At 37.7% G+C, this 127,734-nt stretch overlaps 5 protein-coding genes across 19 annotated transcripts in view; 1 reads left to right on the top strand and 4 right to left on the bottom strand.

Annotated features, from left to right (window-relative positions):
* The window catches only part of fktn (fukutin), a 23,100-nt gene extending 22,737 nt beyond the window's left edge, over positions 1-363 (bottom strand). The window contains exons 1-2 of one of the 2 annotated variants that reach the window (XM_079813694.1): positions 229-363; positions 1-89 (exon numbers count right to left, since the gene is read on the bottom strand). The exon at positions 1-89 is cut by the window's left edge and continues 87 nt beyond it. In XM_079813694.1, coding sequence (XP_079669820.1) covers positions 1-9 — 9 coding nt within the window. In that variant the 5' untranslated portion in view covers positions 10-89; positions 229-363. The remainder of the gene's footprint in view (positions 90-228) is intronic. The other variant, XM_079813695.1, reaches the window with a different exon arrangement.
* A 5,919-nt stretch (positions 364-6,282) lies between these two features.
* fsd1l (fibronectin type III and SPRY domain containing 1-like) lies at positions 6,283-91,712 on the bottom strand. 10 transcript variants are annotated; one of them, XM_079815926.1, is made up of 15 exons: positions 91,592-91,704; positions 66,720-66,815; positions 64,206-64,337; positions 55,360-55,461; positions 48,040-48,062; positions 39,641-39,762; positions 28,925-29,134; positions 25,763-25,861; positions 25,161-25,290; positions 22,061-22,096; positions 17,619-17,716; positions 13,948-14,199; positions 13,522-13,610; positions 7,272-7,308; positions 6,283-7,054 (listed from the first exon to the last, which is right to left on the bottom strand). In XM_079815926.1, exons 1-15 carry the CDS (start codon positions 91,604-91,606, stop codon positions 6,903-6,905), a joined length of 1,593 nt encoding a protein of 530 aa, XP_079672052.1. In that variant the 5' UTR covers positions 91,607-91,704; the 3' UTR covers positions 6,283-6,902. The 10 variants fall into 10 exon arrangements, with proteins under 10 accessions (XP_079672052.1, XP_079672054.1, XP_079672056.1 ...); XM_079815929.1 differs by having other exon boundaries at positions 6,285-7,054; positions 22,061-22,093; XM_079815928.1 differs by lacking the exon at positions 7,272-7,308 and having other exon boundaries at positions 91,592-91,707.
* A 5,807-nt stretch (positions 91,713-97,519) lies between these two features.
* rilpl2 (Rab interacting lysosomal protein-like 2) lies at positions 97,520-107,531 on the top strand. Of its 4 annotated transcripts, none has more exons than XR_013816289.1 (5): positions 97,540-97,941; positions 101,338-101,489; positions 101,652-101,774; positions 105,798-106,526; positions 107,056-107,530. XR_013816289.1 is itself a non-coding variant. In XM_079814127.1 (4 exons), the coding sequence occupies exons 1-4, from the start codon at positions 97,645-97,647 to the stop codon at positions 105,817-105,819; spliced, it is 594 nt and encodes a 197-aa protein (XP_079670253.1). In that variant the 5' UTR covers positions 97,520-97,644; the 3' UTR covers positions 105,820-107,531. The 4 variants fall into 4 exon arrangements, 1 of the variants encoding a protein (XP_079670253.1); XR_013816290.1 differs by having other exon boundaries at positions 105,798-106,715; positions 106,994-107,529; XR_013816291.1 differs by having other exon boundaries at positions 97,558-97,941; positions 105,798-106,703; positions 107,046-107,528.
* Positions 107,532-108,390: 859 nt separating this feature from the next.
* Positions 108,391-120,224, bottom strand: kmt5ab (lysine methyltransferase 5Ab). 2 transcript variants are annotated; one of them, XM_079814739.1, is made up of 8 exons: positions 120,112-120,224; positions 119,820-119,896; positions 119,275-119,395; positions 119,029-119,191; positions 118,844-118,934; positions 116,549-116,608; positions 116,287-116,477; positions 108,391-109,171 (listed from the first exon to the last, which is right to left on the bottom strand). In XM_079814739.1, the coding sequence occupies exons 1-8, from the start codon at positions 120,119-120,121 to the stop codon at positions 108,961-108,963; spliced, it is 924 nt and encodes a 307-aa protein (XP_079670865.1). In that variant the 5' UTR covers positions 120,122-120,224; the 3' UTR covers positions 108,391-108,960. The 2 variants fall into 2 exon arrangements, with proteins under 2 accessions (XP_079670865.1, XP_079670864.1); XM_079814738.1 differs by lacking the exon at positions 120,112-120,224 and having other exon boundaries at positions 119,820-120,040.
* A 3,459-nt stretch (positions 120,225-123,683) lies between these two features.
* Positions 123,684-127,734, bottom strand: part of mtrfr (mitochondrial translation release factor in rescue) — a gene marked incomplete at both ends in the record, with an annotated part of 4,756 nt that continues 705 nt past the window's right edge. Inside the window, one exon of the mRNA XM_079815303.1 lies at positions 123,684-123,911. Coding sequence (XP_079671429.1) covers positions 123,684-123,911 — 228 coding nt within the window. The remainder of the gene's footprint in view (positions 123,912-127,734) is intronic.

The following is a 127,734-nucleotide window of genomic DNA, read 5'->3' as shown; positions in this document are numbered from 1 at the left end:
TCTAGCCATTAGAGCTGCTGCTGTCCTCCGACACACACCTGACAATCATACCTGTGCTCACACACACACACACACACACACACACACACCTGGAGTCAGAGGAAACACAAACACACACCGGATGACATCTGTGCTGATAGCAGAGTACATCATATTACTATCAATTCTGCACTCGCATAATTCAGAGTATAACGAGCAGCATTAATTCATCGCTTCTATACAACTTACCAGAATCAAGAAAACACTGAATAACTGCTTTATCACAATCATTTATGAATGTATTATTCGTTCTGCCAGTGTTTTCACATCAGATTCACGGCACACTGCCTGCGACCGTGCGCCAGTAGGGACACGCGGTCTGTGAAAACGCGTTGCAAAAATACTCTGGAGACAGGGAAGCTGTGCCAGAGCCTCTATAACGCGAACCTCCACAGCTTGAAGGGGCAAATCTTTCTCTTGTATGCTAAATTCTTCATTCACAAGCAATGGCTGATGCCTCCTTTATGTTTTTGTCTTTTTCTTGCTGAATTTAACTCTTTTATTTTATCCCTTAGACTATGTTTCCCGTTTTTTGCATTATGAATAGCCTTTTTATTGTAAGAGATACAATTCCTGATCTTGTATGTATCTAAAAAGTATGGAAGCTTGTTTCCGCTACATAATAAAATATTTTAAAATATAATTGCGACTTTTTATCTCAGAATGGCGAGTTTATATCTCACTATTATGACTTTATATCTCGTAATTACCTTTTTTATTTTTATTTTGTCGCGGAAACAAGCTTCCATAGTTCTGCAAAACAAAAAAATATTGGGAGATACCAGTGTCTGTGGAGAAAGTGTAACGGCTAACTTGGATCACGTGATCCTTGATAACCAAACACAATACAGCCTTGACGTCATTAAATTTCATTGAGGTGTGCAACAGTTCACGGATACCAAAGAAATGAACGAGAAACTCTATTAAACTTTTCTTATAAAAAAGGATTTTTTCCCCCAGTGTAAACTCTAAAATAACAAAGGTTTAAAGCTACACTGTGTAACTTTTTTAGTTTATTCTTAGCTAAAAACACTTAGTTCTTTCAAAAATATATGTGCTCATTAATGTATATGAACTTATTTCAAGTAATAAAGTATTCTCGTAAGTTTATAATATGCCATTGAAAATACATACGGGTGAGGGTTCGAATGCCGGTCGCCATGTTGCCCCTCCATCTTGAAAGTACATCAGCCAAAGAGGGACATACCCGTGAATTCAAGCTTTGCCTTTCGCGTTTTAACACTCGATGGCACCGTGTCGAATGTGGACGAGGTCGAACTGGAAGCCATATTAATCTTGGACTAAATCGGCCACCGTAGGAGTTAAAACGAAATCGAAATTGAGAAGAACAGAAACTAATATTCACTGGATGGTCATATACCTTTCCACCGCTAGATGGGGGAAAATATCACACAGTGTAGCTTTAAGATCAAACATGTTGAAGATTAGTTGATGGGCTGTCGATTCATTAAATGATAAGCCGTTTTCCCACAAGAGCAGTTTATTCAGCGTAGTAAAGCCTCTCCGCATCCATTTGAAAACGGCATCTGGTCTCCTTCCTTGTGTACCACAGCGTTTTTTATATTTATTTTATTATTTTTATTTATTTATTTTTGCTAACCTTGCAGGCCTGCCTTCAAAAGGCTTTGGTAGAGCTGTGAAGGTTAGTATCTCCCATAGACTGTAGGAAGAAATGTCTGTAAAGAAATATGGATGTAGTGTCCGTGACGTCACTCTCACTTTTTGAAGCCTCATAGGCCCGTCCCAAATGGCACCCTAAACCCCCACGGCCTTCCTCCGAGTCTGCACTTTCAGACGTAACGCCGCTTTGACTGCCGGGAAGAAGTCCGCTGCATATCGAGCGCAAAGGGGGCGCTCGCTAGCACCCTTCTGAGACCTAAAATGACAAATGAGACACCCTGCGGTCTCAAGGACTTAATGGACACGCACACGCAGCGGCCACTGTAAGTCCACAAGACCGAAAGTGCACATGAAGTGTGCCATTTGGGACAGGGCCTAAGTCGGCCGTTGGCATCTTGGCAGTACGTCATCGCGCGTCACTTCCAGATAACAGAAAATGGGCAAAGAGGCGGGACGTGGGCGGAGCTGAAGTGACGTGATAACTAACAGACAGCAGATAAATGACTATCCACCTGTCACTCAAAGTGGCCACGCCCTTAATTATGCAGAACTTTAAGGTTTTATATAATGTAAACAAATGACTTATAAAAAAATTCACCCCCCTCACAGTCGTCATGAAGGGCAAAATTAGCCGTATAGACCAAAACCACAATTTGTACCAGCCTGTAAACATGTGTTCTTCTGCTGTAAAGTTGGGCATTTTAACATGAGCTCAATGTGATTCTGCTCCTTCTGGAGTCTGTCTCTAGTGGCCAGTCGATGAATTGCAGTTTATGTCACTTCCATATTGGCTTCAACAGAAACTGGGTCGCCGCCATAGATATTCATAATAAAGGCTAGTTGTCTGGTCCGCACTGCTGGCCAATGGAGGTCGACGTCCGCACCTGGCGGCCATCTTGTCACAGTCAGCTCGCTCACTCGTAACATTGTGTTTTAATGGTGCATGTACTTTTTAAATAACCACAACTTGCAAAATTTTCTACCGACTTTCAAACTGTTTGGTTTGTTATAAACGTCAGAGATGTAGTTATGACACTGCATACTTATGAAAAATTATTCATACTTTGTTCAAGCATCCAGAATTATAGCCACGTTAATAACGTTTGTAAGAAACCAAACCATTTGTAAATCCGTCAAGATTTCAGCGAGATGAGAGTATTTGTGTTTGTCAGATCACTCACCTTACATCAGAGCCCGCCAGAAAGCTGGCCTGTGACAAGATGGCCGCCGGTGATGACGTAAGAGACTCCGCCGGAAGACATCTAGCCTTTATTATGGATATCTATGGTCGCCGCTTGGTATCTCCTTATATAATACGATCTCTAGCTGTTCTTCTTTTTTGTTTTAGCGATTCCCACTCGTATATTCACCTACTGGGCTGTTCATGTTTTACCAGTATTATGTTTTATTCGTTTTTCCTTTCCATTGTATCTCCCTACTTTTAAACCAGTCCCTATCAAGGAAAGTCTGTTCACTTCTGCTATTTCGGGCATACAAGACCAAGTCCTATCTACTTGAATGGGGGTATCTCAAAAACTGCTTGCCGAACTCTCAAATAAATAACAAATTTCAAATCAGCAACAAAATCCGACATGAACTGTCTGTTTCTTATGCTCAAATAGCGTTAAGAAGCTTATTTTTTCAGGCTAAACGAGCCAATGCGCATGTGCAGTCCTAAACGCGAGTCTCAGGTTTCTATGGCAACCAGAGCTTCTTACGGCAGCTGCAGTAACGCAATGATTTTACCAATCAGCGATTGGCTCTTTTACTAATGCAAATGTCTGTTCTTGATATCAACAATTGAATGCTATAGTAAAATGTTCATTTTTGATATCAATAATTGGATTGTCATTAGTGACACTAGCCGCGTTTCCATTACAGATTTGCGCAAAACTTTTGCGATATTTTCTAAAAGTCGACAAAAAAATATTGCGAAATGACAGCGTTTCCATTAACTGATGTTATGCGACTAAAACTTTTTTTTTCCTCTCGTGATAAATCATTCCAAAAATCATGCTACGTATGTTGTTAGGTTTATGTATATCCAGCCACCGCACGCCATTATTATTAATGGAAAGAGACGTGCGTGTTATAGCACTGATGGCAAGGAAAGCACCTTATACTTGAGCGGCACATATGAGGTGTTATGATAAATTGTGGCATTTTATATTCTATTGAGTTTAATAAAGAACTCGTCTTCTGTCCAAACATACCATCATCTGTAAAGATTGATCGACTTTTACATACGCCAGGTTATTGTGACGCATTGCCAGAGACGAGCGAAAAGTTTGAATTTGCATGGTGGTAACTCAACGTTTTTTTTACCACTTCGTTATTTTGGCTCGGAATTTCGTTTTGTGGAAATATAAACTGAATTTAGAAATGCTTTTGAAATGAAAAACTTTGCGTTTAATAAACAAAATATATTTTTGAAATGAAGACAACGTTTGGAGTGGAGTGCAAAATAATCTGTTCCCTGAGTCCACGGCCTTTGCTGTTATTGTGAGTGTACACTAATAAAAGTAGACGGTTTATAGTTTATAATTATGTATTGCACTGATCTCTGTATGGCTAAAAATGACGGAGAATTTTAAGTTTCCGCTGGAATAAGGAAAAAATTCATCAAAAGGCGACAACGACTTCGTCGGAAAGAGGGTTAAAGAAAGGTTAAAAAAACGTAGCCTATTTAGTTTCATATAGTTAGGCTATGTCTAAATATTATAATCTTTTAATTTCATATGTTGATTATGAAAAGTGAGCAGCATGAGTAAGGCTACATAATCAGATGCGCATATGTCTGGAGACATGGATTTTGAGCACAATTGAATTGTGTTTTCTAGAAAGTCTTTCTTTAAAATTAATTTCGTTTTGTATACACTGTATTTTAATTTTGATCAATGTTTAATCAACTATTTGGCTGTAGGCTATATTTAATAAATAAGAAGCAAACCAAGATCATCAGGAATGGATTGACCTAGTCTTTGAGCAAGGCTGAAACTATAGCGTCTTTCTGTTTTAATACATTTCTTGAATATATGTCATAATTACAGTAGGCCTATAGATAGTTATGATATTTGTGGTTGCACCGGGGTCCGTCATTATAAAGTTACGCCACTTTCCTTATTAGGAGAAAATATATGTCGTTTTAACGACATAAGATCTCGTACATACTTGAGTGGAAAAAAAATGATATGTAGGCCCTATGTGAGAGCAATGCGTGACCGTACCAGGTGACCTGTAAATGCGAAAAAACTGTTTCCATTGCAGTTTTGCGAAAATTTCCTTTTTCGAATTGCCTGAAAAACCACCTCATGCGAGCGTAAAAACTGTTTTGCGATATATGGGAGTTTTTGCGAAATTGACGCGTTTCCATTGGGCGTATTTTCAATTCGCAATTTCAATTTGCGCAATTTAAAGGGTATTTTCTGATATCATGAATGTGATTATTAATAGTAAGGCAGCCATTTTAGATATCTGAAATTACTCTCCTGATTATTGATATCAGAAATAACAAAATGTAAGAAGAATGAACATTTCCACACCATGGCAAGCCGTTTTGACTTTTATTCATTCACACACTCATATTATTTTATGATGCTGTTCACTTTATTTAAGCAATTAATCTTGATTTAACACAATTATATCAGGTTTCTGGTTCAAATGTCATAGATTCATGTCTTAAAATGTTACTCTTTGACATAACTTGATGTTTTAATTTTGAAATATCATGTTTCAATCAAATAACCCAATCAAACCAGACTTTCACTTCCCATCATGCTTTGCAAAGGGGCTGAATTCGGAGTGTAAATGTTTAAATAAAGGGCTATTTGATGCATTTTTAACATGAGAAAATTGAGAGACTTTTTAATGCTTAATGTTTTGTTATGTTGGTATTTAATTTTTTTTGTTATGTTAGTGTTTTTGGAGGTTACCATTGTGGTGAAGTGAAGAGCATGTGCTAATAACAAAAAAAGTTGATTTAATAATAAAAAAAAACTACTTTGAACATGCCATGGATGTAACAAAACCATCTTCTGGCTAGCCAATAAGTTTTTTTAAATGTTCTGAAATAGTATTTCACTAAATAAAAATAATCAATTAAACTGGATTACTTGTTTTGGTTTGTTTTTTATATTCATTTTAGAATAATTAAATTGAATAGTTTTGGACAAAATTAAGAATGTTAACCTGATTCAACTAAATGGCATTAAATTAACCTTGCGTAAAAAACGTAAGTTTACTGAAATAAACAATGTTCATTAAATTCAACATAACCCAATTACATGGAACCTGTTACCATAAAAAAATTAAGTAAATCCAACATATTTTTTTGAGTGCAGGATATGAATTCTTGAAAATTGAATTGTTGATATCAAGAAATTCTAACTAGTAAAAATGTTAATGTTAGTATCACAAATGCATGTCCTGTGAATGATTAAACGTTAAAACGGCTTGCCATACATATTGATTATTGGACACATGATACAACAAACTACAGCTTACAATTTAGTGCAGTTAAAAGGGTCAAACAATTTGTCACCTCACTTCCTGTTTCGGCATTACAACACCAGATGGCGTGAGCAAAGTCAACACGGAGACGAACTGAAGTCTTTGGTGAGCTTTAATGTTTGGAATTAAGCTCATTAGGGAGTGTTACATAGAAACAGACAGAGGTTTGATTATTAGTTTCTGCACAAAATCTTCCTTCAGTCAAAAAAATGATATATTATAACGACAAACTCAGGATGACATTTATACAACAGAAACGTACAGTCCACATCCAAAAATATGATCCAGATATAATAACAGAATATGAGCATGATGAGGGGACATTAAAAGCAGCTTTTATCATTTTTTACACTTGTGCAAAGCTTTCCAGAGTCGAATTCACCAACTGAAGGATGATCTACAGGACATTTACAGAAAGGAGATACACACTCACACTACACAGAACAAAACTATAATAATATGAGAATGTCATCATTCAACCTAAATCAGTAAAAGAAAGTGCACTCAACTATTCCCTGATAAAGCGACTAGCTCTTCTGAAGCAAACATCTCCAAGTGTCTGTCAGAGAGACCGTGAAGGGAAAAGCCTCTCCCAATCCTCGTCCTGGGAGTCTTCACGCCTCGGCCATCGCAGGAGTGTCCGGTTATCGTGAGGTTTTCCTGATTTTGGGAGAGGTGTTCAGGGCAGGAGGGAGCCGTCCACTGAAGGCAGTTTATCGTAGAAGCAGATGTCGCAGGCCACTGAGGGATCCTGCTGGGATATACTGCTGTTCGACCCTCCCAGCCCATTCTCTGTTTTCTGGAAGCTTCTTACTGCGCTGGGAACCTGCAGGCCTGTAGTGAGAGTCAGACCGCCACACCACACCTGAAACACAAACACCAGCAGTCAGACTATAGGACAGAGACTTCTCCAATTTAGAAACCTCATAATTCTTGGGTTTGAACATGCCACCATTAGGAAATTAGCCAAACAGCCCTATCATACACACTGCGAAATGCGGTGCAAGGGCCAAAAGGGTTGTCCCTAGTCTCTTAAAGGGTTAGTTCACCCAAAAATGAAAATTATGTCATTAATTACTCACCCTCATGTTGTTCGACACCCATAAGACCTTTGTTCATCTTCGGAACACAAATGAAGATATTTTAGTGTAAAGCTGATGCTGAGAAAGGCTTCAGATAGGCCTCCATTGGCATTCAGTACATTTACACTCACAAGACCCATAAAAGGCACTTAAAACGTCATTACAAAGTCCATCTCACCACAGTGACTCTACAATAATTTTACGATGCGACGACAATAGTTTTTGTGCGCAAAAAGAAATCAAAATAACACCTTTATCCAACTTGTTCTTGTCTTCCGTGTGTGCCTCCACGACGCATGCGCGAGAATATGACGCAGATCCGGCGTTCGGACACATGACCCAGAAGCGATTTGTTTACAAGCAGAGGAAGACGCGCGTGTCTAAGCTGTTGAATTCTACATTGATCGTGCTTTAGGTCTCGGCGTAGTTCTCACATGGAGCTTAAGTGTGCATTTCATGGATTCCCGAACGCCGGATCTGCGTCATATTCTCGCGCATGCGTCGTGGAGACACACACGGAAGACAAGAAGAGGTTGAATAAAGTCGTTATTTTGATTTTTTTTCGCACAAAAACTATTGTCGTTGCATCGTAAAATTATTGTAGAGTCACTGTGGTGAGATGGACTTTGTAACGACGTTTTTAGTGCCTTTTATGGGTCTTGTGAGTGTAAATGTACTGAATGCCAATGGAGGCCTATCTGAAGCCTTTCTCATTTACATTTACATTTAGTCATTTAGCAGACGCTTTTATCCAAAGCGACTTACAAATGAGAGCAATAGAAGCAACTAGAACGGTCAAGGGCTACAGTATGCAAGTGCTGTAACAAGTCTCAGTTAATCTAACACAGAACACACAACTTTTTTTTTTTTTTTTTTTTTTTTTTTTTTTCTTTTTTTTTTTTTTTTTTTTTTTTTTAAATAAATTAGACAGACAGAAAATGAATCGAATGGAATGTTAAGTGCTATTCTTGATTGGTTAGGTGCTGCTGGAAAAGACGTGTCTTTAGCCGTTTTTTGAAAATGGCTACAGACTCGGCGGCTCGAATTGAGATAGGCAGGTTATTCCACCAGGTGGGGGCAGTCCAGGAAAAGGTCCGTGAGAGTGATTTCATGCCTCTTCTCAGCATCAGCTTTACACTAAAATATCTTCATTTGTGTTCTGAAGATGAACGGAGGTCTGACGGGTGTCGAACGACATGAGGGTGAGGAATTAATGACAGAATTTTCATTTTTGGGTGATCTAACCCTTTAATTAGTCATTTTGGGCGTAACGTGCAATAAACCAATCAGAGTCTCATCTCCCATTCCCTTTAAAAGATAGTTGTGCTCGCGCCATGGCGGATTCGCTGAAGCCCCGCCCCCTACATTAAAAACAGACGCTGAAGCCGAGATCGGTTAACACATGTACTATTTTCTCCATGGTGAACGGCACAGTGCACTATATAGGGGATAGGGATCAGACTGTGCACTATATATGGGATAAGGGACGATCAGACTGTGCACTATATAGGGGATAAGGGACGATCAGACTGTGCACTATATAGGGGATAGGGAATGATCAGACTGTGCTCTATATAGGGGATAAGGGACGATCAGACTGTGCACTATATAGGGGATAGGGAACGATCAGACAGTGCACTATATAGGGGATAGGGAATGATCAGACTGTGCACTATATATGGGATAAGGGACGATCAGACTGTGCACTATATAGGGGATCGGGAACGATCAGACTGTGCTCTATATAGGGGATAGGGAATGATCAGACTGTGCTCTATATAGGGGATAAGGGACGATCAGACTGTGCACTATATAGGGGATAGGGAATGATCAGACTGTGCTCTATATAGGGGATAAGGGACGATCAGACAGTGCACTATATAGGGGATCGGGAACGATCAGACAGTGCACTATATAGGGGATAGGGAATGATCAGACTGTGCACTATATATGGGATAAGGGACGATCAGACTGTGCACTATATAGGGGATCGGGAACGATCAGACTGTGCTCTATATAGGGGATAGGGAATGATCAGACTGTGCTCTATATAGGGGATAAGGGACGATCAGACTGTGCACTATATAGGGGATAGGGAATGATCAGACTGTGCTCTATATATGGGATAAGGGACGATCAGACTGTGCACTATATAGGGGATAAGGGACGATCAGACTATGCACTATATAGGGGATAAGGGACGATCAGACTGTGCACTATATAGGGGATAAGGGACGATCAGACTGTGCACTATATAGGGGATAGGGAATGATCAGACTGTGCTCTATATATGGGATAAGGGACGATCAGACTGTGCACTATATAGGGGATAAGGGACGATCAGACTGTGCTCTATATATGGGATAAGGGACGATCAGACTGTGCACTATATAGGGGATAAGGGACGATCAGACTGTGCACTATATAGGGGATAGGGAATGATCAGACTGTGCTCTATATATGGGATAAGGGACGATCAGACTGTGCACTATATAGGGGATAAGGGACGATCAGACTGTGCACTATATAGGGGATAAGGGACGATCAGACTGTGCACTATATAGGGGATAAGGGACGATCAGACTGTGCACTATATAGGGGATCGGGAACGACCAGACTGTGCTCTATATAGGGGATAAGGGACGATCAGACTGTGCTCTATATAGGGGATCGGGAACGATCAGACTGTGCTCTATATAGGGGATCGGGAACGATCAGACTGTGCTCTATATAGGGGATAGGGAACGATCAGACTGTGCTCTATATAGGGGATAGGGAATGATCAGACTGTGATCTATATAGGGGATCGGGAACGATCAGACTGTGATCTATATAGGGGATAGGGAACGATCAGACTGTGCTCTATATAGGGGATAGGGAATGATCAGACTGTGATCTATATAGGGGATCGGGAACGATCAGACTGTGATCTATATAGGGGATCGGGAACGATCAGACTGTGATCTATATAGGGGATCGGGAACGATCAGACGGTGCTCTATATAGGGAATGATCAGACTGTGCTCTATATAGGGGATAGGGAACGATCAGACTGTGCTCTATATAGGGAACAATCAGACTGTGCTCTATATAGGGAATGATCAGACTGTGCTCTATATAGGGGATAGGGAACGATCAGACTGTGCACTATATAGGGGATAGGGAATGATCAGACTGTGCTCTATATATGGGATAAGGGACGATCAGACTGTGCACTATATAGGGGATAAGGGACGATCAGACTGTGCACTATATAGGGGATAGGGAATGATCAGACTGTGCTCTATATATGGGATAAGGGACGATCAGACTGTGCACTATATAGGGGATAAGGGACGATCAGACTGTGCTCTATATATGGGATAAGGGACGATCAGACTGTGCACTATATAGGGGATAAGGGACGATCAGACTGTGCACTATATAGGGGATAGGGAATGATCAGACTGTGCTCTATATATGGGATAAGGGACGATCAGACTGTGCACTATATAGGGGATAAGGGACGATCAGACTGTGCACTATATAGGGGATAAGGGACGATCAGACTGTGCACTATATAGGGGATAGGGAATGATCAGACTGTGCTCTATATAGGGGATCGGGAACGATCAGACTGTGCTCTATATAGGGGATCGGGAACGATCAGACAGTGCTCTATATAGGGGATAGGGAACGATCAGACTGTGCTCTATATAGGGGATAGGGAACGATCAGACTGTGCTCTATATAGGGGATAGGGAATGATCAGACTGTGATCTATATAGGGGATCGGGAACGATCAGACTGTGATCTATATAGGGGATAGGGAACGATCAGACTGTGCTCTATATAGGGGATAGGGAATGATCAGACTGTGATCTATATAGGGGATCGGGAACGATCAGACTGTGATCTATATAGGGGATCGGGAACGATCAGACTGTGATCTATATAGGGGATCGGGAACGATCAGACGGTGCTCTATATAGGGAATGATCAGACTGTGCTCTATATAGGGGATAGGGAACGATCAGACTGTGATCTATATAGGGGATCGGGAACGATCAGACTGTGATCTATATAGGGGATCGGGAACGATCAGACTGTGCTCTATATAGGGGATCGGGAACGATCAGACTGTGATCTATATAGGGGATAGGGAATGATCAGACTCTGATCTATATAGGGGATCGGGAACGATCAGACTGTGATCTATATAGGGGATCGGGAACGATCAGACTGTGATCTATATAGGGGATCGGGAACGATCAGACTGTGCTCTATATAGGGAACAATCAGACTGTGCTCTATATAGGGAATGATCAGACTGTGCTCTATATAGGGGATAGGGAACGATCAGACTGTGCTCTATATAGGGAATGATCAGACTGTGCTCTATATAGGGGATAGGGAACGATCAGACTGTGCTCTATATAGGGGATAGGGAACGATCAGACGGTGCTCTATATAGGGGATAAGGGACGATCAGACTGTGCACTATATAGGGAATGATCAGACTGTGCTCTATATAGGGGATAGGGAACGATCAGACTGTGCTCTATATAGGGGATAAGGGACGATCAGACTGTGCACTATATATGGGATAAGGGACGATCAGACTGTGCACTATATAGGGGATAAGGGACGATCAGACTGTGCTCTATATAGGGGATCGGGAACGATCAGACTGTGCTCTATATAGGGGATCGGGAACGATCAGACTGTGCTCTATATAGGGGATAAGGGACGATCAGACTGTGCACTATATAGGGGATCGGGAACGATCAGACTGTGCTCTATATAGGGGATAGGGAATGATCAGACTGTGCTCTATATAGGGGATAGGGAATGATCAGACTGTGCTCTATATAGGGGATCGGGAACGATCAGACTGTGCACTATATAGGGGATAGGGAACAATCAGACTGTGCTCTATATAGGGGATCGGGAACGATCAGACTGTGCTCTATATAGGGGATAGGGAATGATCAGACTGTGCTCTATATAGGGGATCGGGAACGATCAGACTGTGATCTATATAGGGGATCGGGAACGATCAGACGGTGCTCTATATAGGGAATGATCAGACTGTGCTCTATATAGGGGATAGGGAACGATCAGACTGTGCTCTATATAGGGGATCGGGAACGACCAGACTGTGCTCTATATAGGGGATCGGAACGATCAGACTGTGCTCTATATAGGGGATAGGGAACGATCAGACTGCTCTATATAGGGGATCGGGAACGATCAGACTGTGCTCTATATAGGGGATAGGGAACGATCAGACAGTGCACTATATAGGGGATAGGGAACGATCAGACAGTGCACTATATAAGGGATGGGGAACAATCAGACAGTGCACTATATAGGGGATAGGGAAAGATCAGACAGTGCTCTATATAGGGGATAGGGAACGATCAGACAGTGCTCTATATAGGGGATAGGGAACGATCAGACAGTGCTCTATATAGGGGATAGGGAACGATCAGACAGTGCACTATATAGGGGGTAGGGAATGATCAGACAGCGCACTATATAGGGGATAGGAATGATCAGACAGTGCGCTATATAGGGGATGGGGAATGATCAGTGCACTATATAGGGGATAGGGAAAGATCAGACAGTGCACTATATAGGGGGTAGGGAACGATTAGACAGTGCTCTATATAGGGGATAAGGGACGATCAGACAGTGCACTATATAGGGGATAGGAAACGATCAGACAGTGCTCTATATAGGGGATAAGGGACGATCAGACAGTGCACTATATAGGGGATGGAGGACGATCAGACAGCTGGACATTTTCATACTTGATTTATAATTTGTCATTGTCACTGAAAACTAGGATAATTATTCTAGACACACTTTTGTTTCACAGAAAAAGTTACACAGTCCTTAAGGGGGGCGTTTCCCCCACTCTACCCTATATTTACACCAACAAATTAAATGTAACCACTGTTGCTTTTAAACAGCATGCATAAATACATTTTGCATAATTCTGAATGCTTCATGATTTTCTTTAATGTCATTACCTCAAAGATTAAGTGTTTATGTGATAACACTTTTAAAAGAATACTATCGCAAGCTTTTATCATTTGTAAACAATCAAGATAATGACTAAACACTTGCTGTGTCATTTTGTATTTATTGTCTTTTCTGTTGCCTGATTTGATTAAAAACATCATCTTTTTATTCATAATATTTCATGTGCATGGTTTGCATTAGAATAACCCGTATTTGCATGGTGTTTGTACTCCAAACTCACCATGAAAGCTGGAACAACAGGTTGGGTGAACTTCATCTTAAAAGTGTGGAGTAATTGTTTGTTTTCAGCATTATAGAAAGCAAGTTGGCCTGAAAAACAAAAAAACACACACAGCCTTTAATAAATATCAGAAGTCACATTAACATGCCGCAGTTATTCAGGTGATACAGGAACCAGCTCACAGAAAGCATGAATGGAAGTGGCTGAAACTCGATCTGGAGGTGTCTCATTGCACGAGTGAGAAACCTGAGGGTGGGCTATAATGTTCCCTGTAGACTGTGCATGACATGAACGTACACTCAAATAAACTACCCATAATAACACAGAAACCATGGATAACGGAAGCAAGCGTGAGCCATTGAAACAATTCAATCTTTCATAATAAACTTAGTACATACAGTAAAGTTATCAGATTTTGTACATTACCCCGGTCAAAGTCACAGTAGACTCCTATGCTGTCAGGTACCGGCACATCCAAATTCTTCGCCTTGTTGTTGTGCTTGGCCGCAAATGAGTTCTGCAGCCAGTTGTTGACGTGGATACACCAGGTGTTGTTGGTCTTCCCCAACTGATCGAATTTCCCGAGGTTTCTGTAGGCCAAACCAACGCTGTAGGACTTGCAGTCTTTCTGAGGCTTCACTTCCCAGTAATGCTGCCCAGACTCTATACTCGTGTCGCCTACAGACAAACATATGAGTCTAATTAAAACAGCATCTTCAGATTATTACAATGTCAATAAAGTGACGCTATTCCAGCCAACACGTTTGTGTAGATGTGTAGTAATTGTAGTTTTCAAGTCAAGTCAGATTCATTTGTATAGAGCTTAGTACAATACTGACTGTTTCAAAGCTTTGCATTAATAAACAGGAAAATAATAGTGTTAATGGAGCAAAATTAATCAATTTTACATTTAATTTCAGCTGTAAAGCAGCTATACAAGCGTCTGTCAGGGTTCTGTCACTTCGGTCTAGTTTATTCTTGGTTTTGTGACAGAGCCCTGACACTCCTGTACTTGACTTTCTGCTTCCCATAGGGACGCTAGCGCTGTGTTTGCATATTTTATTTATTAAGTGTAATAAATGCAATATTTGGCGATACACAGATGTTTCAGAGCAGGGGCGATTCTAGGATTTTCATTTTAGGGGGGCTCAGCCCACAGTAAGGGTATGAAAAAAAAAACCTTTAGTTTAGGGTCCAATTCTCACTACTAACTAGTAGCTTATTAGTATGCATATTAGGATATTGGCTTTTTATTATTACTTATACTTATAAAGCAAATATGAATGCCTTATTCTGCATGACCATATTCTACATCCCTTAATCAAACAATGTAGGCAGGTTTATAATCACTAAGATCCCAAATGTGATTTTAGGGGGGTTCAGGGGCATGGCCCCTCGAGAATGTAGATTTCTATGATCTACAATATGCACACATTCATTACTAATCTTATGCAGGCTGAAAAAAGTTGAGCTTTTTTATTTACTGAGAGCTACACATGGAATTATTCATTTACAATACGCACACATTTATTACTAATATTACTTTGTTAATATTTCTTGTTTGTTAATTATATTATAAATGACATTACATAGGCCTATTTCAAATCAAAATGGCAAAATTAGACAAAAGTTTATTAATTTGCTTGTCATTTGTTTAACATTTCGGACTTAAAGAAGCAGATGTCAAATATGAAACGTTTAGTTTAGCTTCATATCTCGCACTTGACGTTGAGTCGCGCTGCTAAAATTCGCGCTTGGCCTCAGCAGCTTCTGTGAACATAAAGCCCGCCTACTCTGATTTGATTGGTTTTCTCAAATATTTTGACATTGACGAGCGGTGACAGACCAATGAGAGCTCAGAACAACGCACACACCTCTGCTTCTCACGTGCGCTCTATTCGACGCCGCTACGGATTGAAGAACACGCGGATTAGCGCAGATTAAAAGACGGGACGAAACCGAAGCCTCCCACCATCACATATTTTTTTTGGGGGGCTGGACAGAAGTTTAGGGGGGGGCTGAAGCCCCCCTAAAAAGGGCCTAGTGACGCCCACGTTTCAGAGTCATTATTGTCATGTAATACTTTACTCAGCGTGTGTTTGTACAAGAATAAAGTTCAACATATAAGCCTACACTATCTATATTTTGATAAAACATGACAATATAAGATTGCGACTACATGAAAGGAGGTTTTACTGTTACAAAAAACAGATTTGTGAGCATTAGTGGAACTGAAGGTTCTAGAATAAACACGAAACACACGTGATCGCTGTCATGCGGTGAATCTGGCCAATCGTGGAACAGCTGTGTCAGCCGCCGATCGGTCTGCGCATCGCTGGGTGAAGTCGAACAAGCCTATTGTCTAACCCCGCCCATCTTGTTATCTGATTATTGGTTAAATTGCCCCACCTGTCTCCCCTCGTTACCCTCTTTTGTTTGCTTCCCTATTTATTCAACTTGTTTGCAGTCCCGTACTGGATCGTTGTCGTTTGTTCCTGTTGCATGTGCTTTGTGTGTTCCTGCTCCTTGTGTCGTGTCAAGTCTTTCCCCTTGGGGTTGTTTCTGTTTATTTTTTATCTTATTCTTAATAAAATGCTAATTTCTCCTGCAATTGAGTCATTGCTTCTTCCCTTCACCCAAACCCTGACAGTGTCATTATTCAGTTCAATAACTGTCAATGTTTGAAAGTCCATCCATTATGAAACCAATTGAAATGCAGCAATCAAGCTGAAGACTATAGTGTGGTTCTTCAGCTCAGTTCTTTTTAAGTTTGTTTGCATCCAATTGTGTCAGTTCAGATAAATCGATAAAATTACTGATTGTCTTTTAAACTCAAATGTATAAAGAGGAACAATTATGCTTTTACCATGCTCATCTTTCTTTAGTGTGTTAAGTTATTCTCTATATCAGTGTTTCTGAACTCCCTCCATTGTAGTCCTGAGTTTTCTTCCGGGAACGAACACGTCACAATATTCCTCATTTAAAGTGCCCCTATTATGGTTTTTGGAATATTCCCTTTCATGCAGTGTGTAATATCGCTGTTCGTGAATGTAAACGTTCTGCAAAGTTGTAAAGTCTAAAGTGCACGATAAATAAAGTTTTTATCCCAAAAGAAAGAATCGACTCTGAACCGTCTATACGAGTCGTTTGTGTTTCGAATCTCACTGCATGACAGTTCTACGTCAATAGAAAAGGCATTTGCATAATTCCCGCCTGTGTTGTACGTCGTTCGTCTGCGAACAACTTGACCTGCCCACAAACACATAATTTCACTGACGACTGCTTCTCAAATCTCAGAGTTCAACGCGGGATTCGCGAAACGCTTAGATTTGATTTGGACCAGCTCCTCAGAATCACAACCTGTAAGTATGAATAATTATTGATGTATATATTTTCTACCGGGTGTTCAATATACGTAGTTTTGTGTTTTATATTGTGTAGGTCTCCAGCTAACTCACATTATTACTGTCTTACTAAAATACTTCTGCTGATCAGCTGTGGGCCACTATTACCTAAAACTGAGTCTGTTCATGCAGATTTTCTGTCGTTCTTACTACTATGAGTAAAGATAAAGGATGGAGCAAGATTTAATGTTACATCAGTCATTCACGTTAGTGCTGGGCTAATGTATATGCGCTGTCATTGATACAGTTCCCGCATGTGGCCTGATTGAGTTAGTTAGTAGTGTGTTGAAACTGGTGGCTATGGTAAGGGGCGGGGCATTTCCCAAACACACTTGACCAATCACAACACACTGGTCCAGCTGGCCAATCAGAGCGCATTGTGCTTTTCAGAAGAAGGGGCTTCATAGAGACAAGAACTAAACAGAGCGTTACTGCCAGACCGGGAAGAGAGGAGCTGCAACAGTGGAGAATAATGTGTTTTTTTGAATGTTCAAGCATGAAAACCTGTCCTAGTAGAGCCGAAAACAAGACTTTGTGAAATGGCATAATAGGTCCTCTTTAAGACACGGAAAGGAACAGTTCACTTGAAATTGGTGAAGATAAGCAGCAAGAAACTTCATCCAAAACTATTCCAGACTTTTGGATGGCAGTGTAGACTGAAACACCTCAAGATTTCTAAGGCTATTCTGGTACCCAGTACTGTGTAGGACTCTCCGGTGAAGCGATCCCTGGCTCCTCTGGTGGCCGGTGAGCGGCTCACTGACGTTCGTTTAGGAGACGGAGTTCCACTTCTGAAATCATCACAGAGACACAGACGGTCAACTACACATACATACACACATACATACATACAACGCAAACACATCAGATGGTTGGAGCGCAACAATAAATCATCAAAACATATGCAAACACAAACTCCTGACCCCACAGCACACGGAGAAGAGAAGAGAAGAGAAGAGAAGAGAAGAGAAGAGAAGAGAAGAGAAGAGAAGAGAAGAGAAGAGAAGAGAAGAGAAGAGAAGAGAAGAGAAGAGAAGAGAAGAGAAGAGAAGAGAAGAGAAGAGAAGAGAAGAGAAGAGAAGAGAAGAGAAGAGAAGAGAAGAGAAGAGAAGAGGACTCAGTTAGTTATCAAACACAGCATGTCCCTGTTTGTTAGGGCTGGGCATTGACACAAATTTCACAATTCGATTCATTTTCACAAACTTGCGATTCAGTTCAGATCCCAATAAGATTTGATATTGATTCATTTGGCGGGTACAGTGTAAATTTTTCTCCAGGAGAAACTAAATCTAATGCTGAAAACTATACAGGGAACCCTGTTAGTCAGTACATTAATATTAGACTAAAATTAACAACTGAGTGTATACAAACAGTTAAATGTACATGATACACTTCAGAAAGTTGAACTATAACTTTCAACATACCTTCTGATGTTCATCTTTATTCTGTGCTATAACTAGTAGTAAAACAGACCTGCCGTTTGATCTGAGGCTGCAACAGCAATGTTACGCCACTTTATAGAGCAACAAAATTGTATTTATTGTTTGAATTTGGTAGTAAAATTGACATAATTGGAGACCTAAGACTTTGTTCCAACTCAAAAGCAACAAAGCGCCCAACTTATTGCAATTTATTGGATGGCAAGCACTACACATAATGTTTGATTAAGTTCGATTTTTTTTTTATGCAGCACAAAAGATTGATTCTTGGGATTTAGGAATCGGTATCGGTTAATCAAAATGAGAATCAATTAAAATCGAGAAATTTATATTTTCAACCCAACCCTACTGTTTATGATGGTGGTGGGAAAACACTATGGAAAATTGGACGCATTTTATATTAGGTGTCTTTAAATACTTATGTACTTACATCAAAAAACAAGTACAATGTACAGTTGTGGACAGAATTATTGGCATTCTTGAAAAATGTGATCAAAGATGGCTGTAAAAATAAATCTGTATTGTTTATCCTTTTGAACTTTCATTCAAACAATCCACAAAAATCTAACCTTACATTGAAGCAAAATAATTGGAAGTGGGGGGGGAAGTCATATTATGGACATAGTTATTGGCATCCTTTTATTAAATACTTTTTGCAACATCCTTTTGCCAAGATAAGTTCTGAGTCTTCTTCTATAATGCCTGATCAATTTGGCGATCAGAGACCATTCCTCCATTCATAATCTCTCCAGATCCTTCAGATTCACAGCTCTTCTCTTCAGTTCATCACTCATTCTCTAAAGGGTTCAGGTCAGGGACTGGGATGGTCATGGCAGAAGCTTCATTTTGTGCTCAGTCACACATTTGTGTGTTGATTTTGATGTTTGTTTTGGATCGTTGTCCTGATGAAAGATCCAACCACGACCCTTTATAAGATCTCTATCAGAGGGCGTCAGGTTTTGATTTTTATCTGTTTGTATTTGCTAGAATGCATGATTCCATGTGTCTGAAGATGATGTCCAGGACCTCCAACAAAAAAATAGGCCCACAACATTAAAGATCCAGTGGTATATTTAACCGTGGGCATGGGGTGCTTTTAATCCCATCTGGTGTGTTTGCGGCCAAAAAGCTCTTCTTTTAGTTTCATCTGACCACAGAACCAGGTCCCGTCTGACACTGAATCTGCTGGAGTTTGTTTCTGGATGAGCGAGGAGGATTTTTCTTGAAACCCTCCCAAACAACATGTGGTGATGTAGGAGTTGTTTGATCAATTGTTTTTATGCTTTCTGACCCCAAGACTCAACTAATCTCTGCGATTCTCCATCTGTGATCTTGGAGAGTCTTTGTCCAATAAACTCTCCTCCTCGCTATGCATTAGGACGATATGGACGTCCTCTTCCAGACAGATTCAGAACATCTTTAGTTGACTGGAACTTCTTAATTATTGTCCTGATGGTGGAAATGGGGATTTTCAATGCTTTAGCTGTTTTCCAACAGCCACTTTCTATTTTGTGAAGCTCAACAATCTTTTGCTGCACATCAGGGGCCGTATTCACAAAACATCTTAAGGCTAAAAGTAGCTCCTAACTTGCCGATTTAGGAGAAACTCTTAAAAATAATGGGTGTCAGTAATAATTTTAGGACTCCAAAATTTTTGCTCTAAGAGTATTTTACAAAGTATTTTAGCGCTAAAACTAGCTCCTAAATCTGTGAAACGTTAGGAGTAGTCAAGAGGTTATTCATAATAATCATCTATCATAATAAAAAATGCAAAAATGCCAAAAATTACATTTGTTTATTAAATAAGTAAACTGTTCGCAAATGATTGGATAGAGTAAAAGAGTAAAATAAGCCTATTTGGCGTGGTATCCGAGGGGATCGAAAAACAATTATTTTAAAACCTTTATTTGAATATGGTAACATGATACCTCATTCCACAACATTTAAATAATTGACAGAGACCCCTCCCCTATCAGCCAATCACTGTGGTCATAGTTAGGAAGCGTGATGACATCATCCATAGCAACGAGGTCAACCCCGCCCTTACTCTTAGCTTAAGACTTCTATCTATTCCTTAGTAAAAGTTGGTCTCAGCAGCTTTGGGAATAGGTTTTAAGAGAAAACTCTTAATTGCAATTTAGGAGAACTCTATAATACGAATACGGACCCAGAACTATATTCTTTACTGATCATTAAGGGAATTTGGTCTTTGTGTTTCTTCATATTTATACTCCTGTGGAACAGGAAGTCATGGCTGGATAATTTCATGTTCCTAGTCACCCTGGTGTGCTAAAATAATGGAAATATGAATGGAAATACTTCAGAGATATTTCACTCATAAATCAATTCTAGGGGTGCCAATAATTATGGCCAACGTGTTTTGGAGAAAAGCATTTATTTCATAATGTGATTCGCCCACCTCTTTCAATTCTTTAACTTCGAAGAAAGGTTAGATTTTTGCTAATTTTTTTAATTCAAAATCAAGAGGATCAACAATACAGATTTATTTTTAAAGCCGCCTATGATCATATTTACCAGGGATGGCAATAATTCTGGCCACAACTGTAGTAGTTAAAGACACCTAATATAAAGCAGGACCGGAAAATCTAATGGAAAATCTGGAAAAAATCATGGAAAAAGCAATGCGTAACATGTTAGCCACAGTAGCACAAGTGATGCAATGCTACTCAAAAAGTTAAATGCAACAAAAACACACCAAAACGGCTTGATAATTTGAACAATAATGCCTGTGCAGACTATGAATGGCAATTGATTGTGTATTTTGTTGTTTACTTGATATAGAATTCAACAAAGTGCACAAATAAGTGTATTTTTTATTTATTTAAGCATGATTAAGGAATGATTAAGCCCTTTGCACTGAGCTTGTCCCTTCCTCCATTAGCCATATGCAAGATCTCGCATATTAGCAAAAGAACAGCTGGCCGGTGAAGGACAACCCAGACAAAAGGCCAACTGGGGACGTCCTAAAAGACTGAGCATTATCTCAAGATACTTAGCATCGAACCAGATGGTTTAGTACCAATGCATGACAGGTGTAAATACATGCAAAATTGATGTAGTTCGGTGCACTTTGTTTGTCGTAATGGAATGACTGATGAGAAATGCATAAAAGCGGTGATTTCAGGCGAATGCTTACTCACCACAGTCATAAGGATGTGAGCATGGAAAAGCAACTTTATATTTAGTATTACGTTGAATTGAAAGTTGCACAACTAATTTAGGTCAGCATTTGGAACACAAAGTTTCAAAGAGGGAGGTAATAGCAAAGACGTTAAGTACAGGTTGAATTTTTGGTCAGAATCATTAGACAGAAATATATCATATAGATATTCTATTTATATTATTCTACGTTCAGTAACACAAGTGGCACATGCAAAATCTGTAATCAATACAAGAGCACTCAGTTTAGTAACAGAAAACCCCTCAGAAGAACAGACAGTCCATAAATAAGGATCACACGAGAATTTAAAATGCATTCTTTTAATTGAGCGCTAATTAATATTGCTATAATCTTAGGTAATGTATGGAGATACTCAAGGATGAAAAGTGTAATCCTTGTTCATGAAATGCTTAGCTCAGATCAGTCTTAGTGAACACAAAGCCCGTAGAGGAGCTCTAGGTAAGCAGCGTCGGTCAGAAAGAGCTAAAGACCAATGCTAACAGACACACGGTCACCTTGACATATTCTTCAGATTGGTGAAATGGGCACTGCTGATTGGTAGACAGGGAAAAACAAGAGCAGGGAGTTATTAGGGATGCACTGATATCTAGGACTGATAAGCCGAGTATGTTTATTATGATAATGCCAATAACTGATCAATGGTTTCGAAACACTATAAACTACATTTTAAATTCTAGAGATTTTAGGCATTTCAGCATCATCATTTATTGTAATAAAAATAGATATATTTATTTTGAGATTTGCTTATTTCAACAGTGTAATTAAAGTATTTTGTAGAGATGAATTGTAAGTGTGCATTGTGACAGCAAAGACGGACATCTGTAATTAAAATGAGAGAATTACAATGAAGGTAAGTAATTATTAATCATCGTATCAGTGTTATTTTAGTATTATTTATTTACTATTATAGTATTAATTTAGCTTTTATTTTTAGATTTAATTTTTGTGGAGGTTTTTATATTTCTATATAGCTTTAAATATTTTTTTTTGAGTTTTAGTAATTTTAGTACTTCAACATAAACTTATTTAGTTGCCATGTTTCTAATTCTCATTTAGATTAAGTTTTTTTTTTTTTTAATCTAATAAAATTTTATTTTATTTCAGGTTTATTTCAACTACCAAAATGATTTTAAAGTCCCCTTGTGGTGAAAGGTTTTTAAGTTTTTAATGTTGTTTATATGTCTATGTGGTGTTTTTAATGTTATCAGACAAACCATGAGCAAAATCATAAGTCAACACCATAGACTGTAAAAAAATATACACCGCGCGTCACTCCAGGAGAACTTTAAGGCTTTATATAATGTAAACGAATGAGTTATAAAAAAATTCACCCCCCTCACAGTCGTCATGAAGGGCAACATTAGCCGTATAGACCAAAACCACAGTTTGTACCAGACTGTAAACATGTGTTCTTCTGCTGTAAAGTTGGGCATTTTAACATGAGCTCAATGAGATTCTGCTCCTTCTGGAGTCTGTCTCTAGTGGCCAGTCGATGAATTACAGTTTAAGTCACTTCCGTATTGGCTTCAAGAGAAACTGCAGGAGGTTGCCACTTGGTCAACACCATTTCTGAGTATTTACTCCTTAAAACTGCAGTGAACCAAAGACAGTCTCAAAAACACGGTTTGAAATCGCCTGTGTTTCTGACATCACAAACATGTTGTAACCAATCACGTCATGAGGGGGCGGGGCTTTAGCATATCATTAACTATAACCGCTCTGAAGCAGTGGACTCAAGAGAAGCCAGGTTATCTCTGTATATTTTTCTGTTGATATGAAAAATCGTGTACATTTAGCAATATAGCGGGTGAATTATGTATATGATGTATATTATGATGCCTTTCTCCACTGACGTTCTAAGTTGTCGTTTCTAAGGATGCTGATGTTTAGAAGGCAGACTGAGATGGTGGACGGGAACATGGTTCGTGTAACATTAGCAACACATTATTAGCAGTTTGATAACGTAGTCAAGCCAAAGGCTAATAATATTAATTACCGTTATGCGTCTGGTGTTGTAAAGAAGAACGATACCTTTGTGCAGCGTTTACTACAGTAACTTGAGTAAAGTTGAGCGAGTGGATCTCTGAGCTGGTGTGAGAGAGTGGAGGCGGGGCTAATTAGCATATTAATGTATCCACGTATACTAAATGAGGCAAGGATGATCAAAGATGAGTTTTAAGGGATAAAATTATTGACTACAGGCGGACAGTTTTTGTTTTAGGTAACAATAAAAACACTGTAGGACATTCCACTCTGGATAGGGCTTTACACTAACTGATGTGTTGATTAATAAATCTACTAACACACACCCCATATAACATATCGTCGATGCCGGGCGGGAACCTCGTATCTCCAAAAACGCTACTTTTCAGGAAATGGGAAAAAACACATCAACATCTTGTTGTCAAATGTGGTTTCATGAGTGGTCAGACACTCATATTTGTCATTAACATTGAACCAAAATCAAGCTCAAATGGAGTTACAAGGTTTTTGACCACCGAATTTCAGACAATTTCTTACACGCGTTTTGTCCATCATTATAACGGTCGTACGTGAGGCAGTAAGTGCATCACATTTCGTTTTCATCAACTTTCAGGTTATGATGTTCACCGTAGCTATGTAGGCACTCTGGTTTTTCTCATTTGGCCAAAATATCATGCTATTAAAGAAGGACTTTGTACAGGCTATTTACGACTAATGTTAGACTAAGGCCCAATCCCAATGATATTTTATTCCCCTTCCCCTACCTGTTCCCCTTGCCCCTTGAAACAGAGTGGCAAGGCGTAGGGGTGAAAATATTCCCCAAAGAAATGGGACACCACTACTACACCATTACACATCATCATACCCCGTTCCTTTAATTAGTGTCTTGTGACATTTAACCGGTATGAACAGCAATGAAGTGCGTAGGCTATATCTAACAGAAATCAGACGCGAGCACATTTAACAAATTACTCACTCCCAACTGAGTTTTGCGCTGTATTTGGACTTAATAGAACGGAGCTCGTTCTCAGTTCAAAAACGTATTAGAGTTTCCTAAAACGATACAGAATGATACACAACATACAAGACTAGTGAAGCCGCTTCCCCTTAACTCTACCAATCCAGCCAAAAGAGAATCGAGACACCTCTAACCCCTTCACGTGAACACACAAAACGAAGGGGTAGGGGAAAGGGAAGGGCTTAGGGGTAGAAATGGGACTAAGACACTCTTCTCTGCTCCTCAAATACATAAAACATTAGCCTTTATTTATTTAGTGTTTCTTGAGTAAAAAGAACGCTGTAATTATTCAAAGAAGCAGTCCATTGCATTGCAAACAAGCAGAGACGTTATGAGGTTTGACTGACAGTTTAGGATCCAATGGAGTTATGAGGTTTTCATTGGTTAGATATTTGCATAACCCACAGACAGACGTAAAGGGAGACCGATAGTAATGATTTATGAAAAAAAAGACAGAACATGGAGATACAAGGTTTCCACCCGACAGCGACGATATACTGGTTTCTGTCTGCTAACGCAGAAATTGTCTCATCTGAGTGCAAAATCATGTTTGTTTAATCTCCTCCAAAGTACGATGCCATATAACTTCTTACCTGCCCTTGTTCTCCTTCCCTTTGACTTTGCTGTCTAGGCCTTTTCCTCCCTGCGGATCCCATTCAACGCCCCTGTCCTCCACCTTCAGATTCAGATGAGATGACGCGGAGTCAAAGCTGAAGTTAAATGCTAACACAGAGAGACACGACCATCAATATCACAGAAGGACTAATAGGACAATCCAGTAACATTCTGCTCAAACGTATGGGGTCTATAAGCTCGTGAAATATAACTATAATTTTAAATGAGTCTATTGTAAAATGTAATTTATTCCTGTGATCAAAGCTGAATTTTCAGCATCATTACTCCAGTCTTCAGTGTCACATGATCCTTCAGAAATCATTCTAATATGCTAATTTGCAGCTCAAGAAACATTTATGATTATTATCAATGTTGAAAACATTCATATTTTTGTGGAAACTAAGCAGGATACATGTACATATTCTATTCTTTGATGAACAGAAAGTTCAAAAGAACTCAAAGAACATTATAAATGTCACTACTGTCACTTTTGAAAAAGAATCTGACCCCACACATTTGAAACAAAAACACAGACACACACACACACAATGATTTTGCATACTTTAATACACAACCCTACCTCTAGTTTCCAAGGTGACCGGGTCCGAATAATCACCAGCGGCTGCTTTGTTACATGCTCGTACCCGGAAGTTCATGAATTTGGAGTCAAATCTCAACCCTGCCGAATGAATAGGATAGACCGTTTTCCTCATGCATAAAAGTGGGAAATGTAGAATATTTTAAGTTCATGAAAAGCAGCAAATAACTGCTTATATTATTATTGTTAAAGGCACAATATGTAATTTTCGTTGCTAGAGGTCGTTTATTCAAAACAGAGGCGTAGCTTGATGACGCCTTGATTTCGCGGGATCATTGGAGTTGTTGTCTTCTCCTCAGAAGAATCCAACAGGACTCGAGCAGAAATCATATTCATGGATGAGCTAATGTATTAAAGATTTATTAACGTTACTGTAGTTAGCTTCTTCCGCTCATGCTTATGTGGGAAACGAGTGCTGTTTTATTCGATTAGATACATTTGTGTGAATTGAAAGTTATGTCACAATGCTACTGTGGTATAGTTGTGCCTTTAACTAAAACCAAGATTTTCATTACTTGAAATAAAACAAACATTAAATAAAAGAAAAAACAATTTTTTTTTTAAAACCTATTTTATTTCAGCTAATTGCCAAGGCAAATTTTCTCATTTTTGTTTAATTTAATTTGAATTAGTTAAATAACTACAACTAAATAAACTAAAACTTAATAAAAACTATATATACATACTAAAAAAAACTAATACAAATTACACAAAATTATAAATATTCAAAATATTAGCAGTCTATTATACTACGGGGCTGTTGAATGCTTGAATCTGATTGGTTGATGAACGTTTTAAGGTGTGCAGTTATTTTCAGGGAAACGCACGGTTAAAGTAGTTCCAGCAGGTTTTCACCGCATTACGGCTTTATATCACTGCGCCAAATTATTTCAGTGATTTCAAAAGTCCTTACAGCCGACAACAGCAGAACCAAAACCCACAACCACACTGACAGAGCAAATAAATATAGTAAACAATAGGGATGCAACAATACAGTTAGTCCACGGTTCAATACATACCTCGGTTTTTAACCACGGTTTTCGGTTCGGTTCGGTTCTGATGGCTTGTCACATCAGTTTTTTGTTATTCTATTCTTAGGCGACAGGAACAGCAAGAGGTTAAAGAGAAAAAAGACTATATTTTTTATTGCAATACTCTTTCTTTATTTTACTTAAAAGAATTGAAAAACCTTACTTAAACTTAAAACTTTACTTTAAAAAAAACCCTTGTACACATTCTTAGTGTATTGTATAATATAAAATATATATAAAGATTTACACTGGCAGCTCAGAGCAGTACAGTAGATTTTAAGTATGAAATTGAATTAATAAATGTAAAAATAAAACACTACATAGACTTCACTATATAATATACACTGATTCTTATTAAAGCTACTGTATTAGTTTTTCAGTCAAGAGCAGTGAGTGATTTTCTCTTTGTCTTTTGTTGTTGTATTAACATTAAAGGGATAGTTCACTCAAAAATGATAATTCTGTCATCGAGAAATTAATACAGGTTTGGAACAATATTAGAGTGAGTAAATAATTACATAATTTTAGAGGTGAACTGTCCCTTTAAGGACAGCAGGTTCACTATAGGCTGCGCCGCTGTCAATTTAAGACCTGCGTGCGTCTACTATACAGACACACCGATTTTACTTTCACTTTAGACATAACCGACTGTGTTTATGTAAACCTTGTGTGTATTTGACAGTATTAGCGCAGAAAGACGATTAGTCCAGTAATCACGTGTTTGACAGACGTTTAGTGTGCGCGCTCGGAAAAGCGCATGTTAAAACCGTGCATAAGCATTAAGCACGTTAATGAAACCTTTAACCGGAAAGGCTTTAAAACGCATTCAAATAATGAACTTTTGTGATTGTGAATAACTATAGTGTTCCGTGAGTATAACTCTACCACTAACGTGTGATGTGAATGTATGTCGTGTTGTTCAGTATATTGGGATGAAGGCAAATGATAGAATTTGTAGAAAAATAATTAAATGCAAAACCGAAAAAAGCGTGTATTGAACCGTGAATGCCGTACCGAACGGTTCAATATTATATTGAGAATTGGGGCATCCCTAGTAAATAATAGGATAAAGACGACAAACTATTTCCTTTATTTTTTATTATGTACGGAAAGCACATACTCTCTTTCTCCTGCTCAAACACACACACATACAGTATGGACGGACACAAACTCACACAGTAACGTGTTGTCAGCGCGGCTCTGACGATTTTATCAGTAAAATAGTTTAGCGACTTAAAAGCTACATGACATTTCTCACTAGCGGGGGAATAACGGTGCTGTTCTTGAAGCAGATAAACTTACAGTTTCACTGTTAGTGGAGACACTGCTAATGAACACAGACTCAGATAATACACACGCTTAATCTATCTCTCTAATAACTGCATTAATAACTGCATAAGTCTGCTATCAGTGGCTGAAGCCTCAATTACTAGTTGTAAAATTAAGTTTTGGAATCAGTAACGAAGGCGTGGGATTTAGATGCGTAAGAAATTAGTCCTACACACAAGTGCATTTTAAGGACAAAAACCTGACAAATGTCTTGAAATGCATCATCTGAACAATGTCTTGAGGTGTGGTGACCGTAGTATAAGCGGAAAAATTGACTCCGGGCCGTTGAATTATTAGAAAGTAATAGGGCTGGGCGATATATCGCATGACATTGTTAGGCGCATCTCGTCAGTAAAGCCGGTTCCTTGATTAGTAGTAAATCGCCATCACCTGCTTTCAGATGGAGCGGCATTTACTACACAGAGCCGTAGTTCACTGACAAGCTGAGCCATATCGCATTAATAATCACGGACGTATTGCCTGCGATATTAATGCGATATGGCTCAGCTTGTCAGTGAACTACGGCTCTGTGTAGTAAATGCCGCTCCATCTGAAAGCAGGTGATGGCGATTTACTACTAATCAAGGAACCGGCTTTACTGACGAGATGCGCCTAACAATGTCATGCGATATATCGCCCAGCCCTAGAAAGTAATGCACACCCCAGATGTAACAGCATTACCACCTCAGGTGTGCATTATTTTCTAATAATTCAACAGCCCATCGTCAATTCCTCCTTACATCAGTGGTACTAAACCAACACTGCATCTAAATGCCGTCAGCACCTTGTAAGGTGTGTTCGGTGGTCTTGATGTCATCCAGCAACTCCCAGCACTGTTCATCCTTCACGCGCGGCAGACCCTCGTGGTTGGTTTTTCTATACTCTAAGATGTAATGGTCGATCTTGCTGTCCTCCATCGGCATTCTCCAGGTTACGGTCACCTCATTGTCCATCACCAGACAGTCCCCGAGCACGATCTCTGGGGCTCTTGGCACTATGTGGGGAAGAACACAACAGTACAATGAGGATTTCATGCGTACTTATCACCTTGAAGGAGTCTTATCACGCATGGTTTGATCCCTTGAGGACCACCGAGGTTTTTAGTAAAGTTTATTGCATCCAATTGTAGTGTTTTGTGATCATTTCCATTTTTTTCTGCAGTGCCTAAAATCATTGTGTTCTCACATCGGGCCCTATGATTTCTGCGATGCAGAAAACGCGGACGGAATCACGGAATCCAGTCATAAAAAACGGAAATTCACTGTATAACACGGAATTTGTCACATTTTTGTTGAATAAATAAAAATCAGGTCATTACGCTTAAATCAAATCACGATACAGACTAGTGCCTGGGAATATTAAAAAGCAAAAAGACCATTTAAATACGAATCCTGCGTGTTCTACATTTGAACGAATGGCGCGGTTTCATTTCCCATACACACACTGAAGCACGCGTGACGCTTGCAGTGTTTTCAGCCTCTTGCCGCCTCACTACATGGGGATATAAATGCATAACCTCCATAAAAATAAAAGACCCGTTTAACTTGAAGAAATATTGACAGAAATATATTACTGTTGTACAGTAGAATTTAGCTACGCTACGTCATAAAAATAACATGTGATAACATTATGTAATAATAACACTAATACTACTACTACTACTAATAATAATAATGCATTATTATTAAAACTTTATTTTTTAAGGAATAATAAAAAATTTCTTCCATGTTTGTTTCCCGTAATTCAAACAAAAAAAGTGTAATTTCATATGATTTAAAGATACATTAAATTAATGTTCTATGCCTTCATTTGATTGCCAGAACAATTCTAATAGACAACACAGAATTTAAAAAAAAATACTGATGAATGAAATATTTAAATGAAAATGAAATAAATAAATATTTTTTATAAATTGATTAAAAAATAAAATAAATAAATTGTTGTTTTTATGAATTCAATTAATAAGACAAGATTTTTGATTATTAAAATTGAATTAAATCATTAAAATGGAGTCCAAAAAAAATGAAAACAACACAGAATTTGATGAAATTAAAATGGAATTTGAGGGGGGAAAATAAAACGTATTTCATAGGGCCCTAAACATGTATTTTTTGTTTATTTTAAAATAAATCGATGTTAAATTGTACAAGTTTCATGATTTCAATTCATTAGACATGCTTTTTGATTACTAAAATTTGATTAAACCATTAAAATGGAGTCATTTTTTTTTTAAATGGAATCCAAAAAAATTAAAAACGGGAAAAAATGGAATTTGGAAAAAATAAAAAGGATTTCATAGGGCCCTACTCACATCAGCTGACTCTCAGCTGATCCATGTCTACCTATAAAATATGACGCCTACAGCAAAATGAGTGTCATTCACCGAGCCGGTCGCAATTAACAAAGCTTATTGACAATTTAAATCGTTATTATCCAACATGATGGCTTTCCAACTGATGTAAACCAATATTTATATAGTATAATAGTAGCAAATGTCTCACACGTGTCCTGCATTGTCCCGCAAAATCACATCTACGTCCTGCAACAGAACAATAACCAGGTGTTCACATTAATAGAGACTTATAACTATATTATAAAATCATTTGAATGTGTGTGAGATCATCTCCTCTCCTAAATAACCTGTTCAAGACCCCCGTCCAAAGATAACATCAGTCGTAAATAACACCCCTCTTCACTTTCTCTACTGTACGCTCACTCGGATCCTCTCTGCTTGTATTAAAAGCACCTTCTGTCATTGGCTATATTCACTGTATTTATAGCAGCTGATACTATTTCAACCGGGAAATTTTCCGAATGTGCCGGACGATGTTAAAAGGTCAGGAAATCAGGAAATGTGTGGTGTTAAATCTGCACACGTTTGACATAACGGAGTAAACTTTTGAGTTTCTGTATAGTTCAACTTACATTTATGTTAGAAATAACCAATCAATGCACTATTGAGAACTATAACAGTTAAAATGATGTTCCACATTTTTGTCTGATCTAACCGTATCTTGAGTTTTGACATCACAGAGATGAGAGCAATATTTTTAATGAATAATACATCTTGTATAATGTCTCAATAATGGAATATTGAACAATATCTGTGCAAATGTTAAAGGAACACTCCACTTTTTTTGAAAATAGGCTCATTTTACAAGTCCCCTAGAGTTAAATAGTTGAGTTTTACCGTTTTTGAATCCATTCAGCCGATCTTTGTATCTGGCGGTAGCACTTTTAGCATAGCTTAGCATACATCATTGATTCTGATCAGTCCATTAGCATCTCATTCAAAAAATGAGCAAAGACTCTTTCAATATTTTTCCTTGAGTGCTTGGCTCTTCTACAGTTTCATCGTGTGCTAAGACCAACTGAAAATTAAAAGTTGCGATTTTCTACACCTATATGGCTAGGAACTACTTTCTCATTCCTGCGTAATAGTTTTCATGGCCGTACCATGGCTGCAGCGGCGCAATGATATTACGCAGCGCCTGAAAGTAGCCCAGCTAGGGAACTTTCAATGTGACCGGCACTAAGTTTGTGTAGTTGCAGAGAGAGTTTCAGGCTTGCAGCCGACAAATTGTGTTGTGGATTTAGCTGTGTGATTAGCCATGGTTCTGTGTGTTGTAAAGGGCTGTGATAGTAAGTCGAAGGTGTAACTACCACCATGTTTCACAGAATACCAACCAATCATTGCGCCGCTGCAGCCGTGGTACGGCCGCGAAGATCCGCGACTATTACGCCGGAATGAGGAAGTAGTTCCTAGCCTTATAGGTGTAGAAAATCGCAACTTTTCATTTTCAGTTTGTCTTAGCACACAATGTAACTGTAGAAGAGTCAAGTTTTAAACAGGAAAAATATTGAAAGTGTCTTTGGTCATTTTTTGAATGAGATGCTAATGGACTGATCAGAATCAATGATGTATGCTAAGCTATGCTAAAAGTGCTACCGCTGAATGGATTCAAAAACGATAAAACTCAACTATTTAACTCTAGGGGACTTGTAAAATAAGCCTATTTTCAAAAAAAGTGGAGTGTTCCTTTAAAGGGTTAGTTCACCCAAAAATGAAAATTCTGTCATTAATTCCTCACCCTCATGTCGTTCGACACCCGTCAGACCTCCGTTCATCTTCAGAACACAATTGAAGATATTTTAGTTGAAATCTGATGCTCTGAAAGGCCTCCATTGGCTCAATGGCACTTTACACTCTCAAGACCCTTAAAAGGTACTAAAGACGTCGTTACAAAGTCCATCCAGAATAGTTTTTGTGCGCAAAAAAACCCTAAATAACGACTTATATAGTGATGACGATTTCAAAACACGGCCTCATGAAGCTTCGAAGCGTTATGAATCAGTGAGTCGATTCATGATTCGGATCGCGTGTCAAACTGCTGAAATTTGGCGATTCAAACCGCTGATTCGATTCACTGATTCATAACGCTTCAAAGCTTCATGAGGCCGTGTTTTGAAATCGTCATCACTATATAAGTCGTTATTTAGGGTTTTTTTGCGCACAAAAACTATTCTCGCCGCTTCATAAAGTTATTGTAGAACCACTGTAGTGAGATGGACTTTGTAACGACGTCTTTAGTGCCTTTTAAGGGTCTTGAGAGTGTAAAGTGCCATTGAGCCAATGGAGGCCTTTCAGAGCCATCAGATTTAAACTAAAATATCTTCATTTGTGTTCTGAAGATGAACGGAGGTCTGACGGGTGTCCAACGACATGAGGGTAAGTAATTAAAGACAGAATTTTCACTTTTGGGTGAACTAACCCTTTAATTCTGGGAAGATTACCTGAGAATGTCAGTTTAAGAAAATTAATATTCATGAAACTCTCACAGAAGCAGAGAGATACTTAAACGCAGTTTAAATACAGTTTATATGAGGGACGCAAGAGTGATCGTGCAGAAGTGCACTACCCCAATCCTCTTCCTGTACTGTGATATCAGAGCTGAAGGGTGTTATTTTTCAGTGATATTTTTAAAATGCTGAGGAACGTCTGGATTTGGTGCATTTAGACCCGGGAGCCAGAGAGTCATCATGACACATCCGAAACACACAAGAGCAGAAGCAGTCAGTGCAGTCGCCCTATGAACCGCAAATCAGCAGAGCTCATCATAACACATGCAAATACAATCTAAATTATGATTCTTTTGGTGGTGTATTTCGGGCCAGAACTACTGTCAGGATTTACTAAAATCACTAGAAATTAGACAGCACAGAGCGGATCATGTGATCGAGTCGGTCCAGGTACAGAGCGGATATAACATAGCAGCCTCTGTTGACATAGTATTGTATAAATCTAAAATTTGACAGACTAAATTTAACCCGGTTACAAACCTTTTTTGAGCCTTAAAAGATTACTCCAAGGTACTTGTATTCTGATACAACTTGTATCCTTTCCTCTGCTCCAACAACATCAGGCCCTACACTTGAGCTATTTGTTTTGGTAAAAAACATGCATACTGTTTTTAGAAGTATTTAACTTTAAACAGCTTTGTTCTAGCCAAGCGGTGACATTAACCAGAGATTTTGTAAGTTCATTTGCAACTTGTGACACACTGCTCCCATGTATATAAATAACGGTATCATCCTCATACATTTGGATGTTTGTGTCAGGACAAATGAATCAGATGGGTCTATGTATTGAAGCGTGTATTTGGCCGCTTGTTGAGAATGGAAAACAAAAGTTTTATTCAAATTCTGAGTATATTATAGGCCTATTAATATATTTTTTTATATCGCCTAGACCAGGGGTTTTCAAACTTTATGATGCCAAGGACCCCCAAATATGATCCTACCCTACCTAAAATCCATCTACACTGTAAAAAATGGTTGTGATTTTAACGGTATTTTACTGTAAAAATGCTACGGTGAAAAACAGTTAATTGGTTAACAGAAAGTATCCGTACTATATACGGTGAATAACTGTAATAGATCTAACCTTACATTTCATTTAATTTTACAGTAAAATACCGTTAAATTTACAGTTTTTGGAAGTGAAAAAGAACAATTCATTGTGTAATTTACAGTGAAAACCCGTACATTGACATTCCCAGAATTCCCAGCGTGACACTTCACATTTGATGTATTTTCATTGCAATAACTATGTTTCTTCTTTTTTTTTTATTAATCAGTTATGTACATTAGGGTTTTATGTTGCATCTTATGTTGTCAAATTGATGTTTATTGCATTTTTTAAATTTAAGTTTCAGTGTTTAGTGTTTGTGTGAATGACACTGAGCTCTTCTATATATTAGTATTGTCCTCTTAAAAGCTGCTTGTGATTAGCTTTGATTCATCACGTGATTCTCATCACCACTGTGATTGGTGGTTGTCCGTATATATCAAAGGTACATAACAGATATTAGTATTTCAATAGGTTGGTAATTTAACATTATTTCAGTTAATGGAATATGTGTTTTGTTAACGTAAATTGTTTACAGTGTAAAAATAATCATTACAATATGAACCTTTAAATTATACGGTTATGAACTGTAAAAGAAAACATTTTAAAACTGTAATTATTACATTATAAACCTTTAAATTATATGGTGCTGTCCCTAAAAACCTAAAACGTTACTGCCGTATTTTTTACGGTAAACTTCTGGCAACCACAGCTGCCGGTTTTTTACCGTAAATTTTACGGGGATTTTTTTTACAGTGTATATATTTTTATGTATGAAAAAAAAAAAACATTGTAAAGTGTTAGATAAATAGTAAGTATAACATTATAAATACACATTGTTTCCAAACTTAAATTGGCCATACTTAATGTTGGATGTATAAACCTGAAGAACAAATTTATAATCCCTTTATAATCACTAAAAGCTGTCACTTATTCAATGAACACGATCTCACAAAGTTAGATTAATCAGTGAAGCTGACGACACAATGAATCTCTAATTTACATAATTTCCACACTTAGAGAGGATAAGCATGCGTGCAGAACTCAGCACTGGACAAACACTCGAGCCGTGAGTGGATTCTCACTTCAACACCTGTGATTGGCCATAGGGATGCACGATATTATCGGCACGACATCGGAATCGACCGATAAACACTTAAAATATAAAAATCGGCCGAAATGAAAAAATTATGCCGATATGCCTTGCCGATATGATAACGTGTTGATATGCGCCTGCAATACCTCACGTGTGCAAGGACTTCTATAGCGATAAGATCATGTCAGCCGTGTGCTCATTCTTCAAGTGAAAACAAGCAAATGCATTGCATGTGTGGTGATTTATATTGTCAGTTTTGAATTTGTGAATCAACGCAGGATTGCCACAACAAAACTAGCCCAAAACAAGCACAATCGCGTCTCCCCGCTCTATAGCGCGCGCAGCAGCCTCTACAGCAGCTGAAGCTCCTCCAGGTCCTAGTGCCCGACCGGGAGAATGTTATATGTAGCCTATTTAGTGGGGGCGATGTTGTTACAGTAATAGTGAATGAAAAGTAGAATACACAAATAAATAGAAGTTACTTCTTTATCTGAATAAATAAATCAGTAATGAAGTCAAAGCACAAGCATGGCACTTGTAAATTAAATACTTTTACATACAGTTTATTAATCTATAATAAAATTTTATGAAATTGATGATGAAAAATAATCCAAGGAGCTCTAAGATAATTGTAAAAAAATTGTATCTGAAGCTAAATACAGCATCAACTGATCCCATACCAGCCCCACTTCATGTGCACAAACATTAAATCCAAAAATAAAATATTTAGATTACAACTGCATCTGTCTGGGTTGAAAAATTACTGACTTTATTATTGTTATTTTCAGCGCTTTTAATATACTCTTATTATAAAAAAGAACTTTATTAAAATGTATTTATCTTTAACAAGTGTCCTTTTAGTAAGGAGACCTCAGAAATCTGAAACCAGAATGAAAAAAAAATATTTATTATTATTATTTATTATATTTATTTATATTTATATATTTTATATTTATGTATGGTTTCCAAACAAAGAGAAAAAATAAACATATATCGGTATCGATATCGGCCAAAATTAGTTGAAAAATATCGGCATATCGGATATCGGCAAAAATCCAATATCGTGCATCCCTAGGCCATTGCGTTCAAGAAATCAACAAACATGTCAGTGATTGGCTACATCACTCACTGAAGGGAAAACACGTTGGAAAATGCATCATTTGACGAGAACAAATACAGATACACACTGGATCTTTTGCCAACTCTTTTTCACTAATAATATGCGATTGTTACGAAGAAAACAGATCCTAGAACAGCAGTTATGGGCAGCTTTTCCTTCTGAAATCAATCAGAAGCAGCAGCGGCAGTGGTTTAATTACACGCTATTATAAAGTCCGTCTCCCTTCAGCCCAGCCCCCCTAAAAAATGTGTTATTATAACATATGAAACTGGTGGGAGGCTTCGGCCTCGTCCCGTCTTTTAATCTGCGTTAATCCGTGTGTTCTTCAATCCGCTGTGGCGGTGAATATAGCGCACTTCAGAAGCAGAGGTGTGTGCGTTGATCTGAGCTCTCATTGGTCTGTCACCGCTCGTCAATGTCAAAATATTTGAGAAAACCAATCAAATCAGAGTAGGCGGGCTTTATGTTCAGAGATGCTGCTGAGGCTGAGCGCGAATATTAGCAGCGCGACTCAACGTCAAGTGCGAGATATGAAGCTAAACTAAACGTTTCATATTCGACAGCTGCTTCTTTAAGTCCGAAATGTTAAACAAATGACAAAAATATTCAGACTTTTGTCTAATTTCGCCATTTTGAATGGAAATAGGTATATATGTAATTTATAGTATAATTAGCAAACAAGGAATATTAACAAAGTCATTTTCTTCAGATTAGGCACAGTATGTGTAGTAATGAATAATAGTAATGAATGTGTGCATATTGTAAATTGAAAAATTCCATTTGTAGCTCTCATTAAATAAAAAAGTTTTTTTTCAGCCTGTATAGGGCATAAGATTAGTAATGTATGTGTGCATATTGTGAATTAATTTAATAAAATTAGTTACCTTTCCTGGTAGCCTTAATTAACATGTATTATGAAAATGATTAAAAAAACATAAATATCCATTAAACATATGTTTACTGTCTTAACTGATGAACTTTATCAGTCATATCTGCTCACTGACATGGTTTTCAATCTATTGTTATCTAATTTTTGCCGTTCAGAATATCTTAAAATGCACATATGTAGATCATGGAAATCAATATTTTCTCAGGGGAGCCCCCGAACCCCCCTAACTACCTCGCATTTGGGATCTCAGTGATTATAAACCTGCCTACATTGTATGATTAAGGGATGTACACTATGGTCATCATTAATATTTGCTTTATAAGTAGCCTAATAATAAACAGCCAATATCCTAATATGCATACACTCTAAAAAATGCTGTGTTAAAAACAACCCAAGTTGGGTTGAAACTGGACTAACCCAGCAATTGGGTTGTTTTAACCCAGTGAATGGGTTGTTTTAACCCAGCGGTTGGGTGAAACAACACAATTGCTGCTTAAAACAACACAATTGCTGGGTTAGTCCAGTTTCAACCCAACTTGGGTTGTTTTTAACACAGCATTTTTTAGAGTGTACTAATAAGCTACTAGTTAATAGTGAGAATTGGACCCTAAACTAAAGTGTTACCATTTTTTTTTTCATATCCTCACTGAGGGCTGAGCCCCCCTAAAATGAAAATCCTAGAATCGCCCCTGATGTAAACCAATGTTGCCTCTCAGTCTTTTTGCCACTCAGTGGGCGTAGTCAATCCAGCATACCCTCTATACCAGGGGTGTCCAAACTTTTTTTAAAGGGGGCCGGATTCGATATTGTGGACATACCCGGGGGCCGGTCCCTTTTCTAGTCTATTGTATATATATATGACATGTTTTGTTTCTTGGAAACATGACAGATTTGACAAAAGCTTGAGCTGACAGTAAAGTAGCTTGAGATAGGACACAGGAAATGTATAGATATTTAACAATATCTGTAAAACTTTCATCAACTAAAAAGTTTTAATGGGTGAAATTTTTATATTATTACAGAGTTAGAACTCTATTCTTATTTAAATTTAATAAGTGCTCTATTTAGATCACCACAGGTAAAACCACACTACAAAACATGCTTTTGTGACTTGGCATTTCTGTCTTTTTTCCCGTCTAAATATATAAAAATTCTTATATCAAGATGCTTTTACTAAGGAAAATTACATATTTTTTCCTGGGGGAAAAAATCTAAATGAATTGAGTTTTTGCTTGAAACGTTTTTTCTTACCCCATTGGCAGATATATTTGCTTGTTTTAAACAAAAACTCACTCAGAAAACAAGAAAAAATATCTAATGTCATTTAACTTATCTCGTAACATCTTGATTTAAGAATTTTTGATATATTTAGACTAGAAACAAGACAAAAAATACTAAATGACAGCATTTTTTGCAGTGCACACAAGGCAAAAAGTAATACATACATATATTATATCATATAATATATACATACATACATACATATATATATATACATCTAGAATGGTATTTAGTCAACATATAAATTCAAATGCACAAAACTGCAAGTTTATGACAAAAAATAGTCTGCAATTTGGCCTTTATTACTCATTTAATACATGTCTACATTACAAATTAAATAAAATTAGATATTAACCTACATTTCTGAAAAATTACCATGGTTACAGGTAGTGTTACCACAGTAAATCCATGATAAATTCGAAATGCGAATTGTTGTTTGAAAAGTATTTTGAATCGGCTCAGCTGATTTGCACGTTAGTGTTGTTGATTAAGTCAGTGCTGTTTAACTGGAAATTAAATAAAATCACCGAGAGATTCGCAGCTCGTACCGGAGACCTCAGTGCCGAACTCGGAACACTTCTCACGGGCTTCGGAAGGCTGTTTAGTGGGCGCGTGATCGAGACACTCAGCAGGTAAACACATTTGTTCAGAGTCAGAGCTCGCGAGTTGTGCAGAGCACAAGCAGCGCTGTTTCGTTCTGCTTTGGCCGCTGTTTCCCTGGCCTAAAGTCTAGTACTGCCACCTTGCGGTGACATCGTGGAACTGCATGATTTGTAAATGATCCGTGGCGGGCCACATATAATACATTTTAATAGACACGCTGCGGGCCGTTTGAAATTCATCCCCGGGCCGCATTTGGCCCGCGGGCCGGACTTTGGACACCCCTGCTCTATACAATAACACACAATAACCATTAGTAACCTTTGGGTGGGAAACATTTCTATGATGGTACGAATCATAATCATCATATTTGAACACCTACCTGTAGTTTTCAAATAAGCCTGAAGGACTTGATGAGCTGGATCAGGTGTGTTTAACTAGGGTTGAAGCTAAACTCTACAGGGCTTGTTTCGCACCCATGTGTTAGATTCTATCACAGGTTTAGTGACTAGGGTGCAGATGGTGTCTTTAGTGTCACACATCAAACTCAAGAGAGGTTGATCCGGTAATACAAGCAGCGAAATAACCAAGAAGTATTCAGCTTACCGGGGAGGAAGTTGAGGCCCTGCAGAATCTGTCTCTCATGACTGAAGTCCACCATCAGGTGGGTCATGTTATCTGTGGCTTTGGGCTTCATAGTCAAGCGGAAGGCAGGAGCCATTGTGACCCTAAAAGAGCAAAATAATAACAGTATGGTTATTTGATATAACTATAGATACAGCTCCATTACTCAGAACTCTAGTTTTCAGTTTTTTTTATTTCCAAATTAACAGTGTGGAAGAAATATTTCTGTTTATTCTGAGGTTTAAAAAGATATTTTTTAGTGCTGTCAGTTAAACGCGTTATTAACGACGTTAACGCAAACCTATTTTAACGGCGTCAATTTTTTTATCGCGAGATTAACGTTCTTTTTGGTCTAACAAACTTTGTAGTTTTTTCACATGCTGTTGCAGCAACTAGTAACGTTAGAAAAACTACAACACCACTCCGGATGTAGCTAGACCGGAAACAAAACATCAGGCACGCTGCGGCTGCCCACACTTGTTTGGGCCATTAAAAGAGTAGACGTGGATGGCAAGCGTGAGACGCCGAAATGAGAAACGTATTATGCCATGGTTTAACTCAGGGGTCTTCAACTAAAAGTGCTTGTCTTGAGCGCTGCTTTCTGCTCTGATGGTGCATTCACACCGGACGCGAATGAAGCGTTTTGCGCGAGTGATTTAAGTCAATGCAAAGACGCAAATAGACATTCTGCGGCGCGGATTAAGCGGCGTGCATGTCGCGTCATTCGCGTCCGGTGCACCTGCATGCTTGACCGCGTGTCTGGGTCTGAACGCAACAGTGAGCATTGCAACGTTAACTGTTTCATTAGCCTACGTCAAAAGGCTTCGCGGTCCGGATTCGGACCGGAGTCCGCTAGTTGGCGACCCCTGGTTTAACTGCACTATAGGCGGAGTCCTAGTTTACCTTGCATGTGCACTTTGTAATTTTATTTTGTATCACCCTGTTTTGATCCCTTAGAAAGGGCTGTTGAAGGGGCTGTTTGTGCAACAAAGTATTTTTTTTCACCCTTTTATTGATGGACAGTGTTACATTGTGTGAGCGATTATTTGCTCCAAGTGTGAATGACTGCTTCAAGTGAGAATGTTGGTGTGAAATGAACACTACAGTATGCCAATGTTGTTTTCAATAAAACAAACATTTGAACAAAGCAAGCCGATCCACTTTTCTATGTTGATAAGAGCATTAAAATAAGAAAAAATAATGGGACAAAAAGAAATCAAGGGACATTTAGAATAAATAAAAATGTGCGATTAATTGTGATTAATTGTGAGTTAACTATGGCATTAATGCGATTAATCGCGATTAAATATTTTAATCGTTTGACAGCACTAATATTTTTATTTAAAGTGCTCTCAGATTTATAGATATGTTTATATGAATATGAATATAATTTAAAGCCCTGAGTATCCATGGCTATGTAACTTTCCTTGCAATGCATTTTCAAAAAAATAAATTCCAATAATTTGTATTTTTTTATTTGCAATGCTCCTCATGATTTTCAGCACCGCATGAGTTAAAATCTTCAAGCATGTGTTCTAAGTCACCATATTCCATAAAACATATTTTATGTACGATTCTGTGAATTTTGACATATACTGTGTAAGCAGTGCATTTTCATTTCACCGCCCTAAACAAGATTTATCATTATTTACCAATGAGATGTAAACTTGGTCTTTATCCTCCACTTGCGATTTCATGAGGATCAAGTTTGGTTAACACTTTATTTTACAGTGTCCTTGTTACATATGTTAGGTATCGATCGACCGGAGATCGGTATCAGCCGATAATCATATTTTAAAGGGTTAGTTCACCCAAAAATGAAAATTCTGTCATTAGTTACTCACCCTCATGTCGTTCGACACCCGTCAGACCTCCGTTCATCTTCGGAACACAAATGAAGATATTTTAGTTGAAATCTGATGGCTCTGAAAGGCCTCCATTGGCTCAATGCACTTTACACTCTCAAGACCCTTAAAAGGTACTAAAGACGTCGTTACAAAGTCCATCTCACTACAGTGGTTCTACAATAACTTAATAAAGAGACGAGAATAGTTTTTGTGCGCAAAAAAACCCCTAAATAACGACTTATATAGTGATGACGATTTCAAAACAAGGCATCATGAAGCTTCGAAGCGTTATGAATCAGTGAGTCGATTCATGATTCGGATCGCGTGTCAAACTGCCAAACTGCTGAAATCAGCTGACTTTGGCGATTCAAACCGCTGAATCGACTCACTGATTCATAACGCTTCGAAGCTTCATGATGCCGTGTTTTGAAATCGTCATCACTATGTAAGTCGTTATTTAGGGTTTTTTTGCGCACAAAAACTATTGTCGTCGATTCATAAAGTTATTGTAGAACCACTGTAGTGAGATGGACTTTGTAACGACGTCTTTAGTACCTTTTAAGGGTCTTGAGAGTGAACCGTGCATTGTGCCAATGGAGGCCTTTCAGAGCCATCAGATTTACACTAAAATATCTTCATTTGTGTTCTGAAGATGAACGGAGGTCTTACGGTTGTCGAACGACATGAGGGTGAGGAATTAATGACAGAATTTTCATTTTTGGGTGAACTAACCCTTTAAGACTCGATCGGTACTCACTAAACTTGGCCGATCTCACGAACCGATCGCAATTTGAGGACGTCAGCGCATGAGGATGTACATGATGTAGGAAAATATTCAAAACGAGAGCTTTGAAGGCCGAAGTGGAGAAGGGTTCCATGTGAACAGCAGTTTAATATGGGTTAGTCGGTCCTAAGGGATTAAGGGATGGTCGAACGCCGTAGTGGAGGAGACACAAACGAACCTGGAGAAGCTGGCGAGAGTCCCGGGAAGAGTTCTCTTTTCTTTGTGAAGGGCAACGCCCTCCTTTGTGGAAAGTGCCCTCGTCGGCCCATGACGCGTGGGGCTTAAAGGGATAGTTCACCCAAAAATGAAAATTTATTCTCCCTCATGATGTTCCAAACCTGTTTGAGTTTCTTTCTTCTGCTGAACACAAAAGAAGATATTTCGAAGAATGTTTGTAACAAAGCAGATAGAGCAACCATTGACTACCATAGTATTTTTTCCCCTACTATGGTATTCAATGGTTGCTCTCTCTGCTTGGTTACAAACATTCTTCAATATCTTCTTTTGTGTTCAGCAGAACAAAGAAACTCAAACAGGTTTGGAACACCATGAGGGTGAGTAAATTTTCATTTTTGGGTGAACTATCCCTTTAAATGATTTGGCGCAGCAGTCATCGGTTTCCAGTGTTTCCGTTTTTTGTGTAAATGGTCTATTACTATATGAAGTTTCGAGAAACAATGAAAAATTAGCTATTTGCCGTGTATGTTCCAAAGAAGTCTTTCGTGGAGGAGCATTGTATTGGATAATGTTTAAGTTACATCAGACTTCTCCATTTTAGGAGATTAATTGTTTAAATGGCAGAGGTGTTAGGCCGTGTGTCCACCAAAGCGTTTTTTCACGCAGCTGGCTGGCGTATTCAATTATTTTCAATGGGAGCGCCGTGTTTTTAGAACGCCATGAGCGTAACGAGGCTCTGAGCGATTATTTCACGCTCAAGCGCTGAGCGTTTTTTACTGGTCATCTAGGCCGCGTGTCCACCAAAGCGTTTTTATCCGGCTGAAAACGCCTCCCTGTGGACTTTTGAAAGCGTTTTGGCAGTGCAGCGTTTTTTTCAGTTGAGACTCTTTGCTTGTTATGATATGGAATATCCGCAGAAGTGTTAAGTATCTCATTTCACAGATGTTTTTTTTCTGTATTGATTCTATATAAAAATGCGGATAAGTAAAGTATTTGCTCTGGCTCTTGTTTTAAATGATTTTGTTCCGTTATTATACTGCTTGTTATCATCTGTTGACGTTGTATAGTACAAGTAGAATGTTGTGGTTGGTCGGTGTTGTATTTGTCCCGCCCCTCCTCCACTCTGATTGGACGGCTGGGTGAAAAGTGACAGTGATGAGCGCTGCGTTTTACTCAAAGTTGAACATTCTTCTACTCTAGGCGACCAGTAAAAAACGCTGAACGCTCAGCGATTGAGCGTGAAATACTCGCTCAGCGCCTCGTTACGCTCATGGCGTTCTAAAAACGTGCGGCTCCCATTGAAAACAATTGAATACGCCAGCCAGCGGCGTGAAAAAACACTTTGGTGGACACACGAAGAATGTTCAACTTTGAGTAAAACGCAGCGCTCATCACTGTCACTTTTCACCCAGCCGTCCAATCAGAGTGGACCGACCAACCGCAACATTCTGCTTGTACTGTACAACATCAAACCAGCAGAATAATAACGGAACAAAATAATTTAAAACAAGAACCAGAGCAAATACTTTACATTGTATCAGGATTTTATACAGGGAGTGCAGAATTATTAGGCACGTTGATTTTCTGATCATATTTTTTTTCCAGGCACATTTGACCAATTCCAAACCACAGTAATCCTAATAACTACTATTGATTTAGTATTTAATAATGTATAAGTGATATATAATTGTTCATGAAGGCTGGAAATGAAAATCACCTTATTATATTCAGGTGTGCAGAATTATTAGGCATGTTTTCTTTTACAGATAAATTGAGCCAAAAAAGAGATTTAACTCAGACTGAAAAGTCAAAAAGTATTAAATGCCCATGAGAAGGATGCAATACTAATGCAATACTAGACATTGCAGTTAAGGCGTGACCATTGGACAGTGAAATGCTCGTTGGGTCAGCAGGATCTGACAAAAACAGGTGGTGAAGAAAAGACACCTGTTAACTGCAAAAGAATTAAGACTTAAGGTGAAGAATTAAGGGTGAAACCATCAGGAACCCTTTAGTCTCCAGCGCCACCATTTTCCAGAGCTGCAACCTACCTGGAGTCTCCAGAAGTGAAGGTGTCAGGATCTCAGAGACTTCAGTTAGGTAAAGAATCCTAAAAAATGACCCCCACTAGATAAGAATCACAAGCTGAAGTGTTGTAAAATACATGAAGAAGGTTTTTTTACTTATACATTATTAAATACTAAATCAATAGTAGTTATTAGGATTACTGTGGTTTGGAATTGGTCAAATGTGCCTGGAAAAAAAATATGATCAGAAAATCAACGTGCCTAATAATTCTGCACTCCCTGTATAGAATCAATACATAAACAAACTATCTGTGAAATGAGATGCTAGTAACACTTCCGCGGATATTCCAGATCATAACAAGCAAAGAGTCTCAACTGGAAAAACGCTGCGTAGCCAAAACGTTCTCAAGCGCCCACAGCGAGACGTTTTCAGCTGGATAAAAACGCTTTGGTGGACACGCGGCCTTAGTGAGGCCAGCAGGGGGCGCTGTGTGGGTCCTAACACCCCAGTATAGTGATGGGGACACTATACCGTCCTTCGGATGAGACTTTAAACTAAGGTCCTGACTCTCTTTGGTCATTAAAAATCCCAGGATGTCCTTCGATAAAGAGTAGGGGTGTAACCCCGGCATCCTGGCCAAATTTGCCCATTGGCCCCTGTCCATCATGGCCTCCTAATCATCCCCATATATATATACGATTGGCTTCCTCACTCTGTCTCCTCTCCACCATCAGCTGGTGTGTGTGGTGAGCGTTCTGGCGCAAAATGGCTGCCGTCGCATCATCCAGGTGGTGCTGCACATTGGTGGTGTTTGAGGAGATTCCCCCCTTCTATGTAAAGCGCTTTGAGTGCCTAGAAAAGCGCTATATAAATGTAACAAATTATTATTTATTTTATCCTCAACATTTTACTATTGGACATATATGGACCTTGTGGGCTCCATTTTGTTTTCTTATATTAAGTATCTTGATATGCATAGTGTTATGCAGAAACTCCATTTTAAAGGCATATTAAAAATGTTCACTGTATAATTAATAATTTTTGTGATTATTTAGTACCCTGTTGAAACTAGTTACATTACATAATTACCATAAAAATATAATAAAGGCAACATTTATAGTTTTTTTTAAATCTGAAAAAAGGTTAACGGTGATCAGAGAGCTTACAAATCAGTGAAGCCTTAGAATCGGTACGACTGCACAAATCCTGATCGGAGCATCTCTAGTACTTACCATAGTAATAAGAGTAAATTATGCATAATTACATGCAACTAACCCTAAAACAAACCCTAATCATACCCTAACCCTATATTGAGTAGGCTACATGTAGTACTTAAATATATAATTACACTGTAACAATGACACCCCTAACTTTATTTTACGGTGCCTTTGTTACACATCTTACATGTACTGTTATAGTAACAGCTGTGTCACATCTGTTTTGGGGTTTGTTTCATGGTTCATGTATTTTATTTTGTAGTCATGGTTCCTTTGTTTTCCTGGTTTTGTCATGTGGTTCTCTGTCTGTTTGGTCATTGGTTCATTGCTTTCAGGTGTGTCTTGTGTATATATAGCCCTCATGTTACCATTGTCTAGCTTTGTTCCCTGCTACTGCTCTTTGAGTTCGTTCATGTTTATTGTCAAGCCACATCTTTGTTTATTTTTGTAAATAAACTGCATATAGGTTCTCATCAAACTTGCCTTCAGTGGACATCATTAAAAACAGTACATTATGTTTAACTACAAGCAACTAACTCTAAACCAAATCCTAAGTACATGTAGTTAATTCATATTACTTTATTTCCAACTATTACCATATATATATTTGGCACAGTAACCCAAAAATAACATCCCACTCATGCCTGTTGGATTGCAGTAAAATATAGACTGTTAGCAGATTTTAATTCATTAATCATGCCTATTTTTAGCACACCATAGTTTTAAGGTTAGCATTTCTATTGTATATGCATGTATAAATAATTTATGCTTTACAACAGTGTAATCAGCCTTTCTTTAGAAGCTTTTCATTCCCAACGGATGCAAAGCCATCCCAGATAGGCTACATATATTATATATAAGGAGAGTCTCGGGTTACGAAGCGTCAAGGCTGATGAGACACTAGAGCTGCACGATTCTGGAGAAATTGAGAATCACGATTATTTGGTATTAAACACCAAATAAGTCACGATAGATCACGATTCTGAACAGACAACTAAATAAAATAACATGTAATTTACTAGAGATTCTGACAAAATGTTAATTGCAACAGTCTATTTAAAAATGTTTAATTAATATAAATGAATAATTTTTTTTTAATTTGGGTTGAGTGAATGATTCAATGACTCATAAGTCATAAAGACTTCAGTTGTTTCATTACTGTATGAATCAGTGTTTTTGAACAAATCTCTTTAATGAATGATTCAATGACTCTCTCATAAAGACTTCACTTGTTTCATTACTGGATGAATCAGCGTTTTTGAACGAATCTCTTGAATGAATGATTCAATGACTCACTCATAAATACTTCACTTGTTTCATTACTGAATAAATCAGCATTTTTGAACAAATGTCTTGAATGAATGATTCAATGACTCACTCATAAAGACTTCACTTGTTTCATTACTGAATAAATCAGCATTTTTGAATAAATCTCTTGAATGAATGATTCAATGACTCACTCATAAAGACGTCACTTGTTTCATTACTGGATGAATCAGTGTTTTTGAACAAATCTCTTGAATGAATGATTCAATGACTCGCTCATAAAGACTTCACTTGTTTCATTACTGAATAAATCAGCATTTTTGAATAAATGTCTTGAATGAATGATTCAATGACTCGCTCATAAAGACTTCACTTGTTTCATTACTGAATAAATCAGCATTTTTGAACAAATCTCTTGAATGAATGATTCAATGACTCGCTCATAAAGACGTCACTTGTTTCATTACTGAATAAATCAGCATTTTTGAATAAATGTCTTGAATGAATGATTCAATGACTCACTCATAAAGACGTCACTTGTTTCATTACTAGATGAATCAGTGTTTTTGAACACTTTGGTCCTTTGGTCATTTTGGTCAATTTTAGTGGTCCTTTGTCGCCACCTACTGGTGTAACATTGTAATACAATAGTTTTTTTGCTCGTACTTGTCAAGTGTTTAATAGACACAGGCGAATCATTGTCATCCAGGAATAAGATCGCATCAGTGTTTGAACAGAGTGCAGAATTAATCGTGCAGCTCTATTACACATATAAGTGTATGGCAGAGGTGTAGATCTTATTTGTTTGCAAAATGCTATCCCTTTACTAGCAGGTAAAATTGAGCTTACTGTATTATTGCTACTAAGTGTCTGAGAAGCGCAAACGCAAATTAAAAGCAAATATGGTTTCAGCACACATCCTAATGCAAATCCTTAATAACAAACATAACATCCAACACTTTTATCCTACTGTTTTTTTTTTTTTTCAAATACTAGTAACAGTGCAAAACAAAAACTGTGAATGCATGTGGACACAAGCAGAGAGTGGAACATATACTGTACCTATCTTTGATCTGTTTGGCAGCCTTGGAACAGAGATTGAGGGTGAAGACAAAGAGGAAGAGAGGAAAAAAGAGCAGGTCGTTAGTATCGCCATGCGGGTAAAGTGAAAGCATGCATTTCGGCTCAGTGCTGGACTGGATATACACACAAACAGAGGGTAAAGTAGGATCCTAAACATAAAAAGCACAGGTTAATGAGCAGTATCATATTTTGGTAAATCTTTATTTTAAGGTGACGTAGTTACTACATGTACCCCGACTGAGCCTGGTTTCTCCAAGGTTTATTTTTCTCCATTGTGCTCCTGATGGGGTTTTGGTTTCCTTGCCACTGTTGCCTTTGGCTTGGCTTGCTCAGTTGGGGACACTAAATTTTTCAACTAAATATCCAAATAAATCTAATTATTAAACTAAATCAACCATATAAACTAAATTACTGCTCTAATTACTGATCTAAAGCCCACATTGTCACTGTATGATAATTGAAATGAACTGAAGACATCAGCGTTTTATCCAGAATGGCTAGATGGTTGAATAAAATTATGCTATATTATTTTCCTGTTTAACACTGTAAAGCTGCTTTGAAACAATCTGCATTGTTAAAAGCGCTATATAAATAAAGTTGACTTGACTTGACTTACTATAGTAATAACAATAAATGATGTGTAATTACAAGTAACTAACCCTACAACAAACCCTAACTACTTATTTGAGTAAGTACAATGTAACTACATCACCTTAAAATAAACTTTACAATGATTCACTTTTAATGAACAGATCATAGAAACAGACTTTTGTTATCCATTAGCATTACTTAAGTGAAGAATCAACCTCCAGAAAATAAGCAGGATTAGTATGAATAGCCGCGTTTCCACCGCAGGAACTGTCCCCAGGAACCAGGGGCTTTGGGGTGGAAACCAGGGTCTAAATGAAGTTTCGGGTCAATATTTCCCCCTCAAAACGACCCAGGAACTTTCGGGGGTGGGACTCGGGCGCTGAATGTGCTGATTGGTCGACCCCACACAGCAATGAAGTTTAAAAAAATACGACCAATGGACCGATGGAGGTTCAGGCTTTATATATGTGGAGAATGTAATCCAGCAGGAACTGCAAACAGCGCAGGTCTGGGGGAAAAAATGTTCCTGGGACACATTTTTCCGGGTAATATCGGTGGAAACGGGGCTTATAATTCCTGTTTTGTTCTTGATTCTCTTTGCTTGCTGTTTTAAAGTGCCCCTATATGCTACTGTAGGTCTCCTACATCAGGTTTACATGCATCCAAGGTTAAAAAACTGTTTAATTTTCTCATAATATTCATTGCAGCATCAGCTCTTTTCTCTCAGTGTCTGAAACAGTTCGATAAATGATTTGTTCTTTCTAAACCCCGACTTTCTGACAGCCAGCTCTGCTCTGATTGGTCAGATGGCCCAGTCTGTTGTGATTGGTCTACTCTGCTCTGATTGGTCAGATGGCCCAGTCTGTTGTGATTGGTCTACTCTGCTGTGATTGGTCAGATGGCCCAGTCTGTTGTGATTGGTCTACTCTGCTGTGATTGGACAGATGGCCCAGTCTGTTGTGATTGGTCTACTCTGCTCTAATTGGTCAGATGGCCCAGTCTGTTGTGATTGGTCTACTCTGCTGTGATTGGTCAGATGGCCCAGTCTGTTGTGATTGGTCTACTCTGCTCTAATTGGTCAGATGGCCCAGTCTGTTGTGATTGGTCAACTCTGCTCTGATTGGTCAGATGGCCCAGTCTGTTGTGATTGGTCTACTCTGCTCTGATTGGTCAGATGGCCCAGTCTGTTGTGATTGGTCTACTCTGCTCTAATTGGTCAGATGGCCCAGTCTGTTGTGATTGGTCTACTCTGCTCTGATTGGTCAGATGGCCCAGTCTGTTGTGATTGGTCTACTCTGCTGTGATTGGACAGATGGCCCAGTCTGTTGTGATTGGTCTACTCTGCTCTGATTGGTCAGATGGCCCAGTCTGTTGTGATTGGTCTACTCTGCTCTGATTGGTCAGATGGCCCAGTCTGTTGTGATTGGTCTACTCTGCTGTGATTGGACAGATGGCCCAGTCTGTTGTGATTGGTCTACTCTGCTCTGATTGGACAGATGGCCCAGTCTGTTGTGATTGGTCTACTCTGCTCTGATTGGTCAGATGGCCCAGTCTGCTGTGATTGGTCTACTCTGCTCTAATTGGTCAGATGGCCCAGTCTGTTGTGATTGGTCTACTCTGCTCTGATTGGTCAGATGGCCCAGTCTGTTGTGATTGGTCTACTCTGCTGTGATTGGACAGATGGCCCAGTCTGTTGTGATTGGTCTACTCTGCTCTGATTGGTCAGATGGCCCAGTCTGTTGTGATTGGTCTACTCTGCTCTGATTGGTCAGATGGCCCAGTCTGTTGTGATTGGTCTACTCTGCTGTGATTGGACAGATGGCCCAGTCTGTTGTGATTGGTCTACTCTGCTCTGATTGGACAGATGGCCCAGTCTGTTGTGATTGGTCTACTCTGCTCTGATTGGTCAGATGGCCCAGTCTGTTGTGATTGGTCTACTCTACTCTGATTGGTCAGATGGCCCAGTCTGTTGTGATTGGTCTACTCTGCTCTGATTGGTCAGATGGCCCAGTCTGTTGTGATTGGTCTACTCTGCTGTGATTGGTCAGATGGCCCAGTCTGTTGTGATTGGTCTACTCTGCTCTAATTGGTCAGATGGCCCAGTCTGTTGTGATTGGTCTACTCTGCTCTGATTGGTCAGATGGCCCAGTCTGTTGTGATTGGTCTACTCTGCTCTGATTGGACAGATGGCCCAGTCTGTTGTGATTGGTCTACCCTGCTCTGATTGGTCAGATGGCCCAGTCTGTTGTGATTGGTCTACTCTGCTCTGATTGGTCAGATGGCCCAGTCTGCTGTGATTGGTCTACTCTGCTCTGATTGGTCAGATGGCCCAGTCTGTTGTAATTGGTCTACTCTGCTCTGATTGGTCAGATGGCCCAGTCTGTTGTGATTGGTCTACTCTGCTCTGATTGGACAGATGGCCCAGTCTGTTGTGATTGGTCTACTCTGCTCTGATTGGTCAGATGGCCCAGTCTGCTGTGATTGGTCTACTCTGCTCTGATTGGTCAGATGGCCAGTATGTTGTGATTGGTCTACTCTGCTCTGATTGGTCAGATGGCCCAGTCTGTTGTGATTGGTCTACTCTGCTCTGATTGGTCAGATGGCCCAGTCTGTTTTGATTGGTCTACTCTGCTCTGATTGGTCAGATGGCCCAGTCTGTTGTGATTGGTCTACTCTGCTCTGATTGGTCAGATGGCCAGTATGTTGTGATTGGTCTACTCTGCTCTGATTGGTCAGATGGCCCAGTCTGTTGTGATTGGTCTACTCTGCTCTGATTGGTCAGATGGCCCAGTCTGTTGTGATTGGTCTACTCTGCTCTGATTGGTCAGATGGCCAGTATGTTGTGATTGGTCTACTCTGCTCTGATTGGCCAGATGGCCCAGTCTGCTGTGATTGGTCTACTCTGCTCTGATTGGTCAGATGGCCCAGTATATTGTGATTGGTCTACTCTGCTCTGATTGGTCAGATGGCCCATTCTGTTGTGATTGGTCTACTCTGCTCTGATTGGTCAGATGGCCCAGTCTGTTGTGATTGGTCTACTCTACTCTGATTGGTCAGATGGCCCAGTCTGTTGGGATTGGTCTACTCTGCTCTGATTGGTCAGATGGCCCAGTCTGTTGTGATTGGTCTACTCTGCTCTGATTGGTCAGATGGCCCAGTCTGTTGTGATTGGTCTACTCTGCTCTGATTGGTCAGATGGCCCAGTCTGTTGTGATTGGTCTACTCTGCTCTGATTGGTCAGATGGCCCAGTCTGTTGTGATTGGTCTACTCTGCTCTGATTGGTCAGATGGCCCAGTCTGTTGTGATTGGTCTACTCTGCTCTGATTGGTCAGATGGCCCAGTCTGTTGTGATTGGTCTACTCTGCTCTGATTGGTCAGATGGCCCAGTCTGCTGTGATTGGTCTACTCTACTCTGATTGGTCAGATGGCCCAGTCTGTTGTGATTGGTCTACTCTGCTCTGATTGGTCAGATGGCCCAGTCTGTTGTGATTGGTCTACTCTGCTCTGATTGGTCAGATGGCCCAGTCTGTTGTGATTGGTCTACTCTGCTCTGATTGGTCAGATGGCCCAGTCTGTTGTGATTGGTCTACTCTGCTCTGATTGGTCAGATGGCCCAGTATATTGTGATTGGTCTACTCTGCTCTGATTGGTCAGATGGCCCAGTCTGTTGTGATTGGTCTACTCTGCTCTGATTGGTCAGATGGCCCAGTCTGCTGTGATTGGTCTACTCTGCTCTGATTGGTCAGATGGCCCAGTATATTGTGATTGGTCTACTCTACTCTGATTGGTCAGATGGCCCATTCTGTTGTGATTGGTCTACTCTGCTCTGATTGGTCAGATGGCCCAGTCTGTTGTGATTGGTCTACTCTGCTCTGATTGGTCAGATGGCCCAGTCTGTTGTGATTGGTCTACTCTGCTCTGATTGGTCAGATGGCCCAGTCTGTTGTGATTGGTCTACTCTGCTCTGATTGGTCAGATGGCCCAGTCTGTTGTGATTGGTCTACTCTGCTCTGATTGGTCAGATGGCCCAGTATATTGTGATTGGTCTACTCTGCTCTGATTGGTCAGATGGCCCAGTCTGTTGTGATTGGTCTACTCTGCTCTGATTGGTCAGATGGCCCAGTCTGTTGGGATTGGTCTACTCTGCTCTGATTGGTCAGATGGCCCAGTCTGTTGTGATTGGTCTACTCTGCTCTGATTGGTCAGATGGCCCAGTCTGTTGTGATTGGTCTACTCTACTCTGATTGGTCAGATGGCCCAGTCTGTTGTGATTGGTCTACTCTGCTCTGATTGGTCAGATGGCCCAGTCTGTTGGGATTGGTCTACTCTGCTCTGATTGGTCAGATGGCCCAGTCTGTTGTGATTGGTCTACTCTACTCTGATTATTCAGATGGCCCAGTCTGTTGTGATTGGTCTACTCTGCTCTGATTGGACAGATGGCCCAGTCTGTTGTGATTGGTCTACTCTGCTCTGATTGGTCAGATGGCCCAGTCTGTTGTGATTGGTCTACTCTGCTGTGATTGGACAGATGGCCCAGTCTGTTGTGATTGGTCTACTCTGCTCTGATTGGACAGATGGCCCAGTCTGTTGTGATTGGTCTACTCTGCTGTGATTGGTCAGATGGCCCAGTCTGTTGTGATTGGTCTACTCTGCTGTGATTGGACAGATGGCCCAGTCTGTTGTGATTGGTCTACTCTGCTCTAATTGGTCAGATGGCCCAGTCTGTTGTGATTGGTCTACTCTACTCTGATTGGTCAGATGGCCCAGTCTGTTGTGATTGGTCTACTCTACTCTGATTGGTCAGATGGCCCAGTCTGTTGTGATTGGTCTACTCTACTCTGATTGGTCAGATGGCCCAGTCTGTTGTGATTGGTCTACTCTGCTCTGATTGGTCAGATGGCCCAGTCTGTTGTGATTGGTCTACTCTACTCTGATTGGTCAGATGGCCCGGTCTGTTGTGATTGGTCTACTCTACTCTGATTGGTCAGATGGCCCAGTCTGTTGTGATTGGTCTACTCTGCTCTGATTGGCCAGATGGCCCAGTCTGTTGGGATTGGTCTACTCTGCTCTGATTGGCCAGATGGCCCAGTCTGTTGGGATTGGTCTACTCTGCTCTGATTGGCCAGATGGCCCAGTCTGTTGTGATTGGTCTACTCTGCTCTGATTGGTCAGATGGCCCAGTCTGTTGTGATTGGTCTACTCTGCTCTGATTGGTCAGATGGCCCAGTCTGTTGTGATTGGTCTACTCTGCTCTGATTGGTCAGATGGCCCAGTCTGTTGTGATTGGTCTACTCTGCTCTGATTGGACAGATGGCCCAGTCTGTTGTGATTGGTCTACTCTGCTCTGATTGGACAGATGGCCCAGTCTGTTGTGATTGGTCTACTCTGCTCTGATTGGTCAGATGGTGCAGTCTGTTGTGATTGGTCTACTCTACTCTGATTGGTCAGATGGCCCAGTCTGTTGTGATTGGTCTACTCTGCTCTGATTGGTCAGATGGCCCAGTCTGTTGTGATTGGTCTACTCTACTCTGATTGGTCAGATGGCCCAGTCTGTTGTGATTGGTCTACTCTGCTCTGATTGGTCAGATGGCCCAGTCTGTTGTGATTGGTCTACTCTGCTCTGATTGGTCAGATGGCCCAGTCTGTTGTGATTGGTCTACTCTGCTCTGATTGGTCAGATGGCCCAGTCTGTTGTGTTTGGTCTACTCTGCTCTGATTGGTCAGATGGCCCAGTCTGTTGTGATTGGTCTACTCTGCTCTGATTGGTCAGATGGCCCAGTCTGTTGTGATTGGTCTACTCTGCTCTGATTGGCCAGATGGCCCAGTCTGTTGTGATTGGTCTACTCTGCTCTGATTGGTCAGATGGCCCAGTCTGTTGTGATTGGTCTACTCTGCTCTGATTGGTCAGATGGCCCAGTCTGTTGTGATTGGTCTACTCTGCTCTGATTGGTCAGATGGCCCAGTCTGTTGTGATTGGTCTACTCTGCTCTGATTGGTCAGATGGCCCAGTCTGTTGTGATTGGTCTACTCTGCTCTGATTGGTCAGATGGCCCAGTCTGTTGTGATTGGTCTACTCTGCTCTGATTGGTCAGATGGCCCAGTCTGTTGTGATTGGTCTACTCTGCTCTGATTGGTCAGATGGCCCAGTCTGTTGTGATTGAACCAAGTGCATATTACCATATCTGAATTTAGCTCCAGAGACTTCCAAAACACTTGATACATATGAACAGTTTTACCATATCAATTCCAGTCCTTTGGAAGTGCATCAAAGTGGATTTGCTTTGGAAATGTTCACAAACCAAACTCTTCCAGTCTCAGCTACAACTACAGTGTTTGAGGGTCAAAGTAGACGTTGTTCATGGCCAGTGTTCAATGAAGATCATTATGCAGAGTTGTTACAAACCTATGTAGGTTCAAGCAGGAAGTGAGACTGGAATTACTGACAACATTACAGGCATTTCAGAATCCCTTCTTTCTTTTGAGAGACGATAACTTTATTTGTCACGCACTTTGAACTTTGAACCTTTTACATTCACAAACAACTATTTTACACACTACATAATAGACATCTAGGGGCACTTTAAACAAGCCAGAGTAAATTAAACGGGAATTTTAAAAGACAACAAAACCACCATTTTAATAAATGACACAACTGATGTCCTTGGTTTCATCTATCCTTTCTCAAACACATCAGTATGCGCCTCTACCTTCGTGAACTCCGCCTCGTCTGTAATGTGCAGCGCATTGTTAGCAAACTCCAGAAGTTCCTCCGCGCTCTCTAATGCACTGGTGCTCTGGGTCAGCTGGTTCTGCAGAATAAAATAAAGATAAAGATCATTATTAGTGATTTTAAAATGATCTGTGTTAGCTGAAAACATCCAGGCTCATTTTTCCTCAGTTGAACAGTTTACTCTTTTATTTCTATACAAGGCTTGCAAAGAGATAAACAGTTGCATTTTTCATACTCAAGATGATGTTGTTCCTAATGCGATTCAGCCATAAGCAGAAATCAGCTGTGTTGACATTCAGACCAACAGCACAACTGCGAGTGTAATATTTCCCAAGTATGAAAAATGCTTAAAGGGTTAGTTCACCCAAAAATGAAAATTCTGTCATTAATTCCTCACCCTCATGTCGTTCGACACCCGTAAGACCTCCGTTCATCTTCAGAACACAAATTAAGATATTTTAGTGTAAAGCTGATGCTGAGAAAGGCTTCAGATAGGCCTCCATTGGCATTCAGTACATTTACACTCACAAGACCCATAAAAGGCACTTAAAACGTCGTTACAAAGTCCATCTCACCACAGTGACTCTACAATAATTTTACGATGCGACGACAATAGTTTTTGTGCGCAAAAAAAAATCTAAATAACACCTTTATCCAACTTGTTCTTGTCTTCCGTGTGTGCCTCCACGACGCATGCGCGAGAATATGACGCAGATCCGGCGTTCGGACACATGACCCAGAAGCGATTTGTTTACAAGCAGAGGAAGACGCGCGTGTCTAAGCGGTTGAATTCTACATTGATCGTGCTTTAGGTCTCGGCGTAGTTCTCAAAATGGGACTAAAGTGTGCATTTCATGGATTCCCGAACGCCGGATCTGCGTCATATTCTCGCGCATGCGTCGTGGAGGCACACACGGAAGACAAGAAGAGGTTGAATAAAGTCGTTATTTTGATTTTTTTTGCGCACAAAAACTATTGTCGTCGCATCGTAAAATTATTGTAGAGTCACTGTGGTGAGATGGACTTTGTAACGACGTTTTTAGTGCCTTTTATGGGTCTTGGGAGTGTAAATGTACTGAATGCCAATGGAGGCCTATCTGAAGCCTTTCTCAACCATCAGCTTTACACTAAAATATCTTCATTTGTGTCTGAAGATGAACGGAGGTCTTACGGGTGTCGAACGACATGAGGGTGAGGAATTAATGACAGAATTTTCATTTTTGGGTGAACTTACCCTTTAAGAAATTTCTCATGTTGACTGTTACTAAGTTAATATCGAGTATAACAAACATGGTAGACATAATATTCCAAGTTACTATTTTTGCTCCTCCAAACTAAACCAAAATACACCAACACACGACTGCGTTCCCAAACAGCAGCATCTGCTTTAGAAAGCAAGATAACTTTATTGCGGTTCTGAGGCGCAAGTCATTTATTCTATACTAAATTATTACAGTGGCTTTTCCTACTTTTCTTAGTGATATTTGGCTCCAGTTTATTATCCAGATAAGTGATGATTTTTGTTATTTTCAGCTCACTGGATGGAAACGGTGCTTTATTTGCACATTTTTAATGCGATATTCCAATTTTGTGTACAAGTTAAATTTGCAACTTTGGATGGAAACATAGCTAATGACTCACCAAAAAGAGTCACTAAAAACTCTTGACCAGAGCCCTGTTGAGATCCATGTCGGGTGATCTGATCACAAGTGGACAGCTGTAACACAATACCAATCGCACCTGGCGTCAGCATTTGTCTCCCATGCATCTTCAATGACCACTTGTGTCCAGATCAAGAGAACATCCCCCCGAGAGAAATCAAATTTCAGCCATCACGCTCAAAAACTCATTATTGGGAAATTCACACACATAAGTTGCTTTTAAGCATCCAAAGATCCTTCAAGAGTGAAGGATTCTTGTTTTACGTTTTTATTTGCACCTAAAAATGAGAGCTAAAGAAACATGAAAAACAGCTTTACCCTACATGTCCACTGAGCTGGAAGAAATCTGCTCAGTACATCGAAGAACTGTTCAGTGCGAGATCTGTTTCAGCTCTGCAGAAAACAGTGATGTTATCGTCCAGCTCAGTTCAGCTCTCTTCCAACTGTGTCAGTGCAGTGTTACTGAATATTAAGTGTCCCCAACTAAGTAAGCCTGAGGCAAATAGTACATAATATCAACCATCAGACTGGTTCTCAGCTTTTATAACAGTAAAAATACTGTTAGAGCACCACTAATATTTAATGCTCAATATTCCAATTCGTTTGAAATAGGTTAAAAAAAATAAATTAAGTAAAATGTTATTACACAGGGTTACAAATTTGTTTTTCCTTAGGGTAGTGCCTCTAATATCAAGGCCTAATGTCAAGTTTAATAAATCCCCTGTGGCGGCAGAGAAACTATGACACAAAAATGGACTCATAGCACAATACGGTTGTGTTCATTGGCCTATTTGCCAAGTTCAAGGGTCTATAAAAAAGGACTGGTACTGTAAAAAAGTGTTCAAAATGTGGCTTTCCTTAGGGTAGTGCCTCTAATATCAAGACCTGGGGCCTCATTTATAAACGTTGCGTACGCACAAAAGAAGGCGTACGCCGCTCTCTACACAATAATTGGTATTTATAAAAAGCAAACTTGACGGGAAAATGTGCGGTCCTTCACGCAAGCTCTGACCCAGGCGTACGCACAAAAACGGTTGAAATGAGAAATGGCGACACCGTCGGCAGATGGAAGAAACACGTGAAAGTGTGTGAAACTGTAGACCGTTGTGTAAAAGAAATGGCAATACTGCCTCTCATAAATAACATGAAGACTTCACAAAGCAAGTCTTACAATTAACAGCCTACACGAACACCTGATCGATCTGCAGTGTAAAACAAACAAAATGAAAATTACAACAGAAAGGCAAAAAAAAAAAAAAAGTGAAATATGTTGTGCAACAATATTGGCATGTTATGCAATTCATCCTCATAAATAATATGGTAAACAGAACGAAATAATGTACAAAACAGATATTCTCGTCAATGTGTCCATCTGGCGGAGCAGATATAGATGCAATTAGATAGACAGATGGATAGATAATTAGGGAGATATATAGATAAATAGATAGATAGATGTATTAATTGTCCACTGGGGAAAGTTGTTTTCATAGTAAAAATTTCTTCATCAGCTACGGAATCATGGTATTCATGCAAATGCCTTTAGTTTGTTTTATTTTCGATAAAATAACATATGATGTATGTCTCAAACATTCAGAAAGCTGCAAGACATTACATTTGCACTGAACTATTTCCCATTTCCACATAGATAATAGGGATAGGGATTAATAGGGATTCCCCAATAATTGCCGGCAGTCTCTCATCAAGAGGGCTCGGCTCCGGTGTCCCCTTTCCCCACCCGTGGCAGACACACTCTGGAGATGGAGCGCTAGACGCTTTTTTGCCTCGACTTTGATGTCCGACCATTTCTTTTTTTTTTCGAGGTCCGAGGTTGTGAGGCTACAGCATTTACGGCGTCTGCAACCTTTTGCCACTCAAGTGCCTTTTTGGCATTAGTAATGCCCACACTGTGCCCTCCAAAAAATATTTTTCTCCTCTTTTCCACCTCGCCAACGATAATTTCTACTTCACATTGAGTGAAGTAACGTTTTTTTTATTTCCTCTCTGTATTTGCCATGATATCGCAATCGATGAATATTAACTTGTGGGTGTTTCACGGACTATTTATGGGCAACTATGGGCGTGACATGAAGCCGCAAAAGCTGCGCAACATTTAGAATTGATTGTGATTTATTAAGGGAAAACTGCGTAGGATGTGCGTGCGCACGGTTTTATAAATCCAAATATTTTTGTGCGTACGCACGTCCTATGTTTCATCCTTACGCCACTTCTGACGCAAATCCTACGCAAAGTTTTATAAATGAGACCCCTGGTGTCCAATCTAACACATCCTCTGTGGAGGCGGAGAAACTATGACACGAAAAAGGACTCATAGCACAATACGGTTGTGTTCATTGGCCTATTTGCCAAATTCAAGGGTCTATAAAAAAGACTGGTACTGTAAAAAAAAGTGTTCAAAATTTGGCTTTCCTTAGGGTAGTGCCTCTAATATCAAGGCCTAATGTCAAATTTAACGCATCCTCTGTGGTGGCAGAGAAACCATGACACAAAAAGGACTCATAGCACAATACAGCTGTGCGTGCGCATTGGCCTATTTGCCAAATTCAAGGGTCTATAAAAAAGACTGGTACTTTAAAAAAGTGTTTAAAATTTGGCTTTCTCTAAAATCAAGGCCTAATGTAAAATCTACTGCATCCTCTGTGGTGGCGAAGTGTTCAATTTTGAAATGATCGAAATGTGGCTTTTGTTAGGGCAGTATGTCATATTTCAGGGCCTTAGGTCTGCTTTAATATATAATCTGTAGTGACCAAGAAACCACACCACGAAATAGGCTGAGTGTGCATTGTCCCTTATGCTGTGCTGTTTATTGGTTCGTCGTGCACACACAAAAGTCTGCGTATTTTTTATATTTGCAAAGGTCCTGTAATACAGTGCTAAAAATATCGTGAGAAGGAACCCAAAATGCTTATAACCTGCATTTTTGCTTAATGAAAAAGTGCACCTGTTTGACAATCAGCAATGAATCACTAAATAGGGGCAATAGTCTGGAAATGCAAATATTTTTTCATACTTTTTTCCCATACTTTTCCAGACCTGGGAATTCCATACTTTTCCAAACTGCGTAGGAACCCAAACTACAATAATAACCAGGATGGTCAGAGTTGAGAAAGAAGAAGTGCGGTGTCAAACTGTCAATGACTAATATTTAGACAGTAGTGTATAAGACTGATTCGTGTGGACAAAAGATAGTGACACAACTAGAGAAACAGGAAAGACATACAGAAGCTACACATAACCTTAAAAAGACCCTAAACAAAGGTCCCTGTAGCTGTAGCCGGTGTGTTTACGTACTGTTATGTGGTTAAGGATGGGAAGGGGGCTGATGGTTAATCACTTATCTGAGCTCATTTCTCTCTCTGGTATTGTTCCTGTTCAGTGGACTTAGAGGGCTGGGCACAATACTGCCATTACAGCACCATGACATCACCAGCCTGACCAAAGCCAACTACACACACTCACACACACACAATTAACAGAAACTTAACAAAGTTTGACTGCATAAACGTGCAATCAAATTAGAGCCTGTAATCCGGGGGCTGGGAAAAACGTACTTACTGTAGTAATAGTAAATTATGTAAGGAATAATCGATGATGGACCTTTGAATTATTAAAAAATATTGCACACCTGAGGTGGTAATGCTGTTATATCTGGGGTGTGCATTATTTACGAATAATTAAACGGCCCGGAGTCAATTATTCCGCCTATACTACGGTCACCACACCTCAAGAGTCAAGACATTGTTCAGATGATTTATTTCAAGACATTTGTCAGGTTTATGTCCTTAAAACGCTCTTGTGTGTAGGACTAATTTCTCGCCAAGCGTGCTGAACACGTCCTGAAAAGTGAAGCCAAAGTGTTTCGATCGCCCCCAGGTGGTTGGTCCCAGTATAGCTCATAAACCCGCCTCCTTCATGTATTGTAATGGGACGAATTACAAACTAAACAATCAAATTACACTACAAATACAATTTTTTCCAAAGATAGTTTTTGTCATCTTAGGTTTCTTCAAATAAATTTGGTTTTAGTTAGTTATTTGATGCTATAAAAACAGGGAGTGTGACATTATGATTGACAGCGAAATAGTCACTGAGGCACTTTTTTGGGGGGATTTGCGGGAGGAGATTAGAGCTTTAACTTTAATTTCTACATTTCCATAACTGTTTATTTCACACCAACATAATGAGTTGTTCTGCACTAAACTGTGCTAACAGATACTGCGGGAGTGTGGACGGGGTTTTGATTTATGTTCAGACGCAGGTCCCAGATCACCGCAAGATGTCAGTGCCATATTCAGACACTGGCATCTTCACTTTTCTACAATGGAAGATCTAAACCCAAGTGTCCATCGCTAATTCCAAAACATCATTTTAGAGCTTGTAATGGAGGCTTGAGCCCGTGATAGCAGACTAATGCAGTTATTAAAGAGATTTAGACAAGAGTTAATAGTGTCGCGAACATCTAGTTTACAGATAAATGTGCCATATTCGTCAGACGTTCAGCCAACGGTCCGTGGGCGTGGCGTCTGAGTCTGATGTAGCGTTCACACCGGACGTAAATGACGCGAATAAATCGTGCTATTGGCGGGAAGTTGGACGCTTGAACATTTTGAGTTTACTCGCTTCATTCGCGCGTGACATTCACTTCACAACAGATGCAAATTCTCCTCATGGGCGGGGCTTCTGCCAGCGGCTCGCCTTGTTGAGAAATGGCTGACATGGGCTGTGTTTACACGTCTTTTTTGTTAAAACTCTACTGTTAATGTGTGACAAAACGTAGTTTTAAGACTTTTTCAGGCGATAATGTAGTTGTTTAAAGCTCAAATGAGTGGTTTATTTATAAAGAGAGCGGTTTTATCTGGTGTTTTCGGAGTTGTGAGCTCCAGTGGATCAGCGGCGCTCATTAACCCCGGCGAGAGCAGCCTTTCCTCGGCCAGTCCTTCTGCCGTCTGCCGCTGGCTCTGATGTCTCTGTGGCGTCTCCAGCTATAATTCGTCTTGTGTAGATGTAATGGCTGATCTTTGGTCTCATGGATCTATAATTTGTTCCCTGGCAAATCGTTTAGGCTGAGGGCAAAGTGAAGTTTCATTACTTTTTTATTTTTAGGCTATTTAACGTTACGCTACAGTTGTAGCCGACTAGCACTGACTTTGAATGTTTGACTGAATTGTTTGCTTTATTATAGCTTATTATACCTTTAAAGTTACTTATACTTTTGTATTATTGATCATACATAAACTTGCAAAAAGAGACTGGGTTGTGTTCCATGTCATTTAATGTTATCACAGTGATAATCATATGCACACTTGTCTGAACCAGATATTAATATATGATTAATATAAACCAGATTTTCTCCTCATTGTTGTCACTACTAGAGCAAGCTCCTGATTGGTTAATGCGGCGCGAATATCCGCCAAAGTTCAGATTTTTCAACTCGGGCGATTCGCGCCTTTTGCGCAAATCACGTGTCAAATGTCAATTTCGCTCAATTCGCGCCGCCTCATTCGCGCGAAACGCACCGCAGAATGTCTATTCGCGTCTTTGCATTAGCTTAACATGTAAATCACTCGCGCGATTCACGTCATTCGTGTCCGGTGTGAACGCACCATGAGACTACCTCACTAGTGAGAAATGGCATGTAAGGTCGCTAAACTATTTTACAGATAAAATCGTCAGAGCCGCGCTGACAACACGTTTCTGTGCGAGTGTGTGTTTGTCCTTACTGTGTGTGTGTGTGTGTGTGTGTGTGTGTGTGTGTGTGTGTTTCAGCAGGAAAAAGAGAGTATGTGCTTCCGTACATAATAAAACATTGTAGGGATGTCACGGTACCAAAATTCCAGTAGTCGGTACTAATACCATCAAAATTTCGGTACCACGGTTTAAAAAAAATAGTATTTAACAATTTTTTTTTATTATTAAATGTATTAAGTTTATTATTTATGATAATAATCATAAGTAAATAATACATAAACATTTAAAGGCTGTCTGCTGTTTAAAAGTAAACATTGTTTATAAAAAAAGATCAAGTGAAAAATTCAACCATCTAGGCATAATTATTATTATTACATAGAGATGGCGCTAAATCTACTACAACAGTAGCCCAATATATTGCCAATTAAATTTTTTTTAAACCAAACTTTTATTTTGACGGGTTGCCGTGAAGACCTTTGAGTGTCTGTATTCATGATAAAACAGTTTTCTCAAATGAAACGGTAAATTCTCATGAAGTGACGGTTTATGCGTTTGTGTCCTCATATAGTGACACACGGCAGAGACGACAAAGACAGCGAGTGTCACACGTGTGTGTGTGTGTGTGTGTGTGTGCACGCGAAGCGACTGAACGCAGCTGCGGGTCCGAATATACTCGGGAGTCGGTACTACAGAAATGCTGGTATCGTCACATTTTTATCATTTCAGTACCGACTCGGTCCCGAAGTACCGGTACTTGAGACATCCCTATCCTATTGTTTACTATATTTATTGGCTGGTCAGTGTGGTTGTGGGTTTTGGTTCTTCTGCTCTTGTCGGCTGTAAGGACTTTTGAAATCACTGAAATCATTTGGCGCAGTGATATGGAGCTGTAATGCGGTCAAAACCTGCTGGAACTACTTTAGCCATGCGTTTCTCTGAAAATAACAGCACACCTTAGAACGTTCACCAACCAATCAGATTCAAGCATTCTATAATCCCATAATTACACGCAACTAACCCTAAACCAAACCCTATTCCTTACCCTATAGTAAGTGCATGTTGTTAATTGATATTATTCAGCACTTAATTATACTGTAACAAGACACCTTAATGTAAAGTGTAACCATTTATTTACATTAAAAGTAGTTTAAGTTTATGTTCTGTATGAGTTAATAAATTATAAAGAGAAATAGCATTCAGACATTATGCAGTTTATGTCTATTTAAAAAAAAAATCGGACTTTTGATGACTAAATTGATGATTTAAGAGGCACTGATTATCAGCATTGTCATCAACCTTGATAACACTTGGCCATTGAACAAATATAACCTAAACGACTTCCTATGTTCCTATGTCTACATTGGTTTGGGGATTCAATACGTCTAAATACTCGAAGCATTCACATGTGCCAAAGTCTCCCAAAATCCTTTGGGGTAGTTAGGGTTAAGACTCTGACCTGAAGCTCATGTGATTTCCGGACTGTTTCCTGTTTGATGGTACCAGTCATACTCTGTTTCATCTCCTCCAGCATGGAGTACAGCGTGTCGAATTCCTCCTCTAAATCCGACACCACCTGTGTGGAGTTGACCTGAAACCAGACAAAACTTCCAAATGAAGGGGAAAACATCCGTTTAAACCAGAAAACAAATGACTGATTAGATACACAAAATACTATGGCTTATTTTTCAAATGTATAAGCATCGATACAGAAATTAAAACAGTTATTAGATATTTCCTGTCATCTTTTAAGCCCTTCTCACACCACTAGAACCATAGCCTCTTTTTTTTTTTCAATGAGACCTGGCAAACTCTAGCCATCAGTGACAGGATGCAGTCATCCAACATTTAACTTTATGCAATATCAATAAAAGCAATATAAATCATGCTTTGGTTAATGATAATTTTTGACATAAAATTCAGTTATGACATGAAAAGTTAAATTATGCAACAAAAGTAGAAATGAGTCAAAATTATGACAAAAAAACATGATTATGACATAAATTGAAATTATGAGATAGTAAATTCTAATTATGATAAAAGGTAAAATTATGAGATAAAAAGTAGAAATCATAATTATGGCAAAAAAGCAATTATGATATTAATCGAATTTATGAGAGTAAATTATGAGATACATTTTTATCTCATAATTATTAAAATTATTAAAAAGTAAATTATGAGATAAAATAAAATATTATGAGACAAAAAGTAAAAATGTTCAGATGAGTCAAAATTATGACAAAAACAATATTCTGACATAAATTGAAATGATGAGATATTAAGTCCTAATTATGACATAAAGTAAAATTATGAGATAAAAAGTAGAAATGATCAGATAAGTAATCAAAAGTACGGCAAAAAAAACATAATTATGACAAAAGTCGAATTTATGAGATCATTATGACATAAGTAAATTATGAGACAGTCATAATGACATGAAAAGTCAAAATTATGAGATAAATAATTATACATTTGTCTCATAAATATGAGACAAACAGTAATAATAATTAGATAAAGTCAAAAAGTCAAAATAAAAGTAGAAATTATTAGATGAGTCAAAATTATGACAAAAAACATGATTATGACATAAATTGAAATGATGAGATATTAAGTCCTAATTATGACAGAAAGTAAAATTATGAGATAAGAAGTCAAAAGTACGGCAAAAAAACAATGACAAAAGTCGAATTTATGAGATCATTATGACATAAGTAAAGTCATAATGACATGAAATGTCAAAACTATGAGATAGAATAATTATACATTTTTCTCATAATTATGAGACAAAGTAGATATTATCAGATAAAAAATAAAAAAAAGGTCGAATTTATGAGATCATTATGACATAAATAAATTATAAGAGTCATAATGACATGAAAAGTCAAAATTATGAGATATAAGAATTATAAATTTGTCTCATAATTATGACATAAAAAGTCGAATTTATGAGATAGTCATAATTATGACAAAAAGTAAATTGTGGGACTGTCATAATGACATGAAAAGTCAAAATTATGAGATGAAATAATTATAAATTTGTCTCATAATTATGACATAAAAAGTTGAATTTATGAGATAAAGTCACAATTATGAGATAAAATAAAACATGAGACAAAAGTAGAAATTATCAGATGAGTCAAAATTATGACAAAAAACATGATAATGACATAAATTGAAATTATGCGATAAGTCCTAATTATGATTAAAAAAGTAAAATTATGAGATAAAAAGAAATGATCAGATAAGAAATCATAATTATGGCAAAAAGTTAATTATGAGATAAAATAAAAAATGATGAGACAAAAAGTAGAAATGATCAGATTAGTCAATATTACGACAAAAACATGATTATGTCTAATTGAAATTATGAGGTATTAAATCCTAATTATGACAAAAAGTCAAATAATGAGAAAAAGTTGAAATTATCAGATAATAAATTAAAATTACGGCAAAAAACAATTATGACATAAATCGAATTTATGAGATCAAATTATCAAAGTAAATGATCAGACAGTCACAATGACATACATTTTATACAATACATTTGTCATAATTATGAAACAAAAAGTCAAAATTATGAGATAAAAAAGTCAATATTATGATATAAAACATGATTATGACACAAGTCGTATTTATGAGATAAAGTCTTAATTATGACCAAAAGTAAATTATGAGATAAAGTCACAATTGTGACATGAAAAGTAAAAAAAGCCACATACTTGGCATTTAAACTCATTAAAAATGATGTGTATACATTTCTAAGATCTTATGTTGCATATACGACAATTACTTTTGTGTGTATAGACACAAATAGCCTCTGTGTAGACAGATTCTTGTTTATTTTTTATTGATATAAACCTTATTGGTTAATGACATTCATACCCGTTATTAGGAATATGTCCTTCATGTGCTGTAAATGGGACGTCCTGCTGTAAACAGAGCAGAGTTTGTACAGTAAACTCTTGATTCTCACCTGAACTCGACCCAAAGTGTGATTCAGCGCTTCAATGAAATGATTGAGCTCCTCATTTTTGTTTGCTAATGTTGTAATTATCCTCTGTAAGGCATCCTGCAAAAGAAAAAAGAAACATTTATCATTTGTATGTTTCTTTTATTGTATTTATTTGTCCTATTGCCGACTGTTTACTTGCTTTCTATAATTCCTTCAGAACGTTTTACTTCCATTAGTTAGCCTTGTATTCATTTTTCATGTGATATTAAAATTGCCACTGAGAGTTCACTGGTCTCTAAACATTTGGTATCACAATTTCTATCACTATACAGTATCATTATTATGAAGTAAAATGAGTCAAAAGCCCAAAAGTATGCTTCACTCGTCCACATTTATATGATGACACATCAATCTTAGGTTAATCGCATCCCATATCGTCACTGCGAGTTTATCACACATCATCTTCCATACCTTCCCTTCAAGTCAAACCTATTTTAAAATCGCAGCACTATTTATATGCGGCTTTGGTTATTGCTGTGCTACTATGAAGCACGAAACATTTGACCTATTTTAATATACAGCCATATCTGTCCTCTGAGGCTTGTTAGGTGCGTCCTATATAGCAACTCATGTGGAAACCTCTCAGATGCTCTGCTTGAGGAATAATGTCGGTCTTTATTTGTTTTGCAATTCAGAAAAATCATATTTTTTAAAGCTAATACCACAACACAGAAATCGATCTTTTATCAAGGCATACTTGCAAGCAACTAACTTTTCGCCACACCTGCCAATGGACGGTGAAATATACCGGCCATGGATATTTTTTACCAGCCATGAAACTGGTACATTTTTGCAAAAACAAGCAGTAATGACACCAACATTTTAGATACCAGTGAAAATTCACAATACACAAAACTTAATAAAGTAATCAAAATGTAAAATAAAACTGCATAGTCACTCACTTTATAAATTAAACATAGATTAATCCTTATTAAAGTTACAAAACTTATTCAGTCATGTGATTTTATTTTTGTCTTTTGTTGTTTGATCAACAATTAGGACACAGACAACTGTCACTGTGACTTTAAGAGTGAATGCACGGATCCAATATACTGTTACACATGCGTTTTCTTTCTCAACTGTTTACTAAACACATGGGTGTCTGAACAAGACCCACCCACTTTTTAAGGCCAACGATATTGGACACACTCACTTTTACCGTCTCTAATTCAGCGCACTTGTCTGATCACTTTTCAGAGCGCCCACTTAAAGGGTTAGTTCACCCAAAAATGAAAATGCTGTCATTAATTACTTACCCTCATGTCGTTCGACACCCGTAAGACCTCTGTGTCATTTGTCCCGTAAGACAAATGAAGATATTTTAGTTGAAATCTGATGGCTCTGAAAGGCCTCCATTGGCACAATGTTCTTTACACTCTCAAGACCATTAAAAGGCACTAAAGACGTCGTTACAAAGTCCATCTCACTACAGTGGTTCTACAATAACTTTATGAAGCGACGAGAATAGTTTTTGTGCGCAAAAAACCTAAATAACGACTTATATAGTGATGACGATTTCAAAACACCACATCATGAAGCTTCGAAGCGTTATGAATCAGCGAGATGAATCATGATTCGGATCGCGTGTCAAACTGCTGAAATACGTGACTTTGGCGATTCAAACCGCTGAATCGACTCACTGATTCATAACGCTTCGAAGCTTCATGATGCAGTGTTTTGAAATCAGTCATCACTATATAAGTCGTTATTTGGAGGGTTTTTTTGCGCACAAAACTATTCTCGTCGATTCATAAAGTTATTGTAGAACCACTGTAGTGAGATGGACTTTGTAACGACGTCTTTAGTACCTTTTATGGGTCTTGAGAGTGTAAAGTGCCATTGTGCCAATGGAGGCCTTTCAGAGCCATCAGATTTCAACTAAAATATCTTCATTTGTGTTCTGAAGATGAACGGAGGTCTTACGGGTGTCGAACGACATGAGGGTAAGTCATTAATGACAGAATTTTCATTTTTGGGTGAACTAACCCTTTAAAGAATGCCCTAATAAATTAAACTCCATTCCATGTTTTAGCTAAAGCCTTGACTTATTGATTTATTAAGCCTTGATTTATTTAATGGATGCCGCCTTATTGGGACAATAAATCCCTCCCTAAACCTACCCCTAACCTAGCCTGGACCTACCAGACTCTGGCCACTCTCCATTGACAAGCGTTTACTTTCTTGAAGGCGGGTACTCTGCTGAAGTTTAAAACTATTGGATATGCCCAGAGTAGGGTTGTTGCGGTACACATACTCGTACCGAACCATTTCGGCACAGGGTTTTTGGTTCGGTGCACAGTTCCGAATGCAATCTTTAACAGTTAACAGTCGGCTTGTTTTAAGCACGGAATACACTTCAATCCGACTTCCCACACGAACATATTAAGTATTCAGTCCATTTTATCATGAAATTCAAACGATAAATGCCGTTTTGACGCTCTTTAATGTGGCGTGACTAGGGTTGGGAACCGAGAACCGGTTCTTATGCAGAACCGAAACTGATTTTTGAAAAATACCAGAACCGCACGAAATTCCTAAGTTTCGGTTCCGAAAACGGTTCTGGTGCAATGTGTATGCGAAGCGCTGGAAGCGTATCCTTTACTAGCGAGTGACAGCCAGTGTTGCCAAGTCCGTGGTTTTCCCGCGGAATTGGGCTACTTAAACACTGTTGACGCGGGCTGTGTTTCATGTCCGCGGGTTGAAGCGACCCCAATTATGTGATATTTAGCCCTGGAAATGCGAATTTTACCGGAGAAGCCCCCCTGAAACGCAATTAGGCTTGTTTTGGGCTAGTTTTGAGTAGCAAAATATATATAACAAATATAAACGCTAAAAGCTAACCTAAACCATGGTGACTCAACGGTTGACAAATTATATATATATATATATATATATATATATATATATATATATATATATATATATATATATATATATATATATATATATATATATATATATATATATATATATATATATATATATATATATATATATATATATATATATATATTTGTCAACGGTTGAGTCACCATGGTTTAGGTTAGCGTTTAGGCACAATTACCTTTGTAATGCTGAATTGCAATTTATTATTTACAAGTTCACTGAATAACTGAATTACTATTAAATATACAACTAATTAATAAATATAACTAATAAATATAATTTATAACTTGGTTTTATTCAGATACAGAGAGATAAAATGTAATAAGACAATTTCAGAGGTGTTCATTTGAAAAAAAATGTGTTGCAAGAATGGCTTAATTAATACTGTAATATATGTACAGTACAGGACTTTTTTGACATTGCCAACCTGTAAATAAATTTTAGAGCAAGAAATAAACACAAAATGGATTGTTTGAGTTGTGTATTGTGCCTTTTTCCTTTACCACTATTTGTTTAATAATTTTAATGGAACCGGAATCGTTAGGCGGAACCGGAACCAGAACCGGAACATTTCTCACGATTCCCAACTCTAGGCGTGACTGATCACAGTATAGGCGCGTCAGTTCAAGCGGCCGCGGGTGAATGCGATCATCTCTTCCTAAAGAATCTATCTTAAGGTATGTTGAGGATACATTAACACTTACTGCTTATCGCTCAATAAGTGTTTCAACCACGGAAAGACGTCAATAAAACGGCTTGTAAACAATGTCACGTAGCATCACATTTACCTCAGAAGTCAGGAGTTCACTAGAGAAATCAACTCTTTCGCTAAATATTTGCAATATATTAGCCTATGAATTATATTCTACTTAACATGTAAGTGAGGTCTTGTTTATTTAATGTATGTTTAAATAAATCTGTCATGAAAATTACAGACACTGTGTATAAATGATTATATTTGTAATTTGCTTATTATTTGCTATGCAGATTCACTCCCCTACAAAATCCCCCCAATTATTATAGAATGATTCTCTTCAAATAGAGCTATTCAAATCATCATGTGAAATAGTTTTTTACATCGCAATATATATTGCAGAAAAACAAATATGTTCTTTCCAATATCGTGCAGCCTTAGTTACTGGTTAAACACCAATCATCAGAAACCTATAGACATAAACACATGGTTTAGACTCCATGTTCCTGGTAAACTTCTGGTTTTGTAAGAAGCTGCATCAAAGAAGCAAATATATTGTGTCTACTATAATTAACAGCAGGCTTTCACCAATATCAGGAGATTATTGGTAGTGGTACACAAAAATGCAGTAGGTGATTCTCTTAAGGAGAAACGCAGTGATGCCAGTTTCCATGACATGGCCATATGCAAAACTAATCAAATTTCAGTGGAAGGACAATCCTCTGGACAAAGGAGGAAGCGAAACGAGGCGTTTGGGATCCAGTCACTTTGTGGATCAGCAAGGGAGGTTAGTGGTTGTAATTCAGAGACACTTACACGGAATTGTTGTTATTTCCTTGACTTGCCGTTAACGATTTACTATTTATGATTGTTTGCAAATGCAAATACATTTCAAATAAAAAAGTATTTAAATTAGCCCACTACAGCAGTGTCAGAATACTCTCTGAATAGTTTTAGCATGTTAATGGATATGACAATGTTAATATTTGGTCTTGTCAGACAAGATCTACTGGTGCTGCAAGTATGAAGACTTTCTACTGCCAATAGATACACAGATAAATTGCTGTGTGCATAAGATATGCTTCCCATAGTAGATCTAGACAGGTGGATCTGGGGAGGTGGAGGGTGCGCTGCAGGACCAAGCAGCAACCTCCCCCAGTTTCTCTTGAAGCCAATACGGAAGATACTTAAACTGCAATTCATCGACTGGCCACTAGAGGCAGACTCCAGAAGGAGCAGAATCTCATTGAGCTCATGTTAAAATGCCCAACTTTACAGCAGAAGAACACATGTTTACAGGCTGGTACAAACTGTGCTTTTGGTCTATACGGCTAATTTTGCCCTTCATGACGACTGTGAAGGGGGTGAATTTTTTTATAACTCATTCGCTTACATTATATAAAGCCTTAAAGTTCTGCATAATTAAGGGCTTGGCCACTTTGAGTGACAGGTGGATAGCCGTTTATCTGCTGTCTGTTAGTCATCGCATCACTTCAGCTCCGCCCACGTCCCGCCTCTTTTCTATTATCCGGGAGTGATGCGTGATGACAAGATGGAAACGGCCAGCTCGACCCTACTTTAGACTCCTATGAACAAGACTGAACTGAACCATTTAAATATTGAGCAAGTACGCTCATTGGCTGCAGAATCAGCAAAGGCCAATCAGCTAAGCCCCCTAATGATGACATCCTAGATTCTCCCCTGCTAATCAGAACTAAAAATAGTAACTCAACATTACTTTATTTAAAGGGGTCATGAACTAAAATGATGAGCTTTTGACATTTAAGAGGTCATCATACTATAAGAATATCCTGTAAGTTTCAGAACTGAAAACTTCCTTGTTAGTCCAAAAACACCTTTTATTGTAACCAAGCCCAGAGAACGACTCATTGTGAAAGAGCGCCTCTGCAGAAGAAGATCAACGGCTACTTCATCATCGCAACTTTGGCCCCGCCCACTGGCGTGTTAGTGAGATGACAAGGAGAGAAAAGCGATACAGGATCACAGGACTAAAAATAACATTACCTTTCAAAGGATCCTAGGAATGTGCTTATTTATTTTCATCAATGTGAATGTATCAGGGTGTGTTCACACTTGTCATGTTTGGTTCGATTAAAATGAACCCTGGTGCGATTGCTTGGTTAGTGCGGTTCATTTGAGCATATGTGAACGCTGCCATCCGAACCCTGGTGCGGCCCAAACAAGCGGATCGAGACAAGATGGATCTCGGTCCGCTTCTAAACCAACTCTGGTGCGGTTTGATTGATATATGAACGCAACACGGACCAAAGACATGTAAACTAACCAAAAACAGGACGTGATGTCACAAGATGCGACGCTACAAGTCAGCTGATTTGACGATGCGGAAAGATCGGTGTATCCAAAATGAGTAGAGGACAAATGTGGAGCAGCGAGGAGGTAAAGAGCCTCATCAATATATGCAGATCTGCGTTTCTGCACAACGGAGGAAATCCTGCTGCTGTTCTGAATGTTTTAAACATTTTATGAGCTCTTCGTGAGTTCTCAGCTGGTAAAAATAAAACCATATGTACACGCATAAAATTATGGCGTTAATTTTTACAGCAAATTTTGTTTAGTTTTAGTCATATTTTAGTCACCTGAATTGTTTTTGGTTTTAGTCTCGTTTTAGTCGACTAAATATCATAAGATTTTAGTCGACTAAATCTACAGTAGATTTAGTCTCCTAAAATCTAATGAGTTTAGTTAAATTGTAAAACATTAAGCATTTAAGCATTACATAACCGACTGTCACTTGAACTGACATTTTGACATCATTTTGTTTTTGACATTAAAAATACACGAAACAGAGCTCAATTCCCTTTTTTGTTTGTTTTTTAAAAACATCTATATAGTTTTTATAACTTTGTATTTCTGCTTTAGTTAGTAGGCCACATCAGGTTAAGCTAAAGCTTCAAATAAGTTTTTTATTTTTTTATATTTCAGTTAACATTTATTTAATTTCAAGTAATGAAGATTTTTAGTTAACTATTATAATCCTGATACTTTATTGAATATGTGTCAAATACTGGTCTTTCCTCCTGACTATGAATTAAATGGGAATTAAATTAAATACAGTTTATAGTGTAACCAAAAACGAATATATAACGCATGACTTTTAATTACAAACAAGTTCGAAACACATTGACTCTTATTTTGAAATGTCTGTGCCTTACAGTTGTAGGAGCTCATTCAAGTTCAGGAGATAAAATATGCGTTGTTACGACCGTCTAAAACATATTACTATATAAACATCGTAAAGTAAACAGTCATTATTCATCAGCATTAGTTCATAAACAATTGCCTGGCATAAATGTGTGTTATTCATTGATTGTGAGCTGGATTGGGGATGAGCCGTGTTTTCCAACGGTTTGATCAGTTCAGATCAAATGTGCGCATCTGTTACACAGGACATCAGTTCTGACTGGATCTCTTCCCTAATCGTCCCTCCCTAATATTTTCGTCTAATTTTTTTATTTGTTGAAGAAAATTACAGTTGATTTTCGTCATAGTTTTTGTCATCCAACACTAGTTTTATTTAGTTATCGTCTCGTTTTCGTCAGTAAAAAAAGGTTGTTGGCGAAAATTATGACGAAAATTATTTGTCAACGAAATTAACACTGCACACAGCATTGTTTTGAATGTTCGGTAAGCAAGCTCCGTTGCCGACCAATCAGGTTGTGACCGTATCCCTATGCCTTTGGTTCGGTAACTTTAGGTTCACTGTTAAAAATGCCAGAGTGAACGCAAAGCGGACCAGGGGTCCGTTCTTCGTACCTCGCTAACTCAGTTAGCTGGATTTGATTGTTGACGATTTGACATGATCTTGGATTGTTTGGTTCCTCGACGCTCATCCTGGACTTGCTGTCATAGCAACAGGTCCGTAAGCTTAAACCTGCTCGCGAGCTTATTTCATGTAAACAGGATTAGATTGCATCTTGAGGTGATACTTAAAATCTGTCCCAGCCACTGCTACTTTATTACAAGAGTTTATTACTGAACCAGGGGCAATAATAATAATTTTAAATAATAATAATAATATAAATTTTTTAAATTGTATATGTATATGAGAATGTATATAATATTATAATGTTGTGTATAATGCTATAGACACAGCCACTTGGAGATGCAGAGAATTTGATCTTGACCCTTAAGAAACTTTAATACTGTCACGTTACAAATCTGCTTCAAATTGAATTAAAAATGTAATTACAACATTGAAATAAAAATTTAAAGGGTGTACAAGTACTGTATAAAATCGTGAATATAAATAATTGGTAATCATGTAAAAAAAAAAAAAAAATGTATCATTGATCAATAGCTTTTATGTTGGTTTGGTCGTTTAGCTGTTTCCTTATAAAGCTCCAGATATTCGTGTTTATTTTGTGTGTAATTTGCCAAGTTTTTTGCCAGGTAGTTTTTTTAATTATATGATGTCATTACGTTGCTGTCTTGACACCAGCCAATCGCTGCATTGCTGATTGTGGTTTCGAGTATCGATCCATCTGCCCTCTTCAGGGAACACAAGAACGCTCAGTAATCTTGGATCATTTAATCCAGATATTTAAATACAATCTGCAAATTCGTTTGAAGAACCAAATTAGCCCGAGATCAGTTATCACAATGTGTGTGTACTCTGTTAATTATTATTTATATATAAATACACACATATGCATGTATATATTTAAGATAAAAATATTATTTTTATATATAAAACATTTATATTTATATATATTATAGATTATATAAATGTATATACAGTATATACATGCAAATAATTCTTAAATATATACATGAATGTGTGTGTATTTATATATAAATAATAATTAACAGATATATTATGTAAACACAAACTTTTATTTTGGATGCGATTAATCGCGATTAATCTTTTGACAGCCCTAATTTATATAAGAAGCAGTTGGCAGAAAGGCCACTGCTGATCATTTCATTTTTGTCGTTTACGTTTTGTTGTAACATTAAACTTTACATTTAACATTTAGGTTTAGCTTAAGGTAAAGATCCACAAGACAACGTACAAACTAGTGCTGCGCAATATATCGAAATTATCGAAATATCGCAAATGTACATATCCCAATATGCATATCGCAATGGCACGCAATATCTGAATGATTTTAATAGGCTACTTCAACATTGTGAAAAGTGTACGTTTTAGGTTGATGCATATAGCAGCGAATAGACTGAGCACACGACTGTTACTTATGTGACTTGCTTGACGTCAAAAAGAGTTATTAAACGCAATAACTTGCGAAAAACAACTCCTTGCAGTCTCGTACTGTCTGACACACACACCGAAACGTGCGCACAAGTTTCATCTTGTTACACACTCGAACTGTCAAATACACACACAGTTACGTCAAAATGGCTGTCTTGATGAGTAATTATGTAAACACAGTCGGTTATGCTTTAAGTGAAGGATATCAGTTGTAGGGATCGACCGATATGGATTTTTTAGTGCCGATGCCGATACCGATTTTTTTTCATCAGCCTTTGCAGATGACCGATACGCGCTGCCGATATTTGGAGCCGATACTGCTTTTGCTCCCTCAATTTACAACATAAAAATGACACAATGATCAGGATGATGATAATTTAAAATTTACAATTTAAAAAAGGAACATTTATTGAACTAAAAAAAACTATATTTAACAAATAGTAAAAACAGGTGAGGTAGAACAAGAAAAAAAGAGTTCAGTGGTGAAAATAAATTCTGAAAATAAATATTTAAGCATAAATAAAATAATTACACTATTACACACAGTATCAACAAGCAAGCAGCATAATAAAGTGCACACTGACTGTACTATACTTAAAACTATTTACAACCTAGTCATTTAATGGTTACACTCTAAAAAATGCTGGATTAAAAATAACCCAAGTTGGGTTGAATATGGACTAACCCAGCAATTGGGTTGTTTTGACCCAGCGGTTGGGTTAAATGTTTGCTTAAAACAACCCAATTGATGGGTTAGTCCATTTTCAACCCAACTTGGGTTATTTTTAACCCAGCATTTTATAGAGTGTAGGTGCACTTAACTTAATCTCTTGTAGAGCAACACCAGCGGTAATTCAGGAAAAAATCTCCCAATGCTCCACGTGAAACTTCGGTCTTTCCACCTTTTACCATCGTGTCAATTCTCAATTGATTTTGATTAATATGCGCGAAGGAGAGCAAGACAGTTTGAAGACGGTGAAAGCTGCCCCGTGGACGCCTGTCTGTAAATAATGCAGGAAAAAAATATCGGCGAACGCAGCAGCATTGTAGCGGCCGATACCGATACACGTAAAAATAGCAAATATCGGCCGGCCGATATATCGGTCTAACACTAATCAGTTGGGGAAAGAAATAGATTTTACACACTTAAAACAATATCGTATCCCATATCGAATATCGCATTATTTAACAAAGATATCGCATATCGCACTTTTCTTCAATATCGCACAGCCCTAGTACAAACTATTTGTAGTGACATAAATGACCCTTTCGTCACTTAAAGGAGGTATTTCATTATTAATGCAATTAAGGACGGAGGATGAGCTTCTGTTTCATGTCCCTGTTTGCTGTCTGTTTTCTGTCAAGAAACAGCAAAATCAAACATATGGAGCGCAATGCTGTTATCTATGATGACAGATATAAAACATGAAACACAAAAAGATAAGAATGCACAGATGCTAATTAATTACTCTCATCACCGAGATGACCATCTCTCTCCTGAGATTACACAGCAAGCAGACACAAACAATAGGGTGGAGACAGAATGACGTAGAGCATACTATTCTGGTCAGAGTCAGACGGTCCCTAAATCCTTCAAATCCAGGAGAGAATGCTAGTTAAGGACAAAGACTTCTGGGCCTAATCCAGAGAGACAGTTCTCAGATACTGACTCTATGCAGAATCTTTGCATTTCCTAAAACACTAGTGATCAATTGTGTCGTTTACATTGCCACAGCTGGGTCTGCACATAATCGCATCTGAAAATATCCTAAATGCTTATCAGGGTTGAATACATCAGGAAATCAACACACACACACACACACAAAATAAATAAATAAATCACAAAATTCTGTATTGTGACGGAAACATTCAATTGTAACGTATCATTGTAAAAGAAAAAAATGTAGGGTGGGACATGGATCTATGCATCGGCTGTTGATTGGATGTTGAGATGTGGGCGTGGCTCTTAAAAGTGGAGGATCAGAGTGTGACAGATCTCACATTTCTGACTTAATATACGATACGATACCGATACTTTCAAGGCCAGTATCACCGATACCGATACGATACTTCTAAACTGCACTTTTTAATTATTAAATTTATTAAATTATTAAAATGACTAAGAGTAAAATGGGTAAAGATCCTCACTTAACATTATATTTGTAAGGTATTTTAACATTCAATATGCCTTAATTGCAACTTATTAGATCATATTTTTGTTTACACATGGTTAAAATATGTTTACTTGTAGTGTTAACCATGGAAATTTACAAATAGTTGAACTATGGTCACTGTAGTAAAAAGATAAACCATGGTTAATTTTCATAAGGGACGGCCAGTGACAGGACGTTGCACCCATAAAATTATTTATATTAACATTACTTACAGAATAGAACATGATCAATATCAACTTTTAAAATTACATTTAAAGAGTGTAATTGCACTATGTAGGCTACAATTTCGATTTGTTTATTGTGAAATAACTCAAACATATGTTTTTTGTCTTCCGATGAGCATTGTTCAGAGCTGCGTTTCCAAAAGTGGTTTCTTATGATACTTTTGGGAAATGCCAGTGTGCGAACGCTCTCTCTGTGATTGGCTGGTTCTGTCTTGCAGCATTTGCGTGCGTTCAGATCGTGGTTCAGATGAGCAGGAAAATAGTCCTATACTACATAACTATTCGGTAACATAGATTATTCGTATTGTATGCATTAAATAATCTTTTTAAACAAGGTAAAATAAACCAAAAAAAATTATCAATATTTTTATTTGAGTATCGATACTTTTCGATGCTCACATCAGTATCGATATATCGATACTTCATATCAATACGCCCATCCCTACTTTATATCACACAATTCTGAGAAAAAAAGTCCGAATAGTGAGATAAAAAGTCGCAATTACCTTATTTATTTTTTATCCTGTGGTGGAAACTAGGGTTGTGTATCGCCAAGAATCTGGCAATACGATACGTATCACGATACATGGGTTACGATACGATATATTGTTATATATTGCGATATTGTAAGAGAGGCAATATATTGCGATATTCCTTTTTTGTGTTTTTTTTATTTTTTAGAAAGATCTAATTTAAAAGAATAAAGAACACAACCATATGCATAAAACCTGACAAGTAAATATTTTACAAAATTAATACAGCATAATTTATATCACTAATCACTATTTTGTGCAATCTAAGTAAAGGGAAATAGTAAAGTGACTGCAGGATTCTTTATGTGTATATGTTTTAAAGGTTCACAGTATAGCAGTTTTTAATTTCTAAACTATTTAAAGGGGTCATGAACTGGCTTTTTTATTTTTGAATACTGTTGTCTGGGGTCAACTTATGACGTTAGCGTGGTTTTTACATTCAAAAACATCATAATGTATAAGTAATAGGCTATTTTCTGCCTTGGTTTTGAGGCTCTCTGAAAAACGCTCGGTTTTGATGGGCGTGCCGCACTGAAGACTTGGAAGTTAACGCCCACGGCTAGGATTGGATACGATTAACATATTTAATGAGCTTCAGCTCCTCTCAGTACATGTGGGAATTGTTTTGAAAGCGTCTGGAGAAACACTCAGAGGGCTCGCAAAATGTCTTTATCATACAAACACAATGATTCATATCTCATCCACCCGCGATTGATTGGAATGTTATTTTTTTATTACTTGGCCCGTCTGATCAGTGAATAACCACGACCCGTACACACACATACACACACGCGCAAGAAAGGAATGTTATTTCACTAATTAAGGATATTTTGGCCTATTTAAGGCCTTTGCAAGCACTGGCGCTACAAGTCCGAGTCTGATCACGAATGAACCAATAACAGCTTCTCCAGCCTGTGACCGCGTGCTAAGGTGTGTAATCAATAGATATCAAACGATCTGTAACAATGCAATACTAACACACATAAAAAAACATGTTTTACTCACATAAGTGTGTTGCACCGTTCCTGTCGTATCCAATATAGAAGCACAGCATTGTGTTTTAATCTCAGTATGTCTGCAAATCCAGTCTCGACCTGTGTCTCGTTTACAAACGATTCCGCGGTGAAATGAAGCGAACAAACGCAATGTCTTACACACGTGAGCTGCTCCGTAGCGCGACCCGTTTAGCTTCACGAGTCGGTGGGCGGGGCTTGAGGCGCCGCTTCTGCATTCTATGATGTCAGTGGTCGACATATTGTGAGATCTCACGTTTTCTGGGCCTGGTGTCTATAAAAGCTTTTCTTTGACTAACAAGGACGTTTTCAGCTCTGAAACTTACAGGATATTCTTATATCACGATGAACTTTTATATATCAAAGGCTCACGGGAAAGTTGATTTCTCAATTCATCACCCCTTTAACAACAGAAAATGCATAGTCCATTCCATGACTGAATGACTGTTTGTTTTATATTTAATACTGTAAAGCTGTTTGCTTTAAAGCCGTCTATTGTATAAAGTGCTAAAGTACTGAACTGCAGAGCTGGTGCATCATATCCACATCGCTATGATCAGATGCTTTCGTTCTGCTGCCGCCGCTGTCAATTTTGTGTGTTTATTTTGTTACTGAGAGGAAAATGTGCAGTACATATTCTATCGAAACGCTTCTCAGCAGCGCGGATGACGTCGGGATGTTAAGCGAGCTCTCAGATTCAATGCATTTCCCGAGAATTGGATTTTAACTTGGCCAATTTTGCAAACAAAATGACTCTTGTCGATTTCCTTAGTGGTTTCTTTATAGCTGAAGCCAACACGAGTCCACACTTCAGCTCTGTATACAGCGGGAGCAGAGTAATTTTATCGTCTTGTGAGCTAATACTGCCATCTAGCGGTTGGGTTTTATACAGTCTGTGGTTAAACCAAACACAAAGCCACGAATCTGGGATGTAGATAAATAAATATATAAATATCGATACAGTGTTTTTGACAATCGATACAGTATCGCCAAACATAATATCGCGTTATATTCACGTGTATCGATATTTTCTTACACCGCTAGTGGAAACAAGCTTCCATAGTTCACAGTAGGGCTGAAACGATTAGTCGACATTGTCGACAATAAAAAATTGTCGACAAATATCTTTGTTGTCGAGTAGTCGTTTGATCTCATGTGACCTAATGTAAGCGCCTGCAATATCGCGATTTGACCGCTGTAGCGCTAGAGTGTAATGCAACTAGGGATCGACCGATATGGATTTTTTAGTGGCAATGCCGATACCGATTTTTTTTCATCAGCCTTAGCCGATGACCGATACGGGCTGCCGATTTTCTTGAGCCGATATTTGGAGCCGATACTGCTTTTGCTCCCTCAATTTACATCATAAAAATTACACAATGATCAGGATGATAATTTTAAATTTTAAATTTTAAAAAAGGAAAATTTATTGAACTAAAAAAATATATATTTAACAAATAGTAAAAACAGGTGAGGTAGAACAAGAAAAAAAAAGAGTTCAGTGGTGAAAATAAATTCTGAAAATAAATATTTAAGCATAAATAAAAAAATTACACTATTGCACACAGTATCAACAAGCAAGCAGCATAATAAAGTGCACACTGACTATAATTAATTTTAAAACTATTTACAACCAAGTAATTTAATGGTTACACTCTAAAAAATGCTGGGTTAAAAATAACCCAAGTTGGGTTGAATATGGACTAACCCAGCAATTGGGTTGTTTTGACCCAGCGGTTGGGTTAAATGTTTGCTTAAAACAACCCAATCGCTGGGTTAAAACAACCCAATCGCTGGGTTAGTCCATTTTCAACCCAACTTGAGTTATTTTTAACCCAGCATTTTTTAGAGTGTAGGTGCACTTAACTTAATCTCTTGTAGAGCAACACCAGCGGTAATTCAGGAAAAAATCTGCCAATGCTCCACGTGAAACTTCATTCTTTCGACCTTTTACCATCGTGTCAATTCTCATTGATTTTGATGAAAATGCGCGAGGGAGAGCAAGACAGTTTGAAGACGGTGAGAGCTGCCCTGTGGACGCCTGTCTGTAAATAATGCAGGGAAAAAAATATCGGCGAACGCAGCAGCATTGTATCGGCCGATGTCGATACACGTAAAAATTGCAAATATCGGCCCGATATATCGGTCTAACACTAAATGCAGCCCTTACAAATGTTGCGGTAGGAGAAAACAGCGCGAATGACGGAGTGCAAACAAATCTGAACTAGCAAGATGTGGGAAAGTTTCACAAAACTTCAAACTAAGGCTGCGTCTCAATCAGCTCCCTAGTTCAGTAGTCAGGGCACTGATCAGGGATCAGCCCATTGACTCTTGTCCTGACTAACGTTACTGAACCAGGAGCTGATTGAGACGAGCAAGGCCAAACTTTTCACCGGAGCACAATGTGCATGTTGGAGCACTTAAAGAGGAAACAACTAACTAAAGCGGTAAATCTCTTTATTAGAGAATGCAATACTACTAATAATTGTAATGATATTAACAATAATAATATAATTACAGTAATGTGATGATTTATTTAGCATAATAAAGTTTGATCGAGCTTGGAGTCAGGACTGTTTTTATTATTATAACACTATAAGGGATTATAGTCTCATCACTTGCCTGTATTTTGTTCATATGCATAAAGACTTACAAAAGGCGATGTTAGGAAGAATATCATGTCCGTTACTTTTTCATATTGTTAATTAAAAGGTGAATGAGAATCTGTCAGCTCAATTGTCATGTAAGAGATTAATATTATGTAATTTGCAGATTAATATTTTACCATTCTTTGTGTCCTGAAGTAAATGTCCTCTTTTTCTTTTTCAGTTCTAAGAAAAGCAGTGGGCCTGTTATTGTTTTACAAATGAAGCTCTTAATACTGCTGCCAAGAGATGTTAATATTCAAACATCTATTTTTTTTCTTTGTTTTTATTTTGTCTGTAATGCAGCTAATTTTTGTTTATTATTATTATTATTTATTTTTTCAATTGAAAGAGAACAGAATATTTAAACAATGCTTAGAGAGCATTTTTGTGTGATTTGAGTTCTGAGAACTTGGCTCAAAGTTCATTAAAACAACCATTTCAAAAGTTGAAGTGACTTTCTTTTTTATATATTATAGTTAGAATATGTATAACTCAATGTTTTAACTAATTGAAAAAGCTGAATAATCGTTCAAAATTCACCGATTAGTCGTTGATGGCAATGACAATAATCGATGATTAGTCGATTAATCGATCTAATAATCGGTAGATTAGTCGATTATTAAAATAATCGTTTTGTTGCAGCCCTAGTTCACAATAGGGTCTATAACATGCACTTAGAAAAATACTTCACATCTAATCGCAGTTTAAAAACTATTTTTAAACATAATTTCCAGCACACCGGATAATTACACCTCTAATAATTCTGAAGTTACTGTATTTGTTTACCAAGGAGACAACAGTGTCAATGAAGAACATGCTTGAGATGAAATATGAGACAATGAGACATGTGATGTGTGAAGAACAACAAATATCATGTGAGCAGGCCTTTAAAAAGAAACATTGGACATTGAACATTGTGTGTATAAAGTCAGAATTGCGTGATAGTCAGATTTGAACTGTGTATAAAGTCAGAATTGTGTGTATAAAGTCAGAATTGCGTGTATAAAGTCAGAATTGTGTGATAGTCAGATTTGAACTGTGTATTAAGTCAGAATTGTGTGTATAAAGTCAGAATTGCGTGTATAAAGTCAGAATTGTGTGATAGTCAGATTTGAACTGTGTATTAAGTCAGAATTGTGTGTATAAAGTCAGAATTGTGTGTATAAAGTCAGAATTGTGTGATAGTCAGATTTGAACTGTGTATTAAGTCAGAATTGTGTGTATAAAGTCAGAATTGCGTGTATAAAGTCAGAATTGTGTGATAGTCAGATTTGAACTGTGTATAAAGTCAGAATTGTGTGTATAAAGTCAGAATTGTGTGATAGTCAGATTTGAACTGTGTATAAAGTCAGAATTGTGTGTATAAAGTCAGAATTATGTGTATAAAGTCAGAATTGTGTGATAGTCAGATTTGAACTGTGTATAAAGTCAGAATTGTGTGTATAAAGTCAGAATTGTGTATAAAGTCAGAATTATGTGTATAAAGTCAGAATTGTGTGTATATAGTCATAATTGTGTGATAGTCAGATTTGAATTGTGTGATATTCAGATTTGAATTGTGTGATATAAAGCCAGAATTGTGTGTATAAAGTCAGAATTGTGTGATAGTCAGATTTGAATTGTGTGATATAAAGCCAGAATTATGTGTATAAAGTCAGAATTGTGTGATAGTCAGATTTGAACTGTGTATAAAGTCAGAATTGTGTGTGTATAAAGTCAGAATTGTGTATAAAGTCAGAATTATGTGTATAAAGTCAGAATTGTGTGATAGTCAGATTTGAACTGTGTATAAAGTCAGAATTGTGTATAAAGTCAGAATTGTGTGTATATAGTCAGAATTGTGTGTATATAGTCAGAATTGTGTGATAGTCAGATTTGAATTGTGTGATATTCAGATTTGAATTGTGTGATATAAAGCCAGAATTGTGTGTATAAAGTCAGAATTATGTGTATAAAGTCAGAATTGTGTGATATAAAGCCAGAATTGTGTGTATAAAGTCAGAATTATGTGTATAAAGTCAGAATTGTGTGATATAAAGCCAGAATTGTGTGTATAAAGTCAGAATTATGTGTATAAAGTCAAAAAAAGAGAAGGAAAAAAGGAAAAGAAGGGAAAAAAATAGCCTTTTTGACAATGACCTGTGTTTAGAAATAGCCCCTTTCTTTTTTTTTCTTTTTGTTCGGTTGTTGTTTTCTGTTTAGTTATTAACTTTTGTATTTTGACTAAATTTGTAATTACATGTATGTGTATACTCTCTTTCCCCTACGAGAGTTTTGTATTTTGCTGTTTTTTGTCAATAAAAAAATAAAAAGAAAAAAAAGAAACATTGGAACTGATATTTGTCTCAAAGTGTAGAGGATGTTTGCCATTCATCTGAGTTTTAAAACAGCTGAATATTTCTGTATGTTACATTCGGCTTACAGTACAGTTCCCCAACTCTGAGCTTGGCCAACGCAAAACTATTGACAGTCGACTGAGAAACATGAGAGGGCATAGCTGACCTACTTCAGACATACAGTAAAAGTCAGATTTGATCTGTAATTTGCTCTTTGGCCACCACAGATCCACACCCTACACTGCAGGATTAGAAAGCAACATAAATATGGTCCACCTTTGTAACAGACTCACATGCATATGAGTTTATGGAGGCCAGTAAACCTGATCTAACTTTCGTGGGGCTGAAATCGGATCCCCTCGCGATTCTTCTGACTGCTAGACGCCAGATAAGATGAATTTTAAGTTGCAGGTGAATGTCACCGTCCCGTCTGTTGAAAAGTCCAACCGCTACATCATTCATACCCTTTGGAATCTGACTCCTTCACAAAACCCTCAACGGCATGACCCACTTCCTGACAATACAGCCGGATTGTGTGCTGGTATATTCCCTGCCTCCAGCCCTGATACAGGGAACTTGCACAAATGTGCATTTCTAATGTTATCTATCATATTCAAATGATACTCTCCAACTCAATAATGACCCATACAAAAGCTGCATAATAAATAGTCATTATAACAAAAAAATGGCAAAATTATTTCCATTTTATACTGCAAAGGAGAACACACAGAGACGCAAAATGTCTTTATCAAACACAATGATTCATCTCTCATCCACCCGCGATTGATTGTGATGTTATTTATGTATCATTTCGCCCGATCATCAGTGAATATAACCACGATTGAGCGATTTATTTGTGATGGAATAATTACTTTATAATTTTACAGGAGGTTTACACACATGTCTGAGCCATGCATTAATTTAAAGGGTGAGTTCACCCAAAAATGAAAATTATGTCATTAATTCCTCACCCTCATGTCGTTCGACACCCGTGAGACCTCTGTTCATCTTCAGAACACAAATGAAGATATTTTTTGTATTTTGAAGATATCTTCAGACAGGCCTCCATTGGCATTCAGTACATTTACACTCACAAGACCCATAAAAGGCACTTAAAACGTCGTTACAAAGTCCATCTCACCACAGTGACTCTACAATAATTTTACGATGCGACGACAATAGTTTTTGTGCGCAAAAAAAAATCAAAATAACGCCTTTATCCAGCTTGTTCTTGTCTTCCGTGTGTGCCTCCACGACGCATGCGCGAGAATATGACGCAGATCCGGCGTTCGGACACATGAACCAGAAGCGATTTGTTTACAAGCAGAGGAAGACACGCGTGTCTAAGCTGTTGAATTCAAGCATTGATCGTGCTTTAGGTCTCGGCGTAGTTCTCAAAATGGGACTAAAGTGTGCATTTCATGGATTCCCGAACGCCGGATCTACGTCATATTCTCGCGCATGCGTCGTGGAGACACACACGGAAGACAAGAACAAGTTGGATAAAGTCGTTATTTTGATTTTTTTTTGCGCACAAAAACTATTGTCGTCGCATCGTAAAATTATTGTAGAGTCACTGTGGTGAGATGGACTTTGTAACGACGTTTTTAGTGCCTTTTATGGGTCTTGTGAGTGTAAATGTACTGAATGCCAATGGAGGCCTATCTGAAGCCTTTCTCAGCATCAGCTTTACACTAAAATATCTTCATTTGTGTCTGAAGATGAACGGAGGTCTTACGGGTGTCGAACGACATGAGGGTCAGTAATTAATGACAGAATTTTCATTTTTGAGTGAACTAACCCTTTAAGTGATGACAGATATTATGGGATGGCTTGATGCAGCACAAGAGATGCAGATAATGTGATCTTGACCCTTAAAGGGTTAGTTCACCCAAAAATGAAAATTCTGTCATTAATATCTTCCCCTCATGTCGTTCGACACCCGTCAGACCTCCGTTCATCTTCAGACACAAATGAAGATATTTTAGTGTAAATCTGATGGCTCTGAAAGGCCTCCATTGGCACAATGGCACTTTACACTCTCAAGACCCTTAATGTGGCGTTCACACCGGACGCGATTCGCGCGAATAATTCGCGCTAATCGCGCGAAGGTGGACGCGTGTACATTTTGAGTTTACTCGCGCGAATCGCGCGTGAAATTCGCGCGAATCGCGCGTGACATTCACTGCACAACAGATGCGAATTCGCGTCATGGGCGGGGCTTCCGCCAGCGGCTCGTCTCGTTGAGAAATGGCTGACATGGGCTGTGTTTACATGTCTTTTTTTTTGTTCATATCTACTGTTAATGTGTGACAAAACGTAGTTTTAAGACTTTTTCAGTCGATAATGTAGTTGTTTAAAGCTCAAATCTGTGGTGTATTTACATAAACAGTGCCTATTTGAACATTTTATCTGCCGTTGTCGGAGCTGTGAGCTCCAGCGGACAGCGCGCTCAGCGCACGTGAAAGCCGGCGAGGGCAACCTTTCCTCGGCCAGTCCTTCTGCCGTCTACCGCTGGCTCTGATGTCTCTGTGGTGTGTCTTAAGCTATAATTCGTCTTGTAACGGCCGATCTTTGGTCTCATGGATCTATAATTTGTTCCCTGGCAAATCGTTTAGGCTGAGGGCAAAGATAAGTTTCATTACTTTATATTTTTAGGCTATAACTGTATGTTGCAGTTGTAACGTTAGCCTACTAGCACTGACTTTGAATGTTTGACTGCATTGTTTGTTTTATTTCATGTATAGCTTGTTATACATTACTTATACTTTTGTATTATTGATCATACATAAACTTGCATTTAACAAAAAGAGACTGGGTTGTGTTTCATGTCATTTAATGTTATCACAGTGATAAACATATTGTCTGAACCAGATATTAATATACAGATTTTCTCTTCATTGTTGTCACTACTAGAGCAAGCTCCTGATTGGTTAACGCGGCGCGAAATATCCGCCAAAGTTCAGATTTTTCAACTTGAGCGTTTCGCGCGATTCACGCGATTCGCGCGAATCGCGCGTTCAAAACGCTCAAGTCGCGTCCTTCTCGCCGCCTCAATCGCGCGAATCGCGCGAATCTCGCCGCCTCATTCGCGCGAATCGCGCCGCAGAATGCCATTTCGCGTCTCTGCATTGACTTAACATGTAAATCACTCGCGCGAATCGCGCGAATCGCGTCCGGTGTGAACGCACCATAAAAGGCACTAAAGACGTCGTTACAAAGTCCATCTCACTACAGTGGTTCTACAATAACTTTATGAATCGGCGACAATAGTTTTTGTGCGCAAAAAAACCCTAAATAACGACTTACATAGTGATGACGATTTCAAAACAAAGCATCATGACGCTTCGAAGCGTTATGAATCAGTGAGTCGATTCATGATTCGGATCGCGTGTCAAACTGCTGAAATTTGGCGATTCAAACCGCTGATTTGACTCACTGATTCATAACGCTTTGAAGCTTCATGATGCCGTGTTTTGAAATCGTCATCACTATATAAGTCGTTATTTAGGGTTTTTTTGCGCACAAAAACTATTGTCGCCGATTCATAAAGTTATTTTAGAGCTACTGTAGTGAGATGGACTTCGTAACGACGTCTTTAGTGCCTTTTAAGGGTCTTGAGAGTGTAGAGTACCATTGAGCCATCAGATTTACACTAAAATATCTTCATTTGTGTTCTGAAGATGAACGGAGGTCTGACGGGTGTCGAACGACATGAGGGGAAGTAATTAATGACAGAATTTTCATTTTTGGGTGAACTAACCCTTTAAGAAACTTGAATACTGTCACGTTACAAATCTGCTTCAAATTGAATTAAACATTTAATTACAACATTGAAATAAAAATGTAAACGTGTACAAATACTGTATAAAATCGTGAATATAAATAATTGGTAATCATTTAAAACATTTATCATTTATCTATTATAACTTTTATGTTGGTTTGGTCGTTTGGCTGTTTCTTTATAAAGGTCCAGAAATTCGTGTTTTTTTGTGTCATTTGTCAAGTTTTTTGCCAGGTGACTTTTTTAATTATATGATGTTATTACGTTGCTGTCTTGCCGGCAGCCAATCGCTGCACTGCTGATCGTGATTTCGAGTATCGATTAGGGGTGTAACGGTACACGTATTCGTACCAAACCGTTTCGGTACAATATTTAATGCTATGTTTAGATAAATCTGTCATGAAAATGACAGTCACTAAGATTGTATTTCAACAACGAATTGGAGAAAAAACATAATTTTAAAGTTAATGCAAAAACTGCCTTATGTGAAGTTTACATGTTTGCACACAATGTGTTATTTGAGTGTTGATTATCCCAGGGGTTTCCAAACTTTATAATGCCACGGACCCCCAAATAAGATAAACCTTAATGAGGAACCCTCTTCCTAAAATCCATCGATATATTTTTATTAGGGCTGTCAAAAGATTAATCGTGATTAATCGCATCCAAAATAAAAGTTTGTGTTTACATAATATATGTGTGTGTACTCTGTTAATTATTATTTATATATAAATTAAATACACACACATTCATGTATATATTTAAGAAATATTTGCATGTATGTATATACATTTATATAATCTATAATATATATAAATATAAATGTTTTATATATAAAAATAAGATTTTTTTCTTAAATATATACATGCTTGTGAGTGTATTTATGTATAAATAATAATTAACAGAGTACACACACATATATTATGTAAACACAAATTTTTATTTTGGATGCGATTAATCGCGATTAATCGCGATTAATCTTTTGACAGCCCTAATTTTTATCTATGAAAAAAACATTTAAACCTTTAGATAAACAGTAAGTGTGACATTATAAGTACAACATATTGTTTCCAATCTTAAATTGGCTATACTTAATGTTGGATGTATAAACCTGAAGAACATTTCCAATTAAAAATGATTTAAATAAGCAACTTTCACAATAAATGTATGTAAGCAAGCAGCTCACGTACTGGGTTTAGCATTCTGCCTTACAACCCCAATGAGCAAGATAAATGGGACTAAATGGGAAAAACTCCACTAGAAAGATAAAAAAACAAACATATACAATTCTGGAAAGTATATGGCAAGAATGGAGAGAAACATTTAGAAATGAAATCGTTCGAATGTTCGGTAGACTTTATCCATTTTTATTCTCTGAAATTTTCTGGGGACCCCTTAGAACCTTCTGGAGGACCCCAGTTTGAAAACCCCTGGATTATCCTATATCCTATATCTAAACATGAATATCAGCTGAATATAGGCTCATAGTTTGGCCTCTGTTGTTAACCTTTAATATTATAGTAATAATGTGCAAGTAAGGGCTCCCTATATAGTTTACAGCATTATCTTTAAGAAACTTTTAGCTATAATTTAATTCATTTAAGGACAGACACATTTTTTTCAGTAAACCACTGTTTAATAAAAAAATAAATAAAAAGATGTAAAATCATCTCGGATGTATTAAAGGGATAGTTCACCCAAAAATGAAAATTAGCCCATAATTTACTCACCCTCAAGTCATCCTAGGTGTGTATGACATTCTTCTTTCAGACGAATAAAATCTGAGTTATATTACTAAAGTCCAGGCGAATCCAAGCATTAGAATTTGATTCATAGTTGCTCTGTTTTTGAAGTCCATAAAAAAGTGCATCTGTCCGTCATATAACTGCTCCACGCGGCTCTGGGGGTGTTAATAAAGGCCTAAGAAGCGAATCGATGCATTTGTGTAAGAAAAATATCCATATTTAAAACTTTATAAAGTAAACTTTCGGCCGACCGCCTTCCCTGTTCAATTTATGGAAAAAGTGTTGAAAGTTCCTCAGCCGATCAAAAGACTAACGCGACCAGGTCATGACGTCACGAACGAGTTTCACTTTCAACATTCAACACTTTTCCACGGAAGGCGGTCGATCAAAAGTTTACTTGATAAAGTTTTAAATATGAATATTTCTCATACACAAACGCGTCGGTTCACTTCTTAGGCCTTTATTAACACCCCAGAGCCGCGTGGAGCGGTTATATGATGGGCAGATGCACTTTTTATGGACTTCAAAAACAGAGCAACTATGAATCAAATTCTAAAGCTTGGATTAGCCTGGACTTTAGTAATATAACTCAGATTTTATTCGTCTGAAAGAAGAATGTCATACACACCTCGGATGACTTGAGGGTGAGTAAATCATGGGCTAATTTTCATTTTTGGGTGAACTATCCCTTTAAGCGAGGTACGAAGAACGGTAAGAAAAAGTAACAACACACTACTTTCCATAAAAGTAACTTTTCTGGGGAGTAACGCAATATTATTACGCACTACTTTTAAAAATAACACACTTTGACAGGTGGTCTCAGCTGTCAATATCGCACAGGGATGTTGTCATTCATACAAATTGTGGAAGAACAACACATGAAACAGAATCTGATGTTATTGTGTGCAGACTCTTCATTCATGTCTTTATCTACTTCTACTAAGTAAACTTGGGAGCGCAGGTGTATGACATTACTAAACCTACGACATACAATACTTACTACTATTATGCAACCTGTAGCTGCAGTAATCCTGGTTACATTTTATTTAAAATGTTCAGAAACCTACTCCCTTATTATATAATTTACATCGTTTATATAACACATTAGAGAATGGGCCACATTGAGCTACTGCATTTATATATAGCACTGAATATATTGGTATTATGTAACAAGGGATCAGTCAAATACAATGTAAGACAGGACATTAAGGGATGATTTCCACAACATAACACATGGGAACCGGGTTGACCCTTATATTCCCATCAATCTTCTTCCAGTTTTCTTTAGAGCCACAAGTCGAACACTATTTCTAAAACGCCGTCAAAAGGCTACAAACCCCAGATAACATTTGAATAGGCATATTGTATTGGTTTAACAGTTAATGTGTGTGAATAAAGAGTGTGTCTATGTACAGAGTCGTGCGATTATTAACGGTGCTGCGCATATGAGCGACATGATATAGTGTAATAAACACATTAATACTCGATCACAAGCTGGCCGCGGAGACATTTCAGCTATTTGCTTTCCAAACACTTGCCACTTACTTTCTGAGAGTCCATTACGAGGTCCGCGAAAGGGCTGAATTCAGCTCATGAACAGTGGGAATGTCGGCAGCAATGAAGGCGCCCGATCCCTCTGGCACAAGGAGTATTACTGCGCATGCGCAGAGTGTCTCTCGCACAGCCGGCTACTATACGGCATTATATGCGGCATGACGTCATCAAAGTGTATAGGCTCGAGGAGGGTTGAGTGACGGTCGGGTTACACAGGATTGCCAGTTCTCCTTTGGCTTAACAGTTCAAATATAATATCAGTAATTAGGTAGATTTGTTGCTATATGGCTCGCACTGAGATTAAGGAGTGTGATTAAGTGTACTTGAGGTCCATGCATGAACAGGGAAGTACGCTATGTAGTGATTTGAACACTGGACAGTAACACCAAGCTGGAAATAATGAATTAGCCCCTTTAAGTCATGCATACATCTAATAAGTAGATGTATGCATGACTTAAAGGGGGGTTTAATTCTATTTCATGCATTCTGACTTATTTACACTGTTTAAGAGTTGGATTTTTCATGCTAAACATGACTAAAACAATGAGTTGGATGTATGGCGGAGTATTTCTGCACTCTAAAAAAAAAAGGTTCTATATGGCACCAAAAATGGTTCTTGGCTCGAAATCATAGGGGAACCTTTTTTAGTGCTATATAGCACCAATTTTGGTGCTTGGTTCTTCTTCAGAGGTGCTATATAGCACCTTCGTCAAAGAACCGGTGAAGAACCTCTGAAGAACCGCTGAAGAACCACAGAAGAACCGCAGAAGAACCGCTGAAGAACCTCTGAAGAACCGGTGAAGAACCACTGAAGAACCTCTGAAGAACCGCTGAAGAACCTCTGAAGAACCTCTGAAGAACCTCTGAAGAACCGCTGAAGAACCACTGAAGAACCGCTGAAGAACCTCTGAAGAACCGCTGAAGAACCTCTGAAGAACTGCTGAAGAACCTCTGAAGAACCGCTGAAGAACATCTGAAGAACTGCTGAAGAACCAATGAAGAACCTCTGAAGAACCGGTGAAGAACCTCTGAAGAACCGGTGAAGAACCACTGAAGAACATCTAAAGAACCGCTGAAGAACCAGTGAAGAACCTCTGAAGAACCGCTGAAGAACCTCTGAAAAACCAGTGAAGAACCTCTGAAGAACCGCTGAAGAACCGGTGAAGAACCTCTGAAGAACCGGTGAAGAACCGCTGAAGAACCGGTGAAGAACCGCTGAAGAACCTCTGAAGAACCGCTGAAGAACCAATGAAGCACCAAAATTGGTGCTATATAGCACTAAAAAAGGTTCCCCTATGATTACGAGCCAAGAACCATTTTTGGTGCCATATAGAACCTTTTTTTTTTGAGTGTATATAGCACCTTAGTCAAAAAACCGGTGAAGAACCGCTGAAGAACCAAAATTGGTGCTATATAGCACTAAAAAAGGTTCCCATACACTCAAAAAAAAGGCTCGTAATCACAGGGGAACCTTTTTTAGTGCTATATAGCACCAATTTTGGTGCTTCATTGGTTCTTCAGCGGTTCTTCAGAGGTGCTATATAGCACCTTAGTCAAAGAATCGGTGAAGAACCGCTGAAGAACCGCTGAAGAACCGCTGAAGAACCACTGAAGCACCAAAATTGGTGCTATATAGCATTAAAAAAGGTTCCCCTACACTCTAAAAAAAAAAAGGTTCTATATTGCACCAAAAATGGTTCTTGGCTCGTAATCATAGGGGAACCTTTTTTAGTGCTATATAGCACCAATTTTGGTGCTTCAGTGGTTCTTCAGCGGTTCTTCAGAGGTTCTTCAGCGGTTCTTCAGAGGTTCTTCACCGGTTCTTTGACTAAGGTGCTATATAGCACCTCTGAAGAACCGCTGAAGAACCACTGAAGCACCAAAATTGGTGCTATATAGCACTAAAAAAGGTTCCCCTATGATTACGAGCCTTTTTTTTTAGAGTGTATGATTACGAGCCAAGAACCATTTTGGTGCCATATAGAACCTTTTTTTTTTTTAGAGTGTGTGCCAAATACACTCCTTTAGGATTCAAACAAGTTTCGGAAAGTTTTTCCGAGTATGGCCTTGTATGACGTCCAGGAGCTCAGCCCTCACTGCTGATAACACCACTGAGTGTTATGGCTGTGTATTGCAGAATGTCGATAGCACAAATATAAAGGATAGCACAAATATAAAGGATAGCACAAATGTGTGAGAGGCACTGAAATGTAGACCTTCGTGTTTTTGACCTACACCGGTACATGACCTGAGAACAGTTAGGTATTTAGGTTTGGGACTTTAATCGTAACTTGACGAGTGTATGACAAACAGAAAATCCTCTCAGGATCCCTGGAGTCAGTGTTGCAGTTCCTCAGGCACATCGTTTTACCATTTTTGTAGCATAAACACCATAAAATCGATGAGAGCTTCGGATTTTCCAATGTTTCTCTATGGCGCTGAAACCTAAAGATGTCCGAGTTCCGGCAGTCCCAGTGCAACTGATACTCAACTGCCATTGGCTCATCTGCGTTCGAGGGGCGGGGCTTACCGATAGGTCAAATCTGCATAGCCTTACGGAACGGGCTGATGGTGTGTGATGTCTGCGCAAGAAGGTGCGTGGAGGAGGTATGGAAATATGTTGACAGGCATGTATGGACATCCTCGCGTTGCATTCGGACTGAATGCAATGATTGGACGAACATTATTTGGTCCTGAGACTTCCACAGAAGATTTATGTGCGTAACGGAGGCCAGCTAGTAGTTGCTGTGCGAGTAAACCTCACTCCTCTGATCTCAAGAGACGCTAGTGACTGACGCTAGAGGTTGCATCCTTTAGCCTCCTTGTTAGAGCGTCCGACTCTCATGCCGGCGGATCCGGGTTCAAGTCCCGGTTCGAACAGGAGGGGTTATGTTTGAATATTTAGACCACTTATATTAATGATTGCTATCAGGATGTGAAGAGAGTTTCAACCAGTCTAAAAAATAAGCTCCTAAGAGAGCAAACAGTGCTATAAAAGGAAATGGGTACCCAACTTTTTTTAAACAATGTTCACAAAAAATCTTAAACACCATCTTTCCAACATCCAGCGCTATCCAACAAAAATAATGAATGAGGTACTGTCAGTTAAGAACAATCTTACCAAAAAAATAAGGTGACTAAATCAACACAGCACTTATTATTCAAGCTTAACAACAAAAAGAAAGGGTAACACTTTAGTTTAGGGTCCAGTTCTCACTATCATCTAGTTGCTTATTAACATGCATATTACTAATATTATTAATCCTATACCTAAACTTAACAACTACCTTACTAACTATTAAAGGGTTAGTTCACCCAAAAATGAAAATTTTGTCATTAATTACTTACCCTCATGTCGTTCGACACCCGTCAGACCTCCGTTCATCTTCAGAACACAAATGAAGATATTTTAGTTGAAATCTGATGGCTCTGAAAGGCCTCCATTGGCACAACTTTACACTCTCAAGACCCTTAAAAGGTACTAAAGACGTCGTTACAAAGTCCATCTCACTACAGTGGTTCTACAATAACTTTATGAAGCGACGAGAATAGTTTTTGTGCGCAAAAAAACCCCCTGAATAACGACTTATATAGTGATGACGATTTCAAAACAAGGCATCATGAAGCTTCGAAGCGTTATGAATCAGTGAGTCGATTCAGCGGTTTGAATCGCCAGATTTCAGCAGTTTGACACGCGATCCGAATCATCATTCGACTCACTGATTCATAACGCTTCGAAGCTTCATGATGCCTTGTTTTGAAATCGTCATCACTATATAAGTCGTTATTTAGGGTTTTTTTTGCGCACAAAAACTATTGTCGCCGATTCATAAAGTTATTGTAGAGCCACTGTAGTGAGATGGACTTCATAACGACGTCTTTAGTGCCTTTTAAGGGTCTTGAGAGTGTAAAGTTGTGCCAATGGAGGCCTTTCAGAGCCATCAGATTTACACTAAAATATCTTCATTTGTGTTCTGAAGATGAACGGAGGTCTGACGGGTGTCCAGCGACATGAGGGTAAGTAATTAATGACAGAATGTTCATTTTTGGGTGAACTAACCCTTTAATAAGCAGTAGTTTATTGAGGCAAGCCGCAAAGGTCATAGTTAATAATTAGTTAATAGTGAGAATTGGACCATATTAATCTACTTAAACTAGCGATAGAAAAAGGCAGTCTGACACACAAGCAGAGCAAAAAACAATATTTATCCTCCCTTCGTCTCCTCTAAGACCAATAGAGCAGATGTCATCAACAGGGATGAGAGCTTTCACCTCACACTACTTTACCAGAGAGAAAACGAACAGCTGCTGCCACACAGTGGACTTACACACACATGACACATCCAGAAGAAACTTCTGAACCATCATTTTGTAAATTCAGTGAAGCCTGACTTTTCAGAACTATGAATAAAAGTGAGATCAGGTGTATGTTATAGGCTATATTCTGCTAGATGAGAGTAGTGGGCACCTTTTCACAACTTTCACATTTGTACAAAAAAACTAAATTAACAAATGTTTCCATTTATTTCGCCATGTAACACACTGGACGGCACATCATATAGCTATCAGCAATATGTTGTAATTTAGCAGTAAACACACACTATTCTTAACGGGATAGTTCACCCCAAAAAATGCAAATTAGCCCAAGATTTACTCACCCTCAAGTTGACAAAATTGGCTAATCCAAGCTTTATATTGGCAGCTCAAAATTTAAAGTCCATAAAAACCGGGGGGTTAATAAAGGCCTTCTGAAGTGAAGCCATGTGTTTATGTACGAAAAATATCCATATTTAAAACTTTATAAAGTAAAATATCTAGCTTCCGCTAGACCGCCTTCCATATTAAACTTACACAGAAAGTGTGTAAGTGCCAGAATGACGAAACTTAGTGTATTTACTAGTTGCCATATCAACATTATTTAGAGAAAAAATAGCGCCAAAATTAAAAAATCTCTGGAAGATATCACTGAACATGTATTTAACCATAGCAAAAGTACATTTCTTACTTAAGTTTAGTTTTCATCTCTGTTTTTTGTGTTTATTTAAAATAAGACAAATCCAATATTATTTTAATCTTATATCTGTAATTTAACAGTTAAGATGGTTCTTTAATGCTGATCTAACAGCAGAAGACACGAGCCGCAGTTTACATCCCAGTTGTGCAGGTGGGGTTACAATGAGCCCCTATTAGAAATATGCCATTATATTCTATACTTTTATGAATTATTTTGAGAAACCATGAGTAAAGGGTGAATAATGACTGAGAGTTAATGTTCAGAAATTAGTTCTGTTATTTGGTCATGTTATAATGTACTCCACCTATGGGGCATGTTGTCACATTTCACTTCCATTCTTTCGGGCTAAATCAAGAAAACAAAAGCACATAATTGTACTAGACATGTGTGCAATTAATGTGGGAAACAATAAATACTCTGAACCCCAAGTGGATTTACACAAACTGAGTAAGTCAAAAAGCGTTATGTTGTGCCACGCTCTCCCCTACGTCATCGACGCGACATTTAAGCTTTTTCTGTGTTATAATATTAGGACATATTTAAACGATATGACATATTTATAACAAATTTAAATATAACTCCGATTGTAAATCACCTAGGATGGCTTTCGAGTGAATAAATCATGGGGTAATTAAATTTTTTGGGTGAACTATCCCTTTAAACGAACTCCTGTATAATAAAAATATATATTGTGTATATTTGTTGCCAGTTTGGTTCTTTGGTCGCTTTGTGTAGTTAAGCTATTATATCAACAGTTGATACATTTTATGACATTAACAAAATAAAACCGTTTTCAAGGTAAATCATGCACATAATTGTTCCACGTGATTGCTATGGAGATGAATAACAATCCGTCGTGTTCATGGAGCGACTCGCCCATTGGCTGGTTCACACGTCAATCAAACGCTCAAAGTTGCAGTAAAGTAGAGGAGCCAGTTTGGAAGAGGAAGTTGTCGGGTAATTTGTGGATATACTGGGACAGTGAGAGCTCAGCTGGGAAAGTTGCTGTGTTTTGAGCACTTGGTTCCGAATGGAAGGGCGGCAGGACAGTTCGCCCATGGAGGCTTTCGACAAGGACGTGCTGGAAATGACTGTTGAAGATGTCTATGACATTTCCTACGTGATCGGCAGAGATTTATTAAAAGTCAACACGGGTGGCCGCGAGTTCTCGGATTTACAGTTCAAGATCGTCCGTGTTCTGGAGATGTTTGAGACCATGGTGAATAAGTACAATCTGTCGATGGAGGAGCTGAGGATGGAGCTGGATAACATGAAGAGAGAAATGGACAGAGTTGTAGCAGAAGGTTCAAGTGGGGATACTAACAATGTGAGTGGGTTCATGTAAAGTTCAGAGCAAAATTCATAAATATATATATGGGTGTTTCTGCAACTATGGGCACTTTTAAATCCCAGCAGTGAAATTTTAGATTTATGTTCAAATTTGTCATATTGATGCTTTATAAATATATTCACAGTGCCATTACACACCTTGATAAAAAAACATAACTGATTAATGTGATTTAATATAATATTATGAAGCATTTATAGCTCAAAACACCATTTTTGTTAATGTCCCACACCTGTGTTCTCAATGTTGAGATCCATAAAATAAGCTAATTTATGGAATTGTTTAATATGCAGATTCATTTACAGCATCTTAAAATTATTTGCTGATAATTTTTATGATTTTTTTTAAACTAAATGTGCCTGTCTCACACTTTTGAGTCCTTACCGCAACAATGAAAAAAAAGCTTTTATTATGAAATTTTATCAAACAAGTCTAGTTTCTATGGAAACAGAAATTATTACTTGAGCACATTGCTGACCACACTACCTCACTCACAAGATACCCCAAAAAATATAGTAAACATCATCTTTTCTGATCTAGTATTTATTGTGCGTCCTTACCATTCAGTTTAACAATTGTGTATTTTGAACTACATTTTAAAAATAAATGTATATTACTGTTGAATTCATGTATATTAAGATGCTAAGAGTCAAAACTAATGTAGTTGGCCTTGCTAGCTGCCAATTAGCTAAAATATTAGCAAAAATTTAATTACCGAAACACCTAAATTTGCTGTGGTAAAGACATAATGCGGTAAAGAGCTTGTGTCGCGGTACAGACAAATTCAAGGTTTACTGTATATTAAATGACAAATATTCAGTATATTATTAGTACTGAAGGATATATTAGTATATAATATATTGTTTTTGATTTCGTGGCACTTTAACATTGTGTCCTTATCGACACAAGATGTCATTACCGCAGCGCTGCTCTATTTCTATTTTTTTCCCCACATTTTCATTTGCAAAGAAATATTTTAACACTTAAGTTGAGATGATTTACAAATTGAAATGGCAACATCTGTCATAAAAAGTTAAATGTTATATTTTGTGTGTATGGAAACAATTGACATCTAAGGTTACTGTAAAAATTTTACATGGCATAGAAAAAAACCCATGAAATTCCATATTTTGTATAATTTTTTATATCAGTTTTTTACAAAACTGCATTAAATTTGAAAAAGCTATTACATATATTAAATTTTTATAGAAATGAATAAAGAAAAATGTATTAAATGAATGTTATTGTAACGTTGCGGTAAGGACACTTTTTAAGAAGATGACCTGAAAAACATTTAAAAAAAAAACACATATTCCAGATTAACATCTTAATGACTACATTCAATTTTAAATAATATTATTAAAGGAGGATTTATGACTTCTGGAAGCGTCTCTTTCAGTAGCTTAGTCGTTGTAGGGTCTAACATAAATGTTGTTGATTTTGACAAGTTTAGACAATTCTTCATCTCCTATAGCAAAGAATAAATTGAAATTGTTCCTCAGTTGGTCTATAGCACGAAGTCCGATGCGATACTATAGTAGACGTTTGCATGATTATAAATTTCTCTCTAATAGGATCAATCTTGCAACTACATTTTAAAAATAAATGTATATTACTGTTGAATTCATGTATATTAAGATGCTAAGAGCCTAATGTAGTAGGCCTTGCTAGCTTTAATATTAGCTAAAATGTAATTACAGCAGCAAATTTAGGTGTCGCGGTAAAGACCTTGTGTCGCGGTACAGACAAATTGAAGGTTTACTGTATATTAAATGACAAATATTCAGTATATTATAAGTTCTGAAGTATATATTATTATATAATGTATTGTTTTTGATTTCGTGGCACTTTAACATTGTGTCCTTGCCGACACAAGATGTCATTACCGCAGCGCTGCTCTATTTCTATTTTTTTTCACTTGCAAAAAAATATTTTAACACCTAAGTTGAGATGATTTACACATTGAAATTGCAACATCTGTCATATAAAGTCAAATGTTATATTTTTGTGGGTATGGAAACAATTGACATCTAAGGTTACTGTAATTTTTTTTACATGGCATAGAAAAAAACATGAAATTCCCTATTTTGTATATAATTTTTTTTATATCAGTATTTACAAAACTGCATTAAATTTGGAAAGCTATTTAAATGTATTACATTTTTATAGAAATTAATAAAGAAAAATTTATAAAATGAACGTTATTGTAACGTTGCGGTAAGGACACTTTTTAAGAAGATGACCTGAAAAACATTTTTAAAAAAAAACACATATTCCAGATTAAAATCTTAATGACTACATTCAATTTTAAATAATATTATTAAAGGAGGATTTATGACTTCTGGAAGCGTCTCTTTCAGTAGCTTAGTCGTTGTAGGGTCTAACATAAATGTTGTTGATTTTGACAAGTTTAGACAATTCTTCATCTCCTATAGCAAAGAATAAATTGAAATTGTTCCTCAGTTGGTCTATAGCACGAAGTCCGATGCGATACTATAGTAGACGTTTGCATGATTATAATTTTCTCTCTAATAGTATCAATCTTGCAACTACATTTTAAAAATAAATGTATATTACTGTTGAATTCATGTATATTAAGATGCTAAGAGCCTAATGTAGTTGGCCTTGCTAGCTTTAATATTAGCTAAAATGTAATTACAGCAGCAAATTTAGGTGTTGCGGTAAAGACCTTGTGTCGCGGTACAGACAAATTGAAGGTTTACTGTATATTAAATGACAAATATTCAGTATATTATAAGTTCTGAAGTATATATTATTATATAATGTATTGTTTTTGATTTCGTGGCACTTTAACATTGTGTCCTTGCCCACACAAGATGTCATTACCGCAGCGCTGCTCTACTTCTATTTTTTTTCACTTGCAAAAAAATATTTTAACACCTAAGTTGAGATGATTTACACATTGAAATTGCAACATCTGTCATATAAAGTTAAATGTTATATTTTTGTGGGTATGGAAACAATTGACATCTAAGGTTAGGTTACTGTCATTTTTTTTTTCTTGTTCTTTAGCCATTGTATTAAATAAATACCTAGGGTTGTGTTTGTTCTCTTCTAAGAGAGTCGCAAAGTAAGCAGACCTAGCAGTTTTTAATGCCTTTCTGTAGGCAGTGACATTATCCTTCCACGCAATGCGAAATACCTCTAGTTTTGTTTTCTTCCAGTCCATTTTTCGGGCTGCTTTCACAAGGGCGTGAAAGTCGACATGCAATGAAAATTAACCAATTTATTTTCTTCTTAATACATGTTAGTCTTATTGTGAACATCCATGCATATTTCTTTTTTCGTTTGTGCAAACAGAACACATACTTGCACATAATGCAATATATGATTGTTTTCATTATTCTTTTATAGCAAAGTATTGGGCCAAACAAACTAGTTGTGGACTTAAAAGACCCAAACAGACCTCGATTCACCATGCAGGAGTTAAAGGAGGTTCTGCAGGAGAGAAACAAACTCAAAGCCCAGCTTATGGTGGCCCAAGAGGAACTTCAGCTCTACAAGAGGTACAGGGTTGATTGATGCACATTCACAGGGTTGCAGAGCAAAATAGAAAGACTTTTATTGTTGTTTTACACATTAAAATGAAAGCCAGTAAGGTCCTGTATTCCTCAAAACACTAATTATTTTAGGTTTGAGGTCACATGTAGCATCTGATGTGTTTGCAGTGGGGTCCTCGGGTCAGATCAGAGCATGGTGGAAGTTAAACTGGAAACGCTCCCTCAGTCAGAAGAACCCGCGCCCTCCAGTGTTATAGAGGAGAGCAAAGAGAAGAGCACCATTCAGAAGCTGTGAGTGTTTGCCAATGTCTGCACGAAGCCACATGTCCAATCTTATTTTGATATTCAAATAATTATACTTATATTATACTCAAGTTTATTCAACCAAAAGTAGGTCTTAAAAAAAAAAATAGGGTTACACTTTTTGATAGACCACTTTAGACCTTCTACTAACTATAAGTAATTACATGTCTTCTAGGGATGCAACAATACAGTTAGTCCACGGTTCAATACATACCTCGGTTTTTAACCACGGTTTTCAGTTCGGTTCTGATTCGGTCACATCAATTTTTGTTATTCTATTCTTAAGCGACAGGAACAGCAAGAGGTTAAGGAGAAAAAAAATATTTTTTTAATTGCAATACTCTTTCTTTATTTTACTTAAAAGAATTGAAAAACCTTACTTAAACTTAAAACTTTACTTTAAAAAAAAACCTTGTACACATTCCTAGTGTATTGTATAATATAATATATAAATATATATAAAGATTTACACTGGCAGCTCAGAGCTGTACAGCAGCATTTAAGTATGAAATTGAATGAATAAATGTAAAAATAAAACACTACATAGACTTCACTATAAAATAAACACTGATTCTTATTAAAGCTACTGTATTAGTTTTTCAGTCAAGAGCAGTGAGTGATTTTCTCTTTGTCTTTTGTTGTTGTATTAACATTAAATGGATAGTTCATTCATAAATGAGAAATGAATACAGGTTTGTAACAATATTAGAGTGAGTAAATAATGACAATTTAAGAGGTGAACTGTCCCTTTAAGGATCGCGTGTTCACTATAGGCTGCGCCGCTGTCAATGTAAGACCTGCGTGCGTCTAATATACAGACACACGCCGATTTAACTTTCACTTTAGACATAACCGACTGTGTTTATGTAAACCTTGTGTGTATTTGACAGTATTAGCGCAGTAAGACGACTACTTAGTCCAGTAATCACGTGTTTGACAGGCTTTTAGTGCGCACGCTCGGAGAAGCGCATGTTAAAACCGCGCACGCGAATGAAACCGGCAAGGCTTTAAAACGCATGCAAATAATGAACTTTGGTGATTGTGAATAACTCTAGTGTTCTGTGAGTATAACTCCACCACTAACGTGTGATGTGAATGTATGTCGCGTTGTTCAGTATTGGGATGGAGGCAAATGATAGAATTTGTAGAAAAATACTTAATTAAATGCAAAACCGAAAAACCGCAATTCACAGGCGCATATTGAACCGTGAAGGCCGTACGGAACGGTTCAATATTATATTGAGAATTGTGGCATCCCTAATGTCAACTAACTCTTATTAATTTGCAACTACATGTAAACTAATGCCGAGTTCACACTGCCTGATTTAGACTCGCCAACAGGTTTTGCGAAATCGCAGACAAATGCCTGAAATCATAGGCAAATCGGTGTTCGTGAGTGACAATCACTGTGTGAATGATCAAAGACGCGATCAGAGAGACTCGTTATTAATTTTGATAGACGTCTCTTCTGCTCACCGAGACTGCATTTAGTTGATCAAAAATACAGTAAAAAAGATATAAACAAATGTAATTTATTCCTGTGATCAAAGCTGTATTTTCAGCATCATTACTCCAGTCTTCAGTGTCACATGATCCTTCAGAAATCATTCTAATATGAAAAAGGCATTAAAAATGCCAAACTTTTGACCACTATGTAATTAGCTTGAAATACACATGCCAGTATTGCAGGGCAGGTGTGTGTGCCTGTAAAGTCTTGTAGATTTTCTGACCTTTTATCATTTATTGAAGCCTTGTGTGAGTGGCTTTACCAGTTGTGGGAGGTTCAGAGTCCTGCCCAATGGAGTTTGCCCTTCTGTCTCGAGTTAGTCATGTTCATTTCAATCATTATGATAGTGTTTCAAAGCAGCTGCACAGAGATACTGTGGCTGTGTCCGAAAACCTAGACTCGTTCCCTTATCAGACAATGGCTTGTAAGGCAGCGTTTGTGCATGAAGGCACCTCACGAAACTGATTTCAGACAGACTTCTTAGGCAGTGTAACTATTTAATGATCTACAGCAAAATAGAGAGAGCATTGGTGAGAACTAAACACATATTTAATTACTACATTACACTGTAAAAAAAATCAGGTCTCCAATTGAACATTTTCTAGTGAGCGATCACATCTAAATTTTTCAGTTGGCCAAATTTAATTTCTGTGAATTGATGCAATTTAATTCAATTAAAATTCAAGAAATTAAATTTGGCAAACTGAAAAATATAGATGTGATCGCTCACTAGAAAATTTTCAATTGGGGACCTGATTTTTTTTTTACAGTGTAGTAATTTCTCGCTAGAAATAACATCAGAAGTTGAAAATGTTGGTAAAAAAAAAAAGTACATTTACACACAAACTGATCAGCAAACGCAACTTTCGGACGCCATCTTTTCCCCCCAGCTCAATTGTCACAGAATAAACGCACAGGATTGTGGGATATCAAAGGCAGCGAAGGATAGCTGCCTTCAAAACTCAATCAGGGGCCGGTTGCATTAACTGCTTAGACTAGTCTTAAAAGTTAGTCTATTTTTTTATTCAAGACTGTTCTTAACTTTTTAAAGTCAGTTACATAAAAAGTTAGATTGGTCTAATTTGAATCAGAAAAGTAAGACTGATTACCTCTTGACTAATTACTAGTATGTCAAATTAGTTCTAAAGACACAGTCTAAACATAATGGCCAAGTTTATGCAACTGGCCGCAGATGAAGGTCTCTCAGGAGACAGGAAGTGAAGCTAACATTAGATTCGGATGTGCCTTGATGCCTTCCTGCCTTGAAATGTGTCCTCCGAAGGCAGCATTTTGCAGTTTTCTGTCTGTAGCAAGGAAAAAAAAAACCTTGAGAGGAACCCATCCTCCTCTGGGGAAAAAAAAAATTCCAAATTTCAATAATCAGGGTTTAATGAAGGTATATTTAAGACCATTTAAAGAACACTTAAGGGATAAATTGAAGGGAACAGAACACGTCAATATGTTAAATATAAAGGTCTAGGAAGCACACGATCAGTTGTATTAGCAATTTCCAACAGATCTCCATAACGTCATTAATTTTTACAAATAAAGTTTGAAATTAGAAATCTTGTGAAAGTGATTTTATGATTTAAACAAGAACAAATATCTGCCAATGGGTTCATAAAAATCCACTTTATTCAAATTCAAGTCATTTTTATACCCATTGACTGATTTGTTCTTGTTTTAAGAATAAACAAACTTAATTCTGTTCAATTTCTCTCTCTCAAAAAAAAGACTTAATTTCTTCATTTTGCATCTCAAGTAAATGTATCTTGATTTAAGGATGTTTAGATATTTGTACTGGAAAACAAAAATCCTGAGGTATATTAATTTTTTGCAGTACATGCAATTCAATTTTGCAATTCCCTATGAAATCGATAAATATAAATGTTATATTTGAATTGGTCTCGGTTTTAATGGTTAAATTGAATGCTATTAATCAAAAAGCACGTCTAATAAATTGAAATCATGAAAGAGACAATTTAATAATAATTTATTGAAAGTTTAATAAATACATTTTAGGGCCTGGATTCTGTCGATCACATCTAAGGCCCAAATTTAATGCCATGATATTGCATTTAAGACATTTTTAAGGCCTTAAATTGTGGAAGGTCAAATTAAGACTTTACGATCTGCAGAAACCCTGATAAGTCACATTCAATGAATAAAATAAGTATAATTTCAGTCCTTGGGCATCTTTGATGTGTTTGGCAGCCTTGATAAACAAGCAAAACACCATGGAAATTTTTATTTGTGGTGTTACATTCAAAATATTCTTACACTTAAACTAATCGAAACTAAAAACTTACCCGGTGGTGTAAAGTTCAAAGGTTATTGCATGTTTCCTTAAAGCATCAGTGAAAGTTTGCACCCATGTTGAAGATTTAAACGAAGACAAATGTCTTGCTATGAAGAATAATGCTGGTTTTGATCTTTGTAACATTGAGCAAATCTTTTGGCTCACTGTGTTAATATTGTTTTGCTTGCTTCCCTCTCTTTTTCAGGTTCTCATTTCGACAAAAATAGTCAATCGGCAAAACCTAACCAGGATTAAGTACAACAAACCAAACACATGAGACAAGCTAAGCCCTTTCCAACAGAGCGAGGAGACATGGGAAGAAGTGACTTTAACAATACTGACCCATTTCTGACTGGAAATCTTTTGCTTAACTCCTACCAATAGTTTTTAAATGAGTGTTTTTAACATGGTGTTTGTAACCGTTCTCACTTATAGTTCATTATTGAGTGTGAAACCAACCATGAGTGGATGTCAAAAACACAAACGTAGCTAAAATAGGCTACGTTTGCTTTTACTACATCGCCATTATCCCAGTATGTTTTACTGTAATACTGACATTACTAGAACCAGTTTTAATTAAGTTTGGGGCTGATTTTTGGTGACAATACTAAGACTAAAAATCTAAGGAAATCTTCTCACTGTATCTGTTGGCAAGCTTTTGGACAGAAACTATCCATATGACCATATGCATATCACTTTCTAGTCCTAATCTTAATACATTTAGGAATGAATTGCAGAGTTAAAATTAAGAGGTACTTGCACTAAAGTACTTGTGATTTCTTTAAGGCACCTGTAGCAGGTAACAATATTTAATACATCTCTGTAAGGTATATGAAGTGGTAAATTGTGGGCCAATTAATGTAAAGTGTATATTTTATTGGATTGAAGTATGAACCTAGTTGTAATTAATAACCCTGGACACTTTATGACAGCAGTGTTTTTTTCTTTTCTTCCTGCAATAGATATTAAGAAATGCTGTTTTTAGTACCTGGACCTTGTTTGTACATGAAATACTGATGGTACGGTTACATGACAAAGTACTAAAGACAGCAACATTTTCAAAACACAGATCGACAAATGACTAAAAACGCTGCATTCTGTTGCCAGGCCAGTAGATGGCGATGTCTAAACTACGCACCTATAGACTGAACATGCATGACAATCACAGTTTTCACACATTTTATTTTTGTAGTTTACATGGAGACGATAACGGAAAAAATGGCCAAAATGCATAAATTTCCATTTTTAGGGTTTTTATTTTATGCGTAATGGCTATTCACGTACACAACTGCCATTTTGGGGCCTTAAAACACAAACTTTTGAAAACCGTAACAGTATCATCTCCAAGTAAACTACAAAAACACGAATTTGGGAAAACGGTGACGTGCATAATGCGTTCAGTCTATAGGTGTGTTTCTTTACAAAGTGATATCGCCATCTACTGTCCTGCCAGCAGAATGCAGCGTTTTTAGTCATTGCCTCGGATCATTTTGACACTTCCATCTGAACACAAAAACCGCTAAGGAAAAACATTTCTGTTTTTAGCACATTGATGTCATGTAAATGTAAAGAGTTGCTTAACACAGCAACATGCATATTAAAATGATTTAAATTATTAAACGCAAAAAAATCCGGCTCTCTTAAATATGATTTCAAATGGATCCGACAATGAAATACATGCTCAACATGTTGAAATGCAAGCGGAAAATCAAAAATATACCAGTTATACACGTTTAATATCCAGATTTTGTGTTTAGAAGGTCCAGAAATTACTTGTTTGACATGTGAAGAATTTTGTATATATAAAGATTTTTTACAAGTATTGTTTTTCCCGTTCATAAATCCAACTGGTGTCTGTTTCTTGCCTTTCCTATTGGATGTTTCATACATCTACTTTTTATTGTTCAAAATGCAATAAAAGTCTTTGGTCACAAAGTATAAATGACGCTGAATTATTTAATAACTAGTAATAGGCCTGTCACGATAACTACTTGTTTCGCGATACATCATCCCAGAAATAATTGCGATATACAATATTGTCATTTTATGCCACGGAATATACAGTATAATCCTAATATAACAGCATAATGCAAGTAGACCTACACACTTTCAAATGAGAACCTTTTAATTCTTTAGATCATGGAAATTAAGGCTAAAAAAAAATGTCCTAAATAATTTTTTTTGAATAAATAGTAAATAAACATTTTCCCTTGTGAAACCGCTTTAATACTCGTCCTTCTTGCGTTGACCTTTATACGTGCAGCTTTGAAAGAGTCCATTAGGGCTTATTCTTTCAAACTATCAGTAGTTGTCAGGAAAACACTAACGTCTCAAATGGCGCATTTGTTTCTTTTTTTTTTTCACCTGTCGATAACCGCTCTGTGTATGAAGGAACTGACGGAAAACATACAAGATGACGGCACAATCGAGTAAAATGTTGGTGACATTCATTATCATGGAAACAATGGATTGCATCACAAAATTATTGAGGTCATATATTGTGCGATATATTGCGACAGGCCTAACTAGTAATCATTTATATTTTAATTTTATTCCTATAAAGTGCGTTCACTGGGCTCAGTTTTACACTCCTTTACATTGGCACCCAACAGTGGGTTCTCTTTTAATTTGGTTTATTTCAATAATAAATGGAATGAATTCATGATTAAATTGAATTGCCTAAAAATGACAAACATTTTTTGCACACCATTCATTTTTTAAATAAATGTGTGCTTCTGTAATGCTGCAAATCTTTATAAAACTCAACTAAAGTTAAGGACAAAAGACTCACAACCAATCAATTTTTAAAAAGTGGTATAATTACATCACAAATAAACGTTTTGCCTATACAAATGTACAGTAATTATCCCCCTATGAATATTCTCTTTATCCTTTAAGTCAGAGACTGACAATTCTCAAACATTACTCATTAAAAATGAAGAGTTCACCCAAAACAAGAAACATTTGTCCTTTACTCACCCTCATGTCATTCCAAACATCTACACCGATCATTCCTGCGCAAAACACCAATGATTTTTTTTTGATCCAATCATTCCTTTAAGCTTGAAAACTGACTCCACTGATTGGACAAAAACAGCTAAAACATTCTTCAAAATATCATGTTTTCATCTGAAGAAAAGCCTAAAAGTTTGGAACACGAGTGAGTAAATGTCATTTGAGTGAACTTTCCCCAACTATTAAGTGGTTAGACAATTAGCTCAAACGGTTCACATCATTCATCCTTAACCCAAGGTGTACTTGTTTAAAAACTAAACTTTCATAGACAAATTCATTTTACGGGATTATCGGTCACGGTCAACTATTCTGGCAACATGTCAGGTCTACATTTCACCATCAGCAAAGCACAACTATAACTTGAGCCAAGGATGAGCAGCGATGGCTTCTCTACTGCGGTCACCGTAATCATAAAGCAGCTCCTCGTCCTCCTGGATGTCTCTGGAAGCCAGGAAGATGAGGTGAGGTGTGCCGTTGATCTCATGCAGTTTGGTCTGGAGGTTGCCGTTTTTACTGTGGTTGATCAGTCGGCCCAGACGGTTGGTTTCTTTGGTAGCATCCACACTAGAAAAGTGCACAAGCAATTAGACTTGGAATTGAGACGAAGCTTTTACTTTGATTCGACAGAAAATGTTTAATGCCGCCATTTACACCTGGTGTTTTAATCCATCTCTTGTCCACTTTCAAACACTTCAGTCCTGATTAAAAAATAAAAATTCTGTCATTAATTCCTCACCCTCATGTCGTTGGACACCCGTCAGACCTCCGTTCATCTTCAGACACAAATGAAGATATTTTAGTGTAAAGCTGATGCTGAGAAAGGCTTCAGATAGGCCTCCATTGGCATTCAGTACATTTACACTCACAAGACCCATAAAAGGCACTTAAAACGTCGTTACAAAGTCCATCTCACCACAGTGGCTCTACAATAATTTTATGATGCAACGACAATAGTTTTTGTGCGCTAAAAAAAAAAAATCAAAATAACGACTTTATCCAACTTGTTCTTGTCTTCCGTGTGTGCCTCCACGACTACATCTGCATTTTGAGGAAGTATTGAATAAAAAATACTCCTGTTTAGAAATTTGACACAGACATATGAGAATCTATCAATATGTCTCCTCATCTGCACACTTTTGAACTAAAAGGCCTGAGGGATGTTGATTTGTCGCGAGTCTTCGTGAGGAGAATAGAGGAGTTTATGAATGAGATCAGCTGAGGCTCATATTACAATCAAACCGTACCGACACGGTTTTCATATTCATAACTCCTGACACATATTAACAAATTACTGTCACTATAAGACTTTGATGGGCGTTCCGTTTCCGAAAATATCTGCACAGACTATACCAATCACAACTGACTGGGTCATCGGACCAATCACCGCAGATTAGCGTCACGTAAAGGCGGGGTTTTGAAAAGTGAATCACTAAAGGAATCATTTGAGAATCGCTGTCAAAACAGGTAAAAATAAATGCATATTATAAGAAAACTAAAGTCTTTTTTGTCATTGCATGCATGCAAAACTGTTGTTGGGGACTTCTAAAACAATATTTGGAACATTTTAAATGCCATAATAGGTGCTCTTTAAAAAAAAAAGTCAGTTTGAAGACCTGCTACAAATCATTGCTCCGACACTAGCACAATTAGTCAATCTACCGGCACCGTCTCCATTTTTCTTGTTATGGAAACGAGTCCGGTTTTGCCACTCACTTGTCATTGGTCAGCTGTCAAAAAGGCTATCAGAAAAGCTGAACTTCTCAACTTAAAAAGACTCCACTTTTTTGAAAAAAACGTTTACTCCATAGGATTATAATGTAAAACAGACGCTGGCAGCTTCAAAAAAGACGTCAAGGGTGAACACGCCCTTAGACCCCGTTATACCTGCATGTCGGCCCCGTTTCCACCTGGTATTTAAATTTTTTTGGACGATCAAATCACAAGTGGATGACGCTAAATACAAGTGTAAACGGGGTCTAAAACATTGAGCTTGTCCACTTTCAAATCACTTCCAGAGGTAGCTGAAAACGCATTCGACCAGATCGCTTTCATAGTGTAAACGCTCATGTGGTCAAATGTGTTCGAAGAGCCACAAAAGACCGGCTACTTTCAGCCGACTGACCTAATGTGTAATCCTTACGGGAAGTACTCTAGCCAGACGGGATTTTAACGGTCTACTGGAGACCCAAGTTTAGTTTGAAGATGACAAATGTGTCAAGCACAATGTTCTCTCACCATTCACGATTTCTAAGGGTGCGTTCACACTTGTCATGTTTGGTTCGATTAAAACGAACCCTGGTGCGATTGCTGGGTTAGTGCGGTTCATTTGAGCATATGTGAACGCTGCCATCCGAACCCTGGTGCGGCCCAAACAAGCGGATCGAGACAAGATGGATCTCGGTCCGCTTCTAAACCAACTCTGGTGCGGTTAAATTGATATATGAACGCAACACGGACCAAAGACATGTAAACTAGGCATGTGCCGGTATCAAATTTTCATGTTGCGATTAATTGCTGAAGCTTTTATCGCGGTATACGGTATTATCGCGATATTGACATTTGTTGCAAAAAAAGCGTTGTCATACTATAACAGGTTTAATAACTTTCTTATAACAAAAAGAACCAAACATTTAAATACAATAAAGCAATACACAAAAATGTATAAATATTTAAAACATATTAAAGTGCTAAAGAATTATAAAGAACAATAGGTAACACTTTAAGGTCTCACTAGTTAATGCATTAACATCAACAAAGAGCGAATAGCTACATTTTTACAGTTATTACTCTTTAATAACGTTAGTTAAAAAAGCAACTGTTAGTGTGTGTTAGCTCAGGTCCATTAAATACAGTTACAACTTTTGATATTAATAATGTGTTATTAAATGCAGAAATGTACATTTAACTAAGATTAATACACGTTTTAGAAGTATTTTTCATTGTCAGTTTGTTAACGAATGGACTAATGTTAAATTATAGAGCCTATTGTAAAGTGTGTGACTGAATAACAATCAGAACATATTCAAACAATATCTAGGGCATGTAATTTAGTCCAGATTAAAATATAACGTTTTTAAGTTTGAAAATGAATAGCCTTACGCCTTTAAGTATTAAGTATTTGGTATGTGATGCGATTTGTTTTACGAGGATTACCGGTGAAATGGCTGCATTTCTGCTGTTTCCGTCAGCGCCCTCTGCTGTCAGAGAGTGAATGTGCGTCTCCTTCACTCCTTCCGCCATGTGCTCATGCACGTTGGGTTTGTTTACATCAGTCCAAGTATTGTTCATTTTAAACGGTTGATGGGTAAAGTAATCTTAAAATGCATTCTAAAAATCTGAATAATTCGTACAAAATAATTATTCACGGTATTTTGAAGTGCCCACGATAACAATATTGTGCATGTTCATTATTGCGGTTTATCGTATTACCGTTTACCGGCACATGTCTAATGTAAACTAACCAAAAACAGGACGTGATGTCACAAGATGCGACGCTACAAGTCAGCTGATTTGACGACGCGGAAAGATCGGTGCATCCAAAATGAGTAGAGGACAAACGAGGAGCAGCGAGGAGGTAAAGAGCCTCATCAATATATGCAGATCTGCGTTTCTGCACAACGGAGGAAATCCTGCTGCTGTTCTGAATGTTTTAAACATTTGATGAGCTCTTCGTGAGTTCTCAGCTGGTAAAAAAAAAAAAAAAAAAAAATGTACACGCATAAAATGATGGCATTTAATCAGCACACAGCATTGTTTTGAGATGGTGGTCCAGTGGGTTAAACCACTTAACTGATATACACAAGGTTGCTGGTTCTATCCCAGCGGTCGCCACCAGTGTGTCCTTGAGCAAGGCACTTTACCTCACGTTGCTCCAGGGGGATTGTCCCTGTAATTAGTGCATTGTAAGTCGCTTTGGATAAAAGCGTCTGCCAAATGCATAAATGTAAATGTAAATGTTTTGAATGTTCATGAGCAGCTCCGTCGCGAAATATACGTCATAAAAGCCGACCAATCAGATTGTGAGCGTATCCCTATGCCTTTGGTTCAGTAACTTTAGGTTTGCTGTTAAAAATGCCAGTGTGAACACCAAGCGGACCAGGACTATAGGTTGTTTTAGTTTTTTGGTCCGGACCAAACTACAAGTGTGAACGCACCCGTAAGGCCGGTTCACTACGGGACGATTTTCGTGCGTGTTTAACGCCTCGTGACTAAACAAAGGGCGCCAATGTGAGTGTTCACACCGACACGCAAAACGCCAGGCGTAAAAGCGTCATAAAAAAAAAAAAAAAGCACCTCGGGTTCGTTTTTTTATTTTGACGCGGCGTGTTAAAAACTGGCCGACCAATGAGATCCGCGCTTTTGTTCACGTGTCTGGAGCTGCTGAAGTGACAATAAAACACCACTTGGTGGCGCTCAAGCACAAAATCGGTCTTGCCGAGCACACATTGATACGACAAAGTAGTAAGTAAACAAAGAAGAAGATGAGCTGCTAATGCTGCCTGCCAGTTAGCAAAAAGTGTGTGAATGGTTTTGGCCATAGACATAATATATCTGTGGTTTTGGCAAGCACGTAAATACTGTCTCTCGTCTTCTTCTGTGTGACAAGCGAGTGTCAGAAGCGTAAAGTGGCGCAGCACCACCTTGTGTACCGGGAGCGCATCTACTGTATGTGCACGTTCACTCGGCGCATCGCCAGTGGAAATCGCTTGGGTGTGAACACAAGACGCGCCGAAAAACTCCACGAAAAACGCTGGCGATAAGCGCGCGCGATATTAGTCCTGGTGTGTACAGGCCTTAACACACAGAGTTCGACTGGTCTTGCGTCTGTCAGATAAACTAAAGCTGCTGCTCTCCGTGTGTTTGTCCGTCTTCACCGGGCGCGTTCATTTTAGGGCCGAAATAAACGTGCAGGTAAAGTTCCCGGTGAACATGGTGAAAGAGTTTAGACAGAGAGTAGTAGCTAGGGGTGCACCGATCCGATATTAGGATCGGATATCGGCCGCGATACTGACAAAATAGCTGGATCGGGGATCGGAAAAATGAACAGATCCACAAGCCGATTTTTCCGTCGCAGCAGAACCGACGTCATTCGTCAGCTTCACGTGTGTCGCATGCTAGAAGAGACTCGGCTGTGTGGAGGAGATATTTCATGCTTGCCACGCGAACTAGTTCGCAATGTCTGCAAAGTAACTTAAATGTTTCGAGGGGAGGTGGTATTACTGCAAAATCAGGGTTTTTCCTGCATTGAACATTTTTTGACGGCCGCCAAAGCCTAATTTGATGAGTTATTGTGATTTACGAGCGATGTAGAACAGATGCTGCGCTTGTGACGGAGTGACAGAGAGACCGATCTGAGAGCTCCTCCCCCGCGCGCGCTCTCTGGGTCTTCAAAATAATCAGCGTTAGCTCTCTCATATTTCACATATTAATCCAAATCAAAAGGTCGGAAGACCGAAACCATGTTGCACGTGACACATTCGGACAAATTTGTCCTTGAAATATCGCTGGTTGTGAATTGCGCTCAAAAAACATTGCCTCTTCTCTGACCAGCTGACATAAAGCATACTTTCAATAAACGGGAGACAAATTATATCCAGTTATGAAGTGTTTTCTGTGTGTTGACATCTTTCGCGATGTTCTTACAGACGGGATTCACACACAACGCGTCTGCTAATGTCCGATTCGCGACCTAATGACTCCTTTGAACAATCATTTTAACGACTGGTTAGAACAACTGATCTGTCCAACACTGAACTCATGAATCAGTTTATTAATTTACTCAGAACGCAACTGAAATGAGAACACAAGTGTGCTTACCCAATTTAGCAAGAGTGGGTAGTAAGAATTATTTTTAATTATCAACAGTATTTCAGCTTATTTCTGTTGACAATATGTAGTAAAATAAATAGGCCTAGCCTACAATCATTTAGACAGGAGTGAGGTGAAACCAGAACAAAGTTGTTATTAGCTAGCTGATCATTTTTATTAAATTGCATATGGCAGAAAATTAAGACTATTTGTTAATTTGTAATGCTACTTTTTAATATTGATATGATTATATACCAAAACAATGATCTGTAGTGTAAAAAATGTTTGGTAACTGTCAGATTACTATTGTATGTTTGACTGTTTTTTGTTTCCACTGCTACATTTTATTTATTTAAAGAAGTTTGATTACATTCTATTTTAGATTTGAAAGCACAATTGTTTTTTAAATAAATAAGAATAACACTTTACATTCATCTGTTATTTTGTCTTAGTTATGTTTAGTTAGTAAAGTCTGGTGCCTTTAGTCTCTTCAAGGAAGGTATAAGGTGGAAGATATACAGTTTATTATTAATTCAACAATAGTATCGGATCGGTATCGGGTATCGACAGATACACAAAGCCCAGGCATCGGTATCGGGACTGAAAAAGTCGGATCGGTGCACCCCTAGTAGTAGCTAAAGCTAACTTAGTTCTAAAAAAAGTTCCTGGATGCGGTGTACTAGCTTTTACACATGCATTTTGTTATCTAAAGTTACATTTTGCGAAATTCAACACGACAGCGATCAACTTGAGCTAAGCATATTGAGTATTTATCATCTCTACTAATGGTTCGCTAAGTGTATAACATTGTAACTTTATGCTAAGTAATGTTATGTTCGCTATATTAGGCAGCTACGTGTGCTAGTGAGACATGCTTCATGAAAACATAAACCAAAAAAAAAAATGTATAATCAAAATCAAAGATTACCTGTCCAGCAGAAATACAGCCTCTTGAACTCAAATCAAACGGGTGCGCCAGGTTTTCACAACAAAATCCGCCCAATTGCTACTCAAAACAAGCCCAATCGGGTTTCTCCGCGTTTGGGGGGTAAAATGTGTCTTTTTGGTAGAGCTGCCACCTAAAATTCGCAAATCCCGGGGCAAAATATCACATAATTGGGGTCGCTTCAACCCACGGACATGAAAAACAGCCGCGGCAACAGTGTTGAAGTAGCCCGACTTGGCAACACTGGGGCACATGTGGGCAGATCCTGGAGCAAAAGCGGTGGTTGCCATGGTAACGAGAGAGAGTGACAGTCGCCCAAGCCAATCACTTGATTCGGCCCGAACGAAAATAATGAGCGGTGTTTATTGCAGATTAAAAAGTCTAGAGTCACTCGATTTTTATACTCTCTTTTCCAGAGTACTTACATTTTAGTTATGTATTGACATATAAAGACAGTTTAAACAAATTTGGACAAAAGTGTTTTAGATCATTCTTACCCTACCCCACCTTTAATGTTGATGACTTGTTCTTAAAAATAAAACTATACTTTCCACATTTTTTTGTATTATGATCGTTTTATTTTTCTCACAAATGCTTGGTTTTTCACCGAACACGTAGTCATATCGTATTGTATCGATATCTGGCATGAAAATCGAGATATGAAATTGTCCATATCGTTCAGCCTTAGTTCATTTGTAAAATTGCATAAGCTTATTTTGTCCATTAGAACAAAAGACATGCATTTACCCGCCCATAGACCCTCCCCTTGAAGAAATCAGGACAGAAGTGGATGAAAATGGACAAGAGACGGATTAAAACCAGGTGTAAACAGGGCCACAGTTCACAATAAATCTTAAATTAAAGCATATGAATGGCCATTCAGAGATTCTTTACACCAGAAGCTACATGTTTGAATTAAACTCACCAATAGGTTTTGTCGTGATAGCGGAAATAGTACATGTAGCAGCCTGTAGAGGGATCTTGAGCATATTGAGACTCTCTTGCTTTGGCATCCGCCATCTCTAACAAATCCCCATGGTACTCCACTACAAACTGGTCTTTCTGAAACGCTCGGTCCGCAAAAATCCCTCTTCCTTTCCCTTCGATACACTTCACCTGATCGGAAACAGCAGATGCTTAAACCAAGGAATGAATGGTTTCACGATATAACATAGCTAAAGGCTTACCTTGAGCCCCTCTTCCACATCGTTTCTGATGAGATCATCAATGTGCTGCTGCTTTTCACACTGTTTGAAAACAACATGCCCATATTCAGCTCTCGATATGATCGAATAGTGCTGCTTGGTGCACTGGTAAAGTAAATACATGTTCAACATCGATTCATCCATTGTAATCCTCATCAAAAAGGCAATTCAAGAGAGCCATAAATGCCAAATTGTAATGTTAAAGTTGCTATGAAATGGAAGTAATGCAGATATTTTCTTCCATAGTATTGGAGGCGTACATATGAATGTAACGGACATTTGAGAAATAAAAAAATAAATTGTAGGGCTTGGTTCTATGCATTAGTTGTTGATCAGATGTTTAGGTTCACCCAGAAATGAAAATGATCCCATGATTTACTCTCCCTCAAGCCATCCTAGGTGTATATGACATTATTCTTTTAGACGAACACAATCGGAGTTATATATTTTTTTTAATATCCTGGCTCTTCCAAGCTTTATAATGGCAGTGAATGGTAACTTAGTTTTTGAAGCCCCCCAAAAAAACTATACGATACAAAAACTATATAAGCCACGAAGTCTGCGTTTGTAAGAAAAACATACATATTTATATCAATGGCCGTACGATTGTCTAGATCCGACGTAAGAGTGACCTCTGACCCCTAGGAGTAGACTCCTCTCGCGGTTCAAAAAACAAACTCAAGCTCCTCCTACATTTCTCTTTATTTAAAAAATAATAATAAAATTCTCGTTTTAGACTTCTAATAACCGGTGTTTAGTTTTGCTCTATCCTCTGCGCTTCCACGTTCATGAATGGGTCATACATCAGGTCAGAGGTCACTCTTCTGCAGAAACTCCACTCGCTAGAAAAGTTATAAATATGGATATTTTTCTTACACAAACGTGTCGCTTCGCTTCAAAAGGCCTTTATTAACCCCTGGAGCCGTATGGATTACTTTTATGATGGATGGATGCACTTTTTTGGGCTTAATCTAAAAGATACCAGTCACTGCCATTATAAAGCTTGGAAGAGCCGGGACATTTTTTTACTATAACTCTGATTATATTTGTCTGAAAGAAGAAAGTCATGTAGACCTAGGACGACTTGAGGGCGAGTAAATCATGGGCTAATTTAGATTTGTGGGTGAACTATCCCTTTAAGCAGACTAAATGATTGGAGAATCCTACATACGTCCAAAAAAAAGAAAGAAAGAAAAGTAGTCGTTTTTTATGGGGCGCCGTTTGTAAAGCGGCTCACGCTGAAAATAACAGCAACATTTTGAAACATTTAGCTTCAAACAATGTTTAAAAAACTGGTATGAATTTTTGGCGGTCACTTTTTTAGCACATTTACAACAATATTTATCAACTTAGAGATATTTTAAATAGTTAAATCTAAATGTTAAATGTTAAATCTAAATGTTAATTGTTAAATCTAAATCTAAATGTTAAATCTAAATGTTAAATCTAAATTTTAAATCTAAATGTTAAATCTAAATCTAAATGCTAAATCTAAATCTAAATGCTAAATGTTAAATCTAAATGTTAAATCTAAATCTAAATCTAAAATCTAAATGTTAAATCTAAATGTTAAAACCGGTTATCTGCATTCTGAATTTGCATATTAGTTAAATATTTAGTTTCACCCGAAACATTTAGATTCAACATTTATATTTAGATTCAACATTTAGATTTAGATGTAACATTTAGATTTAGATGTAACATTTAGATTTAACATTTAGATGTAACATTTAGATTTAACATTTAGATTCAACATTTAGATTTAACATTTAGATTTAGATTTAACATTTAGATTTAGCATTTAGATTCAACATTTAGATTTAGATTCAACATTTAGATTTAACGTTTAGATTTAACGTTTAGATTTAACGTTTAGATTTAGCATTTAGATTTAGATTCAACATTTAGATTTAGCATTTAGATTTAGCATTTAGATGTAACTATTTAAAATATCTCCAAGTTGATAAATATTGTTGTAAATGTGCTAAAAAAGTGACCGCCAAAAATTCATACCAGTTTTTTAAACATTGTTTGAAGCTAAATGTGTCAAAATGTTGCTGTTATTTTCAGCGTGAGTCGCTTTACAAACGGCGCCCCATAGTTTTTAACTTGGAAATCCACTTATGACATTCTGATTGAATAATACCAGGTAAAAGAAAGTGGAAACGCATACGTGGATGAATCGTTCACAATAAGAGCTATAACATGCATATCTTCATACTGCTTTCAAGAATAAACCATTTAAAAACGCTTCAAATTCTGGAAGCGTTTAACAACCTTCAACTCAGCTTTGCTTTTCCTGCAACTTCGTCTAACAGGGTAATAATCAGTGACCTTTCGATTGTGTTCAGACGCTTTGCCTTTCAATCTGAGGAAAATAAGAGAAACACACATGGTAAGATCAAAAAAAGATCTCTCCGCAAATAAACTAAGCACTCACACCGACAATATATTATACGTACTTCCTCTCTGACTTTTCCCCATTCATTCTTTGCCCAGATTTTGTAGGCTTCCTCATCCCAGAGTCTTTCTGAGGCACATCAATCTGATCGTGATGTGCACAGTGAAGGATCGGCTTGCCAGCGTTTCCTTGTTTCGGTGCATTGAGCTCATCTGCATCTTTGACTAGCCAGGGAAAGAAGAAAGTAGTAAGCACAACAACTTTGACCATGACAAATGTGCATCTTTATTCCGATATAAACAAATACCTTCACTTTGTTTGCTTGCGTCCGCTGCAGAATTGTCTTCTAATATTGGGGCGAGTGGGTTATTCCGAGGCAGCTTGTTTTGATTCAGACAACTAAGTATTGTTAGCTGACTTTGGCTTGTCTGAAACACAAAAAGGTATATAATCACATTAATGTATTATACGCATGGTTAGATGTTTTAAAGGAATAGCTCTCACACACACACACACACACACACACACGTGAAATTTCATGACTTACTCTCATGTATGGGTTTCTTCTGTTGATAGATATTTGAAAGATTTCAATGAAAGATAAGAAAACAGTTGATGGTCCCCATTGACTTCCATAGTAGGACATAAACTATGTAAGTCAATGGGGACCAGAAATAGTTTGGTTACCAATATTCTCCAAAATATCTTCTTTTGTGTTCAACAGAAGAAACTCATACAAGTTTGGAACAACATGAGGATGAGTAAATGATGTAAATATTAATTTTTGGTGTGAACTATCCCTTTAAGGTGTCAAGTAAAATTCATTCATAAATTCAAACGCATCTCTCCTACCGTTGGCTTTCCGTGTTTGTTTTCTTTAGCCTGCTCAGCTTTCTCGTCCACAGGTCTCCGCTTGGTCGACTTTTTGCCTAATGAGTACATAAATAAAGCTTATTTCACAAAGTATTGTGTGTATTCATTCTGCAAATAACGTCAGGATTCGAGCTGCAAAAAAACTGATCCCAGAAAACACGAACATGACCGAAAAATGCCAGATCGATTCAAATAATCATCGTTTTTCACAACCAAAGAAGTTCGCTAAACGGACGCACTTCATGCTAATTTTGTAACATTATTATTTTACCTTTCCCCATCTTTGATTAGATTTCCAACAACAATCAGAAAAGGTTATAAACAGCACAGCATGCTGAGATAAATAACTGGGCGTCAGGCTGACGGGGTTTTTAAATATCAATCGTAGCGTTCATTGGTCAAACTCTTGTGGAGAAGGCGTGTGATTGGTTTAAAGAGCGCCGTGCCACGTGACGTCCTTCCGATATGATTTTTATTATTTTATTTTTTATTATTCAGTGCCACAAGAACAAGAAGTATTACATACGCACATTAACATTATCTGCCAGGAAATGAAAAAAAAAATAATAATAATAATAATAATTCCAGTGCTTTCAAAGCATTACATGTTTTTGTTTTTAGTTTGTTCCAAAAGATTTACATATAATTTAGTCATTTATAAAATGTGAATATTTTGGTTTGCACCGAGCCCACTTCTTTTTATGTATATTGTATTTTCCTAATAAAATAAATAATTATGTGTTCTATATATAGTTGTTCTTGCTATCAATGACACACATTTCTATCATACAATTCAGTTTTCTATTAAGAATCTTTCCAAAGTAATCTTGAGTAAATACAGTGGGGGAAAAAAACAAACAGATGCAGTTTCTACACAGGTAGATGAAATATTAAGCTTAAATCTTTCCAAAACATGATCAATTCTGTGACGTATTCCGTTAGACACTTCCTTAATTTTGTTATTAACACAAAACATTTGTCAATTTCCATGCTTTGATCCAAGAAGATATTACCAAATAAAGAAGACCAGAATCTTGCTGAGACACAAAAAGCATTTCTTATATCTTTATCGTTGCTTCCGATATGAAATACTGCTGTTTACCAGTGTCCAGTTATAAATAATATGTATTAAATACATACATAAGTATGCAAAAATACTGTTTTTACTCTCTCAACGTATTAATGCATTGGAAATAATTTCGTAATAAACATTATTGCAAAGAAAATATTTGTACATAATCCAAAACACACTAGAAGTTTTGTATAGATACAGTCAAAGAAAAAGTATACAATGCTCTGAATTGCAAAGTTATGAAACATTATGTTATGTACCTAAATCCTGTTTACCATAATTCTGTGAATATTTTGAGACCTAACTTTTTCTGTGACAGAAGTGATAGAAACTAACTTTCATAATGCGCAATATTAGCCAAATTAAATTGATTTCCAGGGGCGTTTTTACATTTATAAGAGCAATTGTTTAACCCTACGGTATTAGGCGTATGCATGATCTTATATATCAAATTCTTGCATTAAATCAATAAATTAAATTAGTATAATAAGACTGAGTATTATAATTTAAAGATGCATTTTCACTGCAGTTACGATAATGCTATGATATTACTATTAAAATAATAAAAAAGTGATATTTCTATATCATAAAATATGATATAACTATATTATATTTTTGCCCACATACACTGAACAAAATTATAAAAGCAACACTATTTTTTTGCCCCCATTTTTCACGAGCTGAACTCAAAGATCTAAGACTTTTTCTATGTACACAAAAGGCCTATTTTTCTCAAATATTGTTCACAAATCTGTCTAATGCTGCGTTCACACCAAACGCGAATTGAGCGTCAAAATCGCGTCTACCGCGTCTAGTTTCACGCGAGAACATTTTGAATGCATTCGCGCGTCGGCGGCGAATTGGACACGCGTAGAAATCGAGCGTTTGAAGCGAAATTGACGCGCATTCAAGGCACTCCAGGAGAAATACGTCATAAAACACCACTGCCTCTTTTCATTTTCATAAAAAATATATATTAAGCATTAATAGCCACACAAATGTGGTCCAGGCAACTCCTACATTATCTTCACTACATGTATATTTAAATATCCTTAAAATATAAAGTTATTAAACTTCTCTTTGCCCTCAGTCTAAACGATTTGGCATAAATAGGTGCTCTCTTTATAAATAAACCACATATTTGAGCTTTAAACAACTACATTCTCACCTGAAAAAGTCTTAAAACTACATTTTGTGACACAAAAGTGGTATTTTTAAATTATGTGGGGTTTCTCCTCACGTCACTTTACCACGTGACCGCAGCGAGCAGGCTCCTGATTGGTTAACGCGGCGCAAATTGACACCAAAGTTAAAAATTTTCAACTCGGGCGTCAGACGCGAATTCGCTTCAAACGCGTGAATGCACAAAAGCACCACTCGCGTGTAACGCGCAAGACGCTCAATTCGCATCCAATTCGCGTCATTCGCGCGACCTCCAGACGCGCGTCAACGCGTCTTTCCATTGACTTAACATTGAAATCACTCGCGCCAGACGCTCTATGCGCGTTTGATGTGAACGCAGCATAAATCTGTGTTAGTGAGCACTTCTCCTTTGCCGAGATGATCCATCCACCTCACAGGTGTGGCATATCCAGTGTTGGGAGTAACGCGTTACAAAAGTAATGCATTACAGTAACATATTACGTTTTGCTGTAACGCAGTAGTGTAAGGCATTACTAATACATTTTCAGTAATATTTTACTCGGTACATGTTCAGTAACACAACACACTTTTAGCGCAAAATTTTATTGTAAAAAAAAAAAAAACAACAGCAAGACCGCGAGACATTCTCATACTTCGAGGACAAGGAAAACTTAATAGTCAAATGCAACCTTTGTCTAAAACCAAAAGAACTATCGACGTCGCGAAATAGCAATTAAAAAAAAACATCACGGTTTTGTGTTGTGAACCTCTCGAATTCATAGAGAATAAAATAATGACAACGAGGGATGATTCAAGGTACCAAAATTCCAGTAGTCGGTACCAATAACATCAAAATTGTACGGTACCAATTTCGGTACCACAGCTAAATGTTTTTTTTTATTTATTATTATTACATTTATTATTTATGATAATAATCATAAGTAAATAAACATTTAAAGGCTGTATGCTGTTTAAAAGTAACATTGTTTATAATAAAAAAAGATCAAGTGATATTCTCATAGACAATACATAGCTATCTATGAGGATGATGTTGATAATTGAACCCACCTTTATTTAAATAAATGTGACCTCTGACCTGTGATGAATTGAGGTCCTACAGCTGGATTAGGATGCGTTTTCCATACATACAATGACAAAACTCCCTGCATGGAGAAGATTGGAAGCAGATGTATATAGTGCTGTTTAATCTCTGTTTATTAAACACTTCAAAACCTTGTGTACAAACGACCGAAATCTTAGTTTTCATTTCAACAAAACAGGCCTAGAGATACATTTGCTAAAACAAGCTTTAAAGTTAACACATGAAAAAATACTATAGTATATTATAGTAAAATTACTCGTGTTTTTGAACCGTACTATAGTAAATGTACTACAGTAAATTAACAAAATGTAGTAAATACTATAATATACTACAATTGACTGTAGTATCTTTACTATAGTACGGTTCAAAAACAGTAAAGTAAGTCATTTTACTGTAATTTTACTATAATATACTATAGTATTTTTTCATGTGGGTTTTCACTGCCCCTGTTTTTTACAGATTACACAGTTAACGTGCGTCTGTCCATAGTGTATCATTCAAAATAAAAAGAAAACGAAGGTTGAAATTATGTGCATTTGTCATCGTCATGATCTGAGAAGAGCATCTCCTTGAATCGTCTTTTTTTCTCCGTGTTTTCATTTACTCTCCTCCGTTTGTCCTGTTTTCTCTGTATGGATTCCTGTTTTATTTTCAGCAGTTCACTTTCCTCTCCTTTGTACGCGACTTCCAGTTTCTCACGTAAAATCTCTCGCGCTCGTTTTCTGTTCAGATCCACCGATCTGGTCTGGTGACACTGCAAGAGAACAGGAGACCCTTTAAATATAATATTTTAAAAACGGTCAGATTACACAAGACAATGTTGGCTTGACACTTATAGGCATCATTGGCACCATTTCCTGAGGGATTTGGGATAGTCAAGAAATTACAATTAGATATACACGTTTTTTGCTTAACCCTCTGGGGTTCTTCGGGCATTTCTGACCCCAATTTTTTTTTTTTTAATGTTGAAAATCCTAGCTTCATCGGTCCGAAACTTGGTGACTTTATTGGTACTTGGTATATGAACACCAAAAAAAATTGGGGACAGGATTTGAAAAGTCTAAGTGTTCGTAAAAACAAATAGTCACACTCAGGACCTTCGGGTCAAAAATGACCCCCATAGGAAATGAATGGGAAATTGGCAAAAATATGCAAATATAGAGTTTGTTTTGTGCATACAATCTACAAATCAGCCAGGATGCAGAAAAAAAGGACTCAACAGTGAAGGGGTGAATCTCTAAAACATCAAGAGTGCAAAAACCCAATTAGCTTTTGTAATGGCACGCGTTAATTTGTGTGTGCGTGTGTTTTTGTGTGTATAAGTGTGTGTGTCTGTGTGTGTGTGTGTGTGTGTGAGTTTTTCTGTCTGTTTTGCACTCTTGATGTTTTAGAGATTCACCCCTTCACTGTTGAGTCCTCTTTTTCTGCATCCTGGCTGATTTGTAGATTGTATGCAGAAAAAAACTAATTTCCCATTCATTTCCTATGGGGGTCATTTTTGACCCGAAGGTCCTGAGTGTGACTATGTTTTTTACGACCACTTAGACTTTTCAAATCCCGTCCCCAAATTTTTTGGGTGTTCATATACCAAGTACCAATAAAGACACTAAGCTACGATTTTTTTTTATTTTTTATAAAACACAAGATCCTCTATAGTGGTAAAAATGTGCTATTGTGTGATAAAAATGCTCAATGTGTCCACCGGATGGCACCGATCTCATTAAAAAAATTGCTTTCATGAGGCCTAGGCTTGACTCTAAAATGAAATACAACTTTAATAATAAAAAAAAAATATATATATAAAAAAATTAAAAATTATATATATATATATATATATATATATATATATATATATATATATATATATATATATATATATATATATATATATATATATATATATATATATATATATATCAGAGTTTCCGCTAGAAAAAAATGGTGCCGGTCAAAGTGACCGGCAGAGGTTTCGTTTTCCGGACATTTTGATGATATGCCGGTCAAATATCGCCTCTTAATTATTCAAGTTGAGGAAAACTGAAAGCAGTTTATGTAACTTAAAAAAATGACATAATCAGGCCGTATATGCAACATGTTTATTAGCCTAACTTTCAAATAGACGGGAAAAAAAACATGAACGTCCGATTGGCGTCAACCAACCCCCCTTCCCCACATAAAATATCCGAATATAGCATTGTTTTTACTCAAGCAAATTTAATTATAAACTCAGTATGTCTCATTTAGTTGGTAACATTTAAATTGGCCACCGTGTAAATGACTCCTTGTCAAATGAACTTGAACAAACAAATGACTAGGCCTATAACATTGTCTCGCGTCATTTTTGGCTACTTTTTACGCTTTTTTGCAGTGCTGAATTGTGCAGCTGCCGACTTAAAATCAAAAGTTCCCAGTGTCTCTCCACAACTTGCAATGCGCATAAGCCGCGTAACCTTGTTCTCCGCAAGGCGATCGCTGCTTCGTCTTGATCCGATTCTGCTGTGAGAACCCCCTCTCTGCAGGAACACTCGAGACAGGGATTACACAGGCTATCTTGGCGAGCTTGGTCCACTCTGGATACATTTCGCTGAAATCACATATGAGGACTTCGCAGGCTGTGGAGAAATGCAATCCTCCATAGCCACGGAGCGCTGTCATGACAGCGAGGGCATCACGTCGCAGGCTTACGGTATCGATAAGAGGAGCGGTGTCCGCAGACTCAAGGCTTGTAAAATGGCAAACAATCCTTCTGATCGCTGGTTCTGCATATTCTTGGAGAGCTATTTGTCAGATTTTAATCTGAAATTTTAATCTGACAATTTGACCGAAAAGATTTAATTTTTTCGGACATTTAATTTTTTTCCCGGCCGATGTCCGGTAATTACCGGACAACGGAAACCCTGATATATATATATATATATATATATATATATATATATATATATATACATACACATTTTTTATTATATTCAATGGGAAAAAATGGGTCATAATTATTGCATAAATATTAATTATAAATCATAAAATTATCTCAAAACACCAAAAAAGAAAAGAAAAAATATTGTTGAACAAAAATATATTTCATGGATTTTACTTAAATCTTTTTTTTTCATAATCCCGCCCTCCGGGTCATTTTTGACCCGAAGGTCCTGAGTGTGACCCATAAATGAAGAAGCCCAGAGGGTTAAATATCTTTTGAATAACTGGGGCTAAATGTATTCCTCTCTTCTCTTCATTGATATCCTGTTCGTCATGATCAATCAACCAATAATTTGTATACATTAATCCTACTAAGGATGGTCTTCAGATGAAAAAAAAACCCCAACACAAAATGGGTCATCCTCACGTTTGAGCTTCAACACGAACCAATGAGGTTCGTTCTCGTGTTACGCATCACATTTGAGCTTCTGTTTATGTTTGCTTCTCAATGTTCATATGTGGAAAAAAGCATTATTAAAGGATTAGTTCACTTTTAAATCAACTTTTGCTGATAATTTACTCCATGTCTTTCTTTCTGCAGTCGAAAAGAAATTAAGGTTTTGGATGAAAACATTCTAGGGGTTTTCTCCATATAATGGACTTAACTCCGCCATAACTTCCGCCAAGTGAGGTCAAATACGATCGTGGTCATAGATGTATATCGATCGTAGATCCTTCGTTCTACTGATCCGTGCAGGCGCTAATGAGGCATCTACGTATACATCTATGACCACGATCGTATTTGACCTCACTTAGCGGAAGTTAATACTGCTCGGTTTCTCACAGAAACTGATCGTTTCGCTAGATAAGACCCTTATTCATCGTCTGGTCTCGTTTAAAGCTGTACTGAAACTGTCCTGGAAAATCCTGGAATGTTTTCATCCAAAACCTTCCTTTCTTTTCGACCGCAGAAAGAAAAACATAGACATCTTGGATGACATAAATTTTCAGCAAAAGTTTATTTAAAAGTGAACTAATCCTTTAAATCTGTTCATCATAAAGCGACTGTGTCTCCTTAGAAAATTTGGACTAAACCTCTCAATTCATATGGATTATTTTTATGATGAACTTTTTGAAGCGTCAACGTGGTAGTTGCGTAGCTGTCAATAGAGGGACAGAAAGCTCTCAGATTTCATCACAAAGATATTAAATTGTGTTTCGAAGATGAACGAAAGTCTTACAAGTTTGGAACGACATGAGGGTGAATAATTAAAGGGTTAGTTCACCCAAAAATGAAAATTCTGTCATTAATTACTGACCCTCATGTCGTTCGACACCCGTCAGACCTCCGTTCATCTTCAGAACTCAAATGAAGATATTTTAGTGTAAATCTGATGGCTCTGAAAGGCCTCCATTGGCACAATGGCACTTTACACTCTCAAGACCCTTAAAAGGCACTAAAGACGTCGTTACAAAGTCCATCTCACTACAGTGGTTCTACAATAACTTTATGAATCGGCGACAATAGTTTTTGTGCGCAAAAAAACCCCTAAATAACGACTTACATAGTGATGACGATTTCAAAACACGGCATCATGAAGCTTCGAAGCGTTATGAATCAGTGAGTCGAATCATGATTCGGATCGCGTGTCAAACTGCCA

This window comes from Gobio gobio (genome assembly GCF_949357685.1).
Source record: "Gobio gobio genome assembly, chromosome: 4".
Lineage (NCBI taxonomy): Eukaryota > Metazoa > Chordata > Actinopteri > Cypriniformes > Gobionidae > Gobio > Gobio gobio.
The sequence above is the reverse complement of the archived record's forward strand: the minus strand, read 5'-3'. Positions and strand labels throughout refer to the sequence as shown.

Excerpts from the sequence above, each read along its gene's own strand:
- rilpl2 (XM_079814127.1), top strand. The coding sequence starts at position 97,645 with ATGGAAGGGCGGCAGGACAGTTCGCCCATGGAGGCTTTCGACAAGGAC. Across the intron at positions 97,942-101,337 it reads CAAGTGGGGATACTAACAAT|CAAAGTATTGGGCCAAACAA; the intron begins GTGAGTGGGTTC and ends ATTCTTTTATAG. Across the intron at positions 101,490-101,651 it reads GAACTTCAGCTCTACAAGAG|TGGGGTCCTCGGGTCAGATC; the intron begins GTACAGGGTTGA and ends ATGTGTTTGCAG.
- fsd1l (XM_079815926.1), bottom strand. Across the intron at positions 39,763-48,039 it reads GCCAAACAGATCAAAGATAG|GGTCACAATGGCTCCTGCCT; the intron begins GTACAGTATATG and ends TTGCTCTTTTAG. Across the intron at positions 14,200-17,618 it reads AGAGTCCTACACAGTACTGG|GCGACACGAGTATAGAGTCT; the intron begins GTACCAGAATAG and ends GTTTGTCTGTAG.
- kmt5ab (XM_079814738.1), bottom strand. The coding sequence starts at position 119,909 with ATGTACTCATTAGGCAAAAAGTCGACCAAGCGGAGACCTGTGGACGAG. Across the intron at positions 118,935-119,028 it reads GGGGAAAAGTCAGAGAGGAA|ATTGAAAGGCAAAGCGTCTG; the intron begins GTACGTATAATA and ends TATTTTCCTCAG. Across the intron at positions 116,609-118,843 it reads AAAGCAAAGCTGAGTTGAAG|TGTGAAAAGCAGCAGCACAT; the intron begins GTTGTTAAACGC and ends GTTTTCAAACAG.